Source organism: Strix uralensis, chromosome 1 (assembly GCF_047716275.1).
Source record: "Strix uralensis isolate ZFMK-TIS-50842 chromosome 1, bStrUra1, whole genome shotgun sequence".
NCBI classification, from domain to species: domain Eukaryota; kingdom Metazoa; phylum Chordata; class Aves; order Strigiformes; family Strigidae; genus Strix; species Strix uralensis.
In genome coordinates, this window is record NC_133972.1 from 1,380,791 (window position 1) to 1,524,969 (window position 144,179).

General features: G+C 42.8%; 1 protein-coding gene across 2 annotated transcripts; it reads left to right on the forward strand.

Annotated features, from left to right (window-relative positions):
- Positions 1–1,832: 1,832 nt before the first annotated feature.
- VIPR1 (vasoactive intestinal peptide receptor 1) lies at positions 1,833–119,669 on the forward strand. Of its 2 annotated transcripts, XM_074861111.1 has the most exons (13): positions 1,833–1,980; positions 40,781–40,877; positions 61,270–61,377; positions 76,325–76,428; positions 80,851–80,951; positions 82,858–82,990; positions 96,271–96,424; positions 99,229–99,289; positions 101,651–101,720; positions 104,611–104,702; positions 109,563–109,692; positions 111,065–111,106; positions 112,620–119,669. In XM_074861111.1, exons 1-13 carry the CDS (start codon positions 1,924–1,926, stop codon positions 112,809–112,811), a joined length of 1,341 nt encoding a protein of 446 aa, XP_074717212.1. In that variant the 5' UTR covers positions 1,833–1,923; the 3' UTR covers positions 112,812–119,669. The 2 variants fall into 2 exon arrangements, with proteins under 2 accessions (XP_074717212.1, XP_074717305.1); XM_074861204.1 differs by lacking the exon at positions 40,781–40,877.
- The last annotated feature ends 24,510 nt before the right edge of the window (positions 119,670–144,179 follow it).

Below are 144,179 nucleotides of genomic sequence, written 5' to 3' on the forward strand. Positions count from 1 at the left end.
CTGAACTTTTTTCTCACCCTTTGTTTGTTATCTTTAAAAAGTAAATGGTTTCATGATTTGTTAACAAGAGCTAGAGACTGGATATAACTTTAGGATTTTAACCATTAAGCTCTTTCCCTAAAAAAAAGCAAGTTTCCTGGTTGTGTCAGTAAGTAGAACAGACTGGAATTAAGGAGCTGTCTCCAGGGCCTCCCAAATACAAGGATTTTGTTTTCTCTCCTTGGCAGGTGGTTTAAAAGACAACAAATCTGTCCATCTGTTTGAGCTTGAAAATCTAGCAGGATTGGGTAGAAAAGAACTGCAAGGAGGATATAATTTTTCTCATTATCACCTTTATTTATGGGACTTACTTGGGTTTTCATGCTAAAGCAAGACTATACCTGTAGTTTCTCTTGAGTTAAAAAGAGCATTGCCCTTAATATTAAATGAAATGCTCCACATCGTGCTGGAGAGGGGATGGATTTTCACATTTGCATGAAAAATGCAGGTCAATCTGATTTTCCAAAATGAGAAATCCAGAAATGTCATGTCACTAACCTGCACCCTGGAACTTTTCTCTCTTTTTCTGGGGAGAAGGACAGAGAGAGGACATACAGATTCACTGGACTGGGTTGGGATTTTCAAACTTCAGTCCACCTAACCCCTTCTAACCTAAGCAGCTATTTCAGAGGAAGCCAAATGTACCAACCACCCTCCCCCTTCCCAGCAGCGCTGGGTCACTTTCCCAGCACAACCCAACCCACCTGTAGACCTCATGGGCAATACCGGGCCATCTCCTGTGCCTCTAACTACTACTCCTCCTAACAAGACCATTGCCCATCACCCTCCTCAGCATCTCTCATGAATGAACCCAGCAGGGAGCCCCAGGCTCTCCAAAGCGGTGAGATGCTTTTACACTGTAGGCTGTGGAGCTACAAGTTTCTCACTCTGGAGCTGGAAGAATCCCATAGTGACTGCATTGGCTGGGGGGTGAGAATGGAAAATCAAGCTTTGCTGATTTCCTCAGCCTTAGTTTCTCTCCACCCCATTGCAATGCTTTAAAAAATAAAATAAAATTAAAAAAAAAAAAAAAAGGTGAGAAATTATCAAAGGAAGTAAAAAGGAAAGGAAAGAAAAAAGAAAAAAAAGGGTTAAGGGGGAAGCAGAAAAGGGAAAGGAAGGGTGAAGGGGTGAAGGGGTATAAAAAGTGGGAAAGGGGTAAAAAGAGGAAAATGGGGGAAAAATGGGAAAGGAAAATAAAAATAAAAAGGGGGATAGAAGGGGAAAAGGAAAAAGAAAGATGGAAACAGGGAAACAAAGGAAAGAAAGGAAGCAGGAGGAAAGGGAAAAATAGTGAAAAGGAAACATGGGAAATAGGAGAGAAAGGTGGAAAAAAGGTGGAAGAGATGAAAAGGGCAATAATGGAAAACAAGAAAGAATGGGAAAAGGGAAAGAATGGAAAAAGGGAAAGGAAAAAATGAAAAGAGGAAAAAAAGGGTGAAGGCAAAGGCAAAGAGGAAAAAGGGAGAAAGGAACGGGAAAGAAGGAAAACCAATTAAAAGATAAGAGAAAAAACGAGGAAGAGGCAAAAGAAGGGAAAATTAATGAAGGGGAAAAGACAAATGGGTAACAGGGAGGGGGAGGGAGAAGATAGGTGCCATCGGAGAGGGGAAAGGGGTGACGGCGAAGGGCCGAAGCGCAGCACCCCCGAGGCACCTGGGGCGGGGGGCGGGCGGGGGGCGAGGCCGGCCCCGCCCCGCGCAGGGAGGTGGCCGGGGGCAGGGGCGGGGCAGGGGCGGGGCAGGGCCGGGCCAGCCCTCGCTGCTCCCTGCCTCCCTCCTGCCTCCCTCCCTCCCTGGATGCGCTCAGCCCGGTGCCGGGAGCGCAGCGCCGCGCAGCCGTGCCCTGTCCTGTCCGCGTGTGCGCTGCCGCGGCGCGGGCAGGATGGAGTCCGCGGTGCTGGGCGTCGTGGTGCCGCTGCTCGGCTGCCTTCTCGCCGCGGTGAGTGCTCCTGGCGGGGCGGAGCGGGGCGGGGTCGAGCTCTCCCCCCGTGCCTGCTCCTTCCCCTCGGGATTTACCGGGATTAGCCTCGGGTAAACTTTGGGCAACTTTGAAAGTGCTGTTGCTTTGAGGCAGGTGTAGCTGTGCTGGGGTTCCTTCCCCCCCGATAATCTAGAAGCCGTCACTTAATTTTCTTTTTGTTCGAGGTTTGCTTCCTCTTCAAGAGTGAGAGGATCCCTCGAGCTAGAGGAATTCCCTCTGGGGTTTTAGTGTTTTATCTCAGGACTGGCTCTTGGGTCTGTTGTCATTCAGGTTTGCAGCCTGGCTTTCGGTTTGCTTTGGTTTCTGTTCAGGAGCTCGATGGTTTCGGGCAAAGCTCCCCCCCAAAAAAACTGGGGGTAAGGGGGTGAAATTTCCCAGAGGCGATTCAGCGGCGGGGCAGAGGGCTCTCGGGTGGGATCTTCCTCTGCTGAAGAACAACTGCCCGCGAGAAGTTCAACCAAGCGCCGCTCTCTGACGCTAAAACCTGATGTGGATGCAGTGTTTGAGGAAGGAGCAGAACCTGGAAGCAAAAGATGTGTTTTGTGGCTGCCGTGTCCCTTCTGCTTATCCTCTGGAGGCTCGCAGGGCCCTGGCTGGGGCAGTGCTGTTTCCTGCCCCGCCGCAGATGCTCGTAGCACGGTGCGGAATTGGCAAACGGGGTTGTTTCTCCTGGCGATGTGTCTGTGGGCGCATGCAAAAGCTGATTCTGTGCGCAAACAGCGCAGACACAGCTTTCTGCATGTTTCACTGAAGCTTTGTTCTTGCAGCTTGCTGTGTGTGATTTCTCCCGAGACCGTTTTTATTCAGCAGGCTGGGGTGGGGGGAAGATTGCATGCTGGCTGTGGCTCAGTTTCCCTCCTTCTTCTAATCTCCCACACTTGTCTCCTCTCTTCGGAAGGTGAGGTTGCCTCACCAGTATCCTGCTGGGTTGGGTGAGGATGCCCACAGGAACTAGGTTGTGCATCGGTACTTGGTTGCAAGTCGCTTCTGTTTGCTTTGCTCGGCTGGTGAGTGGTTCACTCAAAGCTGCTCTGATCCCCAGCAAGCCGAGTCAGTGTCGCAGAGAGTGGAAGGTAACCCAGATTTGTCATTTCATCATTCGTATCTCTTCTCCCGTTGTCCCTTAAGAAATGAGACAAATGGATTTATTTCAATTTTTTTGGCTGTCACCATGAGCCACTCAGGCACCTGCATCGCCAAAGACTTTCTTTGAGGAAGAACAGGCTGGGAAAATGGATTAAAGTATTAAAAGAATGACCAATCAATTAGTTCCTGGAATTCTACAGACTTTGCTTTAGGGAAGATCCAAAATAACTCATGTCTGGGGCTGGAGCTGGGGAAATAAGGGGGCAGCGCTCCCATCAGCTGCTGGAGCTGCTCCAACTCCTGCTTCCACTGAAGCCCATGGCAAAAATCCCATTTCTTTAAACGTTGTTGGCATGAAGCGGTCCTCTGGGGCCAGATTGAGCAGAGAGTTAAGTCACGTAGTCTGCTGAAGTTCAACATGCAAGTGGTGGCAGGATCAAGTCCTTACCCTGGTGCTCTTGGGTTGATCGTTGTTATCAATAAGCACAAACCTCTGAAGCTCTGGGACAACGGCAAGGCACAGCCTAGGTGCAATCCTGTAACGGTTCCTTTCCAACCCTTTTATTAACTTGTTCTTTCATACTTTTATCTCACTTCCTTGCCCTTGGTTTAGCATAACCGTTGGTTGCTTTCTCACTCTTTTATTGTGTTAATGTTCCCGAGACCTGGTTCATACTAGTGGGTTAAAGAGATTCCCATGCTCCTTAACAGTGCTGATCTGCAAGGTGACTAACGATGAAATGTCTCAATTCTAGAGAAAATCCCTGTTGTTTTTGTTTCTCAGCTTGAACCTGTGACTCTGTACTTTTAAAGCAAAAGTAACTCTGCAATTGTAACAACCTGGCTCTGGGACCTACGATGCCTCAGCAGAATTTTTTTTCTTGTAATTTCTTTGATAATTTTTATTGATATGTCCTTGGAGAAACTCTGAATGACAACGATTGGCCGATCAAGAAGTTCAGTGCTATAAAACTGTTGCAGCCATGTGGTTTCTAATTGCTGTTATAAACTTTCACCTCAGCCTCTCATGATCTACAAATGTGGAAAAAAGGAAACTGGGCAAATCTCATTTGCTGTAGTTCATCAGACCGTGCTCACCAGAGACCTGCCTCCTGTAATGGTCAGCTTTTAACGTTCTGAAGAAAAATGCTAAAGTTGGGAGGGGGCATGGTGTAAATCCAGAATAATCCCTATTAGGTTCTAGTGGATCGGTTTGCCTTTTTAGGGGTGTAACTAAAATAATCTGGCCTGGAGAGCTACAAATTGGACTATTTTTTTCCAGTGTGTGTCTAGTAAATGAGATGTGGATAACGCGAAGCAGTTGGTAGATTCCACATGCCTTCAAACTGCAAGCTTGTTGAATTAGCCAGATCTGTCCAGCTGGTATAATTTGTGCTTTTCTTCAAGTTTTGTTCTGCTCCAGACATGAAGCATGATGTAAAGGAATAAAAAACTTGGATCTGATCATTTAGCAGTCCTAGTGTAAATGCTGGAAACAGGGTCATTGTAAAAAAATCAGTTAAATTTAAACTCACAGGACAAACACTTCAGCCATATCTGCATCTCTTTCATGCTGTTATTGACTGAGAAGTTAAATAAATACATTTAAACCAAAATAATCAATGTTTTTGTCAAAGAGGTAAGGTACTCGTTAGAATCCTGTAGCCTAATTCTTGCATCCAACACAAAGATCCTTTAGCAGTGATGACTTGTGTTTATCAAAGGCCTTGCCACAAAACCTCAGTGTGTTACTGGGTGTACGATTTATTAAATTTATACATGTATAAGTGCATGACTGACTTTAAATAAAGCCATCTGGGAGAACCAGTTGCCCAACCCTGTATCTGTGTAGCTCAGAAAGTCTCATTGCCTCTCTATAATGTTGAGTTTTCAGAGTACATAATTTCGGCAGCACACATATTTTAGAAGCTCTTATTTAGGGCATAACAAGGCAAAAGAGCAAAATAGGCAAAATCACAGTATCTGAGGAAAAAAAATCCTATGTGGAATATTTAAGGCTGTTTCCAACAGTGTGTTGCTTCAGCCCACCAGCATGTCAGCAGGGGAATTCACACCATAATTATAACACCCTCCCTGCAGTGGAGAGCTCTGTCTCCAGCTGGAAAACTCTGGAGAACCAGACAGGATGGGAATTCTGATGTATGGTGAAAGGAGATGAGCCCATCGGGGTGTTTTCCGCATCGGGAGGCAGATGGGACCATGGACAGAGAAAGCTGCTTGGCTTGTGAATTTGTGTGTTATGTATATTTCCTCCTTTTTTACAGTGCTTTAAAAATATCCCGGTTCAAACCCCTTCCCGTATAATATCAGTGGTGTGACAGCCAGAGGGCTGCACCAGATAAAAATGCAAAGTAGGGTGTGCTGTGTTTTGTGCTAAGCCTGTCTGCTGCTGACTTGTGAGGCTGCCATGACATTTTGTTCTTGTTTTCATTGTTTCATAGTGGCGTGACTTTGCTGAGTGGTATTTGTCTCTTCTCACTTCAATATCCAAGGAGGGATTGTGGTAGCTGGTGGATGCAAAGTAGGGAGGTGCTCTGCACATTTTGCAAATGGCCAACTGGGACATGACTAAGTGATGGGACCTATGTCATAAAAGAGGGTGTTTTAGCTCTCCTGAGGCTGCCTTGGAAATGGGAAACATACAGAATTTCTATGATTGGGGGGGGGCGCAGAAAAAGGCTTTTTTGCTTTACCAGATGGTCTACAGCAGAAACAACTGGAAAGGCTGGTATCTTAGAATAGAATGGTTTGGGTTGGAAGGGACCTTAAAGATCATTCAGTCCAACCCCCTGCCACGGGCAGGGACACCTTTCACTAGCCCAGGTTGCCCAAAGCCCCGTCCAACCTGGCCTTGAACCCTTCCAGGGAGGGGGCAGCTACAGCTGCTCTGGGCAACCTGTGCCAGGGCCTCACCACCCTCACAGGGAAGAATTTCTTCCTTATAGCTAATGTAAATCTCCCCTCTGTCAGTTTAAAACTGTTACCCCTCGTCCTATCCCTACACCCCTGATCAAGAGTCCCTCCCCACCTTTCCTGTACCCCCTTTAAGTACTGGGAGGCCGCTCTAAGGTCTCCCCGGAGCCTTCTCTTCTCCAGCTGAACACCCCCAACTCTCTCAGCCTGTCCTCACAGGGGAGGTGCTCCAGCCCCCCAAGCATCTTCGTGGCCTCCTCTGGACCTGCTCGAGCAGGTTCATGTCCTTGTCAAAATCAATCTTCCACTTGCCACATCATATGCTGACTTAGTCTGGTAGGACTGGGAAGTTACCTGGTATTTGGGCTAGCTTGTAGACACAAATCTTTGTTGGAGAGGAGAGGGAAGAGGGACAGGAAGGATATCTCCCTGTTCAGCACTGTGTCCCATTTATTGGCAGTCTCAGGAAGGGCACCAGAGACTGTGGATCAATGAGACCCAAGATGAGGTGATTTTTTTAAAGTCAGACCTGAGTGCACTTGGAGATTTGTCACACTCTGCTTGGCATCTGTGGCTCAAGTTCAGGAAAGGAGTCGAATCATGTGTGTGAAATAAAAACTGTTACTCAAGCTTTGATGAGGAGCAGGGCTTTGCTTGGTTTTATGAACACAGTAGGTGATGTCCTGCCCTCAGACCAAGTCAGCACAAGTGTGGCAGTGTCATTTCACTGTTGTGAATGGGATTGCTGCTGCATCACGCTGGCTCAGTGGAAATGGATATGTGGTTTTCCAATGCCTGGGAAAGATGGTGCGATTAAATATAGCTCCATTCTCTGGTCTCATCAACTTCCTCTCTTCCATATTGGAAAGAAGAGGAAAATCTTTCTTAAGAACCAAATGCAACCAAGAAAAATCCTTTCATGGGACAGAAACATAGACAAACTGGGTCAGAGATGCCTGGAGACCCCAGAGCAGGATGGGGTTGGAGTTCTGGCTGAGCAGGTAGGATGGAGAGCATGGACAGGCAGGCAGGTCAGAAGCTCCTGCTCCCTCCATCAGACTTGCTAAGCCTGCCTGTGCTGTAGCAGTGTTTTGCCCTCTTGCCCTGTGCAGCTAGGCAGGGTTTCCTTCAATGAGTGCTGAGAGCTTGCAATTTCACTGCTCCCTCCCTTCCATGCTCCCAGGTGTTTTCCAGAAGTCATGAGTTCTTACAGCTTCATTTGGGTGGGAACCAAGCCAAGAAGGGAGATGTCTTTGCCGCTGAAAAATGAGATCCCAGAGGATTGCACTGGAAGAAAAATCAGACCCTTCGATTCAGGGTGTGGGAAGTGCAGGGAAGTGATGCCAACATCAGACTGGCCTCCATCCAGAGCTCACACAGCTAACACCATGGCAGGGAGGCCCTGTGCATGGCTGGGGAAGGCTGTTCACCAGCTGAGCTGTCTTTTTGTCACCATTCCCTTTTGGAGCAACTTGCAGCTTGCTTGCCTGACCACCAGAGATTTCTCTGGGATGTTTCATTTCTCCGAGCACAAGCTTCACCTTTCACATTAGAAGACCTGTAAGGCAGGGAGAGTTCATTCATTAGTACTCAAAGTGCCCTGGGGAAGGTTTGAGAAGATGGGCTCACCAAAGCCACCGGTTGCTGGATGCTCCTTGTATCATTATACCACCGTTTTGTTTGTTGAATGGGATGATACCAGACTTCTTCAGCACTGGGGTTTTAGAAAACGTAAAGCTTCTGGAGATGTAAATAAAAGTGCAAAGTTTCCTTCTGATAAGGATGTCATTAATAAAGTACTGAGATTTTCTGTCCTGAAACTTCAGCTTTATTAGAAGCATCTACTGCCTATTAGCTTTGCTACAAATCATGTTTAAACTGCTTTAGCCTCATGCATAAACCCTAATGAGGGAACAGCTATAATAGCAAGAGCGCTTATGTTTAATAATTGCCAATCTGCACAAATATAAATAGCCTATGTGAACATGGCTTGACCTGATGGAATCGAGCGGGTGAGGTTAAGAGGAGGAAGCAGGTGTGATATTTCTTTGCTGTTACAGTCCTTGCCTCTGATATTCTTTCCCCCACACGTCTGTCAGTCCTGCGGATGCAAGGCAGATGTGGTGCCCTGAAGTCAGTGCAGCCCTGGTATGAAGTTAGCGTTAGGTGACATCAGAACTCAGTTCAGTAATTTTTATATGGTTGGTTTATAAAGTGAATTTAGGGACATTTTTGTGTGCAGGAATATGTGTTGTGGGTTGCTTAAGGCTGGAAAACATACATTAGTGCTGCTTTACTGGTGGTTTATTGTGCCAGATTTTATCTACAGCACTAACTTATATATATCTAGTATTTCCAGGATTTAAAGACCTATTTTAGTTTCTGAGCTGTTCATGAATTTTAGAGATGTACTTTACATTAACAAAGTCACTTTTCCAGTCAACTGAAACAGTGGATGTTTGCAGCCTTTAGCTTCTCACTTGGTCACATAAGGTAGATTTCTCACCCCCAGGGCAGACACTAACCATCCATTTCGTTGTTTTCACTTCTGGGAGATGGAGATTTACACTTCTGGTGTTTGCATTTAAATTCAAGTGTTAGAACTGAATTGGGATTATTTTCTAATTCAGAACCAAATCGGGATTATTTTCTGATGCATTTCATTAGTGGGCTGGACAACAGACTTGGTGATGCTGCTTTGATAAACCCTTCTGGATGTCACGCCTTGGCTGCATTGATTTAAAGTCCAGAAGAGACCAAAGGAACTGAATACAGAGACCCCAACTCTGTTTGCTGAGCCATCATCCCCGTGATCCCCTTCTTGCTTTTGCAGCAGGCTCAGGGATGCCCCTACTCCTGGCAGTTGGGAAGTTGACTATGAGCTCCACATTTTTTTAATCTTCATCCCTGTGAAATTGCTTCTCATCAAGCGGGAAGGGAAAAAAAAATCTATTTAAATACAATTCTTGTCTGGAGGGGAAGATATCAATACTTTGTGTCTCCTTTGTAAAGCTGAAATCTATTGGGTGTCTTTTAAAATGATGTTTCTTTTGAGGCTCCAACCTTGATTCTGTGTTTAACAGCTGTTACAATTAATACCTGGTGATCTGTAACATCACAGCCAACACCTGAGCACCAAATGTCTCCAGGGCCTTTTATAAATGTCACTGTCTATCACAGCTAACCAGTCTGAGCTTCCTTGCAGGTGACCTTGGGGTGGGATTCACCTTGCAGATTAGGACACCTACGTTTCGGCATTTCTGTGTAGGTGTCTCCGTGTGACCCAGATGGTCAGAGCTCTCATTGTGGTCAGCAGTGTTGTCAGGTTCCATTCGGCTCCTCACTCTCAGGCACCTCAGGCCATTTGAGATGCAGGAAAATATCCCGTTGTCCCACATCATTCCTTTCTGAAGAGCAAACCCCCTGCAGATGCCGTGTTATCTGCCAGCCCTGTGTGGATGCTGTGAACACAGAAAATAAAGTTACCTCAAAGGACACCATGTGCCTCTGTTATGCACCTTTTTGAATGCTTATTGACTACAGTGGTAGTTCAGTCCTCAGGTAGGCACCTACATTTAGAGATCTTAAGCCGCAAGCTGAATCCCTCACCAGGTTTCTCTTGTGGTGTGTAAGAATGAAACAAGAAGAAAACCTGCTCCCACTGAGCTTTTCCCTGCAGCCTGCTTTATTCATTACTGAAAAGCGGTGTTTATTTCACCTTTCCTAAGTGGCCAGACTGCTGCAGTTCAAACTTTAAGGAACACATCCCTTTGCAAGGCAAAAAGGAAACAAAATTAAATATAGTGAATGTGATGCCTACACCACCCCCCCCCCCCGCCCCCCAAAAAACCCAAACCCATAACAACTCTGTACATTTGCAACAAAATGAAAAGCTGCTTCAGTGCTGACACTCATTATTTTTATGCACTCACTTGGAAACAGCCAGAATCCAAATCCTGCTGGAGATTATACCTCTTCTACCTTTATTTTGCCGTAGCAAGATTGAGTTCCTATTTTAAGTGAATGTACTGATTATTTTTTATAGCTTCTTTCCCATTACAGACCCCTAGCTATTTATCAGGGGAGGGGTGAACCCCCTTAGAATGTTCATCCCATTCATGACTATGTGGGACATGTGTACTTGCTTTTTTTTTTACCTTTCACAGCCCTCAGGAGTTTGCTGAGCAGACATTAAACCCCACTGCTCTGGCAGATGTGCTTTCTTGCAGAACGAGGGAGTGAGTGAGATCCTCCCCAGGACCATTCAGCCCTTGCTCAAAGGAAAACTGCTCAGCCATGGAGCTGCAGCAGCGCTAGCTGATGTGGTTGCATGCATCCTGCTGCTAAAGCCATTTCATCCTCCTGGCCGTAAGTGATTGGGCTCAGTCCTGAGCTGTGCCCAGGATTTCTTGGCTGCTTTTTTCCCTGTAATTTGGGGCTAGTAATTTGGGACGATTCAGCAAGGAATGCAAAGGGATGTGGCTGCTTTCTTCTCCTTGCTGAGTCTTGCCATGTGCTGGGAGCTACAGGGAGGGGTGATGGAGCCCCTCTGCCAGCCTTCCGCTGGCAGGGAACCTCTTTGGATGTCCTTCCCTGGGGAGGTCACAGCGTTTTCCTATTGCCCCAGGGTCATTTCAAACCAAGGTGCAAGTGCAAAAGAGCCAACACTAAAACAAGCCACTTGTTTCCTGCAGTGTCTCTATCCACCTGTTGGTTATTTTTCATTTTCATCCTGGCTCTTAAGCATAATTGGGCTTTTCTAGCTTTTTTTTTTTTAATAGAACCAGGTTTTCTTTTTGCTTGACATACTCAAAGGCAGAGGAAAATGCTGCTGCTGAGAGTTACCAGCTTCACAGGTCACTAAAAGGAGGCCAAACACTACATGAAGAATTACTGACATGCTCAAGTGTCAACTGCCAGGCTGCTTGGTTTTTTGGGGGAATGACATTAAACACAGCCATAGAGTAGTGTGGGTCTCAGCTGTGCCATGCACTTAATTCCAGTGCTGCAATGGTTCCTCTCAAAGAATTTTCCCACCCCTTCTGTTTTGCTCTACTCGCTGACTCTTGTACAGTTTCCTTTTTGCAAAGTTTCTCTGTGCAAAGCTTATTTCTCCTGCTGAAGCCGGTGCTTTGCAGTTGGGGCATAGGCTGTGGTTTTTGGGTGCAGGAGTTCTTGTTCTTTCATCCTCTCCACACAACTTCTTTTGCAGCACCATTTTCAGCAAAATTAAACTTTGTTCCTCCTTGTGCCACTCTCTCCTCCCTCCCCTGGCAAGTCATGCATGTTTCAGCAAATAGCATGACAAAGGCTTATCTTCAGGCCATTTGTGTACAACGCAGATGAGGCAAGGTTTGTCAAGAGAAATAACAGCTTATACTGGAACAACTGAAATGTATGTATATATATTTATAAATGTAAAATAAAAATACATACTTTCAGGCATAGCAATACTTCCTGAGGTCTGAAAGAGAAACAAAGCTGAATAGCATTTGTTCTGGGTGTAGCCCGAAGATGTTTATCAGTGGGACAGCATGAAAGAAAAGTGTGAAGGTTGGAGAGAGTGGCTAATTGCAAAAGCATTGCTGTTATCCTTCTGTCTTATAGACCTACAATGTGTCTGCAAAAGCCAAGCTTACAAATTCATGGTTCTGCTGGGCATTAAAAACCTCAAACTCAGTGTAGGCGTTGATTTTTTTTATGACATGACACAGCTTTCTTCACATCTCACCACCTGCTAATTTCTTGCTGTCACAGGTGATAACTCTCACCCACCCCTGCTGTCCTACAAGGTCTGATGGGCCTACCAGCTCTTCCCTGGCTAAGTGATTTGTCTGCTCTGCAGGCGCTAATTACTCTTTTTTTCTGTAATTAACAAACTTGACTAAACTCAAAACAGTTATTTCAGACCTATGAATAGCCTGAAGTTTCCTGAGTTAAAGAGCTTCAAAAGCTTTTAAATCTTTTCTATCTCTAGCTGTACTAGTCAGTCTAATAAAAAAAAAAATATGTCCTGTATATCAGTAGTCGATCATGGCTACAATGCCACTTAATAAAACTGTGGTGTGAGATGTTACTTTTAGAGATCCATTCATCTTGGTCCCTAGTTCTTTTGGAGATGCTAGGTTGGATGTCTGTCGGTGGCTGTTGTGCTGGAAGTGCGTGATTTACACTGTAATTAAATTTACACACCGTGAGAAAGACACTTCTAATGTTGGTGTGAGTATTTGTGCCTTTGACCTTGACTATTGTTTTTATTTGGATCTTACAAGCTTGGGAATATAAGGCTGGAACTACCTTTATGTCTCCTTGAGGTCTCTGCCAACATAGGACTCCTATTGTATTCATATGGTTATTTACCTTCAGCTTTTTAAGGTTCACTTTTTTGCTGTGCTCCTTTGACTAAGAAGCTGTTCCCGGAGTCAGACAGCTCTGGTGGTTAAACTGTATTAGCCAAACCCTGATGGTTTTGTAGATGGAAAAGGAATTAAAAGTTGGAGCTTGCTGCCTTGGGTCTACTTGACCTGAGCCTCAGAAATGTCAGAAGGGACCAGTAAGCATCTGGTAATATTTTTAAACCTAGCTATAAAGCTGAAGCTTTTGTTGTCTGTTCAAATCTTTTTGCTACATGCTGTTGTTACAGGGAGATAAAACAAAGGCAGGGTTTATTGAAACACTAAATTCAGTTGTGGAAGAATAGTGAAGTAAAGGGCTGAGGAAAGGTTGCAGTTTTCTAAAGGAAAGACACTTAACATGCTAGACAGTACTGTATTTACTCTTTGGAAAAAGAGATGCAGAAGAGAAGAGAGTGCAAGTGTCTGTTGCAAGCTGTGGTGGAGGCCTCAGGGACCCACCAGGGACCTGTAATCCCATCATGGTATTTGCCTGGGGATACGGTGAGGGCTGGGGTGAGGGAGAGGAGGTGGTTATGGTGCTGTGTGGAAGGGCAGCTGGGAGCAATGGGCGAGAGAAATGTGAGGGCAGTATGAACAATCAACTCCAGCTGCAAAGGGGTTAGGAACCATAGCCTTTGGGTAGATTCACTGTGGAATGATCACACACTTGGGCTGAATCTCTTGTGTGGGTTCATCGCTGGCTCTGCTGATCCCACTTGGATCGTCGCTGTGTAGAAGCATCCCATAGCTGTAGCACTCCTAGGGACAGCCCTTGCTCACAATGCTGAACAGCCTAGGTGCAGTTGCCTCTCCTGTATTGCCTTTTTCCAGCATGTTTTTTTTTCCACATATTGCTCTAATAGTGTATTTCTCCTCATGTTCCTCTCTGCTGCAGATCTGACTGAATTTGTTATTGCAAATACTGAAATCATCATCATCATAATCAAACAGCAACTGTGTCTTTGATTCAAGCTTGCTTTCTTCCCCACTATGGGACTTCTGAAAAGTCAAGTCTCTGTCTCTAGAAGAGGTATTAAAATCTTGGCAGGTTGGTGCCCCTCTACTTTGTTATTACTTCTTCTGTGCCAGTTCACCACTCAAGCTTCCTGGGCTGTCAGCTCTGGAAATAAGTATTAAATATATATGGCAGCCCTGGGAAGAGAGCCCAACCAGTCGGAGTACAATGCACCTAAAAATAAATGCTTATTTCCCTTGCAGAGTAGCCTAACAAGAAGCAGCATCCAGTGGGCTAACCATGAGTAGAAGGAGATGAACCAGTAAATTCAGCTGCAGCTGGAGAGGGACAACAGGCAGAGGATGAAGCTGAGAAGCTCTTAGTTCAGTTCCAGGCTCTGTACATGAATGTTCTGCTAGAGTCTGTCTTGTGGCTGAATGCCTAAAACCCAGTCTGGAAATGAGAAAAAGAGACTTCCTTTACCTGCCCTTCACTTATTTCTTTTCACTGTTGTCTGCCCACATCATAAAGACTTTGTAGTTAGCGTTTCACTAGATTAGCCTTGCAAATCAATGTTGTGCGGATGATGCAGTTACCCCCTACGTGTGCGCTTGTGGTAATGTTGGGGAATGGAAACATCTACTAAAGTAAAGGGCTAGTGCTGGTGCAGGATGCTTGTATGCTGGATGGGAGTGAAGCTGGCTGGGTGTGGGAAGGTTTGTAGCATCGAGGGAAGCAAGATGTGAGAACAGCCTGCCAAGAGCAGCCCTGAGTGCCAGCAAGCCAACTTCTTTTGTGATGGAGGTTGGCCCATTTCTGAAAGGGATGTGTTGTCTGTCACAGGGACTGCCTCAGAAGGAACCTTCCTATATGATGTGTATGTTATTCAGTTATTGCAGGGGGAGCAATTGGTGTGATACTGTTCACAATGCAGTGCTTGTCTTCCTGCTTAAGAAAAGCTTAGCAAGGCAAAACCACGTCTAGCAGGAGCAAGGTATTATTGCAGTATGGATCTACCTGTCAATGCAGGAACAGCAGGTTGGCCAGACTTGGAGACACATCCATGTTTGGCTTTGAGACTGGTGAGAGTAGGAGATGGAAACAGATCATCTTGAAAAGCTATTGGTTTGTTGAGAGATGGGCAGGATCTCTCTAGGATTTCATATAGTCCCGTCAGTATTGCAGCTTTGACAGTTCTCCAGTGGGAACGTCCCACTGATGTCTCTCTTGACAATCTTCCCCCCCCCCCCCTTTTTTTTTTTTTTTTGAAGGTATATGTGGGTGCATTTGGCCAAGCTGCAGGACATATTCCTGTAGTGGGAAGCTCAGAGCTAACTGGAGGACTTTGCTCTGCGTATGGCAGGGGTCACTGCTCTCTCCCACTGTTACCCCTTGTTTCAAGGGATCCATCCACAGGGGACTTGGGCCTTCCTGTGCCAGCCAACAGTGTCATCATACAGGCTGGCATGGAGATCACAGCCATGAAGAGAAAGAAGTGTTTTGTTAGGAAGCAGAGACAGGGAAAAGCTTTCATTGGTATGACCCTGGCGATATTCTCAGTGTTCAGTCAGGGGTTGGGTTGACAGTCCCAGCACGGTGCTTCACAGAGCAGATGAGGTCTGTTCCTTGTAAATGTTTTGTTTCAGACAGGAGAGAGGGGGGTATTAATATTTTTTATTGCTTTCATATGATCAATAGGAGTCTCTCTCACATCCTTCACACTGTATTAAAATAACAACAGCAAGTTTAAAAATGGTGCCTCTCTCCAGAAAAGATGCGGTCAACCCTCTCCAACTGCACACGCACATGGACATGAGCTGCTTACAAGGGGTGAGCGATTGGGTGAGAGGGAAAGAAATTTAAAATCGATATTGTACACTGACAGTGAGGTCTACAGTGGGGAAATCATTATACTTCTGCACAGCTCACCCAATTAGTAGCTGCAGCTGACCTCTGAGTGTGGGGTGTGTGGTTACTGTGAAATGAGATTTCATTAATCTTAAGGCCAAGATATAAAGAACCTTGACTGATCACTTTAGACCTTGCTGACTGTTTGTCTTCCAAATGTATTTTCCTTATCAAAAAATATTTTTGTTAAGGAAACAAAGGAATATTTTCAGGAAGGTGGGGGTTTTTTGCTTGTAAAGTTGCGGGGGTGAGGGAGACACTTATCTTTGGGGATTTTAATTCTTGATTGATGGGGGAGAGAAAATAGAGAAGCTTTCCCCTTTCTTCCTCTCATCAAGCAACTAAAAAAGTTCACAAGTTCTGAGTTATTTTTCTTGACAGAAGAGTGAATAAAGAAAAAAACCTTGCTTTTTATGAATTGTTTTTAAATTTTCTTTTTCAGGCCAGAAAATGGCCAGAATGTGCCACACCTGTAAATGATGGCACAGCCATTTCTGGGAGGGAGAGAAATACCCCTTTCTTGATTTGTAGGTTGGAAGACTGACACACTCAGAGGAGGGATAATGACCTTTATTTTAGATCACAGATCAGATAGTGTAATAGTTTGTTTTGAAAGCTTTTCAGTCACAACTATTAGTCTGAAGCATATTCAGTCTTGGAATCTGGGGATTTCTAACTCACTTCAACAGCAGCAGATTTAATGGGGGAAGAAAATTTCCAGGCCTGGAAATCTAGTATTGGGCTAAGTCTAGAGTTTAAAGGTATTTAAGAATCTAAGAAAGTCCTGACCAACGAGATCAGGGTTTTGGTGTCTCCTGTAAAGTGTATCAGTTGGTTACCTCCAAGTTATGTTTTCCCACAAAAAACCAGCACATCTGGGCGTCAGGAGGGAGATGGCAGGAGGAGCTGCAAGGGTAAAACCACATTTTCTTCATTATGTGGGCGACACTTAGAGATCAACGTGTCTGTTCTTGGGTTTTTCCAGGAGATAGTTATTTTGGATTCTGGAATCCAGCACCTTGTGGCTGCAATGGTCTTACTGGAGCTAAAAATAAAGTAACTTTCCCAACTGAAGTAGCACCTGATCTCCTTTCTGTTTGTAGGGAAAATGCTGCTGAGCTCCTGTGACAGTGCTATTCTGATGGAAGGCCCCACAGCGTCATTGCAAACAGCATGGATTCAAGACCTCTGTTCTAGCATCTGCCTCAGCATCCCCTTCCCTAGCAGGAGCTGGCACTGAAAACAGAAAGATAAAAGCATGTAGGCACTCAGTCACATATTCATTTGGCCCTAGGAATTTAACTAATAGGTGTGCTTGGGAAAATCCTACCCTGCAGTTACCATCCTCAGCTAGAATACATCAGCTTAGTTTTGCTGATGTTAATATTGCTGTGCCATGTTGTCTGAGGATCTGACTGCGAGATTAGTGCTCATGAAAATTGTTACGGGAGCAACGCTGGAAGGCTGAAACCCGAATGTGGCACAGGCAACAGCAGTCCTCCCCATGGTCCAGAGGCTGTGGCACATGAGATGTTCCTCAGGTAACACCTCAAGGTGGGTGGGTGGCACAGCTTGTGTGACCCACCATTGCCCATATCATGACCCATGCCTTTTGTTGTCACCATGTGGAGAGGTCTCTGGCAAAATAAGAGGACTCTGGCAACAAGATTGGATGATAGGGTTTGGGGAAAAAAAGAGGTCCTTAATCATTGAAGTGGGATGAAGGGGTGTATCTGCTAGGAATGGGTCAGGTGTATGGTTTCAGGTTTTGGCCTTAGGCCACTTTCAAGACAGTGGGAAACCTTTCAGTTGTCTATGAAGATAAATGACAGCACAGCCAAGGAGTTGAAATTAAATGTATAGGATTCTTTGCTTCCATAGGGAATTTCCAGGAGTCAGCAAATTAAAACAAGAGTGAACTCCAGCAGGTTCAGCCAGAGAGACCGAGCTTTTGTATGTATCTTTTTATAGAGACTCTATATGTTCTAAATGACATTTTCTGGTGCATAAATGGGGTGAGGAGAGCTCATGTGGGGCAGTCTCCAAAGGGTTACACATGGTTTAGCAGAGCGAGTTTGCTGCACAGCCTGGCTGGAGAATGGGAGACAGAATGCCAGAGGTTTCCACATTTCTTTTGTAATCTGTTAAACATTCTCACTCTGATAAGCAAAGTATGATTTTAATTAAAAAGCCATTCCAGCTGGATTTAATTTTTATGCCGTTGAAGAGGCAAATTACTGTGTATATAAAGAGAAAAAGATATGATGGATTTCTCATTCCAAAGATTTTTAATCCACGGTGGCTTGGATCCCAGGTCAGAGGTAATTTCCCTACTCTTCACGAGAAGTGTTGGGATTTTTTTCTCACATCTCCTCAGTAGAAGGACCAGTAAGATACCCCTGCTTTGACTCCACATATAAGGAGTTAATTGTGCCATCCCACGGAGCTGCTGCACTTGGGGAGCCAACCTTGACCTTTGTCAACTTTTAAACAATGACTTTTCAGAGGAGAGCTGTACTTTGTTTTGATGTATTCTGATGCTGAGGAAAGCACTTCCCTCTATTTTCTATCCCTTTCATATGCTGCATTTAATTTAGTGGAGCAAAGCCAGGGGCTGGTGCTGGGCTAAATCTAGGGGACGTTTAGCCATGTTTATAGAAAATGGGTGTACTATTAGAAGAAAATAAAGATGATGTTCACTTACATTGTTTAGTCTTATCTAGTGATGCTGTTTATCTGGGGCATGAGATGCTGCTGTCAAATAATTCTAGTAACAGCTGCCTGATGGCAACTCGTATCACTGAGGATATGAATGACATATGTCTTTCCTAAAGGCTGATGTACAAAAAGAGCAGCTGGACCAGAAATGCAGCACAGTGATAGACACCATACAGAACTTTCAAAGGTCTTGCAGATTTATTTTTTAAAGTTTGTTTTTAATTTCATTTATTCACTCACGAGAGTATTTCCAGTCCATATAATCATAATTATACTCTGGAGTGTTGCTGTAAATAAATGGGGCAGGATAATTGAGTTTCATTTTCCTAAAGCACTTTGCAAGGCTGTTTTGGATGTGTAGCTGGACAGGCGTGCTGGGAGCACACAGCAGTGGATGGCTCCTTGCCCAGGTTGGGAAAGCTGTGAAGGAAGAGCGATCCCTCCTCGCCTGCAGTCTTGTGAGCATGTAAAGCATATCAGTTATGAGTGACAGTAAACACAGCTATGATTACTGAGATAATAGGCTTTATATTAATATATATGCCTCATAATAAGGTATTAAGATTTGATTTTAGGCTTTGCTGCTTCTTCTCTTTCCTCACCCTGTGCCACCCCTGTGTCTTCTGTGTGATTCCCTTGATCCTAAGCCTGGGAATTTAAGAATGAAATGGAGAGACAAAGCTGCATTTCCACACTTTTTGAAGCTACTTTCTCTCAGAAATAATCATAGCTCGATAAACCTATGAGGGATGCACAAGGCACAGCCATATCCCAGTGCCAGTTTTGCTGTGATTTAAAAGCATTCCAGCTTTGTGCTATGTCAAAGAGCCATAAATTCTCATCCGCAAACAGCGGTCCTCAGTAATGTCTGCAGGGCTGGGAATGGGACGTTCTGGGCAGGAAACAGTTAAGGGATGTTAATGGCAAGAACTAGATGACAGGGAACACATGTTTTTCATTGCAGTGGGCAGGCACCAGCTGCTAAACAAAGTATCCTCATTTTTCACTTGCCTAGCTTGTAGGAACTGGGAAGAGCTTCTTAAGGACTCCTGTCCTCAAACATGATGTCTGTTGGCAATAGCCTGCACTACCTTGTCTAGATCTTCCCTAGATGGAGCAACCTCTGCCATGGCAGTATGAGCTTGTGCCACTGAGATGCGTTTTCAACTCTGACCATAGATGGGCTTCAGGGAAAAGGTTACATTCTTCCCAGGAAGATTAAAGGAATTGGGTTGTGAAATCCCAGCACTGCAGATGTGTTCTGGGTCCATGTTCCCAGATTAACACCCAGATGAGTCTGATAAGCCATGTACAGTGTAACCCTCCTTTATATGGATGGGGCACCTAAGATAACAAGTGGGTTGAAATGCTGTCCCGCTACACATCTGCAGTTCCAGAAATTGTGCAATCCAGTTGTTTTCATTAGGTGAAGTATGTCCAGACAGTTTGTAACTGGCAGATGCAGTCACTGCGTCACTGGCTCAGTACTGCGAGCCTGGGCTTGTAGGGTCCAGCAAACCCAGAACTGATAACATGGATGTTGTGGCTTTGAAGACCAGAAGATAGCAAAGAAAAGTAAAAATGGTGTCTCATCCCTGGAACAGAAGGAAGGTTCTTTGTTCCAGATGAATTTCTTTCTCCTGTACGCTGGAACAGAGACCTTATGCAAAGGACAGCTAGACTCCCAGCATCCTTCATCCATTAGTAAGAACTGGATGCAGACCTTCCTTCTGTCCTGTAAAAATGTCCCCAAGGTGGGACTGGTTTGCAGATTAAGGTGTCTAACTCTGGTCATTTCATTAGGGTTGCTGCAGCTTTGAGGTTTGATTTAGCTGCCCCCAGGTAGGGCCTCATGCCATTTCAGATAGCTTAGGGCTCCCGGGTGCCTGTGCAGAGAGCCCAGGTCTCCCATACACCCCTTCTCATACCAGCCAGCCCACATGGCGCTCTGGCTCTGCTTGAGGATTTTATGTCTGACTGGGCAGCAAACTTCAGACAAATGAATTCTGCCTTGAGTTGCAATATGTATATAATATGTATAGAGACCATCTCAACATCACCAGTCTGCACTGGTGAAATAGCTGCTAGTTACTTTTGGCAACCCAAAAGCTAAAGCAGCAAAACCAGCAGAAAAAATCATGCAGCAATTCTGAAAAAGTTGAATTTTTCATTTATTTGTCTCCTGGATTACCAATATTTGGTATCTTTCTCTTCCGTGCAATCAAGATGACTAGAAGTCTGCTGTTGCTGCTCATCCGCTGGCTGGGATGCGCTAACCGTGCCTGGACAAAGGGAAAATACTGCAAGCTTTCTGATGAAACCTTGGGGATTGTCAGTACCCAGTGGCTCCAGCATTATCAGTATGACTTTGCTTTGTCTCTTCTTGCTTCAGGACGTGTCTATTTAGACATTGATCAGGCTTTCTCTAACAAAAAGGTGTTAATTGAACAGGAGTGCCCCCAAGGTGAAGTTTGTAAGGACTTCTGTGCACCATTTCCTCCTCTTGAAGTTCAGAGCATTATTGAAACTTCATTATTTGAATGTGGTTTTTTTCCAAACGTATGGCAGCAAGAGCAAGTGGACTTCCATGATTAGAGACCAGCAGCTATTTGAGAAAATCCAAGTGGAATGTAACGTTTCAGTGCCTGGGCCAAGATCTGACATCAGAAACCTGGGAAGTCTGTGCAGTTGTAGCTATATTAAGATTAGAGTGATCCCTGATGGAAGGGTAGATTATTTTATCTGACTAGTTGTCGAAAGCAACTAATTTTCACCAGTTACCTCCAGTAAGTTGAGTCCAAGAACCTGTTTCGGATAAGCATAACTCGCACTTTGTTGAATGCTTCTTTTCAGGAGCTGAGATGGAAAACTCAGCGTATCTCTTTCCCCTTGCTTTAGCTATTAACCTAGACACCCAGGAGAGAGTTATGAACTTGCATAGGTTTCCACTTTGCATCCATTGTGCCTCTCTCTGCTACATTGAAGACTGAATTGCCTTATAGTAGGGTACCTCTGAAGACATTCAACACATGATTGAGTTGCCTAAACATAGGTGCCTAGTGCCTACTGAGATAACCTCCTAGTGAGAGCATCCAGATTTTCCTCCGTAAGGATGCAGAGCTCCTCTAATTGCTTTTATGCTTCCCTTCCACACCCTCCCAGGGTTTTTATTGCCCTTTTAAAATCCCTAAGATTAGTGTCACAGCACAGATCTTTCCACGTAGAAAAGTATTATCTTCTTGTTCTTCCATGCTGTTCAGTTTATACAGCAAGCAGTTGTGTTGGTCTTTTCTCAGCAGAGGGATCATGCTGAATTACTTACCCCTTTGAGTCCCCAAATCCTCCGCCACATTACTTCTTTTCCAGAATTCAGGCTGCCATACTGGAGGCCTATGCTGAGTTTGTTCTTTCTTGAGTGCAGCTTTTGCATTTGGCTGTATTGAAATAGACCTCAGCCAGCTATTATAAGTGCTCTTAGGTGCAAGTTATCCAGGCCTGCTGATTTTAAATGTTTATCTCTCATAGATGTTGTTTAACATCTGCCTTTGTTACTAATGGACTCATCGTGAGAGACATGCACATTGCCCTGCCCTCCAAACAGGGATCAAAAATCACACATTGAACTTTCCTCTGCTGGACTGTACCATCTGTAAGATTTGCTTGTTGTAATGCTTTTATTTAAAAACAAAAACAAACAAAAAAACACCCCGACAAAAACCCCAAACAAAACAAACAAACAAAAAACCCCTGAAAATAATAACTTCTCATTAATGTATTATTCTTACAAGCTGCAGATTTTTAATGATGTCTTGAGGTTCCCATATAATGCTTCTAAGCTTCGTGATACATCATTTATATTTCTTCGTCTGTATTTCTCTGCCATTTAGTAAATATTGCTGGGTTTGGGTTGTTGGTTTACTTATTAATTTTCACTTCCGATTCCACCTTTTAATTCATAGTTGAACTGAGATTAGGTTTTACTCAAAGTGTTTGAATTGGGAAATCATGCTTGGCTTGGATCATTATGTCTTTGGCCACCTGACCTGTCCTTCCAGAAGAATGGTGACCTGTTTCCCAGCACTGTGTGGAAATAGGGCAACCAGGGGCAGGTGGTGAATGAGGTACCCCATCATCGAGCTGGGGTCTGGCCCTCAGGAGGAGAAGGTTATGTGGCAGGTGGGACACATGGATCACAAGAGGAGTGAAGACAGGCTTTATTACGGGAGCATAATTTGAGAGACAGTGGAGATATTTTAATAGGGTACCACAACATGCTGGAGTTGCTTTCTGGAAGGTATAGATCAGAAGCTGGAGGTGGGAAAAAGATAACATTGTCTTAATGGCATCATTCTGAAAGTATAGGCATACATTCCCTGAAAAGGTATGAAAGATCAACAAATAGCACTTAAGTGCAGCAATCAGTTTGCTACAACAATTGTTTACTCAAAAATCAACCTTTAATAAACATGATAATCAGTGCAGTGAAATTTCCACAATTCACAGAGATGATCTGAGGGGAACTTCATTCGTTTCATGGGGAGATAGTTCAAACGTTGCTATGAACAGTTTAAGTGCTGCTTCATTAACAATTTTATGGTTATACAATTAACAATACCAAAGAAGAAAAAGAAACATGTCTTATATTAAACTCAGCTTTCAGTAAGTAGAATACATGCAAATGGGGATCTCCTGTTTGGTATCATTGTTTCTAGAGCTGTGTCTGTGTTTGTAGAATATATTCCTGTTTATGTGACTTGGACGACAAGATTAAAAAATTGGCTGGGTTTTGTCAGTTAATGTTTGTAGAAAATTCTTGGAATATGTTTGTTGTGTGTCCATGCTTGAATTGTTACTGTGGTGAATGCCTTCTGTGGGAAACCTGTGACTTCCAGGAGTTTGTAATTTGGCCAAGAAATCTCTGCTCAAAATAAAACTTTGGAGGGAAGAGGGACTGGATTTTTTTATTGTTATTTTTATTTTTTAATGATGCACCTTAATTGCTTTAGGATGGCTTGGGTTTTGTGGTTATTTCCCCTAAGGCATTTTGTGTCTAGAAACTTTGTTGGCAGCTTGAACTGTTGCAGAGGGACTTTTAACAGAGTTTTAAATCTGCTTGTACAGTTTCATCTCTACATACATCCAGAGCTTCTTAAAGCCATGACATTTATCCTCCTTGGATGGATACACTTGGCTGGACTCATTATTAGTCATCCGTTGTGCATATGGATGGCTTAGCAGGTGACATCTTATTTCCAGTTTCTAAATTCCTGAATTAATATCCTAAAAAGACAGTGATGTCAGATGGGGATTGCAGGCGAATGTCTTACACAGGTTGCTGTTAAAGACCCAGGCAAGACATCACTAACATGTAAAGTTGTTGTAGCAAAAGATCAAGAAATATCATGGATCACAGATGAACTAAAAGGGCTCCTGCAGCTGGGCAGGAGGGACACAGTCATCTCAGATGGAGTCAGATGCTTGGTGGAGCTATCAGAAATCTGGGAAGAAAGTAAGTGTTGTAGCTGCGTGAGTGTTGCCAGAACTAACACCAGCCTGGTAAGCACCTGTGCTTGAAGAAGAGGTGCAATGTCTTGGTGTGTTAGGTGCACCATGGCCGCTCCAAGGAGATCTTGCACAGCTTTGCGCACAGCTCCTAGAGACCTGCCCCTCTCAGATCAATGCTTGGTGATGTTGAAATCTGAGAGACAGGTCAGGGTGGAAACCAGCATTTTCAAGAGCACTAATGTATTGGGTTAACAGTGTCCCCCTCAGACAGCTGCTGAGTTCAGGGACAAAGAGATTCAGATGTCGAGGGTGACTGTGTTTAGGGGGTGATGTCAAGCTCTGTTGGCTGACTGGTCCTGGTCAGCTGTACAAACCCCGGGGAAAAAAGTAAAACCACAGCAGATGGGGACACCTCCTCTGCAGAACCATTTCCCTGATTGCATCCATTCCTTCAGTGTTCGGGCTTCCTGATGTTTGGGGGCAGTACAATCCTTATTTGTAATAAGGAAAGTCCCAGGTGTGCTGTGAAGCCTGTCTGTCTGGGGAGCTCTCAGCGAGGTTCTTGTATGTGCATGTGTGAGCTGCTGGCCTGTGTATATGGAGAGGAACAAAAATGAGGAAATGCTGGCTTTTAAGAAGCCTCTTTTTTTATCAATTGCTGTTGATTTTGCAGGGCAAAACTGTGTTTTTACCCTTCCATTTCAACACGAATGTATACATCCAAGAGATATTGGAACCTGTTGTGGCACTTAGGGAGACTTAGGGGGACCTCCTTTTCTGATAGCTTTTCTGCTTTCCTTTATGGTGATGTCATTGCTTGCAATTTTTCCTGTTCAGCTGTGACTCTGCAAGACAAAGTTCATCAGAGTGTGGCATTCACCTGCTGCCCTGACATTACTGGAATTTGCTGCAAGGTGATTTGTTACTAAGACTTAGATAAGGGATCTGAAAGAGTTACTCATGGTTCCTGCTCCTGATGAATTGTTTTGTCCTCCTCAACTTTGTGAGCTTCTCCACCTGCAAAATCAGAATTTCTTGGTCTTTTTTGCCTGTTTTAGTCTGTTTTCCATGTTGAGGGTTCAGAGGAGGGGCTGAACATGTAGACAACCCCTCTTACGTTTGGCTGCTGATTATGTTAGGCTGCAAGTAACATAAACTGGAACCAAACTTTTGTTTTCGTTAAAGGAAAAGAGGCAAGTGATCCCTGATAGACTTGTAACTGGAGCAGACGTATCCATTTTGGGGTAGAAGCCCTGGAAGAAGCCAGAGTCCAGACAGGGACAGAAGAATGATTAAAGGTCTGAAAAATGCTGTGGGGGAAAAATTCAAAAGAACTGCGAATGTTTATTCTGGAAAACAGAACACTGAAGGGAGAAATCACAACTTGTCTTTAAGTATGTGGAAAAAATACTGCAAATAAGAAGCGGGAAAAAAAGATTTGTTCTCCATAACCAGTCTGTGTAGAACTAGATATTTGGGCCTTAAATTGCAGCCACAGAAATATAGCGTTTCACAAAATAGACAAAATCTTTCTGACGGTCATCAGAGAGAAGCCTAGGAATTGACTAGGGTCTGTAAGGACATTGTGGAGTCTGTGACACTGGGATAGTTGACAAAGGATGGGACAAAAGCTTGTCAGAAACCATGGGACCTATGACATATCACACAGGGTCAAAATACTTGGTTCCTTATGAACCCTCCTAATCTTTGTCGGGCTTTTTTTGCCCTTGATCTGTAAACAGGATAGCTAGATTGTTAAAAGAAGAATCCCGAGAATTGCACCTGCTCCCTTTTCTCTTGGCCAACTTGAAATCATTTTCATGCAGAATTGTAGGCTGGTTGAGGCTGGAAGGGACCTGTGGAGTTCATCTGTTTGACTGTGTGAAATTTAGTTTGACCATCTGCATAGCCCCAACCATTAGTTTCGTCTTTGGACCTGCAGTACGAGTGGACCCGACTGATTTGACGAGACAGTCCTGAAAGTCTCTTCTGTAAGTCACGTGACCATTCCCAAGCAATGCTTTACATCTAATCCTCATTTATCTCATTAGAGAATTCAGTCATAGGAATTTGTTAAATTTTTTTTTTCCACATTAAATAGATATCCTTTGTAAGAAATCTTCTTACAGTTTAGGCACTTGCTGGTTGTGATTGATTAGACTTCTTTTTTCCCCTCTCTCTCTCTCTCTGAGTTTAGTTGGAATGTTTTGTTTTGGCACTAGCAGGTTTTCCAGACCCTTAATCATTCTTATAATGTCATTCTCAGTGTTTGTGGAGTTGGTTAGCCAGGGTATATATTGTGGCAGCTACCTGGAAACTAGGTGAAATCCAGACTGTTTCCAGGTCAATAGACAATTCTTTGACTGAAGTTTGTGTCTTACAGTTTACCCTGCAAAAGGCTACTTCCTCCCTTAAAGGGGAAAAAGTGGACACCTAACTATGTAAATGGCCTTTTGCTATATAAAAGATGGTGATATGGCTCTTCTTTGAGCTCAAGTTCTGTTGTCCCCAGGGTTGGATTCAAAGGGTACTTGAAGAGCACTTACAAGTAAGGCAGATTTCTACACGACGAGGGCTGTGCAGCGACCAGTCACCCAGGAAGGTTGTGCAATCTCCATACTTGGAGGCTTTTAAGACTTGGCTAGATAAATTTGTGGCTGAGCAAGAGTAGCGTTGGTGCTAGTCCAGTTTGAAGCTGAGGGCTGGACCAGTGCACTCCAGAAATCCCTTCCAGCCAATATTTCTGTAATTCGGTGATTAGATTAACACCAGGCACTCACTTCCTTATCTCCTGTAGTCATCAGGATGACTGCTGAATCCTTGCATCAGTATTGGGATATTCCTTTGACCATATTTACTACTGAAGAGCTTGTTAAAACATTAATTATAAGAGAGAACTCACAGCTATGTTACTTTGCTGTTATGTTGGATGCAGTTCCACCAGCTTACAAGTGGAGAGAATTAGTTAATCAGGCCATGATTGTGTTATTAGCTGGAGGCATAATACTAGTGTCACTAATGCAGGATTTAGCTTTTTCTGGGGCTCAGGCTCTTGCATTCAGCTTGCTATAGCATCTGACTATCAGAATTGTTTTGTCAAAACCAGAAATCGTTGTTCAGTACCACTGAGAGAGTATCAGTAGATTCCTAGGCTATATTAACAAAAATGACCGCTCTTGTTATGGGCTTTGTGCAGAGCCGTGTTTGTTTATGCATACACAGAAGAGCTGAGTGTCAGTCTGAAATCACCCCACTTCGTAAGGTCATTTGAGAACTGAATTCCCAGTGAAATCAAAGGGACACCTGAAAGCCTCCTCTTCTGTTATCACATATTATATTCAGTGTTTGAAAGGCACACAAGACAAAGGATGAATAAGCAACGGGTAGGCCTTATTTCTTCACAGCCATTTTCTTTTTCTCCCTTCTTTCACTCTTCTGGAGGTGAATGCTGTGGAAGTAGATGTTCCCTGTGCTCCTCATTGATACTCTTGCTGCTCAGCATGCTGCTGCTTGTCTCTCAGCTAACTCAGTTTACCTACTTGAAAGAGTTTTGGGGAGTCAGCAAGATGTTTCATACTTTCTTCCCCAGAAACAAAGTTGGGTTTAGTTTCTCTCTTTCCCCCCACTCCCACTCTCCTCTCCTCTCCTCTCCTCTCCTCTCCTCTCCTCTCCTCTCCTCTCCTCTCCTCTCCTCTCCTCTCCTCTCCTCTCCTCTCCTCTCCTCTCCTCTCCTCTCCTCTCCTCTCCTCTCCTCTCCTCTCCTCTCCTCTCCTCTCCTCTCCTCTCCTCTCCTCTCCTCTCCTCTCCTCTCCTCTCCTCTCCTCTCCTCTCCTCTCCTCTCCTCTCCCCTTCCCCTTCCCCTTCCCCTTCCCCTTCCCCTTCCCCTTCCCCTTCCCCTTCCCCTTCCCCTTCCCCTTTCCCCTTTCCCCTTTCCCCTTAGTCTGGTATCATTGCTGTCTCTTGAGTTGATGTAAGAAAGCATGCAGCATCAAGGGATTCTGGAGAGGAGCCAGAAGTCAGACTCTGGATGAGAAGTTTCTGGGCAGGTAGGGGCTGTTAAGGCATAGAGGAGGTGGCTGTAAAGGGCTGATTAATCCTTATTGAGGCACCATCATTATCCTTTAAATTATCCACCTCTGCCCCTTTTTAGGGGTCCTTGCCCCCATCTCTAGTTGTGGGCAGATCTTCATCGGCCGTTTTCAGGCATGTGTGCATACGTGTGATGGATTCTGCACCACCCTGCTCACTCAGGCCACCAAGGAGCATTGCCCTCTATGGGGATGTTCAAAAAATGCCCCCATAAGGGCTTGCTGGAGACGGAGACCATGTGAAGAAGAGTATGTTACCTGTAATATTTCAGTTGGGCAGCTTTGGTTTACGTGGTGCAGCATCCCTCAAGTTCAATCAGCTAACAGGTCCTTCTATTCTGTCATTTCCAGCAGAGGTTTTGGATTCTCATGGACCTTTTTGTTGGTCACTCCCTCTTTCCTGTTCTCTTTTTATCTCTGCATTTCATTCCATCTTCAATAAAGTAAGTGGATCCTTAGCTAATACCTCTGCAGACCTCCCTGCGGCTCTGTATTTCTGCCTTCATCCCAACTTGCAGTCTTCACACTAGACACTTAGTTTCCTTTCAGTTGTTGTATTAATCCCCGTATCTATTGTTAAAGCAGTCATTCTTTTTGGCATGCCATCAGACTGAAGCTAGGAAAGATTAGATCCACTGATTTTTCCTCTCTCCAAAAACCCCCCAGGAACCTTATTAAAAAACCCTATCTGTTACATTGCCACAATTTACTTTTGATAAACCACATTTTGTATTTTATCTAAATCTCCCTTTGCTGCCATGCTTTCAACTACTCTTTCCTTCAAGTGGTGTTCAAAAATTTTGTGTACTTTTGTGCTCAGATAAACTGGCTGATAGCTGTCTCAATCTTTTTTTCCCCTCCCTCCTACATATAAAAAAGCATTACATTTGTTGACTTCCAGCCAGATGGTACCACTCCCACCATCCGATCTAAGCATGTTGTTCTCTTCTGAGTGGCTTTCAGCTCATGTACAACAGTTTCTATACCCTTGTTTGCCTTCACAGTCAGGCCTGTTGTTCTCAGTTATTAAAGCTAAATCATTTTCACCATGTGTAATCATTCCACTTTGTATTAGTAAAATTATATTTTAACCTCCTTTGGAGAAGTCAGTGAACAGAATTGGGGGGTGGGGCTGCACGTGACTTAGTTTTTGGGCCTGTGTTTAGTTTTGTCTTGAATTTCAGCACTTTGCATAGCAATCTCAATTTTTTTTTCCCTGTTTTTCTCTTTTTGTTCACATTGCTGAAAGACTTTTTGTGCTTAGCTTAGTCTTGACAGCAAAGGCTAGACTTCTGTTAGCGCTCAGAGGTTTGCTGCTCCTTGTACTGCTCTAAACATAGTTTTCTTTCCAGAGCCATCAGCTACTCTGCCCAGGGGTTCTGATCACTCCTAATGTCCATCTCAGGTTTTATCTTCCTAATTATCTAATCTATTATTTTCCTCATATCCAGTATTCCTAAAATGAGATTTGAAGCCTTGCTCTTGTTCCCATGGAACAAGGGCCGATTCCTTTACCACTCTTTTTTCCATTGAAATTCTCTTTTTCTCTGTTGGCTGTTTCGTGGCTGACCTGGGCATTTTGATGAGAACATTTAAATATTTCATAAAGCAGGACATCTCTAACAGAGGTGGGCATCAGCATACACTCCATATGGAAAGGTCTTTTAGAGATGGCAAATGATGGTAACACAGAGTGTGAAGTATTTAGGAATTACTTGGGAATGCTTTTGTCTACCTTTGGTATAAGGAAAGAGTTTTGGGAGGCAGGCAGACCAACCTGACATTTTTGTTGTGGGAGTTTTTTTGCGGGTTGGGGTTTTTTGGGGTTGTTGGGGGTTTTGTTTTGTTTTTTTCCCTAGCTACTAACTTGCAGTGTGATCTTGGGTTTTCTGCCTTGCTTTCTCCATCTGTCAAAAGAAGCTAGAGATAGTACCTCTATAAAACATCTTGAGATCTACAGACAGTGGCATGACCTGAGAGAGGTCTTGTGATACTGTACCGATAAGATTTGGTTTTGCCATGTAAGTGTTCATTTCCTGTGTCATATGTGCCAGTGTATATTTTCCGTTTTAAATAGACAAAGCAGAAACATCTTCCCTCTAAGCTTTTTCCCCCATCTGTCTTGTTAGCAGGTAAGGAGTGACAAAAGAAAATGCCCAACGCAATAAAGTAGAATGAATTATCTGCCTGAATAGCTGGTTTGTCACAATCTAGTTGTACAGTGGAAGGCAGCTGCAAGTTGACTTTGGTTCAGGGACTGACAGGAAGCAAAGCTCTAGCTAACAGCCAAGCTGGGACAGTGAGGCCCTGCAGAAAGCATGAGGGTGAGATCCTTGCTTCCTTAAAGCCATTGATAAACGCTTTTCTGGCCAAGACTTGCCATATTCAAAACATGGAAATTGTTAGCGGGTTGCTTTGATTTGTAATGCAGATATTTGTAGCCTCTGACACTTCACTTTGATCATCTGTTTCACTTAACACTCAGCTGTGTACACAGCAGAAGTAACAATAGTTGAGAAGCAGCCTTGTCACGGCACCCTTGCATTCTGGGATCTTGAGTCTTTTCTGAGCGTTATTAAGAGGAAAGAGCTTGGGGCTGTCAGAGAAATTACAGGTGGCACTCGGGCTCCTGGGAAGACATCCAGTGCTCTTCAGGTGGACGTGTATGCATGCCTTGTTTAGACAGTATGTGTGAGCGTGTGTCATGTCATATTTGTTAAATTTTCATGTGTGTCTAAGGCTCTTAAGGCTCATGTTACAACCTGTTTAACTTGTTGTGTTAAGTCCCTTTCAGCCAGGAACAGTGGAACCACGTTTTGAATTATTCCCATGTTTTCATACTGACCCTTCACACAGACCACTCAAAACTGTGCAGGGTGAATGCTGATAGTTTCAGCTCTTGTTTATTGTCTCCTCCAGGAATGTAAGTCACTCCTAAAATCTCCATCTTTAGTCAGTCCACTAAGTCCTGATGAGAATATGTTCCTCTTTATCAGGTATAAAGAGTATACTCAGGTATACTATGTTCTCTATGTAGACTAGACATTGGGCACAGTGAGGGTTATCAAAAACATCTGAATCCAGAGCTCCCAAATGTAAATGTAGTTAGCAGCTTTCCTCTAGGAGGGTGCTGGACATCCAGACAATGATTTCTAGCATGTTCTGTTCTTCTAAATCAAGGCTGTGTCAGTGTGTCCATCCTACGCTGTCTTGGGTAAGGATCTCTTCAGTTCCTGTCTGCATAGATTTCCCCATTCTTGAGAATCTTTGTTCTTCATGGCAGCAGTGCTCTCTGTGGTTGTCCTAACCCTGTTCTCCCTCACACATTTTAGCAAGTGACTTGCCCTTTTGCTTCCTTCCATCCTCAGCCAAAGAAGGGAAGGATGGCCCTGTCCTGATTTGTTGAAGGTGGCAGCTCTTGTGCTTGGAGTTGCTCCAAATCACTGGGATACTCTTGACTCCCTCAGTACTAAAAACAATGACTTGATCCTTTGTTCTGAAACACAGCCTAGGGAGGAAGCTCATCCCAGTAGGCTCTTTTTCCTGGATGACACACCTGGATGTTTCAGATTGCGAAGAACCTTTCTCTAGAGATCTCTGATGCTTTATAAATCCATAAATAATGTTCTCACCCAGAGCCCTGTTGACTGAATCACTTCTGCTTCATTTAAAAGAGGAAAGATTAATTTCTTCTCAACCTCTGAATGAACCAAGCTCATCTTTTGCTGACATCTTTGTATTTTTTGTACTCTCTCTTGTAGGTAATCAGTCTTCTGAAGTGAACTCTTTGAAATGAGATGCATTTGTAGATTGTTCCAGGCATGTAACTGGATTTCAGTGGAAAGCTTTGAAAAAAACAAGCCCTGCTAGGGGAACTTTTTCAGGAAGTGAAGTGATGTATGAACAGTAAAATCATCCTGGAATTGATCCTAATGTTGTTTTAATAAAAGATGTTGAAGGTATTGATAGAAGGTTAAAACCTTATCACCAACTGTATTATAGAAAGGTGCTGTGGTGACTGCTGGAAGACATACACCATAGAAAGGATTATTATATACAAGCCTGTCTTCTTGTTTTTCTATAGTTTTTTGTTCCTTTATCTCCTCCTGGTTGCTCTTGGAGAAGTGGTACTGACCTTGACAAACCTGTGCTCTGACCCAGTTTGCTTTTTCTTAGGGTTGCTGGATCACAAGATTGGAAGATCCATGTCCTAAAGTCACTTGCTGTTTGGTGAGCTCAGGAAAGTTTCAAGCACCAAGTGCTCCAAATGCTGAATGTGTGCAGTTTTGACTGTTCAGCTGGAGACGCTAAGGCTGCTATGCTAAAGCAAGGGGAGGGCACCCAGTAAGTGCCAAACACCATTTTTTGTCTACATTGCTAGCTGCCACTGAGCTTCAGAGTGCCTGCTCTGCCTAGGAAAAACCATGCTGGGGACACTGGCTGCTAGACTGCTCTGTGACATTACCACATTGCTGTTCACAGTCCTTCCCTGAGTGCATGAAAAAAATAAAAAAACCTGCCTGCTTCTCTCTTCAGGTGAGAAAGGATGATCAATGTGAAGTAGACAGGTGTAGACATTCACATTATAGACAGGTACTTTTGCTTATGGTTTCCCGAATCATGTTTCTGAGTCCTGGGGGGTAAAGCAGTTCTGGATTTGCATTTCCTTTGTATTTCCCCTGTTCCTGTAGTTGGATGAGTAGAAGCTTTGGAAGTGAATTTCCTCCAGAAGGTTTGATCAGTTTACTAGTTATGTTTCTGAACAATCTTTAAGAAAAGGAACAGAGTTTTCCTCAAGCAGGCTTTGCTCCTTAGACCTCAAGGTAAAATGAAATTAAAAGCAGTCAACAAGCAGTTGTTCAGAGAAAACTGCGAGTTATTTTGCTGCCCTCCAATATCTACAGGTCGGGTGGCAGAGTTCACTTCTTTACTTCCTTTGCTGCCTCTGTGTACTTTCACTATTGTTCCTTGCTTTTTTTTTGTCAACTGTAAGAGACATATTAGACATATTATAACACTTTGTTCTTTACTCTGAATTGTAGATCTAAACATCACTGATCTCAATGTTGCAGCATCCCTCTATTTCTGCAGTAGCCTGAATTCAGGTCCTTCATCTGAGCTTTCTGGAAAGGAAATTCATGCTTGCCTACTCCAGATGATAAAAGTCAGGAGCTAAATGTGCTTACCCAGACATTGGAGCTGTCTTCTACTTAGTTGTGAGAATTTGCTCAAGTGCTACCTCTCTTTTAATTGCTGTGTGTCATTACTGCAGTGCCAGTGTGTCACTTCTTCCTTAAGTCCCTAATTTAGCTCTGCTTTCCAAGAGAGACGTATACAAGCTTGTCACTAAGGAGTTAAGCAATGCAGCTGCTCAGCTTCCCTTTCCTTCTGGTTCTCCAAGCTCTTTGCAACACACTCTGCACATGTTTCCTTGATCTTCCAACCCCTCACACAGAAAGGGGAAAATCAGATGAAATGAAGTTTCTGTGCCTGCAAGCTGCTGGATTGATTTGGCCAAGTTGCCTTTGTTTAACAGGGCCTGCTTAGATGAGCTGGAAAAAAACATCTGCTTTCCTTGTCAGATGATAGATCTGTTATTGGCATGATTATATTTGGCAGAAGCATAAAATGGAGTGGTTTGAACAGCAAAGTGAGAGTTAGGATACTTGGGTATTTGCCTGGACCTCTTTTATTTGGAAAAGTCTCCTAGGGACACATGCTGGGGACCTGTGCTCTGAGAGTCCCTTACTGATGGCTGGTTGCAGAGTAGTGTATTTACAACATGAGTAGAGGTCATAGCAGAATATAGCTTGCCTCTGCTTAAAAAACACTGGTTTTGCAAGTCCTTTATTGATCCTACAAAGACCACACAGGGTGTTTGGTACGTTCTGAACTTGGTCTTATCTCTCAGTTTGTCTATATTCTATATTACTGCTATCTAATATTTACTTCCCCATGCTGTCATGACATGTTTGTAACATGGTTTTGGAATCTTAGACAAAGGTCCTTCAGAAGAGCAAATAATCATAATATTCCAGAAATACTTTCCTTTTTCCTCAAGACAACCAGAGCTTTTGCAGCTTTTAAGTTTGGCAGTGTTATTGTTGGAAATTGTGTTACCCATCAGCATAGGTAAATATCCTGTGTTGGTGTCTTTTTTGGCCCACTCTCTTTGCTCATTCTTGCACTTGTACACAGTATTTTTTGGCTCACTCAGAGGGTTTTTAGGAAAAAAACCTGCATTTTCCTGAGGATGTTCAAAAGGGAGAAACTAAAAATAAGCTGAAAATCTAGTTTTAAGACAGAGCTGGATGAAGTTATGGAAGAAATCATAGCCCAGATTGTTGTGTAAGAAGTTCCTTCAGTCCTATGTTCCAACAAATAATGATCATAAATGAAAGCCCCTGGACTGAAATTAATGGTGAGCTCTTCTGGTAACTAACCAGAAGTAGCTCCTTCAGGTTACGCTACTGAGGAGTGAAATAAGACCTGCCTACTAAAATCTTTTATTTTGTTTGCTTTCCACATGAAAAAGGGTTAAGAAACTCCATCTCCACCTAGAGCAGTGACTGAAGTCAAGTTATAGAAACCATAGGAAGGCAACTGATGCTCTTGTCTTACACCGCAGAAGTTATGTGAAGGTAGCAATGGTATAAGAAATTTTCATTCAGCTAACTGGAGGTGTGTACCCCTGTGTCACTACTGTGTGGGCCTTGGGAGCTGAACAGAAATGAATGAGGCATGAGGGATGTGATTTCATCATCTGTAGGCTTTTCAATTGTACTCCCTCCTTGTTTGGCTCCAAATCCTATTATCCCTGTGGTCACCCTAGTCACCCTGTCTGCTGGAGTCTCCATACCGTGAGCACCAGGTGAGCCCAGGAACACTCTGGGATCAGGAGAAAGGGCATACTGAGGCTCACATCACTTCTTGTGGGCCCATACTCCTGCTTACCTACAGCTGTGGCTTTGCTGTGAATCCTACTGGCCTTTGAGGAGTTGCCATGTGAGCAAAGGAGTTGGCCCATGGTTAGCTTGGCTCTGCTAATGGCAGACAGCATAGATGTGGCTCCTTCAGTGTGTGACAATCCTTTGACTTGTATTTAATTAAAGAGTGTACACAATGGCTTTCTTTGCAGTACCAGACTGTGCAATAATCCTCTAACAACTGTTGGGATCCAGCGGGAAGGAAAACTCTCATTAATAAAGTCTTTGGGGATAATTCCACATGAGAGTTGCTGCAGAATTCAGAGCTGCAGGAAATCACATCCAGAAAAACATTCCTTTTATCTTTCTGCTCAGAGCTTCTGAGTGTGCAGGAAAAACGACCCCTGACAAACTCACCACAATTTTTATGTGGTATCTTGGGCATGCCAGGAGGGCTCAGCGAAGGAGGGTTTACTTAATTTCAGCTTCACCCACAATGGATATGCCCAGGAAACTGGATTACTGTTCACTAGCTGATGTTAATGTGAACTAACCAAAGCTGGTCATGCTTTTCCTTTATCTACGCTTTTTGGATTGAAAATGTGAATTAGTGTAGTCCTCAGCCCCATGTCTGCATGGCCAATTGTCTGCTGCAGTGAAAGATGCCAAAGCCCAAAATCTCTGCCTTTTCCACAGGAAAAAACAAACAAAACAAAACAACACACCAAAAAAACAGATGTGGAGAAGAAGTAAAGATGTCTATAAAGTCTACTTCAAGCTTTTCTAGGAGGAATGCACCAAGGAAGGAGAGTTATTTAGACTCTCGCCCTGGGGGAGATCCCCCTTGACAGGCAAGACTAGCAACTCCTGTGGGGTCTTTTCAGACATGAGCATTTTATCAACTGGGAGGTGCATTAAGGCAGCTGAACTTGTCCTGATCACCATCATGCCAGCCGAACTGATGACCTACCAACGAAAAAAGGCACACGTTTTTCTGTTTCCTAATGATGCCCAAAACTGTGTGTTTGTTTGTTTGTTTGTTTTATTCCAGCTGCCTTTGTTAGCCTATAGCAATGATAGCTGTGATATGTGAGGGTTATTAGTGTTACCACTAAGGAGGTACGGGAGGGTTGCTGTCATTGTTTGGGTTATTTATTTACTTGTTTAGTTAATGTGGAAAATGAGCCATAAACTAGGCCTCCAATGTGAGTCTGTTGACCTTGATGGTTCAGTTAAAGGTCTTTAGATGTTAAATTCACACATCACTGACCTTCTCCAGCTATTTTAGGCATTTTAGTTTGAAATGGTCCAACTACAGTCAGTGAAGTGGGATGAAAGCCTTCAGGGCTGATGCTCGCTAGCTCTCTGTGGACTAGAATGGTAAAAATCAGTTCAGACTAAACATATAGCTCTTAGCCAGCTAAAATGAAGGAAGATGTATCCCACTGAGAGAGAAGGTGAGATACATGTCGCTCTTTGTTTGTTTGTTTATAGAATCATAGGATCATTTATGTTGAAAAAGACCTTTAAGATCATGGAGTCCAACGTTAACCTAACACTGCCAAGTCCATCACTAAACCATGTCCCTCAGCACGGCATCTACACCTCTTTTCAAATACCTCCAGGGATGGTGACTCAACCACTTCCCTGGGCAGCCTGTTCCAATGCTTTGACAACCCTTTCAATGAAGATATTTTTCCTAATATCCAGTCTAAACCTCCTCTGGTGTAACTTGAGGCCTTTTGCTCTCGTCCTATCACTTGTTACCTGGGAAAAGAGATGGACACCCACCTTGCTACAACCTCCTTTCAGGTAGTTGTAGAGAGTGACAAGGTCTCCCCTGAGTCCACTTTTCTCCAGGCTAAATAACCCCAGTTCCCTCAGCTGCTGCTCATACGGCTTGTGCTCTAGACCCTTCACCAACTTTGTTGCACTTCTTTGCATGTGCTCCAGTACCTCAATGACTTTCTTGCAGTGAGGGGCCCAGAACTGAACACAGTATTCGAGTTTTGGCCTCACCAGTACTGAGTATGGGGGGACAATCACTTCCCTCATCCTGCTGGTCACACTATTTCTGATACAAGCCAGGATGCTGTTGAGCCTTCTTGCCCACCTGGGCACACTGCTGGCTCATATTCAGCTGGCTGTCCACCAAGCCCTCTAAGTCCTTTTCTGCTGGGCAGTTTTCCAGCCACTCTTCCCCAAGCCTGTAGCATTGCATGGGGTGGTTGTGACCCAAGTGCAGGACCCAACACTAAGCCTTGTTGAAACTCATACAGTTGGCCTTGGCCTATCGATCTAACCTGTCCAGATCCCTCTGTAGAGCCTTCCTACCCAACTTGGTGTTTTCTGCGTACTCACTGTTTGTTTGCTTTTCAGTATCTAATACTGCTGCAGATAGTTTAATTTATATGAGGTAGATGTTTTGGGGTTGGCAAGTCCAACATATGATTTACATGAGCCTGTGCCCACTGGAGTGAAAGCTGTTGGCCAAGAGGGATACCCTAGGACATCTCAACTGAAGGTAGATACCTCTGGGAGACTATATCTCACCTCAGCATCTGGTTTTTCTTGGAATCAGTGAGGATCGGGCATCTAAATACTCCTTCAGTCAATGGAGCCACCCACCTTGCTGCAAGTCAGCACCAGCACTAAAAAAAACAAGATCACATGTATCTTGGTGTTTTAGGTATTGGACATTCCTTTTCCAGTCATTTGCCTAACATGGATGACTCCTATTAGACTGTTTGAAAACAAGGTGAGATTTTAAAAATTACATCTATAATCAAGTTTACCTGAATCTATCACAAGCCCACTTTTCATAGAACCCTAGATTGGTTTGGGTTGGAAAGGACCTTAAAGATCATCTAGTTCCAACTCCCCTGCCATGGGCGGGGACACCTTCCACTAGACCAGGTTGCTCAAAGCCCTGTCCAACCTGGCCTTGAACCCTTCCAGGGAGTGCTCGAGCAGGTCCATGTCCTTCTGATGTTGGTGCCCCCAGAGCTGGACACAGTACTCCAGGTGGAGTCTCCCAAGAGCAGTGCAGAAGGGAAGAATCCCCTCCCTCGACCTGCTGGTCACACTTCCCTTGATGCAGCCCAGGACATGATTGGCATTCTGGGCTGCAAGCGCACATTGCTGGCTCATAGTCAGTTTTCCATCCACTAATACTCCCAAGTCCTTCTCCGCAGGGCTGCTCTCAGTCCACTCCTTGCCCAGACTGTATTTGTGCTTGGGATTGCCCTGACCCATGTGCAGGACCTTGTGCTTGGCCTTGTTGAACTTCATGAGGTTGGCACAGGACTACCTCTCAAGCCTGTCAAGGTCTCTCTGGATGCCATCCCTTCCCTGCAGCATGTTGACCGCACCACATAGCTTGGTGTTGTCCACAAATTGGCTGTGGATGCACTCAATCCCACTGTTCATGTCACTGACAATGATGTTAAACAGCGCTGGTTCCAACACCGACCCCCTGAGGAACGCCACTTGTCAGTGCTCTCCACTTGGACACCAAGCCGTTGATCGCAACTCTTTGAGTGCAACCATCCAGTCAATTCCTTATCCACCAGGTGGTCCATCTGTCAAACCAATGTCTCTCCAATTTAGAGACAAAGGTGTCGTGCGGGATAGTGGACTTGTGCACAAGTCTAGGTAGATGTCATCAGTTGCTCTTCCATTATCCACCAATGCTGTAACCCCATCGCAGAATGCCACCAACTTTGTCAGGCAAGATTTGTCCTTAGTGAAGCCGTATTGGCTGTCATCAATCACGTCCTTATTTTCCATGTGCTCTAGCATAGCTTCCAGGAGGATTCACTCCATGATCTTATTGGGCACAGAGGTGAGACTGACTGGCCTGTAGTTCCCTGGATCTTCCATTTTTCCTTTTTTAAAAATGGGGGTTATGTTTTCCCTTTTTCAGTCAGTGGGAACTTTACCGGACTGCCACAGCTTCTCAGATATGATGGATAGTGGCTTAGCCACTTCATCCACCAGTTCCCTCAGGACTCGCAGATGCATCTCATCAGGTCCCATGGACTTGTGCACCTTCAGGTTCCTTAGATGGTCTTGAACCTGATCTTCTCCTACAGTGGCAGTTCTTCATTCTCCCAGTCCCTGCCTTTGCCTTCTGCATCTTGGGCGGTGTGGCTGGAGCACTTGCCGGTGAAGACTGAGGCAAAAAAGTCGTTGAGTACCTCAGCCTTCTTTTTTCAGAGTACCAACGATGAATTAGCCTCATTTTTTTTGGAAAGGTGATAAAACATTTACTCTAAAGTAAATATCAGGCCGTTGAGATAAATAAACAAATCAACCAATTTAGACAAGCATTTTTAGTGGAGGGAAGATGCAGCAGTGAAGTACTTGCTAATGGGCTTGTTAGAAAAGTTACTGCATTAAAAAAAAAAAGAAAAAAATGTTGTAGAAGTACACAGTGCTATGCCAACCCTGATCAAAGTTAGAGCTGTATGAATTAATTTATAAAGTGAAAACTTGAGTTATTTATAGATGTAAGATGAATTTGGCAATAGTTTAAGTCCAGAGAGTTAAAACTTTGCTTTGAAAAAGAATGTTTTGAAAATATTTCAGTCTTTATTTCTACACAAGTGTTCTGCAAATCTCTCATGCTTCCCCTCATGCTTTTTTAAGGTTAAAATAAAAAGACAAGTAGTGTAAATCAAAACAAAATGAATCTATAGTATTGTAGATGAGCCAAGATAGAATTCCTAAGATCTGTTTCCCTTTGGGAAAAAGAAACATTTGAGTACCAAAACAACTTCAAATAATTCCCCCCCTTCTCATGTTTGCTTTTTTATTTTAATTTGACTAGAAAACCACATAATTAATTGTTTATACACTACTAATCAAGGCCCATTCTCAACCTAAAGGAAATTACAGTCTGAACAAGACATGGGGTGAAACAGGGAAGAGAGCAGGTTGGTTTAACAAATGGTGAGAATAAATTTAATGTGCTAAATTATATTATAATTTTAACCCAAAGTGCAATTTACATTAAACACTTGTTCCTTCAAAGCATTTCTGGCCTTCTGTCTTACAACCCTGTCTGGCAAATATATGGATAGAGAAATAGCTTACGCATTTTGAAGCGAGATATGAAAATATTTTTTTTTCCTTTCTCTTTCCTCTTTGACTACTTCTGATGAAAAGATATGCTTTTTCCAAAATCCAGCAAGAGTGAACACTGAATCAATGACTTCTTATGGGCAAAGGCTCATCGCATGTCCTCAAAATCTGTCCCTGAAGCTCACCCAACTGCATTGCATTTAACAGTGACGATATAAACTCAAGCTGTGACTTCTGCTCTCTCCACATCATTCCTCTTCACCGTCTATTGGCAGCTGAGTTTCTGAATAGGTTTCTCCCTGCTGCGTGTTGTTTCCAGTCTCTTTGAAAGAGATGGGGTTTTGTGGAGCACCGTCTGTACCAGGACCTCGATTTCTGCTTGCAGTTGCCCTAGCAATGAAGCAAAGTGTTCCCTCCAAGTTGAGAGCACATTGGTGACAGGGGAACACTGTGTTATGTGACCTGTTGTCCAGCTCATGGTTCCTTTTTTGGACTGCAAATAGTCATTTGAACATTTTATGATTGAGGCAGTTCATGAATTACATGTTTTAAGGGGTCCGTGATTAATTAATTACCTGAACATTTATAGCCAGTTTGTAATAGTTCTATTACAAACACAGGTCTGACTGAGGAGAAACCACTTGGGGGAAAGTCTTCTCATTGGGTATTTCCTGCCTTTTAGCTTCTTGATCTCCTAATCTGCATCAGAGATTTTGTTCTTATTTGATTTTGTTTTGCTCTGAATTAGCATGAAGCAGGAGGCAGGCCGTGTGAGAATGGAGGGAATAAATCGTGTAAGCACAGATCCCACTGCTCTTGGCATGAATATTAAATAAACTGCCATCTTCCTGCCCTAGATAGCTGTTGGTGTTAGGTTAGTCAGGCAGGGTTCCTGGAGCATAAAGAAACAGAATTGCTCCTCATCATCAGAAAAAATAGGTTGTTGGGTTTTTTTAAGGAAAGCATGGAGGCAAATGCTGTTTTTATAGCAGGCTCTGCATTACACTCCCTTCTCTCAAGCAAATATAAAATAAGGCTGGATGTATATCCCCATTGTGCGGTGACCCAGGAGAGCTCAGATGGCCATGAATCCCCAGGAACACATCTCTCAGGATAGATGGGGTTTGCTCACTCTCTTCTTCTCTGCCCTTTCTGCAGGCATCCAGCACACATCCAGAGTGCAGCATCATGCAGGAGATTGAAGAGGAGCGCAGCCAGTGCTTGGCAGAGCTTATTGGGGATAACCAGACTTCAGGTATGGGGACACTCTCTTCTCTCCCTGGCCTGCAAGCCAACATCGCCCAGCCTCACGTTTGCCTTGCCCATGCCATTTCTCACCCCTTCTGTTGCTAGAGCAGGGCAGTCACTCCAGCTGTTGTTGAGCTCTTACATTAGGAGGGAGAGAAAGAGATACTTCCAAAGTACGATGCAATCAACCGAGAGTTTGAATAGCTCGCTGGGGATCCCTTGCTGCCTCCCACCTGGGTAAGCCTAGCTTAGGTGTCTCTGTGTGTTTAATCACAGTCACTCATCCGTTTCTCTGAACTGGAAGTGTCTTAAGCAATTTTTCTCTGAAAGCCTGAAGTTCTCTTAGGCCTTGATTTGCTTCAAGGGGAGTCATGGAGACCTTCTTCCATTGAACTGCCCTCCCATCCTCATGCCAGAATTATTGCTCCTGTCCTGGTGGCAAAGCAGAGGAAGGAAGGGTGAGCTCCAAGGCTGCAAGGTGTCTATGAAGTGGGGTTGAGATCCTCTCCTTAAGACACATGACACAGAGCACACACCACATTGGGCAGTCCTCCTGGAAGGCTCTCAGGTCCCCTTAATCCACTCCCTGCTTCAGTGATCAGGAGAGGAAGGCCAGGTCAATGATGCCACCATTGCTCTCCAGCTTCCAAGGAGAAGTCCTGTCCCACCCCATCCCACAACAGTGCTGTCGAAGCCCCAAGTTGAGGCATCCAGCTGAACCTCTTCCCTCTAAGTGCCTCTCTCAAGTTACAGGTCCTGGTTTTGTGAGTAAAGGAGGTGTAGGGACCTGTGGTAGGCTGCCAGGCTCCGAAAACAAGGCACATTGCTGGGGGATGGGGTGGGAAGATGCGTATCCTGCTTGATATTTGCATCCCACCTCCTGAAAAAGAAAAAAGTAGAAAAGTATGTCTTCTCATCCTCTCTCCCTTGGCATTGCTTGCAGTTAGGCTATAGACTGAAGGACTGTTCTGCACAATGCTACTTAATGATAGAATAGCACCCTGGGGACAAGCTGATCCCTGGAGGAGCTTTACTGAACGCAAGGATGGCTTTTGGCCCCTGCTTTTTTTATCCACTAAGATACAGTTTTCTTTGATTCAGAAATTATTTCAAGTGTCCCTGTATGGAGCCATTTGAAGAAATGTTCTTCTGGCAGCCAGTAAAGGGCAAGAGTCAGGGTAGTTAAAAACATTCATCTGAAAGCCAACTAAATGCTTTAGTTTTCATGGATATTTAAAGAAATTCAATGAAATACAGTACATTCAAAATAGAAGAATAAATACTTGAAGTGGATTTTTTTTCCTGCTTTTTCAAAATGATTTTTCTCATTGGAAAGTTTAATCCAAACCAGCTTTTTTTTCCCTCTGCTGAATTAAACCGTTGAAAACATTTTTCCTGATTCTGATGTAAAACCACACTTAGTCATGTTGCAAGCCCTCCATTCCCAAGCACTATCAAGTATATAAAAATCCCTTGGAGTTTGTTTTTCATAATGGAATACTGAGATATTGGACTGGGATAATAATGCATTTCTACGAGTCACTGCCCATAGCTGTTAAACGAGACTGATTCAGGAATTGCAATTATGAACACTCTAAAATGTTTTTTGTCCATGGAAACAGTACCTGCTACTCCTGAGTTAATGTCATATGTCATTTTTGTATGTCTGCCTGCCCTGGGTAGAAATGGTCATTGATGATAACAGTGTGGAACACGTGTGTAGGGACACAGCATGTGTTCAACCAAGTTTTACAATGTAAACTGTGTGGAAAGCAGTTGGCATTCATTTACCCCAAAACATCAGCAGGTATTTAAGACCTCAATCCTGACTTATCTAGACAGTGATGGCTGCCTTTGCAATCAACAGAAAGAAACAAATCTCTAAAGTGTTGTCTCAAATGGGTGACTGTGGGTGAATCATCTTATGGAGAAGTCTGTTTTGAAAGTGGTGTGGACAGGTAGCTTCAGAGTACCTAAATGGGATGTGTTTCCCCCTTGGAGTGTTCAAGGCACAGCATGTGAGCGCAGGTAGGTTGAAAGAGATGTTTTTTTTCAGTGGAGCTCCATAACTCAATAAATGCAGCTGAGAATAGCTGCAAATAAAACTTTGGACTTTGACAGTTGGGGGTGAGGGGGAAGTTTGTTGGGGAGAATCTTATGAAGGTGATGATATAAGATTATATGAAGGTGATGACTCTTTAATCTGAACGTTGCTGGAAAGAAAAAAATCCCAGTAAAGCTCCCAAGAAAAATGTAATTTTAGCACAAGTCAGCCCCTCAGAGAAGGAGAATAGAAAGAAATTGAGATTCCCTGCCATCCATAATGTAATACCTTGATTTATGGGCAGGTAGGTGTGTTGCCTGCTTGCACATTCCACATCCTTTCAGCAAAAAAGAAAATCACTTGAGGTTTAACAACAGATCTGTTATCCTTTCTAATTAAATAAGTGGAAACAAGGAAACACCGTTTCAGTACAGTCTGGAAATAAGCTTTGTTTTGAAGCCGTTATCAGTTGTATTGATCAGAGGGGTTTAATCACAGAAGTAATTTGATGTGTCAGATAGATTAGTCACCTATTAAGAACACCTGATGGTAGTGCTGAGGTTGATCACCAGGTCAGGATAAGCAGGTAGATTTCCACTGATAAACAACAACGTCTGTCAATGCTATTTTGTCTTCAAACACCCGTTCCTTATAGTGTGTGTATATGCACAAGTGAAATCGATGCTTTCTTTTCGAGTTAAACCTCTGTGTTTTCAATGCTGGTAGTAGGTGACAATTGCTGTTCCTGGTGTCAGCGGTCCTGGACCACAGAACTGCTGTTTATTATTAGCAGGATGGGGGTCTCTATTCTCTGTTCGGAGTGTGATTCAGTATCTATGAAGTTACCTACATTTCAGGAGACACTAGAAGGGACATAGGAGAGACACAGGGGTCGCAAAAGTGTGACCACCTCTGATGAGAAGAGATTAGCATTTCAGCATGGTTGCAGAAGATGCAGCTAGGGAGAAAACAGCAGGGAAGACCAGTTTAAGCTGGCAGTGTGTACACAGGAGAATAAAAAGGCTCTGAGATCAAAGTCTGGACTTTAAAGGAAGTTTGTAACCATGAGAGGATACTGAAGAGCCTTTCTGGAGTTCTGCAGGAAGGAGTGTTTTATTGGCTTCACGGCAGAGCGCTTATCCGGTTTATGAAAGGGTGTGTAGGATGTAGTTGCATATTGCAGCACAGGATTGGATTTTGTGAGCAGGACTGCCCTTCAAGTCTTCTGCCCTATTTTCCTTTTACCTCCAGGCTGAAATAACTAGTAAAGATGTAAAGTGACAACTGTGATTCAATACAAAAGTAGATTCTTTGTCATTAAAATCAAGACTAAGTAGACTGAGACTGGTTTGTCCCACATGGGCAAATAGCCGTTGCGTGGGAATGACTACTGGTGAGGGATTTCTTTCACTTCATTTTAGGTAACTCCAGTGTGTCTTGGTCAAGTGTAGGCATCTTTTTTAGGATATGATGAATCATGTTCAGATTGTCTTGCCTGTGGACAAGATCTTTGTTTGCTATGTGAGCAGCTCAGCTGCGTTGGAAATAACCACACTTCACAGATGATTCCTGTCCTGGTGTTCACTGGCTTGGGAGGGGATTTGGCTAACTAAGGTGAAGTCCCAATTCCATCATTAGGAGTGATGAATCTGTTCAATCACATACAGAATTGCATTTCAGGAAGCTAAACTTTCATAGGTTATTTGTTAGATGATCTTTCCAGTCCTTTGGCCCCCAAAGAGTGCTCACAATATAATTTGAGGCATTATCAAAAAAACCTTTTGAAAAACCTGTTACTGTGCAAGTGGCAGAATTCTTCCCTGCTCAATGCAGGAGATGATGTACAAAATGCCTCATCTTAATCTCAGTGCAGACTGTGTTCCTACAGGACCTAAAACTCAACTCAGTGAGATTGCCTGCACCATTTGTATGAAGTGATACAGAAAAGTTTTTGCTGGGGTTTGACAGGTTGGAAAAGAAGTTTTGGTTATTCATCCCCTTATCACACAGCTAAGGAGAAAGTGCTGCTGGATTGCATCACACACAGATGTACCTGGGTGTTGGACTAGTGAAATTTGTAGTTTTGTTATGTGTGAGGTGTCTGGCTTTCCTTGCCAGAAACAGGCCATCCTCATGGCAGGCATAGCAGGGATACACTAGATAAAATACTGTGAATGACACGTATTGTGTCTGCTTGTAATGATGTCACGCAAATGTGGATCCTTAGCAGTGGATGCCTTAATTTCTCACCCTGAACATGTTTTAATTCCACTCCACGCTAGTCTCACAGTTGGTCTCCCTGCAAATTTTGCCTTGATATCCATAGATTACTGCAACTACAGCAGTACTCTTGCTGCAATTAAGGTGACTTGTGGGTCTCTTGGCCTTAGTTTTTCTCCTTTAAAATAGAAATATTAATATTTTCCTGTCTAGCAGGGGTAAGGTAAGGACAAACAAATAGAAAAGTGTCCAGCTATTTTACGGTTGGGACTTATAAAAGTGCTGTGGTTAGACAGAGTAATAGGAAATGCAGTATTTTGGCAGCACCCCCAATTTAAATTCACATGAATCTACTGTGTATCTGTGGAGAAATAACATCCCAAAAGAGAAAATTCATGTCACCCAGGTTAGGTTGCCTCTTCTCTTTCTCCACCTCTCTTCTCCCAAATAAATCTGTCCGTAGTATCGTACATCAATCTGCAATGCCTGCAGTGCAGATTCGTGTGGATGCTTTCCCAGGAGCTGCCTAGGGAGTTCCTTGGGGATGCTCAAGTTATATCTAACATCTACAAAGCCACACTGCCCTATATGCCAGCGCCAAGCAATGCACTGCTGCAGTGGGTATGCAGAGGCAGGAGCTAAAGTCCTGACAGTGCTCCAGTGTCCAGAACACCTGGGACATTTAGTTCAGCAGCATCTCAGGTGCAGTTACACCACCAGCAACCCCGCAGCACTGCTTTCTGCAAGATTGGTGTGCTGTAAGCAACCGGTATCAGGTCAGATCTGGGGCTTCAGCTGCATCATTAAAAAGTTTCCCAGGTCATCCCAAATTTTTCAGCAGCCAGTGATTGTGAGAGTCCTGCCTGGGTGACTCCAGGATCAGTTCAGCCAAGTCAGGCCCAGGACTTGAATGCCTTCAATGACAGCTCTCTCTGCCACACCTCTGGACAAGCACCATGAAAAGTTTTTGAGAATTGCTTTGCAGAAAGGAGTTCGCAGGCTGCCATCAGCTGCTGCAATACAGGCTGCAAGCTGCCCAGTAGCTGCTTAGGCTGTCTTCTTTCCCTTTCTCTGCTCTCTGGCTGTACAAGGCTGCTTGTCTGGTGGCATCTCCCACCACTGCAACGTAAAACAAATAAATAAGACAATTCCACAGCCTGGGTTTCTCCAAGGCACTTGGTAGTTCTAGGAGCTTATAATAAATAGCGTTCCTCAGTCCTCTGCATTATTTTGAAAATGCTTACAAACATATTTCAAATGTGAAGAATGCAATCCCAGCCCCACTGAAAAACAGGCTTTTACTCCAGATACTTTTTCAGCCAGGACATCTGTATGCAATGCAGTGACTGCTTAGCTGATAATACAGTTCGCAGCAGTAGGGAAGCTCTCCCCAAGGAGGGGATGGCTGAAGGGGGTTTTCCTTTCCAAACTCACAGATGGTAGCAAGTCTCTATGTGAAGTGTGGCTGAGCTCCTAAAGGCTTCCTGCAAGGCAGGTCTCACCACCGTGTTGCTTCTTGCTGACTTCCACTTGCTTTTTTTGGGTAATGATCCTGGAGCACAGAGGGGGGTTTTGTTTTTGTTTTTAAGAAAGCTTCACCTCTCTATAGCTGTAGTTTACAAACAGTTCAGCTTAACCTGAAGAACCCAAATAAAAAAAAAAAAAAAAAAAAAAAAAAGAAAGTAATCCTCTCCTTTTTTTGTTAAAAAGACAAGAAAAGCAATCAGGTCTGGGTCAGTTGGCTCACTCATGATCTGTTTATCCCATTATTCCTAAACAATTTGCTCTGCAATCAGATATTCTTTCAGAAGCAGGAGAGTCATTTAGGGATGGCAGTTGAACAAGGTACTGTGACTCGTGTTTGGGTGGGATAAGCAACTCTGGAGACCATGTCACTGTGCAGTAAACAGCCTTCATGGGGAGTGGTGGGAGTATCAGGCAGCACTTGGGCACCGGAATCCTGGCACAGTTTGGGAATTTAATGGCATGGGAGTTTGAGTGTGAGGGAAAATATTCAAGAATAGAGAGGAGAGACCTTTAAATCACAGAAGACTCCTGACACCAAAGCCTGATGACCTGAGCAGGTGGGATGCACTTTTCTGCATTAACATAGTTCCTTGGCTTAGTATCACAAAATCACTGAGGTTGGCAGGGACCTCGTGATATCATCTAGTCCAAAACCCTGATTAAAGCACAGTCAACCAAATCAGGTTGCTCAGGGCCATGTCCAGTCTGGTTTTGAATATTTTCAGGGATAGAGACTCCACAACCTCTCTAGACAATCTGTTCCAGTGTTTAAGTATGTTAACAGGGGAAAAAAAATCTTATGTTTAAATGGAATTTCCTCATTTTCAGTTTGTGCCCATTGCCTCTCTGAATGTTATCGGATATTTATACACATTGATAAGACCCCCTGAGTCTTCTCTTCTCTAGGCTGAACAGTCCCAGCTCTCTCAGCATTTTGTCATATGTGAGGTGCTCCAGTTCCTTAATCTTGTTTGTAGGCCTTTGCTGGACTTTCTCCAGCGTGTCCATGACTCTCTTGTACTGGGGATCCCACACCTAGACCCAGCACCCCAGGTGAGTCTCATCAGCACTGAGCAGAGGGGAAGGATCACCTCTCTTGACCTGCTGGCAACACTTCTCCTAATTCAGCCCAGGATAGCATTCACCTTCTTTGTGGCAAGGGCACATTGCTGGCTCTTGTTCACCTTGGTGTCCACCAGTTTCCCCAGGTCCTTTGCAGAGCTGCTCTCCAGCCCGTATGGGTGCATGTCATTATTGCCTCCCAAGTGCAGGACTTTACATTTCCCTTTGTTGAACTTGGGTCGCTTTATGGTTTTTCCGGACTTTTTTTTTCTCCAGAAAGGAAGACCTTCAACTTGATTTGGATCCTAAATTCCTGAAGTTAAGTGCAAGTGAAACAAGCTCAGAACTTCACAGCTGAGGCTGTCAGCATCTCACAGAGTCAGAGAAGCATTTTCTCTGTCTGTTCCTCACATTTCAGTAGCGTGGAGATAGCTGAGATAGTTTTCTAAGTGTCAGTGAAAGTTGCCAATAGCCATCAAGGAGCTGCTACAGTCGAGCTGCTTCTGATACCTCAAGACTTCAGCACTGCACTTTATATTTGCAACCTAGACCTGTCTGTCTTGCAAGCAGTATTTGAAACCAATTCAAAAAGTCCAAAAAGTAGAAAGCATAGAAGAAAATAGTGCCAATCCCCCTTCCAGTGCCTGTTTACATCTGCTTAACTTTTACATGCTTCACACTTGTGGGCAATAGAGCTGAGTTGTGCAAGCTCACAGAATCACAGAATCATCTAGGTTGGAAAAGACCTTGAAGACCATCTAGTCCAACCATTAACCTAACTCTGATCATTCCCAACTACACCATATCCCTCAGCGCTGGGTCAACCCAACTCTTCAACCCCTCCGGGGATGGGAACTCCACCTCTGCCCTGAGCAGCCCATTCCAACGCCCAACAACCCCTTCTGCAAAGAAATACTTCCTAAGAGCCAGTCTGACCCTGCCCTGGCGCAGCTTGAGGCCATTCCCTCTTGTCCTGGTGCTGGTTCCTTGGCTCAAGAGACTCATCCCCCCTCTCTGCACCCTCCTTTCAGGGAGTTGTAGAGGGCCATGAGGTCTCCCCTCAGTCTCCTCTTCTCCAGACTAAACCCCTCCAGTTCCCTCAGCCGCTCCCCATCAGACCTGTGCTCCAGACCCTTCACCAGCTTCATTGCCCTTCTCTGGACACACTTGAGTCATTCAATGGCCTTTTTGGAGTGAGGGGCCCAAAACTGAACACAGTCATCGCGGGGCGGCCTCACCAGTGCAGACAGAGTACAGGGGTGAGATCACTTCCCTGTCCCTGCTGGCCACGCTATTGCTGATACAAACCAGGATGCCGTTGGCTTTCTTGGCCACCTGGGCACACTGCTGGCTCATGTTCAGCCAGATGTCAATCAACACCCCCAGGTCCCTCTCTGACTGGCAGATCTCCAGCCACTCCTCCCCAAGCCTGTAGTGCTGCTGGGGGTTGTTGTGGCCCAAGTGCAGCACCCGGCATTTGGCCTTATTGAACCTCATACAGTTGGCCTCAGTCCATCACTCCAGCCTGTCCAGGTCTCTCTGCAGAGCCTCCCTACCCTCGAGCAGATCAACAGTCCCACCCAACTTGGTGTCATCTGCAAACTGACTGAGGGTGCACTTGATCACCTCGTCTAGATCATCAATAAAGTTGTTAAACAGGAGTGGCCCCAAAACCCAGCCCTGGGCGACACCACTCGTAACCGGCCGCCAACTGGATTTAATTCTGTTCACAACTCTTTGGGCCCGGCCATCCAGCCAGTTTTTTACCCAGCAAAGCGTGTGCCCATCCAAGTCGCGAGCAGCCAGTTTCGCCAGGAGAATGCTGTGGGAAACGGTGTCAAAGGCCTTACTAAAGTCAAGGTAGACAACACCCACAGCCTTTCCCTCATCCAATAAGCAGGTCACTCTGTCATACAAGGAGATCAGGTTTGTCAAGCAGGACCTGCCTTTCATAAACCCATGCTGACTGGGCCTGATCATCTGGTTGTCCTGCATGTGTTGTATGATGGTACTCAGGATGAGCTGCTCCATCAGCTTCCCGGGCACCGATGTCAAGCTGACAGGCCTGTAATTTCCCAGATCATCCTTCTTATACATGGGCATCCCATTGGCCGATTTCCAATCTGTCAGGACCTCCCCGGTCAGCCAGGACTGCTGGTAAATGATGGAAAGCAGCTTGGTGAGCACCCCAGCCAGCTCCTTCAGCACCCTCGGGTGTATCCCATCCCATCCGGTCCCATAGACTTGTGTATGTCTGTGTGATGCAGTAGGTCACTGACTATCTCCTCCTGGAATGCGGGGGTGTCGTTCTCCCAGTCTCTGTCTTCTGGCTGAGGAGGCTGGATTCCCTCAGTACAACTAGTTTTGTTATTGAAGACTGAGGCAAAGAAAGCATTAAGCACCTCAGCCTTTTCCTCATCACTCGTTGCCATGTTTTCTCCTGTGTCTAGCAGGGGATGGAGACTCTCCCTGGTCTTTCTTTTGCTGTTGAAATACTTATAGAATCATTTCATGTTATCTTTGACTGCTGAAGCCAGACTAATTTCTAGCTGGGCTTTGGACCTCCTGATTTCTGCCCTGCATAGCCTCACAGCCTCTTTGTAAGCATTTCACATACAAAGAAATCCAGGTGTGAAATGGCCCATGTTGTTTAAACTCCAAATACTGCTTTTCCTGTTCCACAGGCCTAGAGCAGAGGCTAACTTGAAAAGCCAAGTTTAGAGCTTGGGGATCTTTGTCAGTCTCCCTTGAAGAAGTCAAAGCGTGTTTGATAGGAGAAGAAGCAGTGAACATATGGAAATTAAAAGTCAAGCTGGAAAAACATTAATGAAGTTTAAATTAGGAGTCTTTATTCATCACCATCTGTTTATAGTGCAGTAAGATAAGAAATAATTAATAGTTCCTTGCTTGCAAAAGTTCATGTGAATTCTCACCTTCCAGTTGCATAAGACCTCCTGGGATAGGTGTTGGTCAGATTTGTATGACAGTCCAGTTATCAGCAGCTCTCCAGGTGCTCCATTGCTAGACCAGGCACTACGTGGCTGATGGCAGCTCAAGCACTCATGGTAGTGCACATAGCAGGGTGGGGAAGGGGACAATGGACCACTCACCCCAGGTTGAGGTCAAGGTGGTGGTTCATCCCTGAGACCTGCCAAGTGCTCATGTGGGTGCTCCTTACATCTTCACATACTTGAGGATGGATGGTTTTGTTAGCAAAAAGCCACTGTTTTAAACTCAGTAGCAAAGGGAGCATTCAGATGAGCCACTGAACTGGCAGATTTGAAGGGTGATAGCTTCCAGGGGAAATATACATTTTGGCAGACTTCTAAGGGGGTCTCTGGGTAATATTGTAAAGTGGCACTGGTGCAGCCAGAGGAGAGACCTGTCCCCAGGCTGAGAAGGTCTTCAGAGGGGCTTTGCTTGAAGGTGAAGCAGGCAGGTTTGTCCCCGTGGTTCAGAGCAGACAAAGAAAAAAATCAAGAAAAGTAGTCAAACCCCTGGACAGGTGTTAACATCAGCCTTTAGCCACATGTCAAAGTTCTTAACATGCTCTTGGATAATCAGTGTGGCCTCCAGTTGTCATTTCAGAATCGTGTAGGGCTCTCATAAGTCTTGTACCGTATCCACCAGCCCCTCCAAAAGTCCTGGGACATCAGGAATGACTACTGCTGGTCAGCTAAATCAAGCCCTGAGGATCTAGTTAGCATACTCAATGAAGCCTGGAGAACAATTTAGTTCAGTCTAAAATTGATACCTACATATGAACTTAATGATCTCTTTAAAGGCAAAGGGACCTGCTGGACTTCTTTCCATGTTGTCTTTCCTTAGTTTTTCATTTACTGTTCTTTATTACTCTGGTCTAGGTGATACAAAGGGCGGCTTGGTTTCATTCTGGCCAGCAGCATCGGGCAACTTCTAGATATGACATCAGTCCTCTTCCTTCCTGGGCAACGTGGCCTCTCCTAGAGCAGCAGAAAATTCAGCTATGTGACATCAAGACCTTAAACCCCAGACTCTCATTTATGTCTCTTAGAGGATCAGTACCAGCGTCAAGGTGCCTTTTATTTAACAGAAATTTTTCTTCCAGTTATTGGACAGTGGCCATGATACCCAGTTGGGACAGGCCACTGTGTGATACCTCCAAATGGTCCTCCTTCATTAACACTTTGCTAACCTGCTCTGGGACTCTTCCCAGCCACCAACACTTCATGCTGTAGCTCTTACAGTGGTAGAGCCTGCTCTCTGGAAATTCAAAAGAAAGAAATCTGCCCTGCATTTTTCAGAGGGTAACCTTCCATTGACCATGCTAGGAAAGCTGGCATCTGAAACATGAGAAGGAGGCACATGTTGCCATGGTGGTAAACCCAGCTTCAACCCTTAGATGTGAGCAGCTCCCAGACTTTTGTGTTAGCTGCTTTGATCCAGTCTGAAGATGATGACCATTCTTCCAGGCCATGAGTCTTTCTGAGGGAATAGTACCCAAAGGTGTTTTCCCTAAAAAGCTGTTACTTGGCTGTCCATCCTTGCACTGCTCAAGGAGAGTGCACCTCTCCGCTGAGGACTGCTAATTCCCTATTGAATAGTGGTACCTCCTCAGTTGCTTGTCACTGTCTGAGCCTACCCTATGACCTGAAATCCAGCTACCTACCAGCAACAGGATGAAATTCAAATGCAAATCTACAGAGCACCTCATCATTCTTCCCTGTCAAACTAAGAGCTGATTTTTGCCTTGACCTCACCTTTCTACAGACGCAGTCACAAGATGTTACAACATCTGTTTTCTGCCTTAATATGCTAAAAGGGTGGAGGCTTTGCTTTTGTTTTGCCTGTTGCTGACATGTGCTGGCTGCAAGCTTTCTAACAGCAGTGTTTATTTGACTTGGGAACAGCTGCCTTGTAGCTTGAGATTAACAGCCATTTAGTCGACATAAGTCTTTTACTGAAAAAGTCATTTTAGTTTGGAGAATATGTAACATTTTTAAATGCCATCAGACTTTTTGGTTACTTTTTTTTAAGCATGGCATAATGTATAAATGCACACAGCCTTAGTTATGCAAAGATTATAAAAATAAGGAGAAAATGCCATTGCTGCAGACCAATGGAAAGAAAATTGAAAGCATTGTCAAAGCTCTGGATAATGCTCAGATGAAATCCATCTATGCAGAGCTTTTGTTTCTGACAACAACTTGTATTTGTCCCCCTCGCATCCCGTCAGATTTCTGGTTAAGAAATCTCTCCTTCCTTGTCTTTTTTATTTTTCTTTTCCTGCTGACTGTACCAGAGCACTTTCATGATGGTATCCACCCTTTTTACATAAGATAAGTACATTAGAAAACGTTGCATCTGCCATAAGTTATGTCGAACTCCCATTACAATATATGGCCGAGATCCAAAACCTGCTGTAGCCTCTGGAGACTTTTCCAGATTTTGCTATGCACTGGACTTTCTGTAATCTAGGTGACTTTATTTCTTGATATTCAGACCTTTTCACATAGAAAAGTGAAACGGTGGAGAATGTAAGAAGCTGCAGTCAGAGGTACCACACTTTACATCTACCAGGCCTAAGTAGGGTTTCAAGCTTTTAAGTTACTGGTGTCTGACAAAGTTAGCCTTTCTTTTTTCTTGCCTTTTAACCATTAAATATGCCTACATGTGAAAGCAAAGCTTTCTGGTCCCTCTTGTCCCTTTCTACAGAGCTAAGGTACAAGGCTTCCACACAACCTTTCCCACTTCTGCAGGTGCCTCTCTGTATCTATGAGCGAGAAGCACGTTTTCAGCACAAACTCCAGCACATTTAATAAGCAAGAGCCAGATCATGAAGATTTTACATGCTGAAGCTCACTGCAGCTTTGCACAAAGGGCTGAAGTATCTTTCTAGTAGCAGGACAGGCAGTCTGTGACTTACAGTTTGTAGAGGAAACTTCCATTTTACCCTTGCTTTTTCTCAGTGGGGAGTCATATCTTATCCCAATATTTACCGTGAAGAAGAACAACACAGCATTGGCTTAAAATCTCCTCTATTGCAAAGCATGTCATTTGGTCTTGAAGGTACAGGGTGATCTTTTAAAGTAGCAACAGGGTAAGATTCCTCTTAATCATGCCATAATTGCTATAGGAGAGACCTCTCCAAAGCTTGTTCCAGATTGGTAAACTGTGAGCACACTGCTAAGGGGATCTGTTACTTGCCTGTTTGCCTTCAATGAGCAAGTCAAGCTGAGCTGGTCAGTGGGAGGGTTTGCACTTCATTAGAGTGGCCAGGTCTCCTAAGTTCTCATCTTCATACTACTATTCAAGTTGCCATATACATTTAAGTAAGTCAAGGAATTCATGCAGATTGGACTAAATGTTGGAAAGTTGAGGAGAACTCTCCTGACTCTCACAGCACTTGAACCGTCGTTGAGAGCTTTTGCACTCATGTCCTGTCCTTGCTTGGCTTGTTTTATTAGGAAGACCCACAGAATCTCTAGTATTTTCCTCCTCACAACATTCCTGTCTCCTTCTGGTAGGCAAGACAGTGAGGTACGGAGGAGATACAGCCTGGGTGAGTCCCATTTGGGGTCTTACATTATCATGGTAGTCACTCTTGCCTCTGCAAGTCAAAAAAGCATTGCTAGAGGTTTGAGCCTAGTCATCTTCACTATGAATTGCTGTCTGGAGGTGCCAACATGGGAAAAGCTGTATAGGAAGATTAGGTACCTAAATTGAAAGTCTGGTTCTCTATAAATCCAGTTTTCTACAACTTCTGGAAGAACAGGGGGATTTGAGCAAGGAATCAGGAAGCCCTGGAGTACACCTTTAAGCATGCTTCATATCAGAGCGCTAGAGATCTTGTTTAGATGCTGGTGAGGAGATAAGCTGTTTTTGACAACCCACTTTGTAAAACTTTGTCTTAAATTTTGGATCTTTTGTTTCAGTTTACATGTTCTGGAATTAGGCAGAAGGGCTCAGCTCACAAATTTGATTTATGAAAAGAGTGATCTGAAGGGATAAAAAAGGTCAAGTGTTTATTTAGTTTGATGGTTAAAGAAAGGCTGAAAGGTTAGAAACTTTTTTTTAGCTTGTTTCCTAGTAGATGTTGATGATGGGAAAACTCATAGGATTTTTGTGCTTAAAAATAATCCTCCAGAAGTAGTCTCTGGTGATTTCTTTCATGCTGTTTAGAATGACTCAGTCTGGGGGCTTAAGGTGAGGTTTCCTTCATCTTGGTCTTTGAGTCCAATTTCTGCAAACATTTAGGAATAAAGATATCTTTAACATTTCCTGTTGAGTGCTCGGACAGTTTCTACTGGGAGCCATTGCAGAAGTGCAAACCAGTTTTTATAGCAAGTAACAGTGTTCTTATACACAGAGTGGGAAAAATGAAATCAGTATCTCTGTCTTGCTACAGATATTGAGGCAAAGTCCAAGATAATGTCTTTTCACCTCACTCTTTTCAGTCTGGGGATCCTTTTTGCTTTCTGTGATTGCCGAAGTCCACTTTCTGCGGAATTAGGACTGCAAATCCCTCACTGAGGGATGAATAAAGGAGCACCAGTGTGCCACAAAGAGCACATCAGTGGTGGGAAGGAAATGCTACAGTGTCAGGGTTTTGCGTGCCCTGGCAGGATTGTGGCTTTCCTTCCGCTAAGTGGTTTTTCTGTCACATGCTGCCTACAGTGCTGGAGTAAGAGCATGACAGGCAAAAAAAATCCAGATTAAATGCAAAGCCATAGAAAGTTGAAAGGGGATCTATGAGGGGATGGGTTTGCTTCAGAGCAGACTGTCAGTGTTGATAAAAAGGTGATGAGATGGAGCTGGGGAAGGAGAGATGCCCACAGGATGCTTGAGTGTATGAGTAAGGCCTGAGGGAAGGAGGGCACAGCAATGAATATGGGATGGAAAGGGTTGAATTTTGCAGGGAAGTGTGGGAGGATCCATGTAGTGAAACCTTGGAGCCAAGCTAGCCCCAGTCAAACCCAATCTGTAACAAAAGTAAGGTGAATCCCTATTTTGCAAGTCCAGGGCAAGGCAGGATGGGGTAGAATTAAAAAAACAAAAGATACAAGGGAGAAATTATAGGGAACTGCTTCCATGCAAGAAGCAACTAAATAGTCTAGGACACTTCAGCTTGAAAAAGAGATGCCTGAGGAGGGATATGAAAGAGGATTTTATGGTTTTTCTCCCTAGGGAAAGGAATATTGTGGTTAGGTTATGAATAGTTCTGTCTTTGTAAAAGAACTAGGCAATTCCTAATGAAACCAGCAATGAGGAGATTCAAAGTGAATTTGGAAAAGGATGTATTTTTTCTTTCAGTGGACACTTAAACTGTGCAATTCCTTGGCCCAGGAGGTTGTGAATTTTAAAAATCTCCATGGGTTCAGAAGCAAAATCAAACTGCATTTAATTTAAAAGATTTATGGAAGAAAAAGAATCTACATGCAACTTTTAAGATTTAAATGCAAGATTATCCCTGATTCAGGAAGTCTCTGCTCATTGGCGTCAGGGATGGTAGTAGTGACCCAAGGCTCGTGATGGGTTTTCCTAGCCTCTGCTGTGACTGAATGCAAGCTGCCTGTCTGGAACTGAGTTAGTAGATTGTTGCAGGGGACCATCTTCTGGGGTGTGTTTCCTTCAGTTAGGCAAAATCTTAGTGGGAACAAGAAGGTTCATGCAATGATAATTAGTTGTAATGAGACCAAAGTGGGCAAACCATGGGCGACCACCTAGGCTGCACTTCTGCCTGAGCTTGTCAATAGAATAATTATCACCCAATACCTAATTACAGTCCTAACTCCAGAGAGGTTGGAAACTGCCTGCTGATATCAAATTGGAGGGAAAATGAGTTTCCATTGCAAGTACACCAGCTTGTGATGGTGCCCAGTGATAGCTCAGCTTGGCTTAATCAAACTGTGCCTTTGCCTTGCTGTTTATCTACCTGTGGGTAGTGAGAGGCATGCAGAGATCCTGAGATACCCCAGGCATCCAATGGGTATCTTTGCATCTGAACATAGATTCAGAGCAAAAGTCTTGTGTGTGAATGTCCTTCAGAAGAGACCAGGAGTGACCCCATTCATTAGGGATAATTTGGTGCAAGAGAGATGTGCTGAAAGGCATTTTTTCTGAATTGGGAGTTGACCTGGGTTAAGAGAGTGCCCAACACTACCTACTGCCATTAATTTCTTTCCTCAGCCAAACCTAGTCACATCTCAGAGCTGTGCCAGAGCTCTGGAAATAATGTGTATTCATGAGGGAAAATTATTCTCTGCTGCTTCCTCGAGAAGCTATGGCCGTATGTTTGCTGTAACTGTTGATATGACTCAAATAAATGCTTTTAGTGCTCTAGTCTGATGGTTCTGCAAACTGCTGTATACCTGTGCCTCATGACGGTTGACCTGCTTTCTGTTAATTAACTTTTAAAGGGAGAGGAAATCAGGGCCTGAGCTTTGATTCCCTACCTGCAGTGCTGTGTCCAGCTCTGGGGCCCCCAACATCAGAAGAACATGGTCCTGCTCAAGCAGGTCCAGAGGAGGCCACGAAGATGCTTGGGGGGCTGGAGCACCTCCCCTGTGAGGACAGGCTGAGAGAGTTGGGGGGGTTCAGCCTGTAGAAGAGAAGGCTCTGCGGAGACCTTAGAGTGGCCTTCCAGTACTTAAAGGGGGTACAGGAAAGGTGGGGAGGGACTCTTGATCAGGGGGTGTAGGGATAGGATGAGGGTTAATGTGTTTAAACTGAAAGAAGGTAGATTCAGATTAGATATAAGGAAGAAATTCTTCCCTGTGAGGGTGGTGAGGCCCTGGCACAGGTTGCCCAGAGCAGCTGTGGCTGCCCCCTCCCTGGAAGGGTTCAAGGCCAGGTTGGACGGGGCTTTAGGCAACCTGGGCTAGTGGAAGGTGTCCCTGCCCGCGGCAGGGGGATTGGAACTAGATGATCTTGAAGATCCCTTACAACCCAAACCATTCTGTGATTCACATTTAGTGGAGACAGTGGAAAGGTTACCACCTTCTGCAGCTGTGGTGTGGTTTTCTAACCCACTGCATCCAGGACTGTGTCAGTGGTCTTCAGTCACTTCTGAGTCAGAACCTCTTCAAAGAAGGCTCTCCAAAGACCAGCTGATGCAGCCCTTGGCTTGCACTTGGGGCATTTGGCTTGCAAAGAGGGAGGCTGAGCTGCTGGATGTGAAGATCTGAGCTCCAGCATGTGTCTGACAGCCTCCAGCCCATTCCTTGAACAAGACTTCAGGAGCCTGTTTCAAGAGGGAGAGAGGTGGCTGCTAGTAATTACAGTAATTGTGTAGTTTACAGTGCAATGATGAGCAGTTTGATCTGTTTATCTGAATGAAGGTTAATAGGCAGCTTCTCCCTGCAGCCCTCCAGAAGAAGATATTTGGCTCCAGAGAGCACTTCATGATCTACCAAGCAAAGCAGGACAAAGCTGAGTGTCTGGAAGTCACAGTTAAAATAATTGAAAAGGAAAAGACTCTCTTTTATATATATATATATATATAATGATAAGAGTTTAAAGAGTGTACCTGGTTACCCAGGGATGTGGTAAATGCTACTGTCTTGAAAAAGTCACGCTTATTTTTACACTCCTTCTCCACTCACTTGCGATCCTTTACAAAACAAAGGACAGCCCTTGGCAGTGTGTATTCCTTGGCTTTTGGTAAAGAAATGAGCAGAGCAGTTCTTTTGATTGAAATGGAGTTGAAGGGTAGGTGTATTCATGGCTCATTTGCACCTGCTGCCTTGGGTAAGGATTGATAAATACCTTTGCATCCTTCCTGCAGATACTGAATGCAACGGAGAAGACATAATTAATTGATGGAGAAGCACTTAGTAATCACCAAACATGATTTGATCAGGCAAAGCAAACTGTCATCTTTATTACATCCATGAAGGCCAAGTGATGCCACAGGGAAGAGAGGGATTTCCTTTTTCCAAGGCACACTGCAGATGTTTCTGCCCTCAAATAGTTTTCTTAGTATTGATCTGTCACACTGACATGACTGAATATTGCCTGCCAACCCCCTGATCCCAGCAGTTTGCCAGGGTAAGGTCTATCAGTTTTGGAGAAAGAAAAGCATTTTCTGGAAGGCTGTTTGATAAAGGTTGTCCATGTCCTGGTTTGGATGGACAGGCACAAACTTTTGGCTGATGTTGTGATGGGATGTATGACTGCTGGGTGAGTGGCAAGTGTTAGACTGCAAATGCAAAGCATCTTGCAGGTATCAATCTTTGTATTGCGCCAATTCATTAAACTCGAGTTACTCATGCAGGCCCTCTTCAAGTGATTGGAGAGGAGAGGACATCTCCAAAGAAGGATTCATTTTCTCAACTTTAGATAACCATCCTACGGTGCCATGGTCTGCCAGCCAGAGCTCTGGTTTCCATTGGCTTTTTCAGGTTTACACGTCTGACTTCTAGATGCGTAACTTTAGGGATATGAATCCCACCTTTAAAACCTGGACCCTTCCAGTCAGCTGCACAAATATTGTCAGCATGTCTTGGGGGAGCAATAAGGAAGAAAGGTGTTGGAAGAGCTAATAAGCATATGTGAGAGGTCTTTACAGAGGCAATCATTTTTAAAGATCCACTTTGTGTGTCTTGCATGGCCAGTCCTGTGTACCTTCACTTTATTTTAATCAGAGACAGCTTTTGTTACAAAAGTGAACACCTGAAAGCTTTTTTCATGCATCACAGGTGGTGGTGAAAAATGCAAACACAGAAGAAGATACAGATACAAAAATTCTCAAAGTATGTAATTCAGGACATTTAAAAAGCCATCTGATACCATCACCTTGTATTTTATTTTGCATTATAACCTGTCCTGAGGTAATGGGTGCACTATAATTTATTGAGGTTGATGGAGGAAAAGATTATAGAACATGAAAGATCCTGTCATGAAATAATTTATTTTCCACGGGCAGGATATCTAATATCTTAATACTTTTGGAGCTGCTGGCTGTTTGGTGGCAGATAAGTATGACGCTGTAGAAACTGAGCTTGGCACCTGATATGAGAAACCTGAAAACTGAATTTTAATGAACTGTGCAGAAGAGCATGCAGGAAGAAGATACTGTCAGTTATTCTGTTTTTCAGGCTCCGATAAACTCACCGCAGGACTTCATTTAAAAAGTTCTGTTTGCTCATGAAAGAAGGAAGAAAATACCTGTAAAATAACTTTGAAAGATTGCTGAGGGTTCTTTTTCAGCTTCAAAGCATTTTTGTGTGCTCTCTTTATTGATCTGAGACAGCATGCTGCCTCAGTCTGAACAGACTGATGATGACACCAGCCTTTTTCTTAGTTCAAGTAGTAAAAGATGTTTTAAAGAAGGAATTTCAGATCGAGATATAATTAACAAGAAATGCAGCTTGACAGTGGTTTTCATAGTTCCCTTTGCTTGCATGTGAAAAGTATTTTCTCAAAGCTTTCTTCTTCATATTCTAGTTTCTCTTGTTAGGCTGTTGACCTTAACAGCAACGCCTTAGTCACATTTGGGGAAGTGTTGCAATCTAATGGGGCATGACAAATAACCAAGACCGGAGGTGCTATAAAAAAGTGAGGTCTGTTCACAACCCATCTATCTAACCCAACAGCCTGTCAGTTGGAAATTTAAAGGGAAAAAAAAGTGTTTTCAGAATTCCAGTAAGAACTCCAAAATATGTAACATGTTGAGGCAAAAACAAGTCTGAGGTTGGTTTTTTTTTTATTTCAGGTCTGCCAACTCCTTTTGGCTTCAGTCCTAATGTTACGTTGTACAACAGTGCAGCACGTATGTGATATCATTAATGTCTTTTGAGAAATCAGAAATAAAAGGGTAAAATCAGAACAGCATATTATAACTCTGCAGGAAGGACTTCTCCCTGAAGTTAGCCCCCTTGGTTATACCTTCATTCCTAGCTTGGATAGCTGGGAGTGTACCACCTTGTACCACCCTTCCATAGAGAGCATCTCCCAGCAACAGCACTGTCCCTCCTCAGCATCCAGGAGTGTTTTGTGTCTTCTGCCTTCTTAAGAAGAAAAACTGCTTCTGGGGAAGGGATTTGGCTCTTGATCCCTTGGTTGCCATCAGTGTCCCCTCCCTGTTGAGAACAATCTCTGCACAATTATTTCAAGGGGAAGAAAGAGCTGGTGACAGAAGTTTTGGCGAAGCAGAGAAGGAAGGGGAGCATGTCTCACATGTTCAGACCAGGTGTTTTAATGCAACAGAGAGAGTTAAGGGCAAGGAAGAAAGATATTTAATTAGGCATTTCTGCCTTTTTCATCTAAAAAAAGGCACTGTTCTCTATTAACTCTGATTTTCCCAGTCTTGCACTGATCTGCTGTTCTTTCTGTACTGATTTCTGAAAAATTACAAACACAAGTGCTGAATTTTAGGGACTGAGGTAACTGAAAACTACATGTTTAAAGAAAATATTTCTGTGCCTTTCCTTCTAAAAGGTGCCTGCACTGAGGTGATAGGCTTCACATGCCTTTCACAGCTGCTCTGCACTGCTTCAGTTCCTCTGCTCCATCTAGCAGATACCACTCATGCTTGTTCTACCACCTGCTTTTCTCTTTTCCCCAGGCTGCAGAAGGCAATGGGACAACATCACATGCTGGCCTGAAGCGGAGGTTGGAGAAGTTGTGGTACGGCCATGCCCAAAGTACTTCAGATTCCTCACCACTTTTCTCGGTAAGCAAAACCAGACAGTTTATCTCACTGAAATGGGTTTATGGTTTCACTGCCTGTGGGGCGACACATCATATCATGGGAAGCTTCTTGGTATAATCAGAGAGAGAAACAAGCTCTTTGCACAAGGTAAAGGAGGTTTCCAAGCCATACATGAATGCCCAAACCATTAGAGCATCCTTCCTATCCTTCTTGCACTACACATACTGTTCTGGATGATAAGGATGCAAAAATGGCTCCTCGTGAAATCCAATAATATGGATGTTGTGCAGTGAAAATTGAATCAACCTGTGTAATAATGTTTGTTGTACAAAATTAACAGTTTAGCACTAGAATTAATTAAGTCTCTGACATAACATAAATCAGCTGAAACTCTATGTAATAAAGTATTTTTCTGCTAAAATGACAAATTTGGCCGCAGGCCAAGAAATTAACGTGACAAATAATGGGCAGGGAAGGTTAATGGAGAAAGTAGCTTAACTCACTCTTTGGGGTGTTTTGGGAAGCTTTAATTTAAAACTTAGGTCTCAAGGGCCATGCAGCAATGGAACTCTTTGTCTCCTGGTAGTTTATAGTCATTATTTATCATTTTCATTATAGTAGCCCTGCAGGCCTCCATAGAAAATTAAGTTCTTTTGCACTGGAGATTATGCATCAAGCTGCTAAGTCTCCACTTTTACAGCCTTACAGTCCAAACACATGCGATAGATTATGAATGGGAGTAAGAATACAATATTGTCCCTGTTTAACAGGCCAGGGCACAACACTGATTAACCAGCATATGCCGATTACATGACTTGCCCAAGGCCACACCAAAAGTCTTTGCAGACCCGGAAGGGAAATTCAAAATCCCCCGGTCCTATCCTAGTGCTGTAATCTTCCGGTTTCCAAAACTTCCCAGTAGTTCGTTACTGCTGCTTCAGTACCCAAGGGAAGCAGGCAGAAGCTGCTGTAATATCACATCTTGCAGGACAAGACCCCTGCGCATTGGTCCAGTCATGTGGAATAATTGTCTGCTGTTGATGCTTAGTGCCCTCTCCTCTCCTGAGCACAACATTCCCTCAATGGGTTTTAAAGACCCAGCAAAGTTAGTTAAACAGGAAGAAAAAAATTCTTTAAGAAGTTTCTCTAATACTTCATCCCACCAGAGCAAAGCAATGAGGAAAGTATTATATATAGATACACATATATGTTTGTGTGTGTGTATAGATGATATATACATACAAATTATATATATGGTCATCTATAATATGTATAATATATATAATCTCATAGTGGTCGTGTTGAACTTAAACTAATGAATGTGGGATGCCTTTATTTGTGTGCTAGGATAGGCTTATGAGTCTTAATAAACTTGCCCATTCAGGGACATCTGCTGCTCTCTGGGGTGTTCTAGGACATCTCAGCTGGTCTCCTGGTTCACCTGCAGAAAGGTGAAGTTCTTCCATAGTTCATGTGTCATTGGATATCTCAAAAGACCTCTGCTTAGGCACATGAATACTTCCTATTCTGGGAGAAGTCCAGACTCCACCAAGAGCAGTCAGGGCATCACTCGGGCTCTCTGTGCACTTATCTCAATGTGCCAGGCCAAGAAAGAGCCTCAAACACAAGCCAACCCATGACCCTTCCCTGCATACCCATATTGTAGCGTGGCTGCTGGTATTTGTGCTGTTCTGTGAGCAGTGAGTTTAGCAAATGTCATCTAGCCTTGCAGCTGGCAATGTCAGCAGCCTTCTAGGGGGATTTCACATTGCTTTGATGAGTTTTCTGCATCTGACATCCAGGGATTCCACTGGTTTGGTCAGTGATGGCTAGGATATGATTCATCTTGTCATAAATCAGCCACTTAAAGAGATCGGATGAACAGCACCATGAAAATACCTATTTCTCCTCACTTAGTATGGTAGAGCACAGAGTGACTTGCTTTGTTGGAAAAAGCAGGTTCAGCACTCTTAATTTTTGCTGTTTCTCATGCAGGTGTGTCTGTATGAGATAGGTGTCTAGGATCGCAGTAATGTCAACGATAATCTAGTCAGTGCAGTCAACAGACAACTGTATGTAGGAACCTGAATAGCTCTTTAGATGTCATTTGCTGTATTGATAAATTTTCTGTTAAGTGTAGTAGGCACTGAGCTCACAGGTAGGCACCTACACTGTAAACACTTCATTCAATTCTCTAAACATAATCTGGTGTCATCTGAGATAATCTGGGGCATCTAAGAAATCCATGAGGATGCCTCAACTGGTGCTAAGATACCTGTATTTAGGAAACCAATTTCTAACATGGAATGGTATTCATATCAACTGATTTTAGAGTTTTCCATATGTGAACCTACCTCTGAGCTTGTTTTACAGTCACTGCTGAGAAATAGGCTCCTTAGAGGTGCAGTTCAGCTGACTTTTAGGCTTCGAATTCAGGGTGAGTTGAATAGCATCTATAAACCACATATTTCTCTCCATTTACAATCAAATGACTGTAGAGTGGCTCTGGCAGATGTGCATGTCGTACAGTATGGGTGAATCCTACTTTTGCAGAGTGTACACGTTAGCACCTCCTTCTGTAAACAGAGAAACTGATGTCATTTCCAAAGCAGAAACAACAGCTTTCATTTTCTCTGAGCTATGCACTTTGTGCAATCATATACAAACGTGGAAATCAGATATACTCTTAAATAAAGGGAGGGTAAGATTGCCACTTGTGTTAGAGGTTTTGTTGCAAAATTAATGCCATTAAAGTTTGTGAAGCAGTTCTTCCTTTGTAGAAGTGAATATCATTGAATAGCTTTCAAGGAAATCAATCATCTGGTTAATGTTTATGTCTTACTCTTTGATCCTTTTGCAGGAGCATGAAAGCTTGTACCAAGTTGTGAGCAGGAGAAAAACTTTTTTTATATTTATAGCAGGAAAAGGGTGAAATACTGGGAATTAAAGAGTTAATGTGATTTTCCTGCCTCATGGAGAATATGCTCTTGAAATGACTAATATCCTACTTCATGCTAAATAAAGGATAAAATATCTCGTGGCATTTAGAAACCTTAAAATGCCTAGCATAGTCCTGATGTCATTTGACATTAATTTTTTATGCCATTCGCATATCCAGAAGTTTCTCATTATTTTGTGACATTCGTCAGTACCATGTGAAGGAGATAGATGAAAATATTTTTGGCACCTTTCATTATTGAAGTGCATTACTTGTTATCACTTGACCAGAGAGTTCCAGCTTTTTTTCAATGCGTGGAAGATGACATTTGTAGTAGAGATTTGTTTCTTGCAGTTTCTCCAAAAGAAATTGTCCATTGTGCACAAGTTAAACAGCAAAAATTAACACTGACCGTTTTTAAGCTTCAGCTATTAAATTAATTGACTTAAGGGGGCGGGGTGGGAATAACCATGGAATCTCACTCAATGAGGTGAGATCCTTCTGAGTTTTAGGCTTGCCAAACTTCTTTTTTCCTCCAGTGCTCTAAATTTACTTCTGTTCTCCTTTCCCCTCCCTCATGAACGCTTTTTACTTGTCTTTCCTGCTCCAATTCTTTTCCTTGTGCTTAGTGGACCTACTGACTGCAAGGACTGAAATTCATCATTAATTCTGGTATATTCCTATTTTCAAGCCTGAATTTCAAGTTCCTGATTTCCCCCCATTCTCCAATACATAATGTCTTCATCCCTTACTTGTTTTGTTCATCTTCATCATTTTTGCACCAAACCCCAACTCTTTCCTGGTGTTAGAAATCCACTGCCAAACCCTGGGCATGAGGGATACAAGAAAATAGAACTTGTCGGTGTTGAGGGATCCCACACCATGAATTTATACTTTCGCTGGACTAGTGGAGAGTACACAACTTCATGGGTGTAGCCAAACTGTGACAGTGCTGTCCCGAACAGGTGTTGTCATCAGTACATTTTTATGTGGGTAGGGAGCCATCAGAGAGTCTAGCTGGCATTGCCATCCAGTTGCCCTGCCATCCTCCTATTGCATTTAGACATAACCTGCTCCAGTGGATTGAACTTCTAAAACCATATTACAAGAAGGCAACAGAACTTCTTAGAGCTATTGTGACATTCATGCACAAATAAAGAAAAAGAGATAATGCAAAGAAACAGTCAGGAAACTTATATGGAAATTTTCCTGACATATCATAGAACACAGATTGTGACAATACCACTTTGATTGCCCACCTGGAGCATTTATTAAGTTTCCACATGTCCTCTTGAATACTGGATGTCATCATTTCTCAATCATGCCTCGTGCCAGTCAAATCCTTGGGCCAGGGTTCCTGAGATAAACTGTGAGCCACTGGAGTAGGGTAGTTTCTCCAAGGCTACTCTGGTTCCTCCAGAGTACAAGAGGGTTGGAGATGACTTGTCTCATCCTACAGTGGTTTTCAAATATGTTGCTTTTTAGTCTCCCTCTGTTGCATGTAAATGACAAAGATAAACTGAAGCTATGGAAAATAGATATTCTGGTAAATAAAAAGCCCACCATTCTAGAAGAGACTGGAAGATTGTGGCTTAGTGATGCTTGCTTAGCTTAGTAACACAGTAACACAGAAGGTGAGAGTCCCTGTTTCAAGAGTGAAATCAAGGGGGGAAAAGAGTAATTTAAGCCAATACTCATCAAAAGCTGAGACCTTAAATACTGGTCTCAGGTGAATCTTGAGTTGTTTCAGCAAAATTATGCCCACTCTTTTGAATGTCATTGCTAAGAATGCTGTCTGTCTGGCTCAGGACATTTCCTGACTTCAGGCTGCTGCTCTTTGTCCTCTTTGGCAGTTCCAAATCCTACATGCTGAGGAACAAATCCTCCAAGTCATATCTGGCTTTGGATATCCATGGAAGTGATGCTTTTACTGGCTATTTGGAGTCTTAGAATGAGCATGAAGCTGTCTGTGCTTATTGTTGACAGCTTTTACATGCACTCATAGTTTGTTAAACTGATTTCCATGGTGCTCATTCAGAAGGTTTTGTGCAGTTCTTCAGGTAAGAATTAGGGTGGGATGAGAGTCATGTAACCATGTGTTTCTCTGGGGTTTGAATCAGCCTGTAATTTCCCCACTGTTCATGGAGGGAAGTCTATTCAGAACAGACACTCAGGATCTCAGCTATAGGTGGAGCACATCTGCTTATCCACAGATACATAGATAAAATTTTCAGATGTATCTAAATTACTTGTGTGTTTAATATCATTAGAGGTTGTATGCAAATAGCCTTATATCTAAAGAACTTGGAGACAAATTCTCCTCTGGCTTTACAGTCTTTTAAACCTGGAGTAACTGAAGTTTGTGCCAGCTTTAGCATTCAGAATCTGACCTAAAGTCATTAAATGAGTCCTTTTCTGTATAAGCAGAGTCCTAAGACTTACCTGAGAAGTGATGGATCTTATTATGTTATTGTGAATATTTTAAATCATAATCCATCGGGAAGATTACATCTTTCTATTTATTTATTTAATGTTCTCTTAACATTTTAAGCTTGCACATTCATACTCTTCTGTCAGATAGTTTTTTATTTGAATTTAAAAGGTATCTTTTTCTCTGTGGTACATTTTAATTCAAGAAATATAAATCAAGAGCTTTTTTATTGCCTTTTGTCATTCTCATTCTCTTTTTTGATATTGTGCCCAAAGTTATTTTAACTACCGTTTGATCCTATATACATCTCAGTTGTTGTGAGCGCTTACACAAAAAACGTGGTTCATATCATTCCTAGCTTCTGACTGATGGCTTTTTGGCAAATTCAGTATGATGGACAGCAAAGGTCTAATTCTGTCATCTCTTTCACTTTGAAAGACATTGAGTAATCCTTTGTAGCATTATCCAACTTCATTACAACAGAGGCAATAAAGTGGAATTCATTGGATGAATGTCACTTACTGTTAACATCCAGGTCCTAATGGTTCAGGCTGGAGCAATACCCAACTATCACTGCTCCCCACCCTTTCCAGTTCTGGCACACACACACAACTCTACACAACTGCACAGACCAAAGGGAAGAGCTCCCCATGAAATAACATGAGAATGAGCACCTCATTGAAGCAAATGGTTAAGCAGACTACTGCAGGTAGCTCCACTGATGCCACCTGCAAGCTTGCAGGGTCCTCATGTGCTCCATATGGAACCCTCCAAACACACTTGAGTCCCTCGAGTCTTGGAGCAGAGTATAGCCATGTCCTGGGGTAGTCAAATGAAATTTGTAAGTAGGACATGGAGAGGGACTCCAGGGAGCTGGTATTCTGCCTTTCTTTTTGGTTAGTTAAACATACAGATGAGACTCCTTCCACTGAACTGTGGACACCTAACATTAAGCATCTAATCTAAACTCCTTGTCTAATCTCTTCCTCAAGCACTTTCAGGACATGGATTATCCCATGACATTTCTTAGGAAGGGATGAATTGACCTTTGGATGTCTGATATGGCCTCTGCAGGGAACCTGATAGTCTGCTTCAGACTAGACTCCCTACATTTCCATGGCGAAAGTTAGGTGAGATGAATATCAACCTTTTGCACATGCAAAAGAGATCTATAGTGAGTAGATGAAAGCAAACAAAAATGCCGAATCGCATTTACTTCCCTCCTCCAAAAATGATTCTCATTTATTTGAGAAACATCTTAATCTCTCTCTCTCAAGCCAACACTCCTCTCCTGATTTTTTTCTTCCTTTATTCTATATTGCTTTAGCAACTAGAACGAAAACTGAATAAAATCAGAAGAGGGATGAGCAGATAGCAACAGATAAGCAGAAGATGTTATCACTACCATCAAGAACCCAAAATTTAACCATACCTGCTCTTTATTTACAACAATGCTCATTTAAAATTTCAAACTGCTCAAGCAGTTGAGTGCATCTCTTATGGAGGTTTGTTCACTGAGAGCCCTCAGCCTGCTCAGGTGCTGTGCTGTCCAAACATGCCTTCATACCACAAAGGCAGAATTACCAGGAAACCTCCTCATTTACATGGAATTGTGCCAATTATTTGCACAGTCCACCCTGAAGTCACAGAAAATGAGACAAGCCAGCCAACGCTTCTGCTCACTGTGCCCATTAGGGCAGCCTCCAGCCCTGTTTGATGTTCATTTTTCTCATTTGTCATGGACAACAGAATGTCCAAGGCAGAAAACAGTGATGGATGACCCCATTTCCACGGATCAGTGTTGATTTTACATTCAGAGTGCACCTCCAACAGCGTGCATGGGTGTAAATAAAGAAACAGGAGGTTTTCCAGATATATGGCATATTTAAAGCTTGGTTTTGCTTTAGACCATTGAGATTTGTTTACAGCGGAGGTGTCACAATGCATGTGCCCCACTCCTCTGAAGGACTGGTGCTGAGAAGGTTTTTCGAGCGGTAGTTGAACCTCTCCACCATCCTACAGAGCCACCAGGTCATGCATGTCCAGTGATACCAGTGCACACTGTGTTGAGGTCCTTTGGTTGAAAGTCCACTACCAGCCCATCACTTGTGGGATTGCTTTGCCTCCACTTATCCAGAAATGTACATCTTTTTCTTGTAACTTCCTGGCATACTGTGAGTGCAATATCAAGAGATCTAATGAGAAATTTGTCCTAGAGTTTGATGGTTCTGCTTTTAATGTGAGAAAACAGAGTTTACAAAAGGTGTCTAATTAAGGAGAACATGTGATGTTAAGAAGGGAGGAATTATCTATATTTATTAAGGATCAAGATCTTCACACTTAGAAATGTAATGTGCAGGAAGGGGAAAGGAAGATAAGGGAAAATGGAAGGTCTCCCAAAATCCAGGGTGCAGTGAGCTTCAAGACACCAGAGATGTGGCAGTAATAACTGCAGACCAAGTGATGTGAAAAAGAACAAATGAAGAAACTGAAGGCTGTGTCTGTTGTGTGGTGTTTTGACACCATGCTACAGGTTGTACTGTGGCATGAAATTGTGAAATACTGAAAATACTAAATAACATGAAACACTAAGCAGAAATTTTACTGAAAGAATGATCTTGTGAAATCGTGACTGAGGCAGATAAAGCAAGTTTGGAAAATAACTTGTCATGACTTACCCCTCAAGTTTCTCCCAGATCTAACCACTTCAGCATCCAGTTCAGTGCAATCTATAGCTGTCTGAAAGTTTCAGGTTTCCCAGTAACAGTAGGACAGATCAATAGTAAAAATGGAACTAGAAATGTTCCAGTTGGCTCAGCAGCATCTCAAGAAGAGTAAATAAGAACTGTCATTGCTTTAATAGCTTCTGCTTGAAAAAATCAATTTATGACCATGGAATATGATGACAGAGAAGCAGGACAGATTGCTATTGAGAGCAGACCTTCCCCTCTCCTTTAGAAGCTATTACAGAAAAGGGCAAGAGAAGTAAGAGGGAGACAGAAGTGAACATCCCTTAGCAATGACTGACCTTATAGCTCTTCATATGAATTCAGGATCCCATTAAAAGCCAGTAAGAGGTTTTCATCCACTGACATCAAAGATCTGAAACCTCACCTATGACACAAACTTTCAGACATGTTTTTGAGTCTGAAGTGTGTATTTGAAACAGAAGAGAGGCAAAAAGAAATTAAGAAAGAGAAAAACCTTAAGAGCTAGACATAGGCAACAAATTGCTTGGAATACGGTTATCTCCCTGCATTTATTCTGCTCACCTGTTCAGTGTTTAACTCCTCAGATCAAACACCTTTTATGAAGAAAATATTCTGGTTTTATCTTGGTTCCACTAACTCCTCACTTCTTTTCCAGTATGTCATGAATAAATCATGTCATTCCTCTTCTAGTCCCTTTACTGGTTGGTATAACCCAATCTGCAAAGTCATTTTGATTCATATCTCTTCCACATCATTCCCAAATACATTTATAAATCAGGAAATTGAATTAGAAGTTTTCCATGTGTTTGTTCTTGTTCCAGAAAGTCTATCCCAATTAATAAATTTTGTGTGTAGTGTTTTGTTGTAGAACAACGTCTCCCATTTTTCCCAAGAAACAGTAATGAAAATAAATATTCACTGCAGAGCAGAGTTAGACACCTTGTACAGGTCTGTGAAGATCCTGGACGCAGAGGAAGAAGACTTGAAGTCAACCCTCTGGGCTCTTTTGGCAGCAGAGGGACCAAGATCAAACCCAGAAGACCTTATGATGGGTGCAGCTGAGCAGGTCTGTCAGGTGATAAGTGGGATGTTCATGTCCAAAGGAGAATAGGGCCACTATCATTGGAACAATGTATGAATAAAGGTATGGACAGACACTGTGCAAGTAGAGTAGCTAGATTAATGCTCTTCCATCTAGAAAAATGTGGATTGAAAAGGTGTAAGTCAGAGGTAAAAACAGTCATGAATTTTGTGAAGAAAGTAGGTGGGGAATGATTGTTTCATGGTGTATGAGAGAAGCAGTACTAAACAAAATTGGCCATCAGTGGGTCTAAAATAAGCGTAGGGAGGGATGTTTTCATACAACGTATAAAGAAATGGTAGGGATGATAGACCTGGAAGGTACAAGTGAAAGCCAAAAGTATAAATAGCTATCATAATTCTTAGAAAGAGGCAAGAAAAATTCAGAGTACAGGAATAAGATAAATTTAGTGGTTAGGTGTGTGGAACACTAGCTCATATGCAACCTCCATTTGAGGGAGATGAGAAGATATTTCCACTATTACCAGGATATGCAACATGCGAGGCCATAAAGTCATTTAACTGCTTAATCTGCTCTGCTTCCTAGGAAGATTCAATAGGTCTTCACCCAACTGGGGGAGAAAAAAGGCAGAGTATAAAGACAAAAAAGTCCTCCTTGTCTCCTGACCAGTATCAGTACTGTCAATTCATTGTTATTTGTCAATCCAATTAAAAAAAGGTAAGAGTGGTGTGGGATAGGAAGAGAAGAGGATGCTTCTTTCCTCAGAAGAAATTGAATTAAAACAATTACTAAAATCTGAATATCCAACAACTGAATTGAAAACAGGAATACTCAGACATTTCCATCATGAGTTTAAAGGTGTTGTTTTTTTTATTTTGCTGGGGTTTTTTTAATCCTAAAAAGACGTTTTTAACCAAAACTTGTCTCAGAATTTAGCCAGTCCTGCTTGTTGCCATTGAAAGGATTTTCCTTCCCTCTGTCTTTGCTACCTAGAGCGGAGAGTTTCTGAATTACCCTGCAAGTGAGAAGAAGCCGCTTAAATATAGGTGCGAGTCATGTACCACAGGAACTAATCAGAAGATGGGAGCATTCAGATAATTGCTTACAACCATCAATCCCATTTCCATAATAGGCATGCCATCAAACCGTGCAGATTAGGAAATTAGAGAGGGCTTTGTGATCTCTAACGAGGCATTTGCTTAAACCAGGAGCAGCTGCTGGGCCAGATGGTGAAGTCCTGTCCTACAGCAGACATGATACTAGAAAGATGCAAAAGTCTGTGGAGGAATGCAGTCTCTTCTCATGCTTTGTGTACATGATCATTAATCACTGTGGCACACTGCAAGCAGATTTTCAAGGAATATAGGCAGAGGTAGCGCGTGAGGAAGATTTGTTTTATTATACATACATATATTCAACAGTTTACATTGGCTTGCATGGCCCATCCTTGTCTGTTTAACTTTGCAGTCGGGCAGCGTTTAGCGTGCTGCAGACCAGCTGGTGTTGAGCTCAGGAGAGACCCTGCTGATCTCACTGGGGCTTGACCTGAAGCCACTAACACATTTGCACTTCTGTGGCCAATACATCTGTAAAGCGGCAGAGCTCATGTCTCGGCCTGGACCAAGAAATGTGGTATTTTTGATTAAACAGTTATAACCTGTCATGCTGTGCAGGACCCTTTAAGGCACCATTGCAATAAAACTAGCAGAAAACTGGTTATTCAGACCTGCAGCTTCAGCCCTTACCTTTCAATAGTGTTTTATGCATTGACTGTCATAAATAGTGATATAAATGAGCCAGAGGTCTAGCCTCATATATACACTTGTAATTCCATTCTGCAAGCAGTGACTTTTATACCACAGCATACTTTTGGAAGGCTGACTGCTTAGTTTCCCCTCCTGGTTCTCCCTTCATACATCCATCCTTTCCTTCTGGCAGGGAGCCTTATGAAAAGGTCATCACGTTGCTCCCTTTTAAAACCTCGTCTTTAAACTCCTTTGTCCTGATAGCTGCAAAGAGAGAAGACAGCAGTGAAGGAGTGGGGTGCTGAGATCCCTCTAATTGTCTCCCTGTGATGCTTTGCTCAAGACTCACACAATTGTGTTATTGCACCTTAGCAATTATTGTGCACCTGCTGAGCCAGAATAGCTCCTAACATGCATGATTTACACCTTTGACAGCCATGGAGAGATTTCACTTAATTTACACTGCAATTGAAAACAGTTTAGCCTAGTTACCTCCTTTTCCCATACATGGAGTTGTTGTGGATGAGCTGGAGAGCAGTGTGTCACTGCAGCATCAGTAACAGACTCTCAAAAACAATGTCTCATCCTCATGGGGCCGTGTGACAGCACCCAGGAGAGGAGTTCTGTTACACACAAGGCTCCCATTCACAAATGCACTTCTGAAGTAATGAGACCCTCTTGGACTTTCAAATTGCCTTTGCATTCTCTAACCATGGCCAAACCGAAACACAGGAGGCTCCATCTGAACATAAGGAAACACTTTTTTACTGTGAGGGTGACTGTGACTGAAGCAGGTTGCTCAGAGAGGTTGTACAGTCTCCAATCTTGGAGGTTTCCAAGGATCCAGAAAGCATGTGGACATGCTCCTGAGCAACCAGCTCTAGGTGGCCCTGCTTGAGAAGGGGGGTTGGATCAGATGACCTCTAGAGGTCCCTTCCAACCTCAGTCATTCTGTAATTCTGTGAAAGCAGGAAGCTGAGTTCTGATAAGACATGTTATGAGGTTATTGTTATCGTAAATGGGAGTTAGTTGTGGCTTTTTCAAGTTAAAGTGTTCGGTTTGGTTGGGGTTTTTTTAAATGGAAAACCTCATCTCATGAGAATGGATGTGGCTTTTAGGAGTAGATATGCTAGTTTGACTATTGTGACATCTCTGATCAAAATGTAATACAAACCCCACAAAAGGCAGATTATTTCATGGATGTTAACTAATGCCACCCTATCAAGAGGACTCTGTTCACAGCAGGGAATTGAACCTCCTTTTTCACTGGAGGTCTGTGACAGAGCTGGGATTTGACCTTGTAACATAAAAACCTCAGTTTAATACTTAAGTCTAAAGTTTGCTGCCTGTAAACCTCAGAGTAAGAACTAAACTTGTGAGGCACTTTTCCAAATTTTATGTTCATTTTCAGTATAGAACGTAATCTGATAAGTAACAGTATTTAGAAATGTTGTTTGCTCTGAGGAGAGGTATTATCCATCACTTGAGCCAAAATTGTGATGTGGTAAAATCTGTATCTTCTAACTCTGTACTTTTTGTGCTTCCCAGACATCTAGTACGGAACATGAGAGTTAATAGAAAGGTTTCTTTTATCACCACATGTGTGTGAATTTGCGCATCAAAAAGTGACATGAGCAGCAAAGGGTGGTAGAAAAGCTTCTCTGGGAAGTGAGTTTTCCTAAAATCAGGGACATTTTTATTATTATTACTTAATCCCAGTGATTCTGTATCATTGTGCTTCCCTCTACCTTAGATTCCACATCCACTAGATCATTAAAGACAACTTTTAAAGGATTCTTGAGAGCAGTGAGAATAATTACAAAAGAATCAAACAGTTGTGTGAAAGTGCACTTAAACAGAAGAAATAGGAGAAAATTAAGATGAAAGAAGCACCCCTTAGTTCACTGAGAATAAGAAGCAAAGAATCAAAACCACCATGAAAGCTAAAGGCATCCCCAGAGAGGAGGAGTTTTGAGCAGGAAATAGGAAGCAGAAAAGTTCATTACAATGGGATCCATTGTAATGAAGAATAACAGAAATTACATACCACCTCAAAAAAAAAAAAAAAAAAAAAAAGTACCGAACAGTCATGTCCTTGATTTGTTTGCACAAGAACTCTTATGTTCCCAATATGAATCCTGGTAAAAAGAAATGTAAACAATGACCATGCAGAAAAAGCCTGGGGAACAGCAACCCACCAAACTGTGCTAAAGTTAACTTCTTTTGGAGCATCTGTTAAAATAAATAAAAGCACCAGATCCTCCATGGAGTTTAGATCTGTTGGAAAGACAAATTACAGGCGTAAGTTTTAGTGTCAAAATCCACCTGTCACAGCGATTCAAGAAGTGACTTAAGCCAGGGGATAGGCTGCTGCCGATTTCAGTGCAAGACAGGTCTGTGGTTAGGAAGGTGTTTGGATGACTCAACTGTCAGAAATTCCTGGAGGTGATACTGAGTATTTTCATGACTCATAGCCGCATAATTGATTTGCTTCTGTTTGCAGAAGCTTTATTATTCTCGTGTGCAAAGAACTCCATTGTTTGAAATTTTTGCAAAGCTCTTGAGTTTCACTGATGTAATTCTTCATCTAAGAAGCAAGTTTTGACTACTATTTGTTCATTCTGGTTTATTATACCATCTTTCCAGTCAGGGATGGCAGGCAGTTTTGTGTGATAAGTGAGGGACTTTTTAGCAAGGACATGTAGTGATAGGACAAGGGGTAATGGCTTTAAAGTGAAAGAGGGCAGATTTAGATTAGATATAAGGAAGAAGTTCTTTACTGTGAGGATGGTGGGACACTGGAACTGGTTGCCCAGAGAAGCTGTGGCTGCCCCCTCTTTGGAAGGGTTCAAGGCCAGGTTGGACGGGGCTTTGAGTAACCTGGGCTAGTGGAAGATGTCCCTGCCCATGGCAGGGGGGTTGGAACTAGGTGATCTTTAAGATCCCTTCCAACCCAAACCATTCTATGATTCTATGACACCAAAGGAATGCCACAGTGATGTGATTCGCATGAGACGGACAGAGTATGGACCAGTGGTCAGAGTGGGTGTTGGGGGAATTTACAATGTACTGTTGGATGTATTGCTTCTTTGTCATTTCTGTCTGACAAACATCTATCTTGGCCATTTAGACTACAACCATTTAAGGTAAGGTCTATCCTGGTCAAACTGTTGGTCTTTCCTTCTTTTGCTTGATTAATCTCTGTACAGCCCCTAGCCAATGTGGGTTTGAGGTCCAGCTGGGATAGGAAGCAGCGATGTCTTACAAAGTGAGAAACGCTTGGCACCCTTACGATCCCGGATGGACCAGCAAGTGCAGAGTACCAGAAGAGGCATGTGAACTTCACAGTTTTGTCAGGAGACAGATGTCCTTATGTTAATTAAGGCTCTTTTTAGCCAGATGGAGGCCTTAGGCACTCAACTTGCTTAAGAGTCCAGGAAATTTTCCTGCCTTTGAGTATACATGTTAAAACAGGCAATACAGGTTGTCAGTATTTGTTTTTTCTCCCCTCATAGCCAAATTTTGAAGTGTTTGGCTCTCAAACAAGATTGCAGTAGATTTCTCAGGAATCCCATTTGATCAGGGCTCATCTTGTAGGCAAGATCTGGATTTTGAGGGCTGCATTCAGTTCCCATACCTCTAACTTTACCCGCATAATGTGAAATGAGCAGTTTATCTATCCCTGTTTTGGCTTCTCACAAGCCAAGTGAAAGACATGAATACTTCACTGCTCTGTTTAGATGAAAAATTTTCCAGGAACAAAGGCAATATGACAATAACTCTCTCAAACAATATTGGTGCAGTGCCAACAACCAAAGGCCTGGGTACAACTGGCATTATGGTACCATTAGAAGAAATGTTTTGTGGGCACCTCAGCATTAAAATGTACTTGGTTTTGAGGTCTGAACTTTATGGCCCAATAGGTCTCTCCAATTTATGTGTTCTGTGTAATATGAACACTTCGTAACAGAGAAGTATGAGAATTTTACTCTAAGTGTTACAAGAAATGCGCTCTGGCATTTGAATCAATAAAAGGCAGACGTTTGTTTAACAGCAAGCTGAACATTTCTTTTTAAATCATCCTTTCCTCTTTTCTTTCAGGGAATGTAACCAGGAATTGTACAAGCCAGGGCTGGACGGATGTGTACCCTGCGCCCTATGCCATAGCTTGTGGATATGATTCCAACAGCACTCCAGGGGAGGAGGTTTGTAAACCTGGATGGGTAGAAATCAAGATTTACCAGGGATTGATATCAGAATCACATGATCTTCCCACGCCCAATTTTTTCTATTCCCACTCTGATTCCTTAAGAAGGAAGGATCCTCTTGAGGATCCCTGGAAGCAGAGATCAAATGTCTGGTGAAAGAGATGAACCTCCCTTTGATTTCCAGGGGGGTGGCAGGAAATCATCACCTGAGAAGATCAGACCGGTGTCTCTGTGATGCCCACACATAACTTCAGGTGCTTGATTTTCCTTGTTCAACTTTGAAACAAACCCTCCATATTTTTATCTGTCCTTCAGTAGACATGGTGATTCTGGTATTTCTAGGCCAACACAAGCATCTAAAGGGATAAAAGGGTACAAGTCACTTGACATTAGTGCTGCTCTGCTGATCTCAACCAGCTGAAGATCTAGAAAACTGTAGGGAACACACACATTTTCATGCAATGTTACTGAATTTTGTAAGGAAATCCTCAAGGTCTCTAGGATACTGCCTGTATGTAAATTAGTAATTACTGACCTAGGTACAATGAGCTTTATAGAGTATTGTCATTACATAGGAAGGACTTTGCTATTGGTTTGCTCCATGCTGAGACATGAAGGGTAAAGTCTAAAGAGGATAATAAATGTTGTTAGAAACAAGATTCACCTCACCTAACTAAACAGTTAACATCTAATCTAAACCAGTCACCTATAGCTGTCCCATAGTCAACAAGGAAAAGCTTATGCTAAAAAATAATATTTCACTGCAACCATATGTTTATATTAAACCTATGCCCATGCTTTTTTTTCTTTTGTATGACATATGTCAGTGTTTGTGAATGTTGGACATAGGAATCTCAATAATGAATAAATATATATGGTGAGAGGTCTTTGTGTAAGGTCACCCATTACCAAGGCACTCAAAGAGTTAACAGAGAATCTGAACAGAACTGAGCCAGCCTTTAATAGTGAAAGAATACAGAAAACAACAAAGGGAAAGCTTCACAAATAATTTCAGGGCTCAACTGAAGAGAGCCTTGGTCTGCCTTCGAGGTCAGCCACCACTTCTCATCCTCTAGTGTTCGGTTTCTCAGATTGAGCTGTGTGGCACCAGTTGCACATTGCGAAAGCTGTTGTTATGGCTCTGCTCTGGAAAGGTCCTCCATCAAGACCTCTGGTTTATGTTCCAGCTGCAAAGGGGATTTGGGAATTCCTGGGACATGCTTTGGCAGCCCAATGGATTGCAGTATTGCCAGAGTGCCACGTTACCAAGAGAACATGTATTGTGTTCTTTTAATTCTTTCTTAATTATTTTCTCTCAATTTCCGTGGTTTTGTCATGCTGTTTAAGTCTAATTTGTGTGAAAGGTGGCTGAGGGGGGTGAACATGCAGTACTAGCCTTTGAAAAAGAATAGGTTTTTGTTGCTGTTGAATTGGCTGTCAGTTTGGGGAGGAAGAAGTGAATGGAATAGAAAAAAAGGAGAACAGCAGGCTGTATGCAACATGAGGTCCAGAACAGACTGATAACCTTCCATGCTTAAAACACTTCATGCACTTTCAACACCTACAGAAACAAGAAAAATATGAAAAATAAATAAGAGCTGTGTGTAAGTTTTTAGCTGTGAATTGTGGCAGTCCCTAAGAAGCAGATGATCTAGACACCAAAGCAGTGCACTTTTGATCTTTGCAGCAATAATGATTCCTTCTCCGACCTGACCTTTAAAAAACATGTATTAGCAAATAAGGGGGTTGTTTTGCTGTCCCATTGTCAGATGTGATGCACAACTTCTCTCTTGTGTGCCTCCATCTGGTCAGAGAGGGGCCACCCCAGGTGTCCCCATAGGCTCTGTCTAAAGATGGTGAAGAAAATAGACACCTCCAGAGGTCAGTTCACCCCACATTTCTCTCCACAGGGACCTCCTTGCATTTATGTAGAGGGAGTCCAGATGATTTTAGGCTAGGTGACATGAACCCAAACCATGTATGGGTGCAGAGCTACTGAAAGACTTCATATCAGTATTACTGTTCTTTTTCTCTTACAAATGTAAATGTTTCACATTCTAATGGACAAATATAGAGGTTACTGAACAGAAACCAAGGAAGCTAATTCTCAGATTATCTCAGTTTAGCATCTACCTTAAGTAATTGTTCTTATCATCTTCCTGTGAAATTAAGCAGAGGCTTTCAGAGTAAGAAATTGCCTAATTTCATTTCATAAATCAATCTAGGTCTACAGCTAGAAACCAGGCATCCTGGCATGCATTTCCTTCACTTCTCTAAATCCCTCTTCTTTCTAATAAGAATATGTTAGTAATCAGCTCTGAGTGAAATTCCAGTTCCATTTATGATCTTGGGTCAAATTCTCTGCTTTGATATCTGTAAAATGGGAACTGATTGTCATTAGCAAGTGCAAATGAAGAGTGAGAAGCCATTATGCAGTGTTTCCAGAGATGACCCCACATGCTACATTAAAGCTGAATGTGAGCCGTCTCTGTACACAAGAAGGATTGGTCATCGTAAAATATGAGGGCACGTAATTGGTTGTTGAATTGAACACCAAGATCTTTCTGTGCATAACTGGCTTCAGTGAATAACTCTAAGAAGCAAAAAGCTTATACCTGTATTCACACTGGAGAATTCCCATCCACCACCCCACTACTGACATCCCCTATGATAGCTCGTAATTTCCTTTCCCCCATTTCTCCGCTCTCCTAAATATAGTGTGGGACAACCTATTCCTGAAGCTCAATCCCCTACCACATGCTCCCTCCTTCTGCTGGCCAGGTCTTTCCTGGAACACTTCTGCTCTGGTGCCATCAAGAAGGAAACTAGATAATGAGAGAAAGACTAAATCAACATGAAGGAAGTTGACTGCTTTTATTTGAAAAGTCTTAGCTGCCTTTGGGAGCCCAAACTCAAACAAGACTGGAAACAAGGCTGTATTTAGTTAGCTTTGAGTGAAATCTGCAAGACAATGGGGTAGAAAGGTGGAACCTCTGCTGTTCCTTACTGCAGTGCAGGTACCTCCATGAAGTGCAGATGAGCGAGGCTTAGGTATGACCATACCATACTGAGTGACTCCATCACCACAGCAGCCTCCTGGCATCATATGGGCACGACTGGGTAGATAAATTGGCCTGAAACCCTTGCTGTGTATTACATGTTTCAGAGTTACTGACCCAAAGCTCTTAGTGATGTGGATTCATTGAGTGGGGCTGTAAAGACACTGTGCTTCTAGCCATCTCTGAGATCTGTGGTCTAAGAAGCAATACAGATACAACCAGTGTAATCTTTGCCCTTTCTGAAAGCTCTTGTCTTGTTTTAACACCCCTCCATGCTGGCTTGTGCAAATGCTGGAGAATTACTCCTCATCTCAGCCTCACTGGTTCTGTAAAGTACCTAGTACTTGTCAAGTCCTATGAAAATAGAGTATAAAAATGTCAATCCTTGCTGTTATTAAAGACTGTTTTCCCAAACAAGGTTGGGTGTAGATTTTCTGTCTAAACTCTTCATGGTTTTGATTGTTTGGGTTTTTTATAGAAAATGGTGACAAAGAGAGCAGAGGAGGGTCAGTCAAGGGCTGGAAAAATAAGATTTTCCACAGGGTTAGATTCTTGTAAAAACTTGGATTTTTCATTGATAAAACAAATGTCCAAATACCAACTGATCTTCTGTCCTTTTTTTAAGCTGAAAATCAGAACATATTGATTTAGAGTGTGGCTGGAGAGCCTTAGGAGAGCTGCAGTTCTGTTGCCTTACTTCCCCATTTTATTTAGACTGGAATTGGATTTAAGTCCTGTGGTGCCCCATGCTCAGAGATTCCCTCTGTGTGTTGTCAAAGAGAAAAGCCATGAACTAGTTTCCAACTTAACCTTTATTTCTGAATTAGCATATCTGTGATTTCAATGAGAACATTTTAAGTTTTTGCTTGCCAAAACACAATGTCTAACTTCCACAAAAGCAAACCAATTTCCAGACCACTCCTGTCCTCAAACTTCCTTAATAAGAAAAAGCTCATCATACTCAGCACCTCAGAGCTGATGTGTCGGTGTGCTGTTTGACTGAACATTAGTCATTCTTGTTCCACAAGATTGGAACCATGTAGCTGTCTCTACAAGTGTCAAATCTGACTCCTTCCTGCCTGAACTTTTCTCTTGCATAACTGTAACCCAGTTTTGGAGTGGTCCAAGCTCTACTGAAACTGGACACATTCTTCTTATTCACACTGGAGGTATTTGAGTCATGTACTCTACTGGATGTGGTTTTAAAGGATGAAGGTGTTTGAGATTTTTTTGAGAGAGTGGAGTAGGATGATTTCCTTGTCTCACCAAGAAAGTCAGTAAAAGCTCAGTGATGGTGTATTTAGGGATGCACGTTGGCAGCTCTTTGAAAGACCTATTTTGTTTCTTTACTTCACATTAGCAAACGGCGTTCTATGGCACAGTCAAGACCGGCTACACCATTGGACATACCTTATCGCTCATTGCTCTCACAGCTGCTATGATCATTTTATGTCTCTTCAGGTAAGACCATGAGCGAAAAAGGCATAGGTAAGGGGATGACTCAAAGGACATAGTGGCTGTTTAAGTTACAGTCTATGAGTGTTACAAATGGATGCAAAAGACTTCTTCCAAGTCTCAGTTGGACAGGGGAGGAAAGTTCCTCCATCTTTTGGTACCACAGTTTCCTCTGTGTGAGAGTTATAACCCCAATCCAATTGTTTAGGTGGGATTCATCTTGCTAAATGTATATTGTTACAGGATGGATCTCTGTATTAGAGGCCATTATCCCATAATCTTGTTATAGCCCACAGAGACCTAGTCAATATAGTATATATGGATGCTATGGAATGATGCGTTTCTACTAAAGTAGGTATTCAAAATGGTACAGGTGAATCACACCCCAAAACTACCTCCCAAAGTCTATATTTCAGAAGTGCTTCCTGCTCTAGCTCTATGGCAAGACATAGACACCCAGAGCCATTTTAGGTGTGCTGGATCCTCTGAGATGTGCACAAGGGTAGCAGGTATGATGCAGGACCTTCAGGAGACCCAGACCCTTATGGACTGATGGGCAGATTACAGATGGCATATCAGCATATCAGATGGCCTAGATTGCAGAAAATTAATTAATCCTCAGTCTCTATCATTTATAATAGATTCAGGCATCTAAATTTGGGTGCCTCCAATGAAGAAGTCTGCATATAAGGTAATCTATTACAATGTTGTTTATGTACAGGGAGAACAGCAAAAAGCAGATCTCTGTGAGATGGAAGAATTTTTCTAGTTGTGATTCCATCTTCTCATGCCACTCTCCAGTGGCTTCCCTGAAATGCATTATATTGTTGTCCAATTTATGGCAGTCTGGTCCAGACATCATCTCCAAAGAAAGCTGTAGGAAACAACATACGTTCTAGGGTAACTCTCACACTTACACCAAGACTGACCTCCCTCTTCAAGATCTTTGCACTTCTCAGCACACACACTCTCTCCACTCCTCTTACAAGGGAAGAGTGTATCAGACACACATGCAAATTATCTCATTGTAACAAGGTACAAGGTGCCAGCCAAGCTGGTGAAACTGTCAGGGTTCATGCTCTTCATTTGTGGGAAACAGCATAATTTGACTTGCCTTTGCCTGCAAGTACAGAGGACTCAGCTCAGTCACATTATCTTGCCATCGTCAGAGATTAAGAGCATAAACTTTGCCAATGCACAGTGACTCATTAAGAGGTGGTAGTTTGATCATGTTGCTGAGCGAGGTCTATTGTGGTTCTGATGACTGTACAAAGTATCCATTTCCAGAGTATAAGGCCTTTCACGTTAGCTGATGTAAAGTCTCACTTGAAAAAAAGACCTACTTGATCAGAATTCGTCTTCAAAATATTTGTGGGCAAGGGACAGAAAAACCCTGGTCTTCTTCTCAATACCATTAATAACTAGTCATTTTTAAGTGAAAATATAGATCGTATTGCTCCAGAAAGCCTGCAATATGTGTTAATTTTGGCAGCAGCTACTAAGAATTTATTTCTCTTCCCAAAGAAACATTTCACTTTGAAAGGAATTATTGCAGTACAAACATTCTGTAGAAAACAGGCCTTTATCGTGAGCACAGTTTGCTCAAAAATGTTTCTTTTCCAATGGAGAGCAGTGTGATGGACCTGTTTTCTGTCATTCTGTCTTTTGACTTCTTTTTTTAAGAACTGGAAAAGCAGCAACACTGCTGCAGATGTATGGATTGCTACATGTTTTGTGTAATTAAAAAAGCTTAAGTGGATTAGCAGTGATTTACAGCAGAATGTAGTCTGTCTCAGGGTTTCTAATGTTTATTTGTAAGTCTGTATCTTGGCAGAAGAAACATGTAAATAGGTAAATAATGCTTTTGAGAAGCCTTGCTATTCAGAAATGTTGTTTCATCTCTTCCCAACAGAAAACTACACTGTACTCGGAATTATATTCATATGCACCTCTTCATGTCCTTCATAATGAGAGCCATCGCAGTCTTCATAAAAGATGTCATCCTATTTGAAAGTGGAGAATCTGAACACTGCTTTGTGAGTTCAGTAAGTAGCCGGGCACATTGAAGTTTCCACCTTATTCTGTTGCCCCTCTTAAACAGTGCACCAAAAATTACCTTGCAAATGCATGTGAGAGAGTACTTCAGGAAGATTTCAAATTTTTTTCTCATTTGAAAGAAAAAACATGATTGGTGCGGTTTAAAATGTATGAAAAAGGCGTAAAATAAGGCAGAGTCAAAAATTTATAGTCATTTGGTCCCTTCTGAGGTCAAACCCACAACAAAAAAAGATTTTGGGGCTCCTCTCAGTCCTGTGTCCGTCTCCCAGTCCCATGCTAATTTCTTGGATATCCTGGTCAAAGCAGACTTGCAGTCCTGTGTTTAACAATTCAATAAAACCTTTCCCTTCAGTGAGGGTGGGAGTCAGATCCAGATTCACATAACTAACTTTAGGTATCTATGGGGTAAGTACCTATACATGAGCTACGTGTGTAAAGTGCAACCATAGTCAGTCGAGCTCTAATTAATGTACTCACTGGAGTCTGGAGAGCTGTTCACCTTGCCTTGAAGAAGGCACCTGCCTTTGGATGGCTCTCTGGGCGCCACTGGTTGCAATGACCAGATCTCTGCAGGAGTTTATGCAGGAAATCTATGTGTAGACATCATTGTCTGTTTTTCATCTGGATCTGTCTCCCATGCTAGCTGTCTGCAACTGTAAGATTTTCCCAGTGGGATGATAAATGAAGGGAATAAAGGATTTGAGATATGTTTTTTCACTTTCAAACTCAGTGTTATCAGCTGGAGCAAACTCTAAGGAGGGAGAAGAGCTGTTTATCTAAAGGCCCATATTGATGTAAGAGGACACTAGTCATGAATAAATTTAGGCAGGAAACTGAAATCACCAAATTAAGGAGATGCGATCAGAAGTCATCCAAAAAACCAAAAAGGAACCCTCCATAACAAATTCATAACATTAGATGAGCTGCTTGCTGGTAATAGCAGGGGACTGGGCACAGCAGTCCAGCAGATCCCTTCTGGACCTGTTTTTTTATGTCATACAACAACAGAAAAAGACTCTCTTTTCCATCGACCCAATTTCTTCCTTGCCTTCTGTTTTTTCTGTATCCTTACCCTGAGTCGTGTCCCTGCTGTTATGATAACCTTTCTGCTTGAGCACCTCCCAGTTGATAAGAGCAGCCTGCTCTCAGCTTTTCCCTGAGAACTGTCTGCAACACAACACGTTCCCATTGCAATGACCCTCTTTTTTTTTCCCCTCTGTGGTTCACTGGGATCTGTATTCTCTAGCAATGGGGTTTTATTGTGAAGGTCCATGAATGGCTGGAATGACATAGAGACTGGAATAAACAATTGCTTGGTGTCTGCTGCCACAGATAACTGCCAATGCTAATTGGCAGAGGAGCCAGCAACCCAATAAGCCATGGAGTTTGAACTAACCTCTCACCCCCGGAGGAGTTTGCACTGGGTTGTGACTGAGACATAACTGCAGAAATCTGTGAGAAGGGTTTGCTTCAACCGTCCATCCAGAAACACTTTGGTGTATAAATACAGGACTTTGTCCTGCAAAATATACAGCTCCTGGAAGCCAGTGTGCTTTCAGGCAGATCCATGGCTACCACCATTGTGTGTGTTTCTCCCCATCAGAGGATTTTCATGTTAAATGCCAGCTCAGTGTGAATGGCTGGATGATACACAAGGGTTATAAAAATATGTGAAACTAACCTGTCTCTGCTGCAATAGGCTGAGCGTACCCCTTGCAAAATCTTCACCCATCTTGACCCAACATTTTGGACAACGTTTTAAGTCATAGCGAAAAAATACCTACATGAAATGCAGTCAAAATGCCTCTCCTCATATTCATTTGTTTGCAGAAATAGTTATAAAATCCATTGTGTTTATGTGGGTTTGGTTGGGTTAGGCTGGCTTGATTTAGGTTAAATAATTGGTTGGTTTGTGCTTTGAAATTGCAGGATAAAGTTTTGACTTGGGAAACCTAGGTGCTAGTTCATATACCCGGGGCCTAATACACAATTTAGTGAAGGTTTTGTGTATAATGGCTAGATATGGCCTTGAGCTCATTCAGTCTGAGGAGAGATTTGAACAAACAGTTCAATTTACTGAATGCTCTCACCACTATGCTGTTTTAGAAGAGGGCAAAACCAAAGCAATAACAGTGTTTTATTAGAAGAGAAAGTACTATACTTACTTCGTTTAAGGAAAAGAAGATAAAGGCAGCCCTCTTCCAGAACAGAATTGGGGCTATAAAATCCAAATGAACAGAGACCTCTCCCAGCATTTCTGATAAAGGGACCAAATTCTTGAATTTGGCATTACCTGTTGCAGTAAGAAGACTTAAAATTATGTTTTATGCACCATCCACACAAAAATATTTTAAGCTCTCCACCAACAAATGTGTCAATACTCCAGTCGAGTAGGAGCTCCACTACATGTAGGTATGTTTGTAATCAAAAACACCTTGTTCATAGGCTTTGCCACAATAACATTTTTACTTCATTTTACCTTGTGTGGGAAACCTCAGTTACAGTGTTAAGTCTATGCCATTGTAGACTCAAATAGTTTTGGATTACCATTGAGTTCAACATGAACACCCTGAAAAATTAAGTTTGTTGGGCGTTTCTATGGGCCACAGAACCTGAGAATGCAGCAGTAAGCATTTCAGGGCCAATGCAGCCAAAATACATGTGATGAACATCACTGAGCCATCGTGTGAGCCAGAACATGCACCATGCACTGGGTGATGTTTACAGAGTGGTGTGTGGCACCTGTAGCCTCCTTGAATTCCTTGGTCCTTCTTTCTTGATAAACCCACTCCTGGGGGAAAGAAAAGTCTTGTCGCTTGGGTGAAAAATTCAGCCTGTTTTCATGTCTGAGTTGGCAAGCAAGGCTTGTTTTCATAACTAAATGTAGCAGGCTCAAATGATCATTGATCCCAGGGCCTGTGCAAGGTGGCATGCCCTTTGTCCCTCACCAAAGAAACTCACCAGTAGTAGCTGTACAAATATTCCTCATGTCTTCTCCCCAGCTGACCAAATTAATTAGGCTTGTTCTTAGGCATGATGGGGTCCCTTGGCTCTTGCAGAAGCATGTAGACTGAGCTTCAGAGAAGGCTGGCCCTCCAACAGCACGCTGTGGGATTTTCCAGTGGGAAACAAAGCACTGCAGGGACCTTGAATTTTCTAGAGGGGTAGAGTCTGATGGCCACATAGCCACACAGCATATTGCCCAAGGTACCAACAGTCATTAGAAGACCAAAACCACTTTCTCTCTCTCTTTCATGCCTTTGGTCATAAAATATGTCTGTAATTATGTGTAACTGAATCATCCTGTTGGCTTAAATTGCTTAAAAATAGGCATATACTCAAGTGTGTTAGTCAATCTAGGCTTTAAGCACTCAGATGTAGAGATGATCAGGCTAGGAGGAGTCCGTGAAATCACCCGCTCTTACTTCTTCAATAACTATTCGTTTTGACTCGTTCAGTATAGGTTCTGTCTAAGTAATCAGTTATTTCTGATGGAAAACTCGCCACACGTGGCTTTATTGCATCCAATGATTACTCATACTGCACGAAAAATTGTGCCACTTCCCAGCCTGTATTTGCCTGTGTTCTCCTGGGTTTTTTTCACTGCCAGACTCGAGAGGCTTCCTTATAAGTTCTGGTTTTTCACCTTAGTTTTCTTAGGCCTTGTGACCTTCTGTCGTGGCATTCCCACGCTTTGTCTTCTCCTTTCCTTCTCTCCCTGGAGAACACCCTGTGAAACACAATAGCCAAAACAGCAAACCTGATAGAAGGATTGAACTGAACACTTCAATTGTCGTTTCATTTGATTATGGATGAGTTTTGATATAATTTCATTACTGTAATATCATGTAATAGCATAATGATAAACCACTTACATTTCCAGCCTAGCTGAAGACAAAGAAGCTGACAGTTTGGTATAAACAAAGATCAGATTCTACAGATTGAATGCAGGCTGACTTTTTCTGAGCTCTGCAAATTTGCCTTTGCTGAGGATTCAGCCAAGGGAAGCTAGATAATTTATCATTTTTGTTTTGCGTTCCAGTAAGACAATCAAATTCCAACAAAAAATTCTTCTTTGCAAAGGAGCGTGGGACTTTTAGCAATTGTGAATATATACACATATTGCATATTTTCAGTGTGAAGAATTGGGGTTCTTCACATGACCTTCCTCAGGCCAAATTGATAACAGCTACACGCCCTTAAATGACAGACGCGTTTGCTTTTCCAGCATAGCCCCCACTAAGGCTACTCAGATCCTTATTCCCTGCCTCATGTTGGAGTGCCCTGATATGCAGGCTGCTGGATGGTAGATGGTAGAAGCCTTTTTATGCACTTGTGTAACAACAGAATGAATATTAGAGACTCGACCCTTTCATTGGTTTACCTCCTCTGGGAAAGACATCTAGTCCCACCTACACAAAGGAGGGATGAGCTCTTCTTAGCAGCACACACCAGCATCTGCTGAACTTTGGCTGACTGACTTGGGGGAAGAACCTGGCAGAACTCAAGTTCAATGGGACCAGACAGGCACAAAGGTGCTGCCTGAGGTAAGGAAGTGCTTTACAGTCTGTCTTGCTGTGGAAATGAGGCCCAATGTGAAATGAGGTTCGCTTTGTTTTGATCGGCTGTGTAGAGTGAAGGAGACCCTCACTCTTTTACCTAATAGGTAGCAGCTACATTTGGTTTTCATCCCAAGGAGCAGCACAAGGAGCAAAGGAAAAATCACTGCTCATGTGAAGTATAAGTTTCTCACTGTGCTCTTCCACTCATGTCTGACCTGAACCACCTCACCCTGTCCACAAATTCCTGTGAAACCCAGCCAAATGGTTCCTGTTGGCTTCAGGAGGTGGGTGCTGTAAGGGACTGGGTTCAGTTCTTCTTTCTGAGCTTTTTGACAGTGTTTGGCTTCTACTTAGGATTCTTCTGAAGATCTCTATGATGTTGCTGTCACAACACAAACATAAGGTACCCATCTCCTTGGTCTCTATTTTTACCATCAGGTTAGATAAAGAGATTTGCATCTGCCAAACAACGTCTGTGGAATATTATCCTCATATCTGCTGATATATCCATATCTGCTGATATCTCAATAGCTGTTGATCACTGCTACAATCTAAGCTTTAAGCAAAACAAATAACAGAGGGAAGGAAAAACAAAAAAAAAAACCTAGAGAAAGCTCCTGTAAATGATACAAAGAAGTAAAAAGCAACAGAAAAAAAAGCAGGGGGAAGGAATAGAGACATTGTATGTTTGCCAATTCTCTTTCAAATATCACACCAGCACTTTAAGGTTTACTTCACCAAAGGTATTGAGACGCTTCTAGAAAGGACCAGAAAATGGAGATAAGATAGAGAGAGAAGAGACAAGGAGGCTACAGCTACATTTCTTAATTAGGAGAGGCCCTAACAGTGAAAACACTACCCAAAAGTACAAAATAAAAATAAAAAAAATAATGCCTCAACTATGCTTTCAAAAATCAGTACCAGAATTAAATTAAGGACTTAGCAGCAAGTTCAGTGAATGAAGGCTGTATGAAGTAATGAGAAGCTATAAATACGAGTTTTGGTATGTTCTATTTTTACATCTAAACTCAACTCTGAGTCATCTGACGCAGAGACTAGACCAGCTAGAGCTAATCACCATCTTAGAAATACTCGCAAGACTGCCCCCAAAAATCAAACGAGTATTCCTAAGAGACAAAATAGAAAGGCCAAGTCCCTCAAAGATTGACAGTTACATAACCGCTGTTGAAATCAGTGGAAGAGAAATGCTTAAATAGCCATAAGGGTCACAGTCATGGGGCTTAAAATTGCTTCTTATGTGAGGAAAAACAGACATAAGAGCTTCCCACTGAATTCAACAGATAGCATTGTATTTGAAGAAGCCTGCATGGGAAGTGGGCAAGGCAGAAAGTGCAGTCATGTGGACCACATTTTTTGTTGGTGTAAACTGGTACAGCTCCATTTATTTTAATAGAGTTCGCAAGGTTTCTGCAAGTGCAGGATTAGACGCTGCCATGCTTTGCTGTGTTGCAAGCACATAAAATAGAGCTTGTCTCATTTCTCTAACCAGAGAAATAATACTCTTTCGAAGTTTGGTAGTGGCCCAGCCTTGGTGCAAGTGGAAGTCGTGGCACAGGAAAGAGAGATGGAGATTGAGCCCAACAGCTTCTTCCTAATGTCTCCATCCTTCCACAGTCTTGATGGGAGAGGCAAGACTTAGCTTGCTGAAGTAGTGTGTGTGTGTGTGTGTGTGTGTGTGTGTGTGTGTGCATGCGTATGGCTGTACAGCACAGCTCATCAGTCTAGAAATAGCATTTCTGCTTTATGAAAGCAGTAACAAATCAACAAGCTCAGACGCAAATCCAGGTTATAACAGCTTAATAAATTGCCCAGTGACGGCTGACATGGAGTAAGTATTCCAGTGTGTGCTCTTAGGCAATGAAGGGTGTACGAATATGTAACGTAGTGTGACCTAGAGGAAAGTGGGTTAAGATAAATTGAATTAATTTGCTATTTCCAAGGCTTAAGAGCACTCTTGCATAATGTTTCTGGGGCACTATTGATGCAGAGCAGCATGTTAACAGGGAAAATGTGTGTTTGAGGCCTCTTATCTCTGTGCCTGAGATAAATAGTGACCGTGAATTCAGTTACATTGATCTATCTGCCGTACTTTTTATAGTGTTGACTTAGAGTTGAAGCCTTCAGCAGGAGCTGAAGGGTCTATCATCAAGACATAAGATTATTATTCCCATGAAGGTCTTTTCTTTTTTATATTTCCTGATAGATTAAAAATTTCTTTAACCAAGGCTTTGAACTTGACAGCTTAGGCCCTCACAAACTGAAGGCTACATGCCTCAATCATAAGCCCCTTTGTTTCTATCAAGATGGCATTTTAAGAATTTCTTTAGTCAAATTTCTTTATTCATAGATAGTGTTAAGTCCTCCACACCCAAAACTTCCATGCATCTTCCAGGAAAATTTGCAGAGCCACCCACTAGTGTAGCAATTTATCATTTAAAATTACTTGCTTGTCAGACTCCATGATAGGGAAGGAAGGAGGGAGTCAAAGGCACCCAACTGATTTAGAAGATTTCTTCTTTGAATAGGCCTCAATTCCCTTTCATGGTAGAACATAAACCTTGTGGGGCTTTTTTATTGCTAACCTGTTTGAATCTAGTCTACAACTGCAATTAAAATGAGGGAAGAAATAAAAGTGATGGCGTTTTGCCAGGCAGTCTTGTTTGTTTGTTTTTAATTTGTTTTTTCTGTTGTTGCACAAAAGGTTGAGTGTGTTAAGGGGAAGTTAACGTGCTTTTTTTGTCCTTTTTTTTTTTTTTTTTTGGTAGCTCAGCAAATTTGTTTGACCTAAGGGCTCATTTTTGGAGGAACAGAATTGCCCAGTAAAAAGCTGTTTTATTTCTGTCAACAATTTCCATTGACATCATGCTGAATTTCTGCAAATTAGGCCTCCAGCACAAAGCCCTGTTGAAGTCAGTAGGGGCTTTGCCATTCGTCTCTGTAGGGTCAAATCTTTACCCTGTGTAGCCAAATTGTCTCTGCAGAAGACTAGGCAGTAGCAGAAGGCTGATATTAACATTTTCAGTTTTCCAAGTCAGCTTCTGGAAACGTCTTCTCTACTGCAGTTTCTCTTGCAGGAGCATGGATGTGGCATGCTTTTCCGCTCATCTGTCAAAGCCAACTAGGTAGTGAAAAGATGATATGTAAAAGCCGATAGCCCTGAGCATGGGAATGAGACAAGAAATAGCCTGAGGCTGTAAAGATACAGCATTTTATCTTAGCCACCTCCTCAGGAGAGGTCCAAGCCAGGATCAAGTCACTACAAAACCAACAGCTCTCTTCTCTCTGTGAAGGTGACTTGTAAAAAAAGTTGCTCTAGCCTCTAGTTGGAACAAAAATCCCCACTTGAGTAGGCAAGAGAAGATGTCTTTTCGTTTCCACTAAGCAATACTGGCTTGGGCAACATCTTCCTAGGGCAAAGCTCATTGAATATCCTCACCCTTCCTTTCTTAACAGAGGCAGTAATACCTAGGCCAGTACAATACACTCCTCCCATCAATGGCTTTTTCTCTCAGAGGGTAATCAACCTGATAAGTAATAAGTCTTATTCCTTATAAGAATAAGTCTTTAGAAAGACATTGAGGTGCTGGATCATGTCCAGAGAAGGGCAACGAAGGTCTAGAGCACACGTCTTATGAGGAGTGACTGAGGGAACTGGGATTATTTAGCCTGGAGAAAAGGAGGCTCAGGGGAGACCTTATCGCTTTCTACAACTACCTGAAAGGAGGCTGTAGAGAGGTGGGGGTCGGTCTCTTTTCCCAAGTGATAGGACAAGAGGAAATGGCCTGCGCCAGGGCAGGTTTACGTTGGATATTAGGAAAAATTTCTTCACCAAAAGGGTTGTCCAGCACTGGAACAGGCTGCCCAGGAAAGTGGTTGAGTCACCATCCCTAGTGGTATTTAAAAGACATGTAGATGTGGTGCTTTGGGACATGGTTTAGTGGTGGACTTAGCAATGTTGGGTTAACAGTTGGACTTGATGTTCTTAGAGGTCTTTTCCAATCTAAATGATTCTATGATTCTATAAAATTAAAGTTAAAAGCAGAGAGAAGTAACCCATGAAAAACAAAAACATCTATTTGGAAACTAAGTCTATCCTGACATCTCCATGCAACATGCATAGAGATTAAAGGACAATGCATAACTATGAACAGTGCTGTAGAGTATTTAGATTATAAAATGTTTGGGAATCTGTCAGTTGTATGAATTCTAGTGCCATGATAGTGAGATGAGGAATTAATCATACCGTGTAATCTTACAAGTAGAGCAATTATTTGATTATTGCATCATCAATACAGGTTACATTATACTTTGGCTGAGGTAGACATTTCAGCAGAAGAAGAGCTGGGATGTGATTCAATCTGATTTAGGCCTGTCAGGTGGGAATTGGCTCAAGATTGAGACTCCTGAATTTAATTATGATTATGAGATAAGTGTCTAAAATGTCACTATAGTTATGGAAATGTAGGGTTAGTCCAGTCGCTGTGCTTGAAGACCAAGCCTGTTGTTGTGCCCCAGCAACAGGATCATGTGTGGGAACTATAAAAAGCTTTTAAATAAGATTGAGGAAGCTTCCCTGACCAGGCTGGTGAGAAAAGCAGCTCTTACTGTGGGCAAATTCGGCACGAGTCACTCAGCAGCTAGCCCTTCAGATAGGTTATGTCGTCTGGGCAACATAAAAGAAAAGTGTCGGATAAATCCATCACTGAGAAAGTGAGTTTTCATCTGCCTTCTGTTGAAGAGGCCTGCAGAAATCTCTGTGTAAATCTCTTCCTCCTGCATCAGTGGTGGTAGCTGAGGTAAAAGGACCTAAGTACCATAAAGGGGATTTTGAGACCTTCAGGTTTCATGATTGATTGAGGCAAATCTGAGTCCATGATTTTGCTGAAGGCATTGGTGGCTGGGTTGAAGGCACTGTCCCAACTTCATAAATAATGTCAGGAGATGCCGCATTGCCCAGGATTGCATGTGATGTCTTAAATATATCTTTAAGCAGATTTAAATATGTCTTGGTGCCCTCCCACAAACCTTTCACACCACAGGAAGCTGCAGAGTCTAAGGGTGCAAGGGGGAAACATGGAGTCTGCACAGGGGTTGCATCCATGTACTGGAGAGGTCATACACAGGGAGGGACAAGTCCGGTCTCACGATGGGGATTCCCATGACTGGGGCAATGAGACTCAGTCAGACTGTTTAAATTGCAATGTATTCCCAGGCCAGCTATGATGGTTCAGTGGGAGTATCATCAATCACTCAAATGCCCCTTTATACTTCTTTGATCTAAATCCTTCTCTGACCCAAGTCCTAAACCTCTAACACACCATATCCCAAATAAAGAAGACAAGGGAGACTTGTGTTAGTGCAGTGATGCCCTGTGATGCACCACAGTGTTGCTGTGGAGTTGATTGACCTTTTTTTGTAGAGTTTTGTTGCATTCACAGGAGGCTAATGCATGCACATGTGTTGGTTGTGTGTGTGTACCTCCCTTAAAACCTCAAACCTCTCCTGCTAAGCTGCTTATATTGAGCTAAGGATATTCAGCAGCTGGTCAAGACTGACAATCCTTAGCAGTTATTAATGAGCAGGGATACCTTGAGCAGAGTTATTATCACTGAGGAGTGTGACATATATGTATTTAATGCGATGACAGATTCAGCTCTGACTTAATGCTGACAGCGCATGTGGAAAGGGAAGGGACCTTCATGGGAAAAGAAAATAACCCATGTCTGATGCAGTCCCAAAGAGGGGAAGCAGAGCGTAGATGTGCCATCTGCAAAGCCAAGAAAGACCATCTCGTGTGGACATGAGCAAGGCAAGAGCCCTGAAGAAAGACAGGGAAATAAGCTGTTGTAAATGAGACAGTGGAAATGGAAAGAATAGAAAAAACAGTGCTGTGATGCTGCTTTTCCTGCTGAAAATGTCTTTTCTAAACATAGCCTGGTTTAGTCTTTCAACACTGACACATCATGAGGTCAGCTCTTTATGAAAAAAAGTCTTCTGTGAGATGTAATAGCTCATCCCTGCCTAGTGTCTGTCATCTAAAGGGTAAAGCATCTTATATAAATGTGGATTTTATTTCCCAGCACTGTAACAGCCATTCTGAGGCTGAATCCAATCTATCAGGAAGGGAGAGGCTCATTACAAACTCCTGCATGTAATAAGGTCTCTCAAAAGCCAGGAAGGGCTGTTTTCCAAATGTGTCACTGAATTGGCTGTCAGTGGAAGAACACTGCATTCAACAGTGAAACTGCATCTCTTGCCGTAACAAGCCACCACCATGTTAGGGAATGAGGTAGGGCCAGAGACTACCACAAAAGCAATAGTTGCCACTACTGGGAGAAAAGGTGACTGACCCAGACCTGGTGCTTCTGCTGCCACAGCCTTAGCACAGTGCAGCTTCCTCTGTGTCACAGCAGTAGCTCTGCGAACTCAGGAGGGGGATCCCTGCCTGAGAGCCTGTCTTAGGCAGAAGTCAATAGGCACTTTCTGTGAGTGGCCTTTCCTGGTCCCATAAAGTATCGCAGTTCCTCGTGACATGTTCCGGCCTCATGCCTCTGCCATAGCTTTGATGCGACCGTCTAGAAAGGATTCCCGAATGTTCAGTCCCCCAAGGAAAACCATGTTTGAGGAGGATGTGGTTGAGATGCATCAAAACTGCTCCCTTAAACTTCATGTCTCACGTGTGAGCTGCTGAATTAGGGTCGAAGAATTCAGTAGCCCCAATAGGGCTGAGTAGACTCACACCACTGGATGCAGACACACCAAGCAGGCAGCTAGTCTTTGGGCAAAAGAAATGAGGTGTGTCAGTGTCACACAGCCATACGCACACAACAGCAGGGAGAAACAAAGAGCACAGGGATGCCATAGGGAGGATGCTGCTGCATCCCCAGCCCTTGTCAGCTCAGCTCTGTGTCACCTTCCCTCCCTGGGGGCTAACTGCCTTCTCTGCCCCCACCTTCTCCCAGCACCACCTGCAGCAAGTCTCTGCTTGTGCCATCTGCCTCACGGGAGGGAGCTGATATGCATATAAATTGATTAACAGGAGCCCATGAGGGTCCCCAGTGTGATACTGGCAGGTGCTAGGGGAGAGTTGAAGTAATTTTGAGTGATCAGTGGGGACAAGTCCCTCTCCAAAATATGTGGCATCAAGAAAACACTTTCCACACTTCTTTTTTTAACCAGTGTGTTTCATAGCAACTGTTTTCAGCAGGAGAGGGGAGGGGGAGGGGGGGGGGGGGGGGGAGGGAGTGTCAGTTTGTCAGTGGTGAAAATCAATTATTGCTCTACATTCAACATACTGCACCTGCAGAGCACCAGGGAAGAGACACTAACCAGAGAGTGCTAGCAGCCAGATTCTTGTGCCCTTGCCCCGATAAGTGCAGGCTATTATCCAAGTAGACTCACTGAGGACAATGAGGCTATTGCCGACTCAACATCTCAAGGATGCTTAGGCAGCATGGGTGTGTGTACTGATGCAACGAGTGATCTCCTGTAAAGCTGCAGCTGGACCTGGATCCATCACATGCTGGGGCAGTGGCCAAGGCTGACATACTTCTTTGGGCAGCTGATTTCTACCTTCAGGTGTTTTGCAGTGTGTTTGGCCACTAAGCGTCAGAGAGAAATTTCCTATTTTTTTTTTCTTTTGTAAGGTGACTGTTCCCATTATCTGTGCTGCAGTGAAATCTTCACACAGCAAGTTACTGGTTTTAATTATTCATTTCCTGAAGAAAAACAATCCTTTTACCTTTTCAAATCTCTCCCCTTCCAATTCAATCAAATCTGTCCATGGTCCTTAAAGTTTACCCTACTTCTCCTTCTATCCTTTTCTTTATGTTAAAATTATGTATCCCAGTCCTTCTTTTCCTACATGAGTATTCACAATTCTTTGTAGACTTGGCTTTCTTCAAACCCCTATCTCAAACTCCTTCAGTTTTTGCAGTATCTAGCAGTCCATGGAGTGATTACAGCTGGACTTTGCTTTCAAGGGCTAATTAACACAGATTTTTTTTTTTTTTTTAAAATCCTGGGGAATCAGTTTGTTTGTCAGAGACTTCATTTATTTGGGTTTAGGGAGCCAGGTAATACTAGCAGGCAGCCCCAATGAAAATGAAAACAAAACCAGTCACTGGGTTGTTCTCAGTTCAAAGTAGCACCTTTTTGGAGGGTTCTTCTAAACCAGTGCAATGGTTTGCTTCACAGCTCAGCCCCACAAACCCACGCCCGGCAGAGCAGAGCTGCTGGTGAGTGCACATCAGGCCAGGACCTTCTGGCATCCACTCTGCCACTAAGACAGCTTCCCACAGATGTTCATCCAAAATCTACAAAGAGCAGCACAATGCTGGTAGGGATTGTAGTCCAGCGTATCAGTTTGTCACTGCTCATCAGGGTTTCCAAGCTTGAGTGAATCTCCAGGCTCACACAGTCGAGGGGCATCCAGACCTGAGCTGGGTCTCTCAAGGATGCACACTGCACTTTCCATGCAGGGGTTAACGTGTATCAAGAATGTCCACCCCAAGCGAGCTTAGTCGTGCTTTTGGCTTTTTACCATAGAGCTCATTCCATAAGGGCTTCAGGTGCTGCAAAAAGGAATCCCAAAGATACACACAAAGCAAGATTTACTGGTAATTTGGTGTGGTTTACTATGGAAACATGCTGCAGTTCACCACTGTTTGTTTCTTCTCTTCCAGGTAGGCTGCAAAGTCATGATGGTTTTCTTCCAGTACTGCATCATGGCCAACTTCTTCTGGCTCCTGGTGGAGGGGTTGTATCTTCACACCCTGTTGGTCATCTCCTTCTTTTCAGAGAGGAAGTACTTTTGGTGGTATATCTTGATTGGCTGGGGTACGCATCTTCTCAAACTGAATGCCAAGAGGTGATCCTGACAGACATTTTTAACAGCAGTTTAATCCACAAACCTGGGAGCTCCAACGGGGCAGAGATGTAGCATGCATGTTACTTTGCTGACAAGAATTTTTTAGCACAACTATGAGCAAGATCAAGTGATAGTCAGAGGAGTTTTAACAGCATTGGCCTAAATCTTCAAAGGTATTTAAGAACTTAGTTTGTGCTGGGTTAACTGATAGTTCAGCACCTCAATATCTTTAAGGACTGTGGGCCTGAAAATCCTCATCACCTTTATAGTCATTTAGTCCTTTGATCCTGACTGGGATCCCAAAGTTGATGTCATCCATTGACCTTAAATTGTAAGAATGGATCCCAGCCAAGCAGGACTCCTGGACTGAACCAGACACTGCGGTCCATCACTCTCTCCTTGTCTTACTGAATTCAGGCCAGTTAGCTATGCTGAGGCCCCATCACCTGTGTGCTAATGCTGCTAACCTTCTACTTACTGCATTTGTGATTTCTTCTGCTTTAATGTGAATCTAATCTCAAACATAAAATAAAATATAAAATAAAATAAAATAAAATAAAATAAAATAAAATAAAATAAAATAAAATAAAATAAAATAAAATATGCCAAGGAAGACAGAATTAAATTCTTCACAAAGTAACTCAGAGCTGAATTGCTGACTTATGCAAATTAATCATACCAGATAACTTTTGCTCTTTCTCTGAAGAGGAAGCAGAGATCTCTTTTTCCCCTTTAAGCCATTTAGCTGAAGATTTATGTATAAGTAAGCAAAATGGCTTTATACTGTATGCTCTCAATAGTTGAAACTGAGAAATAATTAGAGCAGGGAAGAAAAGTAAGAGAAGAAAAAAGTAAGAGAAGAAAAGAGGAGGAGAGGAGAGGAGAGGAGAGGAGAGGAGAGGAGAGGAGAGGAGAGGAGAGGAGAGGAGAGGAGAGGAGAGGAGAGGAGAGGAGAGGAGAGGAGAGGAGAGGAGAGGAGAGGAGAGGAGAGGAGAGGAGAGGAGAGGAGAGGAGAGGAGAGGAGAGGAGAGGAGAGGAGAGGAGAGGAGAGGAGAGGAGAGGAGAGGAGAGGAGAGGAGAGGAGAGGAGAGGAGAGGAGAGGAGAGGAGAGGAGAGGAGAGGAGAGGAGAGGAGAGGAGAGGAGAGGAGAGGAGAGGAGAGGAGAGGAGAGGAGAGGAGAGGAGAGGAGAGGAGAGGAGAGGAGAGGAGAGGGGAGGGGAGGGGAGGGGAGGGGAGGGGAGGGGAGGGGAGGGGAGGGGAGGGGAGGGGAGGGGAGGGGAGGGGAGGGGAGGGGAGGGGAGGGGAGGGGAGGGGAGGGGAGGGGAGGGGAGGAAAGGAAAGGAAAGGAAAGGAAAGGAAAGGAAAGGAAAGGAAAGGAAAGGAAAGGAAAGGAAAGGAAAGGAAAGGAAAGGAAAGGAAAGGAAAGGAAAGGAAAGGAAAGGAAAGGAAAGGAAAGGAAAGGAAAGGAAAGGAAAGGAAAGGAAAGGAAAGGAAAGGAAAGGAAAGGAAAGGAAAGGAAAGGAAAGGAAAGGAAAGGAAAGGAAAGGAAAGGAAAGGAAAGGGAAGTTGTGTCACATACAGGGATATGCCTGGACTTGGAATTTGATTAGTTAGCCGTAGAGTAACTTCCATCAAAAGTGACAGGAGAGTTACGCTTGGGTTCACACTGCAGAAGAGAGACCATTCTCCATGCTGTAAACATAAGAAGAGATATGTTAGCAGGCCTTGTTTCAGATGCGGTTAATCAGGTCATACCTTCTTTAAACCTGCCATGTGCATAGATACCCTTTCTTTCAGCACAGTAGACCTGGCAGGTTTTAAAGAAAAATGTATGAAGCTAATGATTTTAAATCAAAGGAAATCTCTTGCACTCGAAAATGTGTTCTGAGGTTGCTTGGTTGAGGAAAGGCAAGTCAAGAAAATTACAGGTGCTTGAAGGATCTTTTGGCCTTTCAGTCATCCATCATTTACAAGAGCATCAGTGATGGATCTGAAATGGATCATGCGGGAATTAATAATTTGGACACGCTCATTACAGTTCTTACTGGTTTCATTACCATTGCACTTAGAAATCACTGGTAACAAACGGTGCACAATACTGTGACTAACGCAGAACAAAGCAACGCGCCCTCCCTGGAGTATTTCCAATCTAAATCTAATCAAAGACAAGAGAGAAGAGAGGAACCACAAGGATGGAACAAGACCACCCTAGTCAGGCAGAAGATCATGCAGTGAGGAGCAGAGGCAGTTTCATCTGGCCAGCTACGGACATCTATATGTGAACTTGTCACTCCCTTTATTGTCAGTGGAGATCCAGGCAATACAGTCAAGGGAGTCCAAGAGCATATTTCTTGTCCTAAAGGAAACATCTGAAGTAGCTCAGATGACCTGTGTGTTACAAGTACATATTTCTCCCTGCTGATGTTAAAGAATGCCTGTGGTGACTGGCTTAGATACAGGTGTCCACACTGGTAGATGTCTAAAGTGATTCCTGTTCCTTACATTTCACCATCAGAAGTTTTTTTATAGGCACTGCAACAGGAAGATAAATCTGCTAGGGAGCAGTTGCAGGAAACTCATCTTACATGGCCAGTGGGAGAGAAAGGCAACATGTTGCTTGTTTGGCACGTGAGCATTGAAAACGTAAAGCATTTGCCCACTCTTGAGGGAAGGCATCACCTCTGTCACTCAGGAGGGATGGAGAGTGGGGGAGAACAGCCCCCAAAACATTGATAATTATTTCTGACAGTAACACCATCTCTTCTCTTGTCAGGTGCCCCATCCGTGTTCATCACTGCTTGGACTGTAGTCAGGATTTACTTTTTTGATGTTGGGTAAGCCTGTGGACTCAATTATCTTTCCTCTATAATTCTTCCTTCCTTTATCTCCAGGGAAGGCCAAGGAAAGACCAGCAGTTTTAGTAACCCAGCCATCCTGCCCTAACCCAAGGGCAGTCAGAGCAGAGCAGAGGCTTTCCCATGCCACCATGAACCAGGAAATGAAGGCACACAGTTGTGTCAACTTACGCCAGTCGCTCACCCTCTTTGTTTTCCAATCCCTTGGTCAGGATATTTGCAGGGAATTTGTCAACAGACCCTGATGGTCACATTTGGCCCTGTAATCCTGTGTATAACAAAGATACCAGCTGAGCAGCTGCCCCGTGCTCAGAGCAGAGCTTTGCATCCTGCAGAATTCTCCCTAAATATGCTCATGGAGCTGATACATAATAAACACGCACATTAGCTCTCCCACAGAAAAAGTCTAAAAACTTTTTTTTTTTTTTCCCCCAGGCAGATCTTAGGATCTGCTCTTCATCCTCTTTAACCTATCAGCAGCCTTTGGTATTTTATATAAGAAGCAGGTAGAATACAGATAAGTAAATGAGGCAGGTATCAGAGCTATCCAAGGATATATGCAAGTAAATAGAACCTGATCCTGCAGTCCTCTTTCATGCTTTTACTCAAGCAGTCAGACTATGGTAATTGGAAAGGCTTTTATGAGAAAACACTCCAGGGAGTTAAGGAACCAGGTGCTTATTATGTACTCACTGTGCATGCCCTTTCTTTTTGCATTTGCAGTGTATCATTAACTCTGTTTTCTTCTGTATGTTCTCCTTCTCCAAATGTGTCCTGATTTTTCCTTATTTCAGTAAGAGAAGCAGCTCAGATTTCTCATTGTGTTTTTGATTTATAGTCACGCTAACACATTTCCTGAGGCTACTGACTTCTTTATGGTTTCACTCTATCTGCATAAAACTGACCTTATTTACTCTGTTAATAAATAGCCTCTACAATGACATAGAGACCAAAGGATTTAACGAGTACGGATGCCAATTCTTCTTACTATATATTTCCACCCAGCTCCAGCAACTCTTAATAAAAATACAGACCTCTTTGCATTTTCTGGAGGCTTTAGAGCTCTTCGTTTTCATGCCAAGTAAAACAGAGTGTGAATTTACAGGATGTGCTAATACCAAACGTAGATTTTTTTTGGCATACTAAAATTACCTATGGAGAAAAATTACAGGAAATTAATCCAGATTAAATAAAACCTAATTATTTAAGATTGGGTAAACAACATTAAGCCTCTATTTAAACATTCTAACTCCAAATTAAAGTGACCTTCATTCAGACTGCCTGAATTTATTTTAAAAATGAAGTGTGCTAGACATAATTAGGGACACTTTAATTCTAAATGAAAGGGCAGCATGCACCTGACTAAGTATAAGCATCTGTATCTGAGAAATTTGCTCTAGTCTCCTTTTATAGTTAGTGGAGATTTAGTCCATGGAGTGCAACTCTTTTCATCCTAAAATAGCTCTCAGGAACTGTGCCCTAAAAGTACCTCTCTTCATATACCATTACTTGCGCTGTCAACCTTTTGAATCAGATGAGCTGAATCCAGGTGAAAAGGATGGGTTCCACTAATCCATTTTGGGCATGAATGCAGACCAGTTTTCATGAATGCTCTCATAAAAAAGCACCTTTGATCACCTGACTCTTGTGAGGTCTGCAGATAAATGTGTCCCAAGTGATATTAGTTGTTTCCCCATGATTTCTATTCTGTCATTTTCTTGTCGGTTTTAAAATATAGTTCCAGGTGACACATGTGAGTGGTGTGGTTTACAAACAATTCTGACTTCAGGATGAAATATATCACACCCTGGACCCTATGGACTTGTCTGACTGCATCCATAGCTCAGATGCAGCTAGCTACTTTAGTCTGACTAATCCCACCATAGGCTGTCATCTTTTTCAGAAGGGCATGTGTTTTTTTTCTGATGGTGCCAATTGCTCTGTGCTTACCAAAACCTCCATCCATGACGGTGAATGGCACTGGAGGCCTCATGAATCTGTGGGTTTTGATCCTTGTAGCAGACCTCAGTGTAGGATAAACAAGTAAATCACCATCCTCCCACACATTAAGCCTAAGATAACATCCTCCAGCCCATTCCATTACCAAGGGGAAGAGAGCTCACAGCATTATATCTGGGGCAACTGCTACCTACCAGTGCTCAAAGACACTGCAAAGCAAGTCTTCAGCCCTTCCCAGTTCACGCACACCAGATTTAGTCCTCTTCATATAACCTAACATAGCCGTCCTTAGCCTTTAGGGAAACCAGGGATCTGAGAAGGTTACGTAGCTGCTTTGTTTGCTTTGCTACATGTTTTAAGTCTGGTTTTGTTTCTTTTTAGGTGCTGGGAGGAAATAGTGGAATCCCCATTCTGGTGGATCATTAAAGCTCCTATTTTGGTGTCTATTTTGGTAAAGTATCAGCACATTCTGCTGGCTGCAAAGCCATCTTTAATACTAAGTGTGGGGGGTGAAGGGGTGTTGAGAAGTGTTCTGTAGATGTCCATGGAAAATGCATTGACAGATAAAATCTCACTGTATACTGAATGTCTGTTTTAGGATGAGAAAGTTCACCCTCTGGATAAACATCTTTACCTTTAATCGTGGGAAGAACTTGAGTGTCTAAACAACCAAGGTGGAGTTCATTTGATTTAACTCTGACCACCTCCATCTCAGCTAGTTGCCCTGAGCACTCTGATCCAGTAGCCATGAGTGTGTTTAGCCAGAAGAGGTTGAGGAACATGGTTAGAGATCCAGGAAAGGCTCATCTTGTCTAATGAATCAGTGGATGTCTAAATTCAATCAGATCAATTGTTCCATTAATGTTTTTGTTTCTCTGAGCTGATCATACACAGAGCCCAGGATGATTTGTTCAGTTGTAGACGCCAATACTATAACATAAAATGGGATGAGTCCTACCATAAATTTCTACCTAGATACAAAGAGGTTAGATTAATTCCCCCAGATTATAGCATCCAGTTCAAAGTTAGAATCCAGCTATGTGTTTTGAAAGTAAGTTCTTGAGAAGACTGGCTAATTTCCAGATAAATCAACAGAAGTTTTTGACTTCTTACTTCTCTGGATATGATCAGTTCTAACCACAGAAACCATGACACTTCTGAGGAACTCTGAATCCTTCCATCGTTGTTGAATATTACATGTTTCCACTGTCAGATATCAAGCCAGGACTTGAAATCAAATGAACTTGAGTTAAACTTAGCTTTGAGTTTTCTTAAATGAAGGCAAGTGTGTGGGAATGGAAGAAAAAGAATGCAACAGAAATCAAACCAAATATATCTCTTTTAAACGGAAATCTTTTCTTAGACATACATTCTTCTTATTCCACGTACATTATGACCTTTACAGAAAGACTTTTCTGTAGCATTTTTCATGCAAGGATTTCAGACTGAAACAGTTTGAATAATTACATCTTACTCTATTCACCTCACTGAAAAGAAATACAATACTTAGATGACACATCTCAAAATATTTATATCATCATATAAAGCTATAGATAGTATTTCCCTTTTCCAAGATAACCTTTTGGTAAAGAAATAGACTCTGTTCTCCTCAGATCAATGAGTCTGTATTTTCTTTTGGCCAATAAATTTCCTCATTGCCAAACAAAATTTACCCAGCAATTTCTGATTTTCCTTCTGTAGATATCATATAAATCTTGCACAAAGGAAGGGCATGATAACTGCTGTCTGTTGAACAACAGGTTTCTTCTAGGAGGAATGCAACATTTTCTCCATGTCCATAGGAATAAAGCATAGATCTCAATGGAAGGAAGAAATACATATATAAGATATATAAGATATTAAGCACTAGGAACAGATCCAGTGCCTTTGATTATACTCTAGGTTGAAAAATAAACAACTTCTCCAGTAGCCTGATAGCCATATCTTCTACCATGCAATGCTAAGACTATACTAAGTCTGTAAGTCATATTCCACCTGGCTCATCACTGTCCTGTGTTCATGCTTGCTCTTGATCACTATGAGCCAACTGAGTATTTAACTGCTCCAGTCCTACCTTTAGTGCTGCAGCTTGTGAGCTATCAATGCTCATTAGAGTAATTAATCTAAATAATACTGTTTTGAACTGATAAATTTTACTTGCCACCAAGGCAGATGCAAATCGTTTTTATAAGCAAATAAATGTGAACAGAAACTATGATAAATGGCATGGGATAGATAAAAAGTGATTAAGAGATGCATCATAACCAAGAAATACAATTAATTTCCAATCACTTATAACTTTTGAAAAAAGAGTGAGTGTCTAATTGAGAGATGTGCTTCAGTCTACTTCATTCACCTGTTGTTGAGATAAATGTAGAAATTGCTGGAGGAAATTTTAAAATCTGTTTTTGCAGGAAATCAGATTGGCTGGTTAACACAATCCCTTGCAGCTGTTGAGTCTAAAAACCAGAATCATTTGTGCATTCACTAATCATGAAAGGAGGTTGTGTGCCAAACTAAAACTAAACTAAGTCCACAGAAATCTGTCATCGCTTTTCTGTTGTACGTGTTGCATGAATAACAGCGTGATTCAATGGATAGCACCTTAAAAGCAGGTAGATTTGCATTCAACTCATACCATCTACTACTTCCTATCTCTACACCTTTGCTATTAAATAAGGTTAACATTGCTTGAGTGTGTTGGTGGAGCACTTTGACATTTTTTGAGTGACAAGCACCATCTAAAATCTAGGTACTCCTCTCGTCTAACACCCTAGTAGAGAATGTTTTCTGCTGTGTCAGTGAGGTCTATCCCTCGTTATAAAAGGTCTCCAGCTTCTCTGCAGAGAAGACATGCCCAATAGCATTGAGTAGAGGCCTGCTTGAGTGGATACTGCTTTGTGTTTTGTTTTGGTTTCCCTGGCTCACTGCCTCAGTCTTTGACATACTCAGCAGCCGGTCCATGTCACCGTCTCCTGAGGGCTTTGACGTCCGTCGCTCTGCTAACTCCCAAGGCTCTTTTCCTACCCTGTCGTCGGCACTCCCCCACGCAGCAGGACGTCGTGCATAGCTGTGCTCTATGGGTTTGACATCATCATACTTGGGATGTATGACACAAAGTCCCAAGCAGGCTGATGTCAGGCCCAAGATGGCTGCCATCCTTTGTTGGTTTACTATGTGCTCCCAGAATGGGGTTCTCTGCTCATGGCTTTTTAACAGCTTGCTCCATGGCAAAAATATTGCAGTGAAAGGAATTCCCCTCTAATGATCAGCTCTTTCCACCGGAGAAAAATACTAATTCTTTATTTCTTTCTCTGTTTCCTTTCTGCCCAACCCAACAGGTGAACTTCATTCTCTTCATCTGCATCATCCGTATCTTAGTCCAAAAGTTGCATTCTCCAGATGTTGGACACAATGAAACCAGCCAATATTCGTAAGTCCCAGACTTTTTCACCTGTATTGTATGATTTTTGGGAAACCTATTTGGCTACTAGTTCATTATTTCATCTGTCTGCACTGATCAGAATCAAGTATGTTAATTAAAGCTGATCAGACATCAGGAAATGGGGTATTTGCTTAAATGGCTGGACATGCTTTACATCAGTTTGAACAGACAGGTGAGAAGGCTTTCTCCTTTGATTAATGATGAAGAAGTGAGAGCAACAGTAATGATCATGAAACAAAATGGGATTTTTCTTTGTGTATTCAATATTTATTTGGTTCTGAAGGCAGAGGGAGCCTGATAATAAAGAGTAGCTGTCCACAGTATACAAGCTTTTTTTTCTGAACTAGTTACCCTCAACTTCCTTGTTCAAAGAAGGAGAGATCTAGAAAATTAATACATTCAGCAGAATCTACGGCAAATTTTCCTCATCCTAAAGCAGACCGCTAAATTAGATTGGATTAATTCAATGCATTTCTTTTCACTGTTGAGAAGTAGCACTGTCTTAGAAGTTTTGCTTGATGTAATGCTTTTATTCCAGAGATATGAGGCTGACCCTTAATGGGGATTTTTATAATGAACAACATGCAAATGCGATCAGAATCTCTCTCAGTGGCCAAGACTGGTCTTAGTTGCAGTATTCTAAGAGTACAAGAAATCTGCCTGTCTGCATGGATTTATTCTGGCTTCAATGCAAAGAAAATAAAAGCTCAGTCTCGCTTATTTTTGACTCTTGCCACTGTCCTGGCTCAGCACTTCAACTAGCTTAGATATTTATTAAATGATTTCTAGAAAAGAACAGAAAAGGAAAAAGTCCAGTGTCTACATGGTCACTGTTTTCAAATCTTCGTTGTCTTTGGAGGGAGTGGTGCATTTAGGTACCCTGAAGAATCTGAGCTCAGTTCATCCTTCTGCAAGATAAAAGACAATATCGATATGGTCCTTAAACACTGACCAGCCATGACTCTGAGTCTTTCTCTCTAGTGATGGTAAATTATGCATTTCATCTGCCTCAAGAGATTCTCAGATTTATGAAAGGAAATTTTAGTATTTGACCTTAACTTCTCCCTGCAGCAACTGAAGACAATTACCTCTTTTTCTGTCATCATAACACACCAACGTTACCAGACCCCTTCTATCACCTCCCTTTATATGTTTCCAATTGGGCATTGTAACTTTTTACCCCCAGGATTGCAACAGCTTTGGCCAGGTGCACAGATTAAATCAGCATATTGAAATATGTTCTAGTACTAAGCAGCAGCCTGGAGCAGTTGGCTCCCTTTCATCTCAGCAGAAGTGCTGCCAACACACATCGTAAGGGTTATGCCCAGATTACCTCAAAGGTCATGCTGAGCTTTGGGCTTAGGACTTTTTATTTAACATTTTCCAATGAAGCAGGAGCTGCCAGGAAAGCTGTCTTTGCCTTGTAAACAAACGTAAAACAACCACGCAGTAACATGGACTTCCCCCTATTGGCCTGACAAATGGGGAGGTACTGCTGAAGTACAAATAATCTTCACGTCTGCAGTTCCTCACCTTCCTTCTCCACCTGGAAAAACATTTCAGTTCCATTAGGGCATGAATCAGTTGCTCACTTATAGGTGTCCAAGCCGTATAAGATGCTTTAAAACATTTGAGATACTTGCTGGACCTGGCACATAGGACCCAGGACCTATGGGAGACTTGTACCCTTATGCAGTGGCAGCTGGCCACCAGCCAGATTCTCTGGGGCATCTGGAAGTCTCCGTTGACTGTATTGACTGCAGTGAGACATGCGACACCACACTTTTCTACAGACATGAATATTAACTGTCTCAAATTGAAGGCTGCCCAGGGGAGTTCCCACCAAGGGGAGTTCTCAGTGTGGTCCTAAGTTTTTAATGGTTAGACAGCTATCTGTAGAGACATCTGGGGTCCAGACCCTTTTATAAATGCCATTAAGCATGTGATCTGCAGTTGTAGGTTCCTGGATTCTTTTATATATCATTCTCTTATTACCTGAAATGCTTCTGCTAGCTTCAGGGGTTTTGTCTGAAGGACCAAAGAGATCTTAGCAAAAAACTGCTGCTAATGATACGTATGGGTTGCTACTGCCAAATCTCAGATAAATATTTTAAACTAACAGCATCAGGGATCCCTCATTTGCATTTCTCCCTCCTTCTCTTGTTTATTTTATGTTATTTATTTTATAAAAAAATAACACATTGACAGTATTATTCAATTCCAACTGGTTTCAGTTTAGCTGCAGGCTGGAAGTTCAGGTGCACTGCTGACTCACTCATTAGTGGTACAGTGAACTGGGCGTTCATGTATTGAAAACTGTGAAAACAAGTCTCCCAAAACAGTTTTCTGGAAATGAGAGAGACATGTGCAAGAATGGGACAGCAATAGTTCAGACAAATAGAAGTTTTCTGTGACAGAAATCTTGAGTAAAATTCATGTCTTTCTATTCTGTACATGTTCATAGATCAATGTTATCATCCAAGTTTTCTGGGTAACTTTTCCGTTATGCGTTCAACGAGCATGACTAAAATGTTGGTTCACTCTTAGTCACTCCCAAGGAGAGAAGTAGGTTCAGTGCAGGCTGGTGAAGATGTGTTTTCCCTAAACCACCTGTCACCATGTGTGTCTGTCAGAGAGGGTAGGTGTAAGAAGTGCACCCTGTGGGAGCGTAAGTAATGAGTTTTTGGAGAAGCTGTGGCTTCCAGCAGGTAGCTTTAACCAGCTTTGGACAATCTCCCAAGCAGTTCTGCCTCCTGTACAGCCAGGCTTTAGCTTCCTGGGAGAAATTACACCATGACTGGGGAAGATGACTTTCCTCATTGCAATGTTTAGGGGGGGGGGGGGGGTCTTTTAAATATCACAGGGCTAGACCATATGGCCCTTGCCTTGAAGTCAAACTGAGATCTAAAATGTCACTCAGTATTCTGGGGAAGCTCGGTGCTGGGAGCAAGAGACTAGTTTGAGGTGTTGTGCAAACTGGAGGAGGGGGCTCCTAATGTTTGGCGTTTATGCCCTCTTCATTGCCACAGCCCAGGCAGGAGGGAAAGTGCTATAACCAAGGCCCTGATTTTCTAATCAGTTAGAGGTTGCAAACACTGTCTCTGTTAATATGTTGCACAAAGGTGACATCGCATCAATCTCCTCTCCTGTTCCTGAAAGACTGGGGACAGAGGAGAGATCTCTGCAAAGCCAATATTCATATTCCCTGAACTGTGATCTGCTTAGAAAATGAGTTGCTCTCTCATACGTCAGGAGCTGGGACAGTTAGGGCTGGGTCATGCTACTGTGAGTCACACTGGACAGAACTGCTTCTGAGAGCAAGGAATGTGGTACCCTGATGGTCACCAATGACATTGACCAATGGCAAAGCAAGACATCCAAGAAGACTCAGATTTTGGATCTATTCACTATAAGCAGGGATGTGCCTGCTAGTGTGGGATGTGGTAGGAAAGGCAAATTCCTGGAAAGTTTCTCAGCTTCCTGCATGCACTTGTTTTGCCTGGAATGAGTTGCACCCAGCTGTCTTTCAGCCAGCAGGTGTTCCCCAGAGAACCACAGCCTCCAACCACAGTCTTAACGTCAAGCTGTGTTTGGGCCAGGCCCCAGGAAAGCTAGAAAGGTCTGTTGGGAGTTACAGTGATGAACATCATCTGCTAAAGCTGGCACAGCAGCCTTCCCAGTGGGCTTATACAGATGGCAAATAAGCAAAGATGGTCTGAGGGGACTGAGCCTGATGAGACTTTGGGGATGAAGGCTTTGCAGATGGAAGAAAAGTATTTCCAACACCCCAGCCATAGCTTCAGTTCCTCCAGAAGCTTCTGGGAGAAAGGGACACAGGAGGATGTGAGTGACCAAGAGAGCTAAAACCCCCATAAGCATCCTTAGACCCTTGATTTCATTTTATTTCTGTCAGGTATATTTTAATAATGATTATATTTAATAAATTATCAGCTCTTCCTAATTCAACCCCTGATTACCCAGCCTGATGCCATTAAGCACTAATACTGTTCATCCCCCTCCTTTGGAGACATTCATTGTGCAATAGCCTGTCATTATTCTGAGCTAAACATACCATTTCTCTCCCAGAAGCTGTAATTTTCAGAAATCCCAAGCAAACAAGGACAGTGCTAGATGATGATTTAGCTTGTGGAGATGAAGAAAGATCTCCGGTGGGAGGGGAAAAAGAGAGAAGGGAGAAAGAAATACCTCCATTGAAGTTATTAGGAGTAAAGATGTCACATTTTGTGTTGTCACTACATCTGAAATCACCAACCATCTGCAGTCCACGGGTCAAGGAAAAATAATCTAGGGCTGATCACTCTGCCTTAGCTGGAAGCACATATATATTTATATGAGAATGTTAATGAGGAGGCAAGTAAGCCTGTGGAAATGCTCCCAGCATGGACGTTGGTTAGTTTGAACTGCCTTCACGTGAGGGTCCACCTCCACATGTCATTGCATCCCAGCCCAGGTTGTCAGAGGAATCCTGGGGAGGTTAGGCTGTCAGGAGCTATCTCAACACCCTCCATTTCACTGTACCCCAGACACTTCTTCCCTCTGGGAGAGGGCAGCCTCATGATGCTGCCTCGCTCAAGGCTGCTGTTGAAAGGCTCAATGTTCCCAGGACGTCAGGGTAAGCGACCTATACCACATCTCCTAAGGGCAAGCAAAGTCTTGTAACATGCATGATATAGGCTACACCATCATGATCCAGGTAATCAGCAAATATATACTGCAGCAAATTAAAGTTTTGGGGTTGCATAGGGCTCAGATGCAGGATTTCTCATCAGCCAACCCTTTAGCTCCTCTTCCCTCTCCCCTTATGACTCATGTTTGTCTTTCCAACAGGAGGCTGGCCAAGTCCACCTTGCTGCTGATCCCTCTCTTTGGCATTCACTACATCATGTTTGCTTTCTTCCCTGACAATTTCAAAGCGGAAGTTAAACTGGTCTTTGAGCTCGTGGTTGGGTCATTCCAGGTAAGCCACGTTTTGGTCCACCAGTCAGTCACCAGGTCTGTCTGCAGGGAGAAGTATAACAAGCTTGACAAGGGAAAAAGCAAACATGTGAGCTGGGATTTCCCATACATGCCCAATTCTGCTTTTATACCTTTGGGGAAAAAGCTCTTCACTCCATCTTGGCCAGGATGGAAGATAATTTTGTATTTTGCCTCCTGGAATTCCAGAAGAAGATTCTCTCTCCTCATTTTAGGCACTTGAAAAGAAAATGTACCTCTATAAGTTAGTCACCCTAGGTTTTTTTGTACTAAAGGGGGAAAAATGAGCACCTCAGTTCACTTTATATATTATTGACATGGTCTGAGATGAGATAAATGACCTTGGAGAGGAGTGTCTTTCTGGCCATTAACAGGTGCCTAGTCTGTCTTCAACCAGTTGACTTGCATGAACTTTCTCCTCTGTTAATAAGCCAAGTCCTGCCTGTAGATCCTGCGTAGGAGACAGGTTCCCCATGAGAATGGATAATGGGGCTGTCCTCCGCATTAATCTTTAGGAAGCCCTGATGAAGTTTGCTTCTTAGACTCTCCCACATGCTTCACTTCAGTCAGTTCCAGTGACGGGCTGTTAACCCTGGCCCTGCTGTTGCATGAAAAGAAGCATTTATTTATGTATTTCATCCCATTGCATCCATCTATTTATCAGCTCTAGCCACTTTGTGTCCTCACAGCCAGCAAGCAGGATCTGTCTGTCACCATGTACCACACATGTGTCAGTGGCATGCTTTGTTCAGTGGTGAATGAGTTAACATCCCTATCTACATCATCATCACTTCACATCTGGCATCTCTCCTTTGAGAGATAAATGGATCTACATTCACTCCTTGTCTTCAGTGTTTGCAACCATAAGTGCTAGACAGAAGTTTGTTGGGTTTTTTTTAGTGGAAGCTGAGATTCTCAAAAATGAGGTGTCACTGCAGGGGAGATAGCAAAAGAACAGTTTAGCCCCATACCATGTCTAAGATCTTTCTGAACTTGATGATGTGCTAGTGAGCATGTTTAGATTTCTCCAGTTTCAGCTGACAAGATCAAGCAGGAGAGTTGGGTCTAGTATCCCATCCAGTTGCCTTTAATGCTTCTGTTCAAATGACCAAGTGCCCCTTAGAGCTGAGCTGACTCCTGATGGCTTTAACCACCAGTCTGGAGCAATCGTTGAACTCACACCAATGCATCTGCTGCAAAATACCTTAACCAATCTTCCCCTACTCCTTTTATAGGGAAAATGCAATCAAGTGGTTTCTAAGGGGCACCTTAGCAGTTCTCCAGCAGTGTGCCCTTTCTCCGAGACTGCAGTGAGTTTGAGAGGTGCTAAAAGCCTGTTCTGTACTTTCCCCTAGGGATTTGTGGTGGCTGTTCTGTACTGCTTTCTCAATGGGGAGGTAAGATCAACAGTATTCTTTGGTTAATGTTTGCAGCTAAGGCGAATTGAATGTTTGTGGAGAGTGGATTGAGAAACGTCCCATTCCTGATGTTACCATACTGGGGGGAAGCATCCAGGTCAAATCGCTCACTCCAGAAAAACAACTCAACTGTTTGCCTGACAGTTTCCAGCACAATTAATAAAGATGTTAGGACTTTGTGTGCACTGTAGTATTGCTGCTGCTGAGTCTCTCCTTTACTCATGAGACAGCATCAGCAGAACTCCCATATGATCTTGCATAAAACCTGATCCAAAAGGACCACCTTCAGCAGGGTAAAGCCCATCTTCTAAGCCCTACTCATGCTTAGCTCCTCAATGAATCCTCCACAGAATCAGGCCCACTGCCAAGATGGAGGCTTGTTAGTGCAGTGATATTGTTGTACCATGCTCCATCTGCCCATAACAAATTCAGCAGAGACTGATTAAATCCATATCGTGAAGGCTACCAAGTAGGGGTGAGCAGCTAAAATCTTGGATCTGCTGTCAGCTGGAGCACTTTCAGCTCAATAAAGTGACCACAGACAAGAAAGAAGCAGCTGTGATCTGGGTTTGTGTTCCAGCTTCCTAGTCCAGAATCACAGTTTGCTCTCTTACAGCTCTGATGCTGCTTTCAGCCGTGCTGACGCCATGTGTACCATCATGCAATGACATGTGGGGAAGATAGCCCAGCTCCAGCAGAGACCTTTGCCAATAGGCCTGCGTGAAGCAGGGCAGTACCACACAAACTTATTAATGGTCCAAAACCAATATAGGTATAGACATGACTTCTTAGACATAGACCAGTGCCAGGTGAACTTGTTTCTGCCTTACAGACATTGATCTTGCCTTTCCCACATTTCCAGTCCTGGGGTTTGCATCCTGGTATTGTACTGTCCCTGTGCTTACTGATCCCAGAGACCCTCACACACAGCTGTTTTGTCTAAATCATACTGTTTTCTAAAAATTTGGACTGGAAGGCTGCAGGAGGGGACAGGGATGGTGGCCAGATTTGTTCATGGTTTGAATCTGGACAGTGTAAACCAGATGATGTCTGTAAACTCCCTGAGCAGGAACAAGTAGCTTCTATCAAAAAAGCACAGCTGTATTGACAGCTTTACAAACAAGCTATAGTTAAATCATTTGTATTTGGACAAAAACAGGGCAGTGAAAAAAAAATCTTAATTATACTCACACAATGTAGAATATATTGCCATTGAAGTTAAGTAGTCTGCCACCTTCACGGTATCAGATAAGAAATTCCCTGTGCTCACCTTTCTGCTGGAGCTCAGGGATTTCTGTTCTAGTAGTTTGCTGTCTGGAGTGTCACCTCTCTTCTGTGTGGTTTAAAGATCTGGCCAGGTTGAGTTTAATGACCTTTATAAAATAATTCTTGGGCCCTTGATAGGTGGGTCGCCCATGGCTGCTCACACAATCAAATCAGAGCAATAGAAAATGTTCCCCTCTGCTGACTTGCTTGTCTTTCCACCGCCTAGGTCCAGGCTGAGCTCAAGCGAAAGTGGCGGAGGTGGCATCTGGAGCGGTTCCTGGGCTCGGACATGAAGTATCATCACCCTTCCTTAGGCAGCAACGGCACCAACTTCAGTACCCAGATCTCCATGCTGACCAAGTGCTCACCAAAGACACGCCGGTGCTCTGGCTTCCAGGCTGAATTCTCTCTGGTGTGATGGGGAGAGGCTCTCCAAGCACTGAGCATCCAAGAGAGAAACTGAGAGACAGAAGGATCCCCAGGAATCAGTGATATGATGACAATTCCTTGTGAAATGACATGCTCTGCATGAGCCAACAGAGGACACAAAACTGGAAAAGCCACTGGCATCCAGAACAAGATCAGACAAGCCAAGAAGCAGAGAAATACTTTTCCTCTCCCTCTTTTCAGAGCTTTCACTCTGAAGTTTCAAACCCTCAGGGGTTGGTAACTATGAGTAAAGGTCCCAGTCACTTGAGGAGAGCCTGGGAGATCCTGATGTGTCATAAATAATGAAATATGGGGGGTAAGGGAGGGGAGATCCTGAGTCCTTGGTGGCTTTACCAGAACCAGCATCTCTGAAACAGATAAACTGCACTTTTTAAAGAAATGAGCCAGTAAAGGAAAGGGGAAGGCAAGAAGCAGGAAAAAAAAAAAAAAAGCCAAACATATGAATGTGCCAAAAGTCACATGGATAAGAGGTTGTGATAAGGCACCGAAGACAGAGTCGGGGACACGGGGAGAAAGGACAGGAGGAACATGAACAGAAAGGGGAGAGGCCAGCACATGGCCCCTGCCTCTGTGTTTTACAGGTGTGAAGATGAAGCTGCAGCACCAGGAAAGCCTCTTGGAGGATGCCCCACTGCTGCAGTGTGTTCTGCTAATTGCCCACCATCCTTGTTAGCAAAAGCTTTCCAAGCACCCTTGGGTGCCCTCTGGAAAAGCAGGTGGCTGAGAAGGAACAGTGTGGATGCCCTTCTCTGCGCTATGATCATGACATTGTGTTTTGTTTTGTTGTTTTCAATGAGCAGGAAACTCAATTTGCATGTATGAAAATCAGGTACAGATGCCAAAAGCAGAGCCCGGCTATGTTTTTCATTCTTTTTAAGTTTGCCCATAGATCTCGGTGCATTAACACACCCGGGATCATTAGGGATCGGGGGAAAACAATTGGTCTGTAATTCATTTGCACTTGCTTAGCACACACTGCCAGGAAAGGGAGATGTAGAATCCTGTAATCCTTAATTGAATCAGACCTGCCATAAGGAGCCACTCTCCAGAGGAAAAAATTAGCATCACAGCAGCAAGCAAAGTTGCTGTCATCAGAACAAGGTTGTCTCAGCATGGTAACTGGCACCCCAGGAGTCATGAAGGAGTGAAGGAGCTATTAAATTGATTTCTTCTTCAGCTTTTGTGGGGAGCTTTCATCCTACGATGAAAGCATTGTTAGATCTTTAAGGTGTGTGTGTGTATTTTACCTCTTTTCTGAAGGTCTATTTGTTTTCATATAGGGGCAATCCCTATTTGAAGAACACACATGGATCCTGTTAAAACCAAGGGAATAGTTATTTTCTTCTTTTCTTGGTGGAGGGGTGAAGGAGAGGGGTGAAACCAAATCCTGCTCACACATGCCAGGCTGGCAGCTGCAGGGCATCACATGCAGCTCATGCTCCCAGACACAACATTTGAGACAATCCCCGCAATCCCAAACTCAGTCAGAAGATAGACAACACAAGGTGTGGATGCTTGTGTTTTTGTCACACCCAACCATGTCAAATGGGGTTGCCTAAATTTTACACTGGGGGTGAGAAATCCCTGCCCAACCCATGTGTACACTTAACAATTGGGCTGCTGTCATCCTACTATAACATGTCCTTGTGAAGGAGAGTCTGGGTCACCAGTGCATGTACGTAGAAAGGAAGGTGGACTTCTCTTTCAGAGTTCAGAGATCTCAACTTATCCACCAGGTACTAACAGCATCTAGACTTCTTTTTCTTCATAATGCAATGTAGTTCATCTTTAGTTTGGTGGGTTTGGGGTTTGTTTTGCTTGCTTGTTTGCTTGCCTTAATCATCTGTGATTCACTGCCAACAAACCACACTGAGCCCAGAAGGAGAGTTGCAGATCTGGACATCCAGTTCCTTTCTCAGTTCTGAGAGGGCGGTTGTTCCATGCCCCCAGAGTTATACCTATTATCATCTGAGCTCGATGCTTCCACAGTATTTCTTCACATGTGGGACTGAGAACAGCGTAGAAGACTGAAGTCAGTGAAGAGTATGAGATACTCTGATATAACTGCCATGAAGGGTAGACATGCAGCCATGAGTGAGCTAGCTCGTATGCTGTCACAGTGAAGCCATGGCTATCCAGCCTGCGAAACCTAAGAGGATAGGTAGGTATTGTGAAGATAGTCATAATCAGCTCCGTGATCCTGGAATTAAACTGCTGATGAGACCCCAGACTAGACAGGTGCAAGCCATCTTTGTTATGGCTACATTACACATAAACCATATCGTTGGCAGTTAGAATTCAACACTGACGTGCCATATGAGCATCAAAATCCTCTCTTAGCATCTCTCTAATTCCCAAAATCCATAGAAACCAAGAGGATGCTTAAAATTTCCCCATGTTGCTTGCACTTCAGCCCTTATGCCCCGATACCCCAGGAACAAGGTCCCCATTGAAATCTCCATGAGGTTCTTAGAGGCAAGGGCCCTCTTTGTGTTTGGTGCTGGTGCTGCTCTGGTGAGTGCTTTCAGATCTGGATTAGGACTCACACAGAGGTGCTGGAGAAGTCCCACCAGTACCACCAATTCTTCTCCTATGCCAGATTCAAAGCAAGGATTTGTGACCTAGCTCTGCATTTCACCAGGTGAATGGCTAGCTGCAAGGGAGTCCAGAAGAAGCAAGGGAAAGCTCTCTCAGTTTCCAGGTTGTTTCACTTGGTGTAAAATGCTTCCTCTCAGTACAGTTTGGAAGCAACATCAGTCTAGGAAAGGTTTGATTCATCAGACTGCAAAGTCATTCACCCTCTTTATCTATCATGGTAGCTATTTATGTCCAACCAAATTGGTGGGCTGCAGAGGAGCGCTGAGGTACCTAAGGTGTGAACTTAAATCCCAGGTCCCAGACAAGCAAAGGAGGAGTTTAAGCACAGAGCTGTTGAGCACAAGTGAAACACCATTGCCAACAACCTCCTTTATGAGATGTGAGGGAAACCCTTACCATCTGTTTTAGGCAGCTTTGTTGGGGTAGAAGATCCATGTCTGTGAGCCATGAGCAGTGAGAAACCCTGTGCATTTTCACTCTGTTGTTCTTCACCTTCTTTTTCCTCGCCCTGTGCTTGTAACTCTATTTGCAAGATGGACCTTCTGCTTTGTATTTACAGCATCTTTTCCATTTCAGCCCTGTGCTGACCTGTGCCAGCATTAACCGTATGCCAAAGGCAGCAGGAATGGGCTTGCCTTTTAGAGACATGACAGGGAAAAATTCAGCTGGTTATTTACTGATGCCACAGGGCCTTCTGCAGCCCTTGAGATGCACCACCAGACTATTCCACATGGGAGCCTGACGATAGGATGTGACTTAAACTGAGGGGCTCCTTCATAAAACGTTGACTACATTAACATGCCAGGAACAGTGCCCCAGGCAACCTACTTGCAATTATTTCATCACAGAACTGGCAGCCACACTGCCATTATGCTGTCAAGGGTGTTTGAGAGATTAAGTGAATGTGCTGAATATACCTGCAGTGACAGGCATGGCAGTATTAATGATGCAGGCAGTGCAGAGCTGCCAGCCCAGCTGCATTGGACTCATATCTTAGGAGAACAGGGGGATCAGTGGTGAAATCAGAGCTTTTCACTCTGGGGGTATAAGCAATCAAGTGAATGATGACATTCGGATCAGGCCCTTGTTTAAGAGGCTTAGTGCAGGAATTTGACCCAATAACGGCCTCCTCTACTCTGTTTGTCATGCAACTCATCAATAAAATGGAGTTTAAGGACTGCACCACAACCCCAAACAACAACCCAGACTGAGTTGTCCTGAACCCGTGCTGAATACACGATGCAGCGCTCAGGGCCGCTGCTGTTGCTCACAGAGCATCAGTCTGACCCCCTTAACCCTTCTTTAAGACAGGAATTACTCCGGTGAAGGCAGCTGTGTTAATTTTCTGCAACATAAGATCAAAGGGCATACCTAGGTGTGTTAGGCTTTTAGATATGTTTGAGGATCATGAATTTAGATTCCCAAACTCTATACAGAAATCAGGCCAAAATCTGATCCTGCTTGCACCAATCTTCAGTGACTTCTGGATTGCACCAGCGTGAAACTGGAATTTGCCTTTAGAATAATTCCTTTGTCTTCAGCCTGGAACTGTTTACTCCCTGTTTTATACCAGCGAGACATCAAACCCCTCCTGTTAATAACTCTATATTTCAGTGATTAAACTGTTAAACAATTAAGTATGGAACAATTAAAATATAAAAATTAAATTACTTTCTGAAGGTCTAGAGGTACAAGGTTCAATACAAACATTAGACTATAGATATTTCTATTCAGTTGGGACCTATATGGCTCTGTGGCCCTCTCATAAGCAGCAAGAAATGAGAATATGACCACGTTTAGGGTTTTAAAAGGAGCAGTAATGAAATTCTAGGCTGTTGAAGAATTTCAGGGCATTAACTTGCAACTAGTTTTTAAAATCAGAGGTATATATGCAGCAGCATTGTTACTGTAGGTATGGAGTAAAAAAGGGATCCCAAAAAAGCCCAGAAGAGAAAACATCTGAATTGGTAGTTTAGTTTAGTTTAGTTTAGTTTAGTTTATTGCCTAGGAAGGAGTTATATTTTTCTCAAGGAAGGTGTTACTGGACAACAAATGTTTTGTGCATTAACTAATCAGCAGATTTACTTCTTTCTCAACATCCCATTTGATTGCCATTCAGCTCAGAAGCAATGAGGCAGGGTGGTGTCTGTGTCACAGGGCCATGCGAGCAAAGGATTTAAAACCAAATCTCTGCTCCAATCTGATAGAAGTACTTTCAAAGTGAGATGCACCTGCTGATTAATGAAAGACTGCCAGTGTTTTTTAAAAAGCAAAATGAAGTTCCAAAGAAAGCTCAGGAGTGAATATCACTTGTCATGGCAGGGATTAAAGGGGTTTGGTGCGATTATTTTGTCTCCATTCCTTCCACCTTCACCACAGTGTTTAAATAAGGCAAAACTCAGTGGGCTTCTGCAGAAAATATGAAATATTTGCAGACTAAAAGGGAACTTGTAAATGCCAGTATGTGTCTTTGTGAAGCTTATTTTATTCTGTCTGCACAAGTTTAACTTGGTTTGGTAAATGGTCTATGGAAATACAGAACTTTACAGAAGGGGTTGTTGGGCGTTGGAATGGGCTGCCCAAGGAGGTGGTGGAGTCCCCATCCCTGGAGGTGTTTAAGAGTCGGGTCGACATGGTGCTGAGGGATCTGGTGTAGTTGGAAACTGCCAATGCTAGGTTAAAGGTTGGACTAGATGATCTTCAAGGTCCTTTCCAACCGAGATGATTCTGTGATTCTGTGAAATCCATGTGGTATCAGAAGCAAGGAGACTGAGAAACAGTGATTCTTCTCTGGAAGGTGAATCTAGGTTTAACACCAAAACCCATGTAAAACATGCTTCCTCCCTGCTGTGTCCCAGCCTCTCTGCTTCCAGGTGGGGCGTTTAGCTGAAGAAAGGATCTTGACTGGGGTGTTGACACAGCCCTGTACTTCCTCCTGAGCCATCTCTGCACCAATGAATGTGCCAAACTCTTGGTGACAAGAACTGCAGTCCTGAGCTCCCTGTCTCGCAATGCAACTCTGCACTTGTCACACCCCAATGCTTATGGTGGCGAGGACCATAATGCTTGTAGATGACCCTTCAAGAGCAGGAGGGCAAGCTCTTGGCCTCATATGTACCCATATCAATCTGGAATGACTCTGCTGGTAGCACTCTGGAGCTAAACTGATGTAATAGGGAAAAGAATTAAGTCCCAAACTGGTACATGGAGTCAGATATCCCAAAATCCAGAACACATGGATTTCAATCCACTTTCTTTTAGTCAGTCAGCTTTTCACCCTGTCTCCAAACCCCATATTTGCTGATGAGGTATATTACAGTGACTGATCTTGTTATTTCCCCTGGAGAGCTGTACAGTTATAAACTGGCTTTTAGGAATTAGAAATTTCCTGGGCCTACCGACCAACTCTTCCACCTCCTACTGTCTGAACATCCTAACTCCTTGTCTGCTTGCATGGTGTCGTGCTATACACTGAAGAGCCCTGGATTCGAAACCCTGGTTATTTCTAGCATACTGTGAAATCACAGGGAAGAAGACAAACATTGGGACTGGAAACTACGTAGCAGGTCTGTAAGGGAAATAATGCCCATTTGGGTTCTGAGGGCCAGGCCTTTGGGACACATAAATGGGCATCAGCAGAGCACTAGTGTTTTATACCCAGGTTTGGTGGATATTGTAAATTTGTACGTAGAGAAAATCTGAATAGCACATTTAAAAATATAAACAAAAACCATTTTTGATACTCTGATGATCATAAATTAAGTTTGAAAAGACACTTTTGAATTTAAAAGTGCATTTTTCAGACTCTGTTTCAAACACCTCAAGCTGGTCAGTAGCTGGTGCCAACTGACTCTTTTCTTACTCAAACTGTAAGCACCTCTGCTCTGCCCTCCTGTAAATAGGCTTGGACAGCAAAGAGTGATGAAAACTGGCTGTGAACAGAGAATTATTGTCTCTGTGGACTTTGATGTACCTAGGTGCTTGTGATGTATTCTTCATGCCAGTGAGAACAGGCCTGCTTGCTCAGCACAGGTGAAGTCTCCATCTTGTTTCATGGCCTTTTTCCTGATGTTATTTATTTTGTTCTGACTCTGTACATATACAATGAATTGGCTATTTTTTTTCCTTTGTATTTGGTTCATCTCCTTGCATCAGAGGAGGTTCTTCTCTGTGGTTGACACTGCTGAAAACAAGCAATAAAACCATCGTGAAGACATTGTGTCTAAAATGTTCCACCTGATATTTTGTTTTTCTCAGTCCTGAAGCAGACACAGACAGAGAAGGAAAGGCTAAGTAGGAGGTAGTGAGCTGGTAAGGTGGCTGCATTGTTAGGCATAAGGATCTCACACTTTGTAAGGCTAGCCAGATAGACCAAATCACTCTCAAAATGGGAGACCTTCTTTGAGAACATCTGTGCCAACAGAAGAATCAGTACGAGCCCCAAAACCACCACAATGAAGGCAACATTAATGCATGAGGTAGGTGGCTTGATGCAATGTCTTTTGGAGGCAGGACTCATGCATGGAGGTAATAATCATGCAATTTCAAACACACTGTGGTTCTTTTGCCACTATCAAGAGATGTTAGATGATTCCTGTATTTGTAGGTACGTACACCCATGCACACACATACCCGTGTATTGATTGTTACAAGTATAGGGTTGGATGCTGGAATGTCCTCCAACTGTCTTACTATACTGTGCTGTTCAAATTCATCCCCATGAGAATCGCTCCAGTACCCTGGATGGACAGACCAAAGCTAAAGTCTGTCTTACATCACAGACTGTAGCAGTTCATAACCACCCTCCAAGAATATAAAAACCCCAAAATATGTGAAAAAACATGTTTGTTCTCATTCCCTTCAGGACTGAATACACTCAGACTGCCAGTCATGCAGGCCACGTGGTAGGAGAACCTGTGAGCAGCTTTTCGAGAGCAGACACGATGGGTACGTTTCACCTGCAGAAATCCCACACTGCTGCAAGAAACCAAAATGCTTTACCAATGAGATGCATAGGAGAGCTGCCATCCAGGGCTCTCTGCAACACTTGGCATATATAATGACCAAGGGCATCTTTACAGTGCACTTTCCAGCTCAAGGTGGTGGTTTGATTTGGACTTGTCACAGCCAGATGATTCCACACCACTGGTAAATTCATAATCTGAGCATCGTGAGAACATCCTGCCTGCAGCTCTTACAACTAAACCCTCAACACATCCGCCTCAGTACTGTACGTGCACACCCTCGCTGTACATCCCATATTACATCTGACTGTAGCAGTAATTATGCGAGTGGGTAATTAACAACTTGCAGGTGTAATAGGAAACACAACACCTGGGTCTGGGGTTAAGCATCCTGCTGCTTAGTTGTCACTTTAATTTGCTTTTGGGACATAGGTTAAGTTAGTCCTCTGAATGTGTTGTTTATCCACCTCAAAAGGAATGCCTTGATTTTTGGAAATGCAGAGTTCGCTGGATCTTTTCAGTGTGGAGTATGATTTGTCTACTTAAATCCCTTACATACTCTGGGCTGAAAGTAGCTCCATGGAAAGAAATGGACTGCTGTTTGAACATGGATTTTTGCAAAGCCTCCAAATCTCTGCTAGCTGATTCCAAATTATCAGCAAGCCATTTAAATTAACACTTCTTTAGGCACAGAACTGCCCAATAGGGTTAATGAGACTTAACACTCTTCCTTTCCATTTCCACTGCCCCTGCATGGAGCTGGTGGTACTGCAAAGCTCAGGTCTGTCTCTGCCTCCTCAACACACTGTGCGTGCCAAGCGCTGGCGTCTTGTACAGGTCCCTGGAGCAGCAGACACAGCAATAGTGCTCAGCCTGCAGGGGCTGTGTGCTCATCCCTGGCAGCTTTCCCACCATGCCAGGTGACCAGATAACTCCTGAGCCTCACACAGTGACCTTGGTTTTGCAGCTTTCCCAAGGGTGCTGCATCATGTCTGTGTTTCACCCTTGGTGTGTGCCCAGTTCAGCAGTGCTGTTTTTTCAGGTCTTTATTGCTCAGAACAAAGCATGAGCCTTCCTTTGTGTTGGAGAAACGCCTAGCAGGCAGTTAACTACAAGTGAACAGTAATTACTCATATAAAAGACACATTATTTAATGTACATAAATATTAGGTAGTGAAAATAGATTGCAGTGAGAGGTCAATGAGCTTTTCCTTGCGCGTAGGGCCAGTTTCACAGCTCACCCCCTTTTAAAGCTGATTTACACACGCTGTTCACACTACTGATGAAGGCCAAACCAACAGCTAGGGATGACAACTCTTCACTATATATGTCTCTCCTTTCTGCATGGATTAACCATTTTCATTTAAAAGCAAAGGGTCTAATACTCTGAGCCATTCTGAGAAGCAAAGCTGTTGCATACTGACTTTCACTGGATTGCTCTGTGGATTAAATCAGAAATCAGAAAAACAGGTTACAAAGGCTGGGGAAAAGGAAGATCAGCCAATTGCATTTATTCTGTGTTTGTAGAGGTGATGATCATCACATACTGCCAAAAAATGTCTTCCATATGAGGAACACCAATCTCTGCCAGAAATTAATTAGTGTAAGTGGCTTTGATGAAGGTCTCCTAGGAAGTCTGAGTCAAAAATCACCCAACCACCTGCGATCCCTGCTGTGTGCCCTCTGTGCAGGAGCCATCCATCCTGGTTTACAATGAGCATAGTATTGGTTTTCTTAGACGCACACCATTATTCTGAATGTGACAGAACATGCGATCACATATATCTGGAAAATTTTGAGCTTGGCTTTTAGAGCTTCTTTGTGTGAGTTCAGTGGTTAAGTGGCTTTTCATGACTGCAAAAAATTCATTCTCTATAAGACAGAGCCATGGTTAAAAATGGTCAGTGGCATCCTCTTCCGCTGATCCCCTGTGGTTTCCATGGCCAAATGCCAGGACAAGGACTTTTATGATCTCCATGATATTAAAGTAATTTCCCATGTAGTGAATCAATGTTAGCAGTTAAATTATCTTCACTCCACATGCAACCAGTTGCATTCGCTCCCTCCCACTGGGGATATAAAGTTTGAACTGTGACTCAGTGCAATCAGCAGAAAGACTCCAGCTACCCTCAGACAAGTTCAGAAAGACTCTGAATTGTCCAAGGATCACAAGGGAGTGTGGCACAAAGATCCTAGGCACTATGTCACTGCTGTAATACCATACACTTTGAAAGCCTTAAAACCTCTTCTGACGCTGACACATGCTTGCAGAGGAATCATTCCTACTGGTATAACTCTATGCATTTAATGTTTTGTCGCATCACATGAACAGCACCAGGTAAGTTGAAATGTCATCTCAGAATAACAATTTCCCACATAGTGGTATTCTCAGAGCCAATTGGCCTTGCAGCCAAAGACCAGAGAGAGCAAGAGGTTTGTGTACATGGCATTGGGTCCCCCCTTATGGTGCTCAGTGATGAACTCTCTCCTAGAGTCCATCCCTGTCCAGTTGAGATCAAAGCCTTGAACCCTTATCACACACAGCTTAAGAGTACAGGAACTAACTTGGCACATAATTATAACTCTACATAATTATTGCACACTGACTGGGACAGAGGGAGGGAAAGAAAGGAAAACAACATCTGACTTATAAGCCTGAGGGGTGATGTGCTTGTTGAGGAACCAAGACCAAGACATTCTAAAGCACACTTCATTGGCCAGACATTAAGAGAACAATTACTTCAACTCAAAACTTCAATACCTTGATAGTTAGGTGTGACAAGCAGGAGTCCTGTCACTTAATATCAGCTCCAAATCAAGAAGAAAGGAGATTCAAAGCCAAGATGTCACATGAGTGAGCACTGCAAGCATGTCATTAGCTCTGGAGAGTTCTCCACTTTTCCAGCAGGTGACACAAAAGTCCTTAGAAACTGGGAGGTGTGGGTGGGAGCTGGGCAGTGGTGTTTAAAGCACAGTGATGCCAATATATGATGTGAAGAAAACTAATATAGAGCCATGTCATACCAACACGCACATATTTGTATATCTTTCCCTTCCTTCTGGCAGGTCCTGACAACCGGTTGCACTCCACTGTCACTTTTTCCCTGAATCCACATGGGAATCTTATTTCACAAAGGAAAATTCTGGCAGCAAGACCCGAATACTGAGTTGGCCACTGCTGCCAAGAATCTGCCTCCTCCAACCCTCATAGATTTATTTCACTGGGATGCCTAATCAATGGCTGTTTCTTATCTACCATTTAACTCTGAGCTCTCTGGCATAAAGCCGTTAGAAGCCATATTTCATTACACCTTATCTGCTCCCATCTAAAAAATATGGGGAACTAACAGAAACATAGCTTCAGTCTGCAGTGATGAAGGAATTTATTACACGTAATAAATTTATGCATGTAATGAGATTTCTGGCTTGTACTGGGTGCAGCTTTTCATTGCATCCCATCATGTATTTCCCACCAAGTCAGTGCCTGTGTGATCTCGTTCTCTGCTAAACTCCAGCCCTCTCTCCTTGTGCCCCCTTTAGTTCATTGATAGGAGTCTAAGCAGAGGGCTTCTCGGGAGCAATTCTAGCAAGGCTCTTTTTTTCAGAAAATACCAGACGTGTTGATCTACAATGGGAGAAGGTCCACACATATCTCACAGAGCTCTCCCTGAGAGAGCAGTGAACACGAGTGCAAGTTACTCAGCCTGGTCCTCCAGCTGCCAAAGCCTGTCTGGCCTTGTTCTCTTGGCTGAGTGTGAACTCACCCCTGCTTGGTTCATGATGGTCACATTTCCAAGGAGCTGTTTGTAGATTAGATAATCACAGTCATTTATCTAACCTGGAGAAAAAGACTGGGCAGTTTTCACCTTTCTTAATTCCATTACTGGCCAGGCACAAGCAGTTTCTGAGAGGATTACTGTCACTGTGGCCAGAGCTGGACAAGGATAAAGCTTGGAATCAAAATTATAGATTTCGTCTCAATTCTGGGCTCTCACCAGCTCTCCCATCTCAGAGGAAAGCTTTGGCATTCATCAGATAGATTGGTTATTAGGACTTGTGTGAATAACTGATTGCATTTGTTTGGCTGCTGAGGAGGAAAGGAGGAGGGGAAGGGAAGGGGAAGGGAAAAAAATCCATGGATTATTTTGAAGACAAAAACCCCACAACTGTAGTTTATTTTGAACAAAATGTTAAAACAGATGTGCTATGCATTTTTCCCCTGAAAAGAGAAACATAAAAATACCATTTGAAAAAAAAAAAAAAGAACCAAAAAAAAAAAAAACAAAAACAACAAAACAAACCAACTATGATATCAAATGGAACATTTCGCTCTGTCATTCAATATTTTTTTTTTTTAAAAAAAGACATGATAAATGCTCTCACAAATAAAGAAGAAAAGACAGCACAGCCTCCCTTCCACTAACTCACCTTACAGTCAGAGTGACTGAGTAGAGCGAGAACAACAACTTGGATCTTCAAGATCAAGTCTTTTTAAATTGGGCATAGTTGAATGAGACTATGTACTAGAGTATTAAACAGAAGAATTTGAAATCCCTCAGTTCTTTCCAGGTGCGCTGTTATGACTTTCTATAACTGAAGGAAACTGGGGCTCAAGTACTCATGGTCTCCCACCCCTTTCCCAGCCTGGTCAGTTCTAATCAACAGCCTGAGAGTCAGGTTCTGTTTCAGATTTTGCAAATGGTACATCTTTTAGATGCACAGTCTTCTTCTCTTGTGTAGGACATTACAGGTCTGCCTAATTCACAACTGAAATCAGACATTTATTCAAGCTAGGAAAGACTCAAGATATTGAAACAAAGCATAACATTATACAAAACAGCACAACCCAAAGAGCTGGAGTCTGGGCCACCCCCTCAGAATATTGTATGGGCTGGGTTAGTAATCTCTACTGTCTAAGGTGGCAACCTGTAAGTAAAATTAAACTTATTGGAAGGCTTAGCAGAGTTAGTTTATCTACAGTGATCTTTCTACACAGGTAATGTTTCCAAAATGGTGATCGAAATTAATGCTGGTTGCTGCAATATCCTACTACATCAGCTCACTTCTTCTATGTACTTGATGATTAATTTTCATATAGTTTGTAATACACATAATTTTTGTGGCAGATTAGAAGCACAAGGATTGTATCTGTGAAGTTAAGCAGTGATAGGAGTCAATGGGCACCCTTCCTAACATCAACAAAAGATATATAATTCATCAGCTCTCGTTCAAATGCCAATCTAATTACACTGCAAAATGTAAATTAATGGAACATTCTTTTGAGAGTTGCTTGGATCCATAGTAATATTCTCATTCTGGAAGTTGCCCAAGCCTTGAACAAGAGTTAAATTCTTCAGATTCAATATTACCTGAAGTGCTACGGCCTGTTCACAGTTGAAAAGATTTTTAAGTGTTATTAAGTCAAAGAGTAAAGTAGTAATTGCTCCAGCAAAGGAGAAATTTCTAGGGAGGATTTGCTACAGGTTCCAAGTGGGTCACCCACACTCAGCTAGAACACATCTCTTGTCAGAAGAAAAACAAGTACTTGAAAAAGTAAAGGATTTGCAAAGTGCTGGTAAAGCGTAGTATGATACACAGGTATGAAACACTTCCTTGATGAAGATAAATGATAGAGTCCTCACTATGTTACAGAGAATCCGGCAGCAAAAACTCATTACCAAAGTTTTTTGGTTTTGTGAACCAAAAGAAAAGCAAATTAAAAATAATACAGTGTAACTTGGTGAGGTGGACAATGCAGATTCTCATTATTCTGAACTCCCATCTACTCTGAACTCCTATTTACACCCACTCTGACCTCCTCAGATGTGAGCGCTTCAGTTAGATAAGTTTGCTTTCTTCACATAATCTTAACAGGGCAGGTGCAAATTCCTAGCATCAGCCAGGAGAATGCATCTGATAGACCCCATTTAACCACAGGTTGAAATTAGCCACTGGATGTGGAAAAACCTTCCGCCCAACGTCTCTCTCCACAAAGCCCTGCGGAGACAAGAAGCTGAAAAACTACATTTCATTGCACATAGAGCATCACTGTTTTCTCTCTGTTAAGTGGGCCAGAGTGTGAAAAAAAATTGTCGGCTTTGTAAACAGAAAGTAAAGAGTAATTGTTATTGTAGTACTGACTTTCTGGGTGAAATTCCTCTCACCTTTTTATGTATGGTTTTATGTATCTATTATACAGCTGGTCATGTCAGAGCCACTCATCTGATCTGCTTTCTAGGGAGCTCTTGTCAATGTAGTTAATTAAGTTTTGGGGGAAATTCATCTGTCCAGGTGCAACAGATTAACTGAGGCAACTGAGAGATATAATACACTCAAATAACTCCAGATTGTCTGATTTAGGACTTTGGAAACTAAAAGACAGAGCAGACATTGAAATTACCAATTCTTCTGCTTGAAGGGGGTAAAATGTCCACCATGCAAAGACTTCCTCTCCCAGAATGCATTGCAGGCAAACTGTAAAGAAGGGATTTAGAGATTCCCAAGGGATATGAATTTCTCTGCAAAGGTCTAAGGCAATGACTACAGAGGCGTTGCCAAGGGGGACCTGGACATTCAATGAATGGATGCATCACCGGCATCCAAAGTTGTCCTCGACCTTCTGAGACACAGCTGCTCTAGTGCCTGTCAAATCAGTGAACACAAAAATTAGTAACAAGCTCTTGTGAACAAAAATGGGTATTGTGGGAGGAAATGCCAATAAAAAGATATGATGATGGAGAGGAAGATGCTACTCAAACTCATTTCAGTTCAAAACTGGAGGAGGAAGACAGCAACAATTATAGTTTTGCTTGAAATACACACCTGTATGCCTCACAGTATACAGTATAACCAATATTCTTTCCTTAAAAATATAACTGTAAGTGTTGTTTGCTTCAGTTCTGTATTGATATTGAATACAAGTTCTTGTAATAAGAATGTTTTGGTGACCACTGCATATGGAAACCTTGAGTATTATAACATTAAAATATGCTTTTGACCAGAAAGGACATTGCTGTTGTTAAGAACATAATTACCCTTACTACATTACCACTTATTGAAGGCTACCATTTTTAAGTAAAATACAAATACAGAGTTTTTTTAAAAAAAGTAGAGAAAACCTTTGTTACCTCCAGTAATATACCTAAAACTTCTGACCTTGGCTCATTGGCAGTACTCTTTAGAATAATTTTTTGGACAACGTGGGTTCAGCAGAGAGTGAATTTGACCATGGCTCCAGTAAAAAGATATTAGCTGGGATAGAACAACCAACTAGATGATCATTAACACAGTGATTTTCCTTGTATATCATAAAAAGTTCTTTCTCTCCCCAAAGATCAAATGAGAACAAACCTGCACTTAAATATATTCAGTTTCTTTTCTAACAGAGTATTAATTTTTGTTTTTCACGGGGCTGTCTGGGAAGTTTTGGTTTAATATATTGAAATTCCAGCTGCATATATTTAAATTACTTATGTACACAGACATGTACCTCTGATTAGGTTTCTCACTTGGTTGTAACACAAAGTTCGTTTCTTCTGCTGGTTTATTTAGCATGGAGAAACCTTCCCTGAGGGTCTGCTTCACAATAAATTGCTATTGGCAGATAGAAATGTCAGGTTTACCCTCCAGATGGGAGGACCAACAAATCAGACCTTTGCTTGCTCCATTTTTCCTTCTGCACATGTGGCAGGAGATGTGTGTTTCTCTCCACTTACTCTCCAATGTAGAGTTATATTGGGGCACTTTTTCATGTATGAATTTCAATAGCCACCAAAAACTGAAGCATCTTAGCTCAGGGTCTGTGAAACTGACTAAGAATGGCAAACTGCCCACACCCAAATTTCAACTTTACTGTTAATCTACTGAAGCTGAAATAATGTTGTTTTGATTTCCTGGATTGAACTTTTATAGTGAAGCTGTCTTTATAGTCACTGGAGATTTGATCAACATAAGCAATGCACCAGCAATATAATAATTTCATCTCAAGTAGACAGCTAAATTACATCAGATTAATTACACATTAGCAGGACTCTGTTGTGTCTAATGCCTCATGAGACCCCCAAAGTGTTGTAGATATCTAAATGAGAACAAGCTGTAACACAGGACTCACATCACATACAGATCGCTTTGTAAGGACAACTGTAGTCCTGGGAGAACACCCCACAGCATCCACTATGGCTCTTAAAGCCTGTGTTCAGGTAGCTGAAAATTTCACCCAAAATGCCTATTTCTTGCCTTGAATACAGAGGGTTTACTGGGACGATCTCAGCTGGAGATGTCAGCAGTAACAATCTCTAATGCTAGGCCAGGGCAAAACATCTGCTGTTGTGTATCTTGATTTATCATGACTGTAAGCACTACATAACAAGGAGTCTTTTTTTCTGTGGGTCCAAAATATATTGGTCTGAATCGTAATTTATTGGTAGTGACAAAGGACAAGTCACAGAGTCACAGAATCACAGAATTGTCTAGGTTGGAAAAGACCTTGAAGATCATCCAGTCCAACCATCAACCCAACATTAACAGTTCCCAACTACACCATATCCCTCAGCGCTATGTCAACCCAACTCTTAAACACCTCCAGGGATGGGCAGCCCATTCCAACGCCTAACAACCCCTTCTGGAAAGAAATACTTCCTAATATCTAGTCTAAACCTTCCCTGGCACGACTTGAGGCCATTCCCTCTTGTCCTATCGCTTGTTACTTGGTTCAAGAGACTCATCCCCAGCTCTCTGCACCCTCCTTTCAGGGAGTTGTAGAGGGCCATGAGGTCTCCCCTCAGCCTCCTCTTCTTCAGACTAAACAACCCCAGTTCCCTCAGCCACTCCTCATACGACATGTGCTCCAGTCAGTACAGTCCAAGGTCAACACTATGATTTCCAAGCTCACAAAAAGAAAAAACTTACCTCAAACTCTGCATAAAGCTGGCACTGTGGGAGAAACAGGACCATAGCCAAGATATAGCCAAGATGTATGGCTTTTAGGATATTCACAGCCTACTGATTTCCTCAACCTTCTCCACCGCCTCCATCTTCCTGGACATGAAGGTACTGCCTTTAGTTAAAGGCTAAAGCCAGTTTTTCTTGCTCCTTCTGAATGTCTGGAAAAGGTAACTAATGACAAGTGCTACTTGCTCCTGATGGGACAGGGAATAGTTAACCACTACCGCCTGCATTTTTATCACCATTTTGAGAGCCCCTCTTGTCCCTCTCAGAGTTGAACTGTGATAGCTGCAGCTGGTGAGTAACCTGGCAACGTATGAATTTTATTTCCTTGCTTATTGTTACGAAAGAATTAAGTGACAGTGCTAGAATTGCATTTTTTCCCATATTTTATTTTCAATAGAATTTTACTCTTAAGGAGGATGTAAACACTCTTGCACATTATGTCACTGCCCAAAATCGCGAGGGACAGCGCAAGGGGGAGGGAAGTAGCTGCTCTCAGAGATGAGGACCTTGCATAGTCAAATCATCACACTCAAAATGCCAGAGACAGATGAGGACTTCATGCAGCATAAGGAGGATTTGTTGCTGGGAGTTTTTCTCCTGGCTCAATTTCTCATAATATCTAGGAACATAGCAAACAAAAGGGTCAGCCACCTTAGCAGCAGATGTCTTCAAGTAGAAAAGATGGCCATTGTCCTGCTTTGCCTTTCCCTGCTGCCCCTTCTCCTCACAGCATCCCACGTCTGTGCTAATGATGCTTCTCCAAACCAGCTCTGGACTCCAAAAAAAATCACAGGGTGTAACCGCATGGTGTCCACAAAGCTATGGGATGCCAAAGAGGGAAGCACAGATGGGGAAAGGTGCTCCTGCTGAGGAAGAAGCTGACTGTGCCACCTCACCAATGCCCTCATCAGCATGCTTATGTCTGTGCCACTAAATAGAAGGGCCAAGGCCTCATTCTCTGTCCCTAAGAGAAATGGCCTAGGACAGCTTATGTCCTTACAGACAAACTTTCTGATTCTGCAGGGGAAAGTTCTTCCATACTGCCTTCCAAGAACATTTCCACAAACAAACCCCCAAAAAAGCCAACTGGAAGTCAGACACTTGAGGTTTATATATTTCCCAGTTTCCTGGTGACTGGTGGCATTTAGGGCAACTTCTAGATCATGCAGAAATTCGAAAAGAGTATCACTGTTAAAGTCTTGGCCCAGTGGTGGCAAGCTGTGGCTGAATCATAGCTACTAGTAGCGCTAAGCTTGAAATCTAATGGAAAAAAGAATTAAAGAATTAAAAGACACCCCAAGTGCAGAGCAAGCTTGGAATCAAAGTTATAAAAGACCAACCATGTTTCACCCTTTTTTTTGTCCCTCTCTTTTCACTGATCTTCACCCCCACCGCACCCACCCCCACCCTCCAGTCCTACCCCACCGCCACCCCTGACCCTGCTTTGGGCTCTTTCTGCAATTATCTCCCCTTTATTCTTTTCACAACTCATTTTGGGAATGTTAGATATTTGTCTACCAAGTAAAAAGACAGGGGCTGTGAAAAGCCATTCACCTCTGAGATAACCAAGAGTGGGTTGGTTTGCATCAAAAAAGCTAATTTTATTTGTCCTGTTTCAGTAACCAACATAAAGGAACATTTCTGCTGGCTGGCCAGAGCAGTGTTGTTTTCTGTGCAAACATCTGGATAAACGAGACCATTTGTCTAAGTCATGGCAGCTCGCTTAAATATGACCTAATGTGCAAACATATCAGGTAGCTTTTAATAGGGTAGGTTTTGTGTGGTTTGGGGTTGTTTTTATTTCCCTGAACTCTGTGCAATACCTGGTTGAGACTAAGAAACAACATTTTTACTCCTGGGTCAGTTGCAAAGGTGCATTTGAAGGCTTTGTTATTAATTTATTTTACATCCAGTAATAATAAAGCTTTCTGATCCATGGATACGAGGATGATCTAGGCACATAGAGACGTGCAAAGCCATCCTTTTTTAGTTCACTGAAATGGACTAAATGAATGAGTTTTATTGAAATAAACGCATTCAATAGTGAATTTTTCCTCTGATAGAAGGCAAATTAAGATGGAGAAAGAAGGTCATGACAAGCAGAGGAGGAGCTCTGTTGCAATGAGTCCTGCCACTCCAATATGATTTTATGGCATTTCATCAAAAGGAGTTTTCATTCCACATGTGGGTGTGCCAGTTGTATTAGGCCTCTATAAGTCTGTACCATTCATGTTAAGCAGCACATACACATCAACATGCTGATTCCTGACTTTCCCAAAGATGTGCACTCCAGAGTTACTTTCTCAAGGAAAGCAGGCAGACACTAATTTCTTACAGGTTCCAGAAAATAACATCAGAAACATACAAATCCTCCTGTTGTTCATCACTTCAGAATAAGTGTTGCACCTTTTGGAATCTGAAAACGTTATTACTGAAATTCACCTGCTCCTTCTCAATGGAGGACTCATTCTCACTCTTACCTCTGTAATTTTGCTTTTTCTGTGACTTTGAATTACACAAATTGAGTTGAGATCAATCCCTTGTCCTATGAAGGGATGTCCTAATTCTAGGTATTTCTTATTTTTGTTTCTTGCACATGACAGTCCTTTCTAGCTCTTCTTGACTGTCAATAGGCCTGGCAGAACCAATTTTAGGCTATTTTCTAGAGCAGGGAGAGGTATCTTTCATGTTGGTACCACCCCATCAAATGTTATTTCTTTAGTAAAATGCTAATAAATTAGATCTACCATTCTCATTAATTTTCCTCTTTTATCAGGTAAGTAGGTACAATGGACAATAAGTATTTTTTCCACATTTGTGTTTTTATGGTGCCTCGAGCTTCCTACTAGACTGGGTAACCATCATCCTTACTCAGCCTCAAAGTGAGCTTTGAACTCCCTGATTTACAACCCCCAGCAACAACAGCAAATGCAATAAAAAAAATAAAAATAATAATAAAAAATTTATTTTCCTTTCAGAAATTTTCTCCAGCCTTCAGTCACTTTGGACAAAACTTGAACTGATATTCCTGTGCATCAGCTTTCCCAGCAAGTCAAGGAGCTTTCAGCTGTAGGGGAACCATCATCTTTTTATATCTTTGGTCTGGGAGAGAAATGACAGCCTAGATGGCAAGTGGCAGAATGTACCTACATTTTTATATAATCCCTTAGAAAGCATAAGTTATAGTGTAGAAACTTTTAACAGAAAAAGAAAAAAAAAAAAAAAAGCCCATAACAAGACATGTATATTAAGTATTTGGCCTTTTCTGGTTGAAGGCTGTTGAAGTCTAAGCTTTCCCCTAATGCTAGGAAACTTCCTCCTTTCCTAATACATGCAACAGCAAACAGACCTTTTGCACTGGATCCTTAAGAGAAAATAACAACAACAAAAATATTGCCCTAGGTGAAAAATCACCCTGAATCTTTCAGGCAAAATTATTTTTCTCTCAGCACCTATTTCCCAACAGGCAGAGGAGAAGGTTAAAAGAAAGGCAACCAGACTGTTAAAGCCGAAGGTGGGGAAAGCAGTGAATAAATAAAGAGCAGGATGGTTGTGAAAAGTGCCCTTCCAGTACTATGAGCTGATTCTGTCCTAATTCATTTTCTATTTCTGACGATAGACACCTCTCCTGGATTAGCGCACAAGACAGCAGTGATTCCCAAATCACTCAGGTTTGGGTACTGGCAGACCTCACTGATCTGCACCCTTCTTTTGAAACCTCAAAATATGCCTTAAATCATGCCTAGCAGCTCTCTACACAGGAAAAAAATTTCTGCCTTAAAAAATGCCTCAAATTCTTGTTCACATCTGTGGTTTGGGATCTTTGAAAACAGAGTTGGATTAGATTTAGAGAGGTCAGTTTATCCATCCCTCTGCTATGAGGCATAAATGACAGAAGCTAAATTCCTCCAGCAGGATGACTGACATTTTCAGGTACACATTTAAAACAGACCAGCTCACAGTAACGTGAGAATATGTCAAATGGGTTGCATCACACTAGAGCGTATCTGGGGCTGTGTACTATGGAGAAAAAACTAATTTCAGGTTATTCAAGCATCTCTCTAAACTAGACAGCTAAAATCTAGTTATCTGCAATTACAAGAGATTAAGTTGGATCAGTGTTCTGCTCATTTCCAACCCTACAATCTGTAGCAGAATTGTGCATGAGTATGGAGCTCAGTGCTATCTCAGCTGCTCTTCCTCATCTCCCCTCCACATTTTGTGAATGACAGACTGTTCATCATTAGTGCCATGACACTGGACTTTGAAGGATTTACAAGCAGGGATAAATCTGATACCCAAATAACGTCCTACTGGGCTGGTGGCATCTTTGATCTCACACAGTATGCCTGATCTTACTAACTCTAGTGTCATGTTTCATTATAAATGTGAAATTATCTGAAGAATTACCCTTATTTATTGTCACAATTATTCAGTTGATACTGATTGTCTACAGGCCGTTAGTGGCAGGGTCCCAGTGCATTCAACTTTTGCCAAAAAGACTTGTCAAGATTGACCATGGGTTGATTCTGATAATCTGTCATTTAAATGAGGAGGCATGAGTTGATGGGCTGCTGTCTACTGCTTTTATTGGGAATTTAATGGGATTGCCTTAGACCCTCCAAATATAGAAGTGACTGTAATGTGTGACCAGCTCAATCTAGTGCCACTCCTTAGAGATGCTTACTCATAGAATACTTACACAGGCTTACCATCAGCTGCACACCAGCCTGCTGGACTTCATGTTGGGCTGGGCTTTCACGTTCGGGAAGCTCTGGAACCAAAGAGCACAGATGTGTCTGATATCTGCACTGCTTTGTGAAAAATCAGAGGTGTCATTTGGGTATAGGAATTTAAAACCAGTGAAGATCGTGTGGAACCTGGTGTCTAGTTTCCCACGACCTTGGACAGCCATCACATACATGTCCTTTTCCACAAGGTCCTCATGTGCTGTACACTAGAGACATTTCCCAAAATCTGTCACAAACTTAAAGCTTCTAGCAAAAGATAAAAGGCTAGTATTACATGCATAGAAAAAGAGTAAGAGGTATTTGCAATAGCAAGGAAATTGTTTTGAAAAACTTGCAGATGATCCTCAGAAGCCAGTCACACCCCAAGAACAGACAAAGATTCCCTTAATCTTGACCAATCTCACTTGGGAGAAACATCTCTTCCTAACTTCTGATTTGTAGCATGCAATCAAGACACATCAACTACGCACATGAAAGATTTAATAAGAGTAGGTTCATCAAGTGATTTGGGAATGCAGGCCCCATTTTGGGAAGAGTTTTGTCTCCAAGGAGTCTGTCCAGGCTCTGATACTGTAACAGTTAAAAAAAATGACCCCCATGAATCTTCACGCCAATGCTTTCTTCATCCTCTCTGAACCATCACAGTGTCAGACACCGCAGTTTCACCGTAACACCTCTGTAAGACCATAGCTGGTGGAGATTGAAAGAGTTCAACATCCTTGGCATTATTTTGGTCCCACACATAGGTACCATAATGTTCTAGGTTATCTGAGACTTCCAGGGAGCCGTGGTGCCCAAGGGTCAGGCAGCCAGAAGCCAAGCTTGATGACACATCCATGAGGACTGATGCCACTGGTCCTAGGTGAATTGGGTGTCTGTGTAGGAAAAGGGTGTGAGGACTTCTGGGCAGGAAGGGAGGAAGAGCAATAAAGGTCGTTGAAGTCAGGAGATGACATTCATCACCGACCATTGCTGACCGAATGTGAATACAGGGTAAGATACACATGTGAGCAAGTCACTCAAAGCTGCCTTCACAGACAGTGGAGAGAAATAAGAAGTTTTAAAGAGCAATTAATCTGATTTTAAGTAAATAAGCTATGTGTTAACATGACTTATTCCTCCCAGTGACTATAAAGGTAGCCTGAAGGAATTAGCTCTGTTGTGGTCACCCATACTCTCAACTCCTGAAATTAAGAGAAGTGAATCTCAGTGAAAGTGTCAGCCCCCAATACACAAGTCATCCTAACCCTTCAAGGTCAGCTACTGGACAAACCAAATATTTTGGGTCATGTTCCAGCATTTACTGGTGACAACAAAAAGCAGCAAATTTTCTCTGGTGGCTTTGGGCTAGACCCTCAACCACCTCAGGAGGAAAGGCTTGTTATGCCTTAGAAAGCATCTCCTTGTGACAGGTCAAAGGTCACTGTTACAGATGAGTCTACAGCTGTGACTAACACTAGTGCTTTGTGGTTAAACCCATGAACTTCTGAGGTGGTCTGTGAAGTGAGAAAGGATTTGCCAGCACTGAAGGAACACACAGAGACTTCATGAAGATGTTTCTCATTTTGTGCATCACAGGTATGAGTGTTGTCTCTATTTGGGCCAGGCTTCACCTCATCCACCTTTCTACACATCGTCCTGAGGTCAAAACAAGTCTCTCTGACTACTGGATTAAGCTCTTACAGTGCTAACACAAGCTTTAAGGTATATACATGAGAGAAGTGTAGTTTCATAAAAAAATTTTTTTGTACTTACAAATAACTAGATGGTGACAGTTTAATGCTACTTCATTACTGATTAGCACATAATCCACCTGAAAATCTCATCAACAGATCCATTCACAGAGCACAGCAGTATTTAGCAGGAGTAGAGACAGTCAAGTCTGACTAGTTTTTAAAGCACAGGAGCCTTTCAGTCCCTAGGCACCCAGTATGCCACCTTCACTATAATGGTGTTTTATCCCACTTTTCCCCCCATCCAAAATATTTTGACCATAAAAGTCAGTCAGGCTGAGAATAGAAAAGGGACAGTACCAGGAAGCACTTCAGAAATCCTAAATTATTCCTGTTCTGAACCATTACCTGGGCATGGCTCCCTTTCTCTCCTCTGAATACAGATGGAGCTGAGAAACTCTGCTCTTAACATACTTTCCCCATAAAGCTGTCTAAATTTAAGCCTACAAATATACCCCAAACCTTTTAATAAATATACAGATATCAGTACTTAACACTATGCTCACCTCATTTTCCTCTTTTGCTCATATTTTAACAACGTGGGCTAGACATTATTTTCAATCCTAATTTTCCTCTTGAGACTAATGTTTTTAGAGAGAACATGTTTCTACAATGGTTGGGCAAGTCACAATAACAAGGGGAGTAGTTTTCTTCCTTAATCTTGTAATCTGTTTCTTTGAGGGATTCCTAGCCCTGCTGCAGAAGAGGGGTGATTGATGCTGTTTTGATGGTGGTTCATTTTTTTTCCATCTCCTTTTTATAGGCTAAGATATTACCCACTGCAATGATTGCATTTCAAAACCACTTTTCAAGTTTCAAAGTCAAACCTGCAAAAGTTAGGCAATGCCAGAATATGAAGGATACCTGTCTCTGTTGGGCCAATATGCAATAAATAAGAGCTGGGACTGCACATTTGTATGTGTGAAAAGGAGACAGACATCTGAGGAGCCGCCCAGCAGTGCTGGCAGCACGGTCTGTCCGTGCACTGAACCAGGCAGATGAAGGGAGAGCAGAAACTGGAGTTCGGAAGCACTAAGGCCAGTATTTCCAAATTCAAGAGCCTTAAACGAGTCAAGGATATTACTCAGAGGACCTGAATAAACATTTCATCTCTCTCTTCCAGCCTGTTTTGCTGGATTTAACCCTGAGTTAAAAAATGAGAGTTTTACAATCCCAAGAAGAAGGTTAAGGAACAAATGCTCCCACATCTGACTGCTCATGCTGCCTCGGAGGTGAAAACCAAATAAACAAACTACAAACCAGACTCATTCATTTACACGCTTTTTCTGCCTTGAGGAGAGCCTAAAAGAAAGGAGCCATTGTGGAAGAGTAGAATGATTCACTGCACTGCCCGCAAGGTTGAACAAAGCTGGGATCCCTGGAACTGTTGCTGTTAAAAGTAGATAAATATAAACATAAATATAAATATACATGTGAATATATAAATATAAATACATCATATAAAAGTGAAGCTGTACCAGGATGAGATCGATCCAGGAGTCAGTTCATCAATCCTACATGTAAAAAACCATTAATTTAGCTGCGTGTTTCTGAAAAGTTTGGGAGAAAGAATAAAAAAATCTTAATCCATGCAGAGCAGGGGGTCCCCTGCTTCATCCAGGGTTAGGCTTCTTCATCATTACTTATTCTGATGGCACTGCAGACACCATAAAGACAGCTCAGGGATGCTGTTCATGCCATCCAGCTGCCTAAGCAACATGCTGAATCCTTTATGCCCTGTGTGGTCTGACAGTGCAAAGGAGGCCCAGAAAACACAGAATAAATCATAAGGCTACAGCTATTGCAATAAGTAAAATGGGTTCAGGATCCTTCTCTAGTACTGAGGCCAGATGGCTTGGAAGGGCCCACCGACACTTTATTAAACTCTCCTAGTTTCCAAAATATGAGGCTCCATCTAAATTTTTCATCAGGACTGAGCCACACTAGCTCCCCCAGAAATTCTTCTGGAAAGTGCTATGGAGCCCAGGCACAAGACACACCAGGGAATATCATAAAAATTTCACAATATAGATGATCAATTCCAGTGTCTGGGAAAGTTCCCTGGCACTTTGTAGACATAACCTCAAATGTTAGCAGGCCTATGTAGGTGGTTAAATCCTATCTGCAAACCTGATTTTACTGTAGCAGACTCACAGGTCAATGTACCAATGCCGTTGTGGTCTTTGCAGTGTAAATGTGTCCAGATAAATGGATACAAAAGTCTAGAAAAATGGGCTTGGACAAAAAAAGACTTCTTTTTCCAGGGTGGCAGGACATGCTTTGGAGAAGGGGCTGCAGGTCCTCCGTGAAAGTCCTCAGTTCACTCTTTGCTGCTTCTCTAGCAATGCTGAGATGCTCATCACAGAGATGCAGCACAGAGCTTCCAAAGCCACAAATCACAAAGAGCTCTTTGAGTGAGGTCAGGACTGCAGCCCTTTCTTTAGGGAAACTGAAGCTTGTGCAGAGACATGGAAAAAGGCCATTTGACAAACAAGTGAAAGACCAAGATATGAGCCTCTCAGGTTATTTGAATCATGTCCAAACCTGCTCATCATGCTGTGTCTCCTTCATGGCTCGTGTCTCCTTCATGGCTCATATCTTCAAGTGAAAGTAATTCCTGCACTTATGAACAGCTGTTCACAGGGGGGGAAGGTTTTTCTTCACTCTGAGACGCTGTGGAAATAGAGAATGAGAGAAGGATAATGAATTAATATGCTTTGATCTCTTTTTCAAGTGTCTGTAACAGCTGCCAGGCCCTCCTCATTTTGGGCTCTCAGCCAATACGCTGCACCTCTTCAGCAAGGAGAGAGCAGCCTCTTCTGCATATTAATGTCTTACAGCTTCTAGATGAGCCAGGCTGTGGTGAGGACATGCCTCTCACAATGTGCTTTTAATTTCTGTTATGCAGAAAGGATGATGTGCCATGCAATCTGCCGAGAAATCACCTCGGTGGATCCCCCTAAGCGAAAAGGCTCAAATACAACCTTGGCACTGCAGAAGTGTGCAAAGCTGTGGCATACACCAAAGCCAGAGAATGTATTTGCTGCTTCTACTTGGCAAAAAATTCTCCAGGTGCCAGGTTTGCATCTGAAAAAATAGCCCATGAGGGCAACGGAAACACCCAGTGTTTACCTCCTTCTCAACTGCCATGGCCACTTCACAAATCTGGCACCTGAGCTATCAGTGAAAGATTTCAGTTCATGGTATTTGGTAAGGAAGCACTTTTGGTAAAAGGTAAAAATTGTCCAAGATTATATACTAAATCAGTAGATCTAGGGACCCCTGGCTCATTTCCACCATTTGGGATTTAGGTCCTGGTCTAATTCCTACTGAGAAGTCTACTCTTCAGAAAAGTCATGGGCAAACTGGCTATGCAGTCTATCCTTATGCTAAACAAGATCAAGCTGGGTTCAATCAAAGAGCAGATTATCTTCTTGTACCGGATAATTTTATTTTAGGATAGAGCAGCTTCCTTCAGTTCCAAGGCATGCACAGAAGGATTATGGAGTAACATCAGCATCCCCAAATCCCACCTGACCATCCTGCAGGATATGTCCCAGCTTTGACACACCTGCCTTGCTTCAGATAAGGACTACCACAGTGACGATTTGTTCATTCATTTTTTCCCCGCTGTTGCTGAGCACATTAAAAAGGCCACTGCTGACTGTTTTCTGTGCTGTTGATAAAATTTCGAAGCAGCTGCAGCTTCACCACTCATTCACAGGCTGACCTGAAGCTGAGGTATTTGTGCTTTTATTGCTGAGTTTGGAAATCCTGTTTGCTTCCATCTGAGCAGCAGAAATGGTTATTGCTCCTTCAGCCAGTCACATCCATCACAAGGCATGGGGGTTTCATGAAGGGCAGGAATGTAAATGAGATTATGCACAGGGCAGCTTTTACAGACAGTGGGAAATCAAATGTGTTCTCTCCCAAGGGAGAGCAGGTGGTTTTTTCGACACAGGCCTGATTCTGTCTGGAGCCGAGACCTCGCAAAGCACTTCAGTGCTTCAGTAAAATGCTCTGACATCAGTAACCAGGTTAAAACTTTCTCTTCATCAGCTGTGTTAGTAAATTAGTGCAACAACACCAAATGCCTACAAGTGTTGACAGTGGTGACAGCCTGTAGACCCTCATCTCTGGCCCAGGCACAGGCTCACCAGTGCAGGAGCTCATTCACTGGTGGCACTCCATCCTCCAGGTGATGCAGCCACATTCCAGAGCTCTTCTAGCAGACTCGGTGCAAAGCCAAGGCTGCTTTGCTGCTGAAATGACCTACCTTGCTGTCGCATTTAGCTGGTTAACTCTCAATCCATGACAACGTCAGGGACAAGCAAAGAGAAGGTGAGAATTCAAGCTCAAGAGGTAGAGTTCCTGAAACCTGGGATTTGTCTCACCTAACTGCACACCTCTAAAAGGCAGACATTAATTCTACCGACTTCACAGGCCACCTCTGGACCAGGGGAGAGAGCTCCCAACTCACAATAAACGCTACCAGATCTCAGCTGGGTTGGTTGAAAAGTTCTCCAGAGGCATCTGCCTCCCTCTATGACTCTAGCAAGACCTTAGAGCTCTACCAAATTAGGTTGCACTAGACAACAGGTCATCTAACAGATATAGATGAATCCCACCCAAAATCATCAACCTGTTCCCCTTTCTCCATCCAGTCCTGGAATGCACTCTTTGATTTGCATCCCAGAATAAGGATTCAGCCCCGCTGGACACAGTTCAGGAAACCAAGGATGCTTTTATGAGCTGTTTCCCAAGATCCTGTATCTGAGGTGTGTGGCAAAGTTTCAGGAAGTGGAGCACTGGTTTCCTGAAAGGTATCTTTACTTGAGTGCTATTTAAATGTTTCTTGGGCTTGTTTTTCTGCTCACTATTGCTGTCTACATAAAACTGTGTTTACAAAAGTAACATAAATTAGCCATAGACACCTGATCAGTTAGAGGAATTTCTGTCACAGCTACATCAAATAAAACAAAGCTTTGGACAGATCAAGGAAAGTTCAGACAGAGCAAGGCTGACAAGCCTCACTCCTGAGGCTTTGTAAATTCCATTAAAAGCTTATGGCCCTTTAGTAGCAATGCCAATACTGTATTACAGGGCCACATGGTTACATACTGGGCATCTTTTTCCTGTAATTTCTGTATTTTAAGCCTTTCAGATCACTTATCTTTGATGATTTTTAATCAAAGCCAACAGTTCATGGAGGTTAGCTGCAGGCATGGCAATAATTTGAGCTCTGGTTGAACTTGGAAATGACAGCACTGGCACCTCAAAAGAACGTTTTGGCCAAGTGGAAGCTCAAAAGCTCTCAGTAGACTTCTCATGATTTGTGTTTATTCAAGCATGGTCACGACAGGGTACCCTGTCCCACAGTGTTAACCACAGATCTGTCTGGATAGGTAGATCACACCAGATAAGTCTATCTGGTGTGACTCACCTAATGAGATGGGGAGCTCTCCATCCAAGTCAAAGTTCCTCCTCTCAAACATGATGCGTTAACGGAGAACTAATCTGAGTGGCCAACAGTGCAATTCAGCACATCTTGCACGATCTACATGGTGCTGCCATGTCCTCTGTGGGCTTCCTGGCTTGGATGCACCCCTAATTCCAACATCTCTTCATGAACCATGTCTCGTAGTGTTGCACCTGAATCTTTCTCAGCATCTCGAATGGGCAACAGAGAACAGTATCTCTGCTGCTGTCCTCAGATAGTAAGAACTCTCATCTAGCTCAATTAACATAAGTCATGCTTTGGAAGATAATACAGATCTCAACTTTAGTACTGACATTTTTTCATTTGTTGAGTTAATGGCACTCACTTTTTCCTTGGGTGATTAGTGAGCTTTCAGCAAGAGATACTATATAAAAGTGTTCACACCAAAAAAAAAAAAAAAACAAAAGGCAAAAAAAGCTTAAAACTTCCCTTGCTATTTTTTACTTCAATATTTATAATGATGAATCAACTTCCATCCAACTGTCAAGCATCCAGCTGTAAGCCTGGTATCTAAGCAACACGAAGGCATTCACTTTGCTGCCTGTAGGTTTTAGGCTGAGATCAAGCTTTTAGCCTCACAAAGCTTAAGTGAAGGCTTTACCCACAGGGATGCTGCCCAGCCTCTTTTCTGGGTGTATTTTTACATGAACCCCAAGCTAGCAGATGGTTTCCCAGCATGCCAAATTAATCAGGTTGTGCAAGAATGGGAGATAACTGAAAACTTACTTTATTGAATCCAGAAGGTCTATGATGTTTTGTGAGGTTGTACATGTTGCCATCAGAAGAAGAACAAGTGCTTTCACAAAGAATTTTTTCATGGCATTTGGAGCAAGTTTCTACAGCAAAATACTGTGTCCCACAGGTACCAAAGTTAATTTTGAATGAAGCAGCTAAAGCACCTCTGCCTGCAATGGCTTTGGGTTTTATCTGACTATATCCATCATGGGATTAAGCACCAGCTGAGCATTAATTTTGATTATTTATTTTTATTTGATTAACTCCTCAGTTTAAGGAGAAGTTAACCAACTTGATCTGTTGGGAACCCACCCCAAATAATTTTAAAAAAACCTCATTACCATGTCTCTCTTTTATCAGGTAGAGAAACTGGAGCGATAAAGAAACAGCACAATGAGTCAAATGTTACCCAGTGGTCAAAGGTAGGAATAAAAACTGCACCTTCTGCACCCTAGTCCAACCATAGCAGTCACTAGGCAGTAGCCTTTCCGGTTATAAGGCAGAAATGGTCTAGGAGGAATGCCTGATGAGTCTCTTCATTGGGCTCATTAGGATTTGTATCATATATAAAGGCTAATCTTTCTGTGTTCCCCTATGGAGCTATGCTCGTAAATTATTCATATAAATGAGGTGCATACATTAAATCTGCAATGCTGTGGGCATCAACACGCAAGTGATAGAAACAGCTCTTTATTCAAGCAACCTGGGCAAAACCCTGATTCTCCTATGAAAAAAAAAAGAATGCTAAAGGAGCTGGGATAAAGATGATTCTTTTAAGTACACATCTAAAGAAAGGCAGAATAATTTTGAATATATCCGTGCCCTTTAGTATTCACTGGAAAAGGTCTCATCTTTTGTGCATTTGTAAATATACTCGAGTCCATGATTATGCATTGTCATGACTATTTTGTGATGAAATCATCAATCTCAGCTGTTCTGAAATTAAGCTGAATTTTGCAAGTGACTTCTTTGTCAGAGAAAAAGGTGTAGAGCAATCTCTTGCTTCTTGCATTCAGGCAATCAGCCATATTAAAAAAAAAAAAAAAATCTACTGAGTTAATCCACTGATGGTTTGACAGCCCAGACTTCCAAGACTTGAAAAGCCTTGAAGTATCTTATTTCATACCTGAATCTAACTTGTAGGCAGCAGTTATGGACATAATCACTGCTTTTGAGAAACAGACTTAGTTCAGCTGTCCACACAGAAGTGTCTATTGTCATTTGAGATGCTTCAGGGTATCTCACCAGGCTCCAAATATTGCTCCAAAAGGACACAGTTCTCTCATTGTATCTGCATCATAACTTCCATCCTCTTATGGATGCTTTGGATGCCTCCAGATACCTGTTCTGAAGGTCTCAAAGAAGATGAGAAAACAAAACTATTATTCTCATAATTTACAGAAGAAGGAATGACTAATGATGTAATTTGGCAATCACATTAAGTGTTGACGCTGAAATAGGTAGGTATTAACACCAGATCTCTCCAGATCGTGTTCTGTGCTGTTACTAGCAGCAAATCCTTCTCTGCTTACAATCTACAAAGATAAACCCTTCACAGCAGGTTGGCGCACTAGAGAAGGTTGACCTGAGAAAAAAACAGGAGAAACTGTCCAGTGATGTCTTCACCTGCAACCAAACACTAGCACAGGCTCACCCATATACTGTTAAACCCTTAGAAAAGTTCTTCTTATAATTTTGGCCCAGGGCAACTTACCAGCCAGCACTTTCCCCGTCACCATGGGTCAGGGACCATTTGCTGTTTCACTAAGGGATGTTCCTTGTGCCCATCTGGAAAAGGAACATGTTGGCATCATGGCTAAAACCCCATTCCAGACCCAATTGTAAATACAACTAGTGATGTAAGCAAAATTACCTTTTAAGGTCTAGAATCCCTCATTCTGGAGACTCCAGAGAATACAAAAACTCCAGGGAAAACAAAAGGGTTTGCATGTATCTCTGGTAAGCCGGACAGACCTCTCTGGACAGGCAAAAACCCAAAGATTTTTTTTGTTCCTCCTAATTTCAACAGCAGGAAAAAGCAAGTTTGTAGTTGCATCTTCAAATAGAAGTTTCTAGCACCTAAAGCAAAGCATGGCACTTTCCCAT

Coding starts and splice junctions, on each gene's coding strand:
- VIPR1 (XM_074861111.1), top strand. CDS start 1,924: ATGGAGTCCGCGGTGCTGGGCGTCGTGGTGCCGCTGCTCGGCTGCCTT. Junction 40,878..61,269: donor TGGGGATAACCAGACTTCAG/GTATGGGGACAC, acceptor TCTTTTCCCCAG/GCTGCAGAAGGCAATGGGAC. Junction 104,703..109,562: donor AATGAAACCAGCCAATATTC/GTAAGTCCCAGA, acceptor TCTTTCCAACAG/GAGGCTGGCCAAGTCCACCT.